General features: G+C 45.1%; 1 protein-coding gene across 4 annotated transcripts; it reads left to right on the forward strand.

The window, feature by feature from the left end:
• Nucleotides 1-1,232: 1,232 nt before the first annotated feature.
• On the forward strand, nt 1,233-115,195 carry ATP2B4 (ATPase plasma membrane Ca2+ transporting 4). 4 transcript variants are annotated; one of them, XM_036753427.1, is made up of 22 exons: nt 1,233-1,654; nt 60,991-61,510; nt 74,379-74,576; nt 75,218-75,478; nt 76,313-76,438; nt 77,316-77,441; nt 78,896-78,931; nt 80,588-80,740; nt 84,272-84,486; nt 84,870-85,112; nt 85,726-85,967; nt 88,767-88,995; nt 89,912-90,091; nt 90,608-90,695; nt 91,145-91,251; nt 94,604-94,795; nt 95,313-95,526; nt 95,677-95,888; nt 97,701-97,808; nt 101,921-102,103; nt 105,324-105,498; nt 110,285-115,195. In XM_036753427.1, the coding sequence occupies exons 2-22, from the start codon at nt 61,324-61,326 to the stop codon at nt 110,308-110,310; spliced, it is 3,501 nt and encodes a 1,166-aa protein (XP_036609322.1). In that variant the 5' UTR covers nt 1,233-1,654; nt 60,991-61,323; the 3' UTR covers nt 110,311-115,195. The 4 variants fall into 4 exon arrangements, with proteins under 4 accessions (XP_036609322.1, XP_036609323.1, XP_036609320.1 ...); XM_036753428.1 differs by having other exon boundaries at nt 1,248-1,654; nt 105,324-105,434; XM_036753425.1 differs by lacking the exon at nt 105,324-105,498 and having other exon boundaries at nt 1,248-1,654.
• Nucleotides 115,196-121,898: the final 6,703 nt, after the last annotated feature.

The following is a 121,898-nucleotide window of genomic DNA, read 5'->3' on the forward strand; positions in this document are numbered from 1 at the left end:
TAGGAAGGGAAAGTGATGGGTCATTGTTTCCATGCCATAAATAGCCTGTCTTCTGTCAGCATGTAAATATGTGTGTGAGATAATGGGGAGTGTGTATGGATGTGTCAGGGAGTGAATATGTGCAACTGTAAATAAATAGTGGGTGTCTCTGGGAAAGCATGTGGAGGAACCTAGGTAAAATGATAAGAGTAATTTATCTGTGCGTGCCAGTGTGTGTTATGACTAAGTGTGGGTGAATGTATCTGTATGTGTGTAGTCAAAGGTACTTTTGTGCAGTTGTGCATCTGTGTGTCGGTCGGTCCATATGTATGGATGTGTGCAGTACTGTACATAATGGTAGGGAGGAGGCTGTAGATGTGAATGCAATCTCACTGAGGATGAGTGTGGAGAGGAGAGGAGAGGAGAGGAGAGGAGAGGAGAGGAGAGGAGAGGAGAGGAGAGGAGAGGCTATTCACAGGTTGGGTTTGTCCTTCCTTCTGGAAGAGGACCATGACATCAGGGAAATGATGACATGAGTTGCAGTAGTCTTTGATTTGAGAGAGGGAGGGCTGTGAAAGGTCACCAGTCTCACTTTCTCCTCCAGAGCCATGTGGGTCCAATGGCCTGATAAAAGGGCCAGGGTCTCTCAATGCATCCTGAGCCATTTCCAGTCGTCCTGATGAATATCTGGCCACTGGACCCAGATGGCTCTGGAGGAGAAAGTGAGGCTGGTGACTTTGCACAGCCCTCGCTCACCCAAATCAAAATCACCCGCAAGTCATGTCATCATCTCTCTGATGTCACGGTCCTCTTCCAGAACGAAGAACAAACACGACAACAACAGGCTGTCAGCACCATCAGGGAGTTTTCGGAATCCACACTGAATGTTTCGAAGGCCAGAGGGTGAAAGACCTGGTAGGAAATGGACGGAAAGCTCACAACCTTTAGACAGCTCTCCTCACCCCTTTTTCTCCTTTCCAGAGCTCCCCCCGCCACCCTGCCATTTTTCTAGTTCTTACCGCTCTTCTCCCTCCCCCAAGCTTCTGCAGGCTGATCACGGTGAGGGCGGGGAGGACACCAGAAAGACCAGAAAGGATTCCTTCCTTTTCTTTCCCCTCATTCCCCCTTAAAAAGATGCCAGGAAGCAGCCAAGGAATCAGACCACCTTAATAGGAGAGTAATCGCTGGGCTGGCAGCCTAGTCCCACCTCTCCTTGTCCTGCTCCTCCTCTTCTCCCTGCGCTGGGAGACAGTGAGAAAGAGAGAGCCAGAGCGAGTCTGGCAGGGGTTGGCACTAGCTGTTGCCATGACAAGCATTTTCTGAAGAAAGATCTGCCGTTAAGACCGTCCAGAGCTGGGGCAGGGAGGGGGCCCACTAACTTCCCAGGACTAACCCTCTAGAAAGAGTAAGGGCCAACGAAACCCAGCTCAATCTCTCCTCCACCCGTTTTCTTCCAGGGCTCCCAAGAACCTTCTCCCTTGGAGGGTTAGAGTAGGAGACCCAGCCCACTCTCAGACCCAAACCGGGAAGGTGAGCAAGCAAACAGGCATCTTTAGCAATTATTACTATATTAGGAGGGCCGGTGGGTGGTCCTCCCCACCCCATCCCTCCACTCCATGGAAGCCTGCAAGGAGATTCCCGCTTGGAGAAGTCCGGATTATTGCTAGGAGGAGAGGTAGGCTTGTGGAGAATGAATTGACTTGGGCTTTTCAAACTTTGCTAGCTTCTTTCCTGTTCCCATCCCTCCTGACACTCCCCGGACTCTCCCTTCTTGTCCTGTTTTGGGTGGGTCTGGGTTTGTGCGATTGTTTTGTTTGGGGTTTGGTAGTGGGGGAGTGTAGCTGTTTGATTTGGGGTGCAAAGATTTCTCCAGGCTCCTTTTCCCAGGCTCAGTTCGGAGGCACCAAATGATTGGTTTGTTTTTCTTCTTTCAGTTTTGGTCAGGGTTGGGCTCCAGGGAGAGGAGGAGGATCGGGGTGAGGTTGAGGGGCTGGGGTAAATGTCTCTGTTCTTGCAGTCCCGAGCTGGTGGGGGCAAGGGGTGGGGGGAGTAAACCTCTTTGGAAAATGCATGTACCCCCCCCCCTTTGGCTCGGGAATGAGACGCAGAATGGAAAACTGTTGCAAAAATATTTTCCGCGTCTGTTCCTTTTCTTGAAAGCCCCAAAGAGAGAGATGGAAAAAAATAACCCGGTGAGAAATCTTCAGCAGAGAGGAGGAGCCGCAGTGGGGACTGGAGAGGGGGTGTGGAGGGGGGTGGAGGTGGGAAAGGCAGCTGGGGGAGTTAGGGGGTTGGAGGGGGTGGGGTGGGAAAGGCAGCTGGGGGGTTAGGGGGTCGGAGGGGGTGGGGGTGGGAAAGGCAGCTGGGGGGGTTAGAGGGTCGGAGGGGGTGGGGGTGGGAAAGGCATGGGGGGGGGTTAGGGGCTCAGAGGGGGGATTGCAAATTGAATTTCTTTGGCTTTGCCTAGAAACCTCAGCAGTTTTCTCTCTGCTTCTTGCAAAACAGTCTCAGAGCGCTTCAGACTTTCAAGTCTATAATTAGCTGTGGAAAAAGCAGGGAGTTCCCTTGTACCGTTGTGTGTGTGTGTGTGTGTGTGTGTCCGCGCGCGCGAGTGTGTGAGACTGTTGTTGAAAACCAACTGTAGGAGTGTATTCGAGGGGTGCAGCCCCACAGTTCTGCTCCCGAGTGGAATGTGGAATGTTATGTATATTCTGCTGAAGTTGGAAAGTTGGCGATTTTTCACGGATAGATAACAAGGTTGATGGGGAGTGAAGCTGGTGACTACTTGTCCATTCGGTTTTGGCTTCCAGGATCTTGGGGAAGGGCCCCTACAGGGAGAGGTACAGCCTCGGGGGCTGGGTATTTTCTAAGTCAGGCTTGCTCAGGAGCTCAAATTTTAGAGTTTTACACCTCCCCCCCACCTCCCTTCTCTCTCTGGAGAACGAATCCTTTTGGCAGCTTTCTAGTCCCTCTGTAGAATTCCCCCAGCTCTTCCAGAGGCTCTGATAGGAAGTGAATAGGGCGGACGATGATGTTGACCACTGCCAAGAGGAGTGAAATGTGTACTGGGCAAGGTTGAAGTGTCTCGCTCCGGCACATAAGGGCAGGACCTCCAGTAACTTGCAGGCATGATGCTGGCGGAGGAGGGGTGGGAGTGGGAGGGAGGGGAGAGGGGGCAGTTATCAGATGGTGGGATGGGCAGGCTTCCAGACAGACACAGGACAGAGTCCAAGGAGGGAATATAAAATCCCATTCAGTTACGCATCTCATGGTGGGTAGAAGAAAGAGTCTGCGAGAAACACTGATCCTCAACCCCTCCCCAACGTCCTTCTTTCTCCGCTTCTACACCAACCCGGGACCCCTCCCTCTCTCCCTCCCACCACACATACCAGATTATACCCTTTTTGTGTGGAAGGGGAGAAGCTAGTGGGTTGTCCAAACCGGGCTGAGGAGTCTGGTGTGGAGAGGGGCATTTGGACCTGGGATGTTGGTTAGGAAGGGCATTGAGCACTGGATGGTAGGAAGGAGTCTGTAGAGGGAATAGCGTAAGAGACCGTGCTGCCCGCCTTGCAGAGAAGAAATAATACGTTAGAGCTGATTGTGAGGTGTGGGATGCCACGGCTTTGGGAAAGCTGAACGAAGGGTGGGCATGAAGGTTTGGAGGGTGGGATTCAGCTCTGATTGATGAGGGGAGGGCACTTACTAGGCACGGACTGAATAAGGATGTCATAGCAGAAGAGTCAGAGTGGGTGCGTGTGTGTGTGTGTGTGTGTGTGTGTGTGTGTGTGTGTGTGTGTGTGTGTGTATGCATTCAAGAGAGATGAGCTACTGAATTAGGTGCAGGTGAGTATGGGCAGAGGCGATCAGGTGCCTCTGGCGATGAGGTTTTTCTGCCGCAAGCTTGGAGGAGGGAGACTGAAAAAGTTGCCCCTCCTCCTTCTGGTGAAGCTTGGTTTATGTGAGAAGCAGTCTGATCCTATCCGTGTGTGAGGTAGCTGAGGACATTGGGGGGTTTGGGGGGGGGGGAGGACACATTAAAATGCCATTGAGGAGAGTCCTTAGAAGGGATAAAAGGAGCTGGCATGTGTATGGGAAGGGACATGAGGATCTGATTCATGGAAGGGCAGAGGGTGGAAAAGAACCTTCATGTTGTGTTTTATATATAGCAAAAAGAGGGTACTGCATTGGGAGCTGGAAGTTCCGAGTTTGAATCCCACCTTTGCTACTCTGTGACCTTGGGCAAATGGATGATTCCTTTCTCTAGCCTCGATTTCCCATCTGTAAAATTAGGAGGTTGGGCTAGATGATTCAAAGGTTCCTTCTGCCTCAGTGACGCTTTATTTCGAGAAGGGGAGGGTAATTTGGTTATTAGATAACTCTCCTGAATTTGATCTCTGTAGGAAGGAGCAGAGGGGTTAAGGGAGCATGGGACAGTGCTCGGTACATTTTGTTGTTCAGTCTCTCAATCACGTCTGACTCTCCATGGCCCCATTCGGGGACTTCTTGGCAAACATACTGGAGTGGTTTGCTATTTCCTTCTCTAGCTCATTTTACAGATGAGGAAATTGAGGCCCTGGGTCCCACACAGCTACTCAGTGTTTGAGGCTGAATTTGAACTCGGGTCTTCCTGACTCCAGGCCTGGTGTTCTATCCATCATGCCACCGAGCTGCCCCTCTTTGGCACATAGTAAGTGTTTAATAAATGTTCTCTGTCTCTATCTGTCTCTGTCTCTCACTCTCTCTCCCTGTCTAGCTAAAGAAAAAAAAACATCTTCTTTCTGAAAGAAACTGGGGAAACACAGTGTTGTTGGGTTTTTTTGTGTGTTTTTTTCTCACCTGTATTGTCCAGTGGCCCCAGCTGAAACGTTAGGGCCAAACCTACCCCTTTATCCCTCAGGAGCTCTGTCATCAGCTGAAAGAACTGAAGGGCCATAGCTAATCCTGGGAGGAAGGCCAGCCTTTGCTATGGGTAATTTGAGAGGTACCTTGCAGGGCTTACCTTGAAAAAAAAACAAAAACACCTTTTCCTCCTCCCATCAGAGATGCCTGAAATTTCACCTTTAGAGACTTGGAGGAATTTCTGTCTTCATTACCTTAGAGGGAGTTGTGACATCTCACTGGGAGCAAGACCCTCCCAGAATAGGAAAAAGCATCTGAGGGAAGAGGCAGGGATGTAGGAGTCTCTGAGTTTGGATCCAGCAACTGGAATCCAATTCTTGTCCTTGGCTTCAAGAGAAGAGAAAAAAGAAAATCCCTCCTAAAGAAGCCTGAGAGGCAGGGGATAAATTCTTGGAGAAGAGGAATATCTTGAGGAATTTTTGAGTTCCCTAACAAGTGGCTGCCTGGTTAGAGCTGAGCCGGACTGAGCCAAACTGACGAAAGGGTAGAGGGAGGTCTAGGGATAGTTCAAGTAAGAGGGTTGGCAGTGGTACAGGCAGGGCCTTCATGATTAGAGTGTCAAGGAAGGGTCATAGACATATCCATCATGTCCTGTGAAATAGGTTTGGGGCAGGGGAAGGGTGACCAGGAATCTTCCTAATGCCCATTCACCTCAGCCCCCATTCCCCTCATTCTGGGTCCTAAATGGGGAAAGTTGACTGGCCAAGTGGTCTGACCTATCCAGTGTAGTAGCTTGCCCTTCCCCATTGTCTCTGCTCCTACTGTGCCTTTAATCTAAGTGCTGGCAGAGGAGGTGTAGAGGTTAGAAGATAGATGATGCTCTGGCTGCCTTCCCTTCCTCTATGCTATGAACCTAGCTGGTTTCCTAAGTTCTTGGCAATTTGGACTGGCTGAGCTTCATGTATTTCCTTTGCTCTTTCCCATCCCTAACCCTGGTCTCAAGGTTAAATTGCAGGGTACAAGGTTCTGAGCCCCTAATGAAATGTACAATGGTACAAGACAGAGTTGGAAAGTAGAGTTTAGTCTTTTTTCAGGCTTGTCCAACTCTTTGTGACTCCATTTGGGGTTTTCTTAGCAAGGATACTAGAGTGGTTTGCCATTCACTTCTCCAGATCACTTTACAGATGAGGAAACTGAGGCAAACAGGGTTAAGGGACTTGCCCAGGGTCACACAGCTAGTAATTGTCTGAGGCAGCATTTGAACTCAGAAAGGGGAGTCTTCCTAACTCCAGATCCAGAACTCTATCCACTTTGCCACCTAGTACTTGCGATCAAATCCCAATTTTGCTTTTTACTGTGTGACCTTAAGCAAGTGACTTAGATTTTCTGGGCCTCGATTTCCTCATCTGTAAAATGAGGGGGGTTGGATTGGATCATCTCTAAGCCCCATTCCAGTTAAACCATAGGATTGTATTACCCAGAGATAAATTTAGTGGGTAACACAAGAGGCTGTTTATCCCAGAGTAACACCTTACTTTCTGGAGGAAGACTTTAATTCTAGAATGCTTCTGGGCTTCATCTCCTGCTAAATGAGGAGAGCCAGTGCTGCCCTTCCTAGCAATAATGGGAAGGGCCGGCTGAGTCAGAGAGCAGTGGTCTTTGATCTTAGGAGAAAATCAGAATAAATTCTGATGGGGACAGGTATTAAAATAGCCAGATTTTGTTTGCCAGGGTAGAGGTTGAAAAAGTAAGACATGAGGCTAGACTCATACTAAATGTGGTGGGGAGTGAGGCAGTGAGTGACTAGAATGAGGATCTTCTAGCTAGAAAGGTTCTTAGAGATCATCTAACCTAATCCCTCCCCTAGCATCACCAGCCTCCACTTTCCAGATGAGGATACAAAAATCCAGAGAGGGGAATCCATAGGAAAAAGTCAAACATGGAGTTGATAGCAGAACTGATATTAGAATCCAGGTCTCTTAACCCTCAGTCCATTACTCTTTCCATTAAACCACATTATCTCTCTGAGATCCTGAGAAAAGGAGGTTGAATTTCCTCCCTTCCCCCTCTCTGCTGTCTAGGGATGGGAGGAAGGGGAGGATGTCTTTGTCCAGTTGCTCAACTTGGCTCAGCTCAGGTCAACTCAGTTCACTCCAGACAGCCACCTGACAGGGAACTTCAAGGATTCCACAGGACATGCCTCTTATCTCAGAATTTATATCCTGCCCCTATATCCCCCTGCTAGGCTCTTTACTTCTCTCCTGAGTCCCTAGCTTCCCCTCTAATTCCCAAGGGCAGGTCAGTCCAGTCCACCTAGCCCAGTGTTATTCAGATCCAAGCAAGCTTTTTAGAAGACAAAGGTACTCTAGTTACCCACTCCCCCCACCTGTGAGACTGGATCTATGGCCTGAATCTCCTGAGCAGAATCAACCAGGCAGCATGAACTACCCCACCCCCTTCCATGTTGCTCCTCTATTTCCCTTCATTCAAACCAGACCCTTCTCCCCTAGTCCTTTAAGGTCCAAGACTTTCAGCAGGGCTCTTCAAACCTTCAGGTGGTTTAATCTCTGACTTGGGCTAACAAAGTGGCAAACAAAGTAGAGAATATTAGAAAATATTCATAGATGGCTTTAATAGTTTACAAAGTGCTTTTATTTAGAGCATCATGTTTGACTGTCCTAACAATGACTCCCCCACTCCCACCCCCACCCCCAGGTGATAGATCAGATATTATTATTTCCGTTTTAGATCAGGTCCCTGAGATTCTGAGAGGCTGGAGGCCATGCAAGTAGAGAAATTAGGACCCCCCCCAAGTTTTTTACTTCAAGTCCAGTGCCCTTTCAGTAATACAATATTAGGACAGAAAGGACGTTAGACATTGTCTCTTCTGAATCTGTTATTTTCAAGTGAGGCACACATTGTCTCTTCTGAACCTGTCATTTTCAAGTGAGGCACAACCATAGAAAAGATAATGGCAGGTCTGTGGTCCAGTGGAAAGAACCCTGGTTCAAGGGTTGGAGGCGGTAGGTTCAAATCCTCACTCTCATGTTTGATAGAATGTATGCTCCTTGTGGGTGGGAACAGCTACCTTCACTTTTACCTTTATATATTCAGTGTACATAGTAGGCACTTAATAAATGCTTATTGACTGATTTGTGACCCCTAAAATAAGGAGGTGGAACTACCTGGCTCCTGAGATCCCTTCCAGCTCTATGACTTTAAAGAAGGCAGGATACCTGGCTTCTGTCATGAACCTGACCAAGCTGGAGTGAAGGCCTCCCACCCCAAAAATGGGATCACAGTGGCAGAATAGGGCCTTGGGGCTGATGGCCAAAAACACTTGGACGAGGAGACCTCTGTTGTCCCTTTCCAGCCCTGAGCCTTCGATAGTCTATGGATGTTTCCCATTCAGCTTCCTCTCCCCTTTGTCTCCTCTTTCCTTTTTCCTTCCTGTGAATGATTCTTGTTCCACTGACTTACTTCCTCTGCATGTGTTGAAGCAGAAATTGCAGGGACTTCCTCCCCATTTGCCTCGCCTCAGGCCAGCCTGTAGAGCCCAATAGCTTGTATAAAGGTCTAACAGAAAGAGGCCCAACAAGAAGGATCCAGTCAGAACAGGGGCTGAAAATGTAAGGGAACGGTTGCGGAACTGGCCTGTTTGAGCCAGCATTGAATTGGCCCTGGGAATCCTGAAGCTCCCTTTGTGTTCTACCATAGTTTGGGGTGTCCCCTACATCTCTTTTTCCTCTCTGGCCCCAGGTCCCCTCTATCTTATCACTTCTTTGCTCTAGTTTCCTGTGTTTGGAACCCATCCCTGGGAGTGTTTGGAGAAAGTTGACTGGGTTGGGCTCAAAAGGACCCCCAGCACCCTTTGCTTTCTCCTTGGTCACTGGGGGAACTCAGAGTAAGTGATAAAGAAAAAGGATTACAAATGGGAAGGTCAGGGACTCCAGAGGGTGAACCCCAAACATAAAGAAGGTGACTTTCAGCTCCAGGCTAAACTGAGACACAGTAAGATTTGCTTTATTTTAATATCATATTTGTAAAGTACTTAGCACGGTGCCTAGCACATAGTAAATGCTTAATGATGTTCCCTTCTTGTCCCTTTCCTCCTACTCTAGCCTGTGGAGGAATGACAAGTAGGGAATGTTTAGGCTTCTGGGTAGTGGTGGTATTGGAAGGACCCATTAAGATCAGTCCTCTAGCCCACTCCTCTGTCTGAGTGGTGGCCTTCCTAAGGCAGAACAAGCAGGTTCTGAAACCTTACTGGGAGAGGAGTCCTACCATTTCCTTTGGCCATTCTCCCATTCTCTCCAAAAGCCTTATAGCTTGACTCCTAAAAGCTTGATGGGGAAGGAGGAAAATAAACCTTCCTGTCCCAGTGACTTTCTTCTAGAGAGCTCTTCCTCCCCATCCCCATTGCCATTCATCCTTTGAGAGAGTCAGCAGCAGGAGCTGTTCACGGGCATCACACCATGCGGTGGAGGACAGCTGGTGAGATGGAGGCACTGGGGTGGGGAATAGGAAGAGACTGGCTCTGCCTAAGGGTTTTCAAAACCACTAAACCCTAGGATTCTTCTTAAGGTATAAATGCAGACTGTTGGGGAGAAGCCAGGCAGCCAGACAGATTCCTGGTCTCAGAGATGAGAATGAGTGCCCACAATGCTGTCTTGACCAACCCTGTGCTGGAAGCTAAAAATGGTATCCCAGATACTTTCTTGGCAGTGCCAGCATATGTATATTGCCTGCCAAATCAAATCACCAACTTGTTCTCCCTCCCTCCTGGGGAGTTTCCCTGGTTTGAGCCTTCCTCAGATTGTTCCCTTCAGATTAAGTTCCTAGGTCTCTTCCTTTATCTCTCTATTCTTTCTGTCTCAAAAAATACACTAGGCCCAACATGACTCAAGGCTCTTTTCATTATGGACATGGTTCTTGATCACTCAGTCAATACCCCAAGTGTCTTCCTGGGGATGCTCAACAGAGAGGGAGCCATGAGGGAAGGAACTGGGTCCCTCTCTCATTTGAGGAGGAGGTAGAGGGGATTTTAGAGGTGGGGGCCAAATGCAGTCTGGTCAGAGGAACATTGGAAATAGGAATGCTGGGAATGCACTCTTGACTTGCTACATGATCTTGGACAAGAGACAGCCTCCTTGGCCCTCCATCCTTCTATAAAACAGAAGATTAGGTAGGTAGATTTTTGATTCTATTCTCTGCCCCACTTCTCTTTCTCTCCTACCCCATGATACCTGCCACCCTCAACACAGAGAGTTTGTAATTTATACAAAGCTTCAAGTATCATAAAGCTAGCTCTTCACAGCAACGTTCTGAGATAGATTTTGATAGTAAGTTATGGCCGTTTTACTGATGAGGAAACTGAGGCTCAGAGAAATTACAGGACTCGAGGCAGAGTCTGATTTTGAATCCTGGTCTCCTACCTCCTGCCTCCTACCTCCAACCTCTTCTCTGCCTCTCAAAACTCAATTTCATCCTCAAGCCAAAACTATTTTCATCTCACAGGCAGCTAGGAGTACTCGTTGCAGAGACCCAACTGTCCAGACAGGGGTAGATTTGGGTGTGAGAGCTACGTTACCAAGCTGGCATAAGTCACTGCCCATCAGCTCTGCCACCCCTGCCAATGATACCAGTCAGGGGTGAGATTACAGCAGGTTGGCTTGACAGCTGGCCAGAAAGGAAGAGGTAGTTACTGACAAGTTGGTTTGGGCAGGGGGAGGTGGCCAGCAGTCACTGAGTGTCGGGAAGTCCCTGACTTGTCAGAGACAATTATTTAAAAATAGTAAGATCATCGAATTTGGAGCTAAAGGGACATTTGAGATCATTAGTCCATCCCCTTCGTTTTTCAGATGGAGAAGATGAGGCTCGAAGAGACTAAGACTTGTTCAAGATCACAGAGGCAATAAGTAACAGGTTTTAGAAGCCATCTCTTCTGACCCTCAAATCTTCAGTCTTTTTCCCACAAGACCATTTTGTACCTATTTCTGTAAGACCCTGTACTAGGCACAGTGTGGGGGTGGGAAGTGAGGGAGACCAAGAGATAAGATCCAATATTGAGTCACTAATCTTAGAGACCTTACAACTTAAGTTAGCAGAGGAGACAAGTCCATGTTTAGATAACAAACAACAAAAGGCAGGTATGATAAATGCCTAATGGATTGAACAGCCGGGATGGTAGAGGAGGGAGACCTTTGATTTCACATCCAGCTTGAAATGGCTCACTAGAAAACGTTGCTCACATTCAGAGCCAGGTCCCTCTCCTTCTCCCATGCGTTTGTCTCAGGCTGGATGGACTCCCTCCTCCTCAGGTTATTTTTGTTTATATTTGTATATGTTAATATACATGTTGTTTCTCCTGATAAAATGAATATTCCATTAAGGGAACCAGACTGCTCCATTTTTGTTTTCCTTGTTTTCCTAGCACCTAGCACAATTAATGAGTGGAACTGAGTCAATAAATGCTGGTTGATTGACTGGCCCATGTCATTGTCCTGGTTAGGGATTCCATCCCAAACCTCCTTAGGACTAGTCAAAATAACTCATTATTGGTTCTAATATTTTGTGGTCCTAACTCAGTAAGGGCTTTACTTTCTCCATGGGCATAATCCTTTCTTCTCTCAGGAGTGGAATAAAGTTCAAATGGGATATAGTTCCCAAGAGTAATACCACCTTGCTGTCCCTAAGTACTGACAGCATCCTGTGTATAGAGCCTCGTGGAAGCTGAGAGTGGGAGACATTGATGAAGAAATGGACATAGACCCTGCTCTCAAGGAGCTGCAAATCTATCGGCATGAAAAAGCATTCATGAAAACACACATGACAAGTGCCTATAGCAACATCAAGCAACACTGAGGAGCAAGAGGGGCCAGACAGGAGGTGGACCTGGATTGGTGTCCCAATCTGGCCATTCACTTTGGGCCAGTCTCTTAACCTCAGTGTCTTATCAGTGAAATGGGAGAGATCACTTTATTTGTGCCTTTCTGCCTCCACTGGGTGGGTCATGAGGACCAAATCACATCACAGAATGAGAGCTCCAAGAGATCAGTCCAATCTGTATATAAGCTGGAATTTCATCTACAGGAATCCCCTCTCTCGTTCCCCCCACCCCCACCCTGAATATGAGCTTCTTGGTGGGCAGGGACTGTTTTGTCTTTGCCTTCCCAATAAATCTTTGTTATACTCAATTGAATTGGTACCCCCACAGTGGTCAGCTTCTTCCTGAAGACTTTCAGTGACGAGAGGAAAGACAGTGGACAGCCCCCAACTGGTAGGGAATCTTCCCTTACATCCAGTGTCCCTCTTCAACACCTCTTGCTCCTGACTCTGCCCTCAAGAGGCAAGGAGGACAAACCTAATCTGTGACTCTCCTTCTTGATATTTCTTTAGGTAGCTGAAGATAGCCATCACAATCCCTCCAAGTATTCTCTTCTCCTAAAGAGACTAAACATTCCCAATTCCTTCAACCAGTCCTCAGCTACCACAATCTCCAGTCTTCGCATCATCTTGGCTGCCATTTTCTGGACCAATCTGCCAATATCCTTCCTATAAGGCCACACATAGATAATGGGTGTACCATGTATTATGACCATAAAGTTGTATTTATTAGGGAAACCTGAGTCAGGTGGAATTAGTCTGAGAAGGCTTCCTGGAGGGGATGAGTGTTGAGCAAGGAAGGAAGGGACAGGGCTCAGCTGGAAAGAATGTAGAGCCCTACCCAGATGAAGGGATTCAGAGCAGGTGGAGACAGCTCTGAATACTCACAGTCACTGGAAAGCCTCCAGCTTTTGCCTGAGTCGGTGTCTCGGGATTGAGCTCATGATGGCATCTCTTCCTGCTGTACCTCCCTTCCCCCTCTCCCCTGTGACCCACTCCTTGTCCATCAGCCTTGCCGACTGCCCTCCGTCTGCTCCCTGGCATTCACAGACCTTTTGGTGATCTTTTGGTGTTTCTTTCTTGTCGTCTGGGCTGTCAAGGCTGTCTGCTCTTTGAAGGTACTAACAGGGCACCCCTTAAGATGCCAGCCCAGGCCCAGCTGTCACCAAAGCATCAATAAATTTTCTGACCTTGGCACAGGGGAGACCACTTTAGTTTGGTGGAAGTAGGGAATGAGGGCAGCCCCAAACACACGTAAGATGACTTTGGACATTTTTGGAATCATAGTTTGTCCAAATGCAAAGACCCAGAAGGCATTCTCAGCATAGAGTTTATCAGATGCACTGGCAATTGGAAATGACCTAAGAGGTCATTTAGTTCAGTACCTCCATTTTACAGAAGAGGCAGCTTAGACCAGGGAGGACAAGTGATTGGCCCCAAATCACCAGCTAGATTGAGGAAGCCTCAGGACCATAAGCCTGGCGGTCCCAACTTCCCATCCTCCACTCTTTCTATCACGCCATGCTGCATCATGTCTGAGGCTGAGCCTGGCACCTGAAGGATGAAGTTAAATGACCTCCAAAGGGCCAGCTGAGTAATCCCCCCAGATGCTAAGTCATGGAACAGCACCTGTTTTCTCCTTCTGTGGTTGAATCCACTCTTTTGCTTTAAAAGAGCATGTTACTCTCACAGGTCACCAGGTTGGATAATTATAATCATAATCATTAACTACTTACCATACACCAATCTTTAAGGCTTCCAAAGTGCTCTCCCTACTACAAGAAAATGGGTGAAGGGCACATGATTTGGGGTCAGAGACCCAGGTTTGTATGCTAGCCTTGCTTTTTATACTCAACTTCTCTGAGGCTTAATTTTCCCACCTGTGAAATAGGATGAAAAAATTGCTTGCATTCCCCACTTCACAAGATGATTACGAGGAGAATGCTTCAGAAACCCTGCAGCCTTTGTAGGAGTCGGAACTAGTCAGTAAGGAAAGGCTTAAGGAAACCCAACTCAGAGGACCCTGAGCCTGGGAAGGCCATGTGGTGCTAGGCAAAGAACCTGGAGAGTCAGAACTTGTGGTAAAGTTCCAGGCCCAGCTCTGTTGTCTACTAGATGGGAAACAAAGTCAGCCAAGACCATGCCTCAGTTTCCTCAGCTGTAAAATGGGGGGAGTGATACTTTAAAAATCTTTATTGATACCTTTTAGTTTTACATCCTCTTCATTGCCAATATTTCCTTTCCTCCTCCCCAATCTAGGGAGCCATCCCCTATAACAGGCAGCTAAATGGTATGGTCCTTAAAGGGCACTGGAGTCAGGAAGAGCTGAGTTCAAATCCCATTTCGGACCCTTATTAACAGTGTGACCTTGGCCAAGTCAATTAATTCTCTGCCACAGTTTCCTCATCTAGAAAATAAGGATAATAACAGAACTGACCTCTCAGGAGTGTTGTAATGATAAAATAAGTAATATTTATGAAGTGCTTTGTTCTATATAAATACCAGTTATTATATTGTGTTATGTCATATTCTATATTATGTTATATTATATTTTATATATTACATCATATATTATTCCAAGAACATCCAACTCATATTACGTGTGGTTGAGGTTGCCCTCATCCCCTACATTCAAAAATTTTTTTTACCAATAATGGAAAAAAAAGAAAAACAGTTCATCAAAACTAACATATCAAGCATAACTCACAGTTTATGCAGGGGCCCACACATATAGTCCCCACCTCTGCCAAAAAGCAGGGAGGTTTAGTCTTTCTTTGAGGCCAAGCTGTGTCATTATAATTACATTGCATTTGATTCCATCATGTTGCTTTTCACTTATGATGTTGTAGTCATGTATATTGTTTTTCTGGTTCTGCTTACTTTACTTTGCATCAGTTCATCCAGGTCTTTGTGTGCTTCTCTGTATTCCTCATAACCATCATTTCTTATGGCACAGTCTCCTCAGGCTTGTTGCAAAGAGACACATTTTATAAAGTGCTCTATAACACTTAAAGAATTGTACAGGGAGTAGGTATCAGCTTATTAATCTCTTAACCACAACTGGCCAACCACAGCCTCAAGTCCCAGTTCCTGACTTTGGCTTGGTCCCATTTGCCATCCCAGACTTCTTGGTCAATGGTGCTGACTAATCTCAAGAGTCAGAGTTTGCCATCTGACATTCCAGTTCCTACACCACCAGCTTCCCATCTCCTGATTGCTACATGTTCCCAAAACCAAGTATATTTTTGTGTATAGGTTCATTTACAAGAAGGAAAAAAAAGATCTACATAATATAAATGGGTACAAGAAACCACAGTGCAGAAAAAACATCTGACCACTGCTCCAGCTCATGAAATGTACTCTGATTATATAATAGCTAACATTGATAAAGCCTTTTAAAGTTTGCAGAGCCCTTATATTATCTTATTTGGTCTTCACAATAATCTTGGGAAGTGGATACTTACAGGTATCATCCCCATTTTATAGCCCAGGAAACTGAGGCCAATGAATTAGAGTGGTCTAGTGATCTAATAAGCTCAATAACTCCAAAATCCTTCAGGGGCCTGCCAAGTATGACAGAAAGAGGACTTCCTTGGAGTCTGAGAACCTAGGTGCTGCTCTATTACTTACAACCTGTGTGACTGCAGGAAAGTCATTGCCTTCTCTGGGCCTTTCTTCCTTCATTTGTAAAATGAAAGTTAGACCAGTGAGTCAACCAGCATTTATTAAGCACCTACTGTGTACCAATTATTCTGCTAAGGATTGGGAATATAAAGACAAAAGTAAAACTGTTATGATTCTATGCATGAGCCCCAGTCTCTTGGCAATCAGAAATGTTCTAATCAAGCCCAGAGGTCTCTGGGATGAAGCTCCTGTCCTCATGGTCCCCCAATCCAGAAATCATTATGATTTAACCCCAGTCCAATTTCCTGATCCCTAAGTTTTGCCCATTGTTACCTTTTTAAATCCCTGCTCCAGTTAAATCCCCACCTTGGCTACCTTGGAACCTGTCCTTATTCATTTAACCTTATAGATTTTATCTCCTGGGGCAGCTAGGTGGCGTAGGGTATAGAACACCAGACCAAAAATCAGGAAGAGTCATCTTCCTGAGTTCAAATTTGGGCTCAGACACTAACTAGTTGTGTGACCCTGGGCAAGTCACTTAACCCTCTTTGCCTCAGTTCCATCATCTGTAAAATGAGTTGGAGGAGGAAATGGCAAACCACACCAGTATCTTTGCCAAGAAATCCCCAAATGGAGTGAAAGTTAGACACAACTGAACAACTCTGATACCCAGCTCTGATACCTAAAGGTAACAGCCCAGCTGGGGTCAGCATGATAGACCACAGGAAATGTTCTGTTCCTTCTTGATGAGCAGGAGGCAGGTGTGCAGCAAAGTGGATCTGTGCCAAGCTTAGAATTTGAATCTCAGGAAAGACTTCTTGTAGAAAATGGGATTTGAAGGAAGCCAGGAGGAGGCCAAGATGAGGGAGAGCTTTCCCTGCATAAGGGACAGTCAGTGAAAACATCTTCTCTACTCCCTAGTTAGTACTTCCTACACTGGTGCCCAGTGCCCATTTTAATCTCTCTACCACACTACCCGTTCCTTCTAATTGGTCTTTTTGCTTCCAGTGTCTCAGGTGTTTTCATGCATCTGAAACATCCACTGAAATCATCGTTCTAACAGATCTGACCACGTCACTCTTCTGCTTGAACGTGTTCATCGGCTCCTTCTTGCCTATAGTACAAAATACAAAGTCTGGCCCTCTACAGTCTGACTCCAACATGACTTTCCAGCTCTATTTCCCATTATTCCCCTTCACACACTCTTGTGTGCTATCCCAACTAGGCTATTCTGTTCTTCTCTCTCATTCTAGATCTTCTCAAAGGCACCAAATTTATATACTCTAGAATTTGTCCCTCTTTTCAAGCCCCACCCCACCCCCTTCATGTGCTACCTTCTCCATGAAGCCTTCCCTATTCCCTTGAAAATAAAATGGATTTTTCCCTCAAATCTTCCTAGACCTCTTTGTCTAAATCTCTCCTTTGTCCATACCATGTTCTACCTTCTATAATGCTAATTTCTCTGTGTATCTGTGCTCTATTAGATTTGTATTGGTTTTGATGATAAAGGCTTTGTCTTCTTTCCATCTAGTCTCCATCTCGTTTCCACTTGGACAAGTGTTTAGCCTTTCTCTGTGTGATTCCCCCTGAAGGTGGGGAATCAAGGGGGTGGGCAGTAGGGGAGAAAAAGGCTGGAAGAGGAGTAGCTCCAGTAGAACAATAGGCTCCTGGTCCATGCTCCCTTTTAAAGACAGCTTCTCTTTGGTGACCGTAGTGATAGATTCTTCACCAACCAGGGCAGGAGTTTTGGGGGAAGATGGTAAGGCAGACCCCTCCCCGGTCCTTGACTCAAAGCCCTCTCTGCTTAAGGGCTCTTATGTTATTAGTGGAGAAAGAAAGGAATTCAGTTCAAGTCCACAAACATTTATTAAGCGTGTGTGCTGAATGCTGGGGAGTTACAGAAGATTCAGGTAAAATTGGGTCTTGGCCTTCTTGAAGCTTACTTTTCTAATGGGGGGTGGTTAAAACAGACACATAATTAAAATATGTAATTATTTACTCAATAAGTGCATTTGAGAGGTGCAAAACAACGAATACATGATAACACACTATGAGTACTTTGGCTTCCTATCAGGAGAGACCCGGGGGTATCAGGTTGACTAAAAAGGAGGGAGCCTTTAGAATTGGGCCTACAGTCGGAGGGGTAGGCTTTCAGCAGAAGGCACAGGGGAAGGCCATTCCGGGTATGCAGAACTGGGTGGACATATTCAGTTCAATTCTACAAGCATTTATTTCACACCTACTCTGGGTCTGTTACTGTACCTTATACAGAGGATACAAAGTAAAGAAATGAAAGTGCCTGACCTCAAAGAGTTTCCATTCTCCTGAAAGGTGAGGCGTGTGAGAAACCACAGGGAGTTTTCCTGTCCCTGGGAATGAATGAGTGTTAGGAAGAGAAGGGAAATTTCTTCCTAATGAATAATATTCATTGAGCCTGGGAGGTAGTACTCCTGAGTGCTGTGCTGCAGAACAAATTGGGACAGAGCTCATTTGGGTTTGGATCCCAGAGGGCTGAGAGCCCGTCTCCTCAAGCTGAAGCTAGCCGGCGGTGACTGGCTTGCCTTTGGGGCACAGAGCCCTTCCTCATCTCATTCCTCAGCCACCTGAAAGACCGGAGGCCCAGCTGCCAGCCTCCTCCTCTTCCCCTCCCCCACCCTCATCTTCCTGTTGTTTTTCTCACCACATCAGCCGGCAAGGGCCCAACCGTCCAGGATCTATCTTTTCCTGAGGCCGAGTTACTCCCTCAGCGCCGCCTCCCAAGATCCTGTTGTTTGCTGATTTGCCACTGAAGGATCAGACTTAGCAACAAAGGGAGAGAGGTTCTGGGGAGGGGAGAGGAAGGGATAGCAATTGTGGGGAGGTGGGGAGGATGGGGAAAGGGAGGGAGGAGAGAAGCTTTCTCACCACCTTGTTGGCTTTTGCCCTGAGCTCCCTCCCTGGAGTCCTGATGCTGAGAACACTGCCGAGAAATCTCCTGTTGATGGGATGAGCCGGGCAGGGCGGTGATGCATCATTTCCTTGTAGATGTTGTTGCCCAAGGGTGCCATCCTGACATTGTGCCCCTAGACCTAGCTGCTAGCTGCCATTGGAATAAGTCAGGCTGACTGCTATTGAGTTGGAGACCAATAGCCCTAGGGCGGCACCCTACCATAGATATTAGGAAGTGGCACGCTGGCTGGTGTGTGTGTGTGTGTGTGTGTACACATGTATATATACATACATAATATATATTTGTATTTACTTATATACACATTCCCCTCCCTGCATAGAATTTAAGCTCCTTCATAATAAGAACTGATTTTTTTAAATGGTTTTGTTTTTGCCTTTTGTTCTTATCACAGTCATCGTCCCTAAAACCCCTCCCTCACTGAACTCTTCTTTGTAATACCAATAACGAAAATGATGTTTAAGCAAAGTCATCCAACATAGCAACTGACAACGCGTGCCTTAGTCCACATCCACAATGCCTAGCTCTCTCCTGAGAGGAAAAAGGGATTTTTCTTTATTAATTCTCCCAGACCAAGGTTCCGTATTACATCTTATAGTGTTTAGCTACATGAACACAATATTTTGTAGTTCACACTAATACACAATAACACTAAATGTAACTGATAACTAACACTCTACATACTACTCTCTTGGTTCTAGTTCTTTGCTCTGTGTTGCTTTGTACAAGTCCTACATTTCTCTGAATTTTCCACAGTCATCATTTCTTTTTTTTAATTATTATTTATTTAATAGTTTTCGTTTTCAGCAATGATTTCTACATGAGTTTGAATTACAAATTTTCTCCCCATTTCTACCCTCCCCCCCACTCCAAGATGGCATATATTCTGGTTGCCCCATTCCCCAGTCAGCCCTCCCTTCTGTCACCTCACTCCCCCCCCCATCCCCTTTTCCCTTACTTTCTTGTAGGGCAAGATAGATTTTTATGCCCCATTGCCTGTATATCTTATTTCCCAGTTGCATGCAAACACTTTTTTTTGAACATCTGCTTTTAAAACTTTGAGTTCCAAATTCTCTCCCCTCTTCCCTCCCCACCCACCTTCTCTAAGAAGACAGGCAATTCAACATAGGCCACATGGGTATCATTATGCAAAACCCTTCCACAGTACTCATGTTGTAAAAGATTAACTATATTTTGCTTCTTCCTATCCTAACCCCCTTTATTCAATTTTCTCCCTTGACCCTGTCCCTTTTCAAAAGTGTTTGCTTTTGATTACCTCCTCCCCTTATCTGCCCTCCCTTCTATTGTCCCCCATTTTTATCTCCTTCCTCCTTCTTTCCTGTGGGGTAAGATACCCAATTGAGTGTGTATGGTATTACCTCCTCAGGTCAAATCCCATGAGAGCAAGATTCACTCATTCCCGCTCACCTGCCCCCTCTTCCCTTCCTACAGAACTGCTTTTTCTTGCCACTTTTATGTGAGATAATGTACCCCATTCTATCTCTCCCTTTCTCCCTCTCTCAATATATTCTTCTCTCACTCTTTAATTTGATTTTATTTTTTTAGATATCATCCCTTCATATTCAACTCACCCTGTGCCCTCTATCTATCTATCTATCTATCTATCTATCTATCTATCTATATACATATATATATATATATATACACATATGTATGTATATTTATTCCCTTCAGCTACCCTAATGCTGATGTCTCATGAATTATACACATCATCTTTCCATGTAGGAATGTAAACAAGAGTTCAACTTTAGTAAGTCCCTTATGATTTCTCTTTCTTGTTTACCTTTTCATGCTTCTCTTCATTCTTATGTTTGAAAGTCAAATTTTCTATTCAGCTCTGGTCTTTTCACTGAGAAAGCTTGAAAGTCCTCTATTTTATTGAAAATCCATATTTTGCCTTGGAGCATGATACTCAGTTTTGCTGGGTAGGTGATTCTTGGTCTTAATCCTAGCTCCATTGACCTCCAGAATATCATATTCCAAGTCCTTCGATCCCTTAATGTAGAAGCTGCTAGATCTTGTGTTATCCTGATTGTGTTTTCACAATACTCAAATTGTTTCTTTCTGGCTGCTTGCAGTATTTTCTCCTTGATCTGGGAATTCTGGAATTTGGCCACAATATTCCTAGGAATTTTCTTTTTGGGTTCTTTTTCAGGAGGCGATCAGTGGATTCTTTCAATTTCTATTTTACCCTCTGGCTCTAGAATATCAGGGCAGTTCTCCTTGATAATTTCTTGAAAGATGATATCTAGGCTCTTTGTTTGATCATGGCTTTTAGGTAGTCCAATAATTTTTAAATTATCTCTCTTGGATCTATTTTCCAGGTCAGTGGTTTTTCCAATGAGATATTTCACATTGTCTTCCATTTTTTCATTCCTTTGTTCTGTTTTCTAATATCTTGATTTCTCATAAAGTCACTAGCTTCCACTTGCTCCAATCTAATTTTTAAGGTAGTATTTTCTTCAGTGGTCTTTTGGACCTCCTTTTCCATTTGGCCAATTATGCCTTTCAAGGCATTCTTCTCCTCATTGGCTTTTTGGAGCTCTTTTGCCATTTGAGTTAGTCTATTTTTTAAGGTGTTATTTTCTTCATTATTTTTTGGGTGTCCTTTGGCAAGTCATTGACTTGTTTTTCATGATTTTCTTGCATCACTCTCATTTCTCTTTCCAATTTTTCCTCTACTTCTCTTACTTGCCTTTCCAAATCCTTTTTGAGCTCTTCCATGGCCTGAGACCAGTTCATGTTTTTCTTGGAGGCTTTTGATGTAGGTTCTTTGACTTTGTTGACTTCTTCTGGCTGAATGTTTTGGTCTTCTTTGTAACCAAAGAAAGATTCTGAAGTCTGAGTCTGAATCTGAGTGCGTTTTCGCTGCCTGGCCATGTTCCCAGTCCACTGCTTGACCCTTGAGCTTTTTGTTGGGGTGTGACTGCTTATAGAGAGTACTTTGTCCCAAGCTTGAGGGCCTGCACTGTTCTTTTCAGAGCTATTTCTACACAGCAAACTCTGCCACACCAGCGCTCCTCCTCCCCCAAGAAACACGACTCAGATCTAAGCAGGCTCTGCACTCCTGCTCTGATCTGCCACTTAATTCCTCCCACAGGGTGGGCCTGGGGCCAGAAGCAACTGCAGCTGTAGCTCTGTAAGCAGCCTCAGAACTGCACCAACTCTGCTGCCCCCCCGGGGTGGTGGCTGACCACGAACTCCTTTCACTCTGTCCCTGCAGTTTTTTCCCACAAACCTTCTCTGTTGTCTTTGGTGTTTGTGGGTTGAGATGTCTGGTAACTGCCACAGCTCACTGATTCAGGGCGCTAAGGCCTGTTCCACCTGGCTCCCGGGTCTGGTTGGTCCAGGAGCGGCCTATGCTGGGCTCTTCTCTGCTCCACTCCCAGCTCCGTGCAATAGACCTTACCCAGCGACCATCCAGGCTGTCCTGGGCTGGAGCCCTGCTTCCCTCTGCTATTTTGTGGGTTCTGCAGTTCTAGAATTTGTTCAGAGCCATTTTTATAGGTGTTTGGAGGGTCCTGGGGGAGAGCTTTAGGCAAGTCCCTGCTTTCCAGCTCCCGTCTTGGTTCCGCCCCACCAAGAGTTGATTTCTTGAATATTAGGAAGCTAGATGGTACAGTGAATAGAGTGTTTCACCAGGAAGACCTGAGTTCAATCAAATGTGACACCTAGTAACTACATGACCTGGGCAAGCCATTTTTGTCTGTCATGTCTGTAAAACGGGGATAATAATGGCACCTCCATCCTAGGGTTGTTGTGAGGATAAACTAACATAATATATGAGAAGCTCTGTGCTAACCTTAAGGTGCTATAGAAATACTAGTTATTATCAATATGATTATTTGTGGTCATTTTACAGTTGGGTTGAGGCCCACAGGACACAGGTGAATAGTATGAGATAAGACTATAACATTAGGTGGTGCCAGATTGTAAAGGGATTTGAAATGATGGAGGGAGGGGAGTTTCCTGTACATTCCTAGATCATTCGTTTATTCATTCAAAACATGATTGAGGACCACTAGGCACAGGCAAGATTCATGGCCAAGCATGAAATAGAGAGAGGACAGAAACACAAAGGTTTTTATGATCTAGTTTTGATAACAGAATAGGATAGGAAGTGGATCTGTGATTTCACTGGTATTAGGGAACTCTCAGGCAGCTAGTTGGTAAAGTGGATGAAGTAATGACCCTCGAGTCAGGAAGACCTGAGTTCAAATCCACCTTCAGACATTTACTAGCTGTGTGACCCTGGGCAAGTCACTTCACCCGCTTGCCTTAGTTTCCTCATCTGTGTAACGAGCTGGAGAAGGAAATGGCAAACTAGTCCAGGGTCTCTGCCAAGAAAACCCACATTGGTGGGGGCAGGGAGGTTTCACATATGACTGAAACAACCTTAACAGAGCGACTATACAACAATGACAACAACAAATACATGATAGACGGAGAGGGATCACCCCCAAAAGCAGAGGTCTGTGGGAGGATATTCCCTGCCGGTCTCCAGGTGAAGGGAAGGGAACTACAGCAGCCTGGAGTCCTTGCATACTCTCCAGCGGCCTGGTTTCCAGGAATTGGTGGGGATATGTGATAAAATGGGACCCAGGGCAGACTCCAAGTAGAAGGTCCTACGTCCGCTTTTACAATCTCCTACTGCCTTTATCCAGTAGGGCAAAAAGGAGGGGTTTTTGTTTTGGGTTTTTTTGCAAGGTCGATGTCCTACACAGTGGCCTTTTCCCCCTTTTGCTTTTTTCTGGGACTTACTCTTCCTTGATAATGCCTCTTCAGCACAGTACATAGTCAGTCCCATGACCATAGATTTAGGTTAGACCCGAGAGGTCATCTAGTCCAATCCCCTCATTTTATAGATGGGGAAACTGAGGCCTATAAGTGACTCGTCCAAGGTCCTGCAGGCAGTAAAGAGTGCAGTCATGGACTCCAGATCCAGTGTGCTTTTTTTTTTTTTTGTTACATCCTCCTGCCCCTCAAGAAAGAAGGAATTTTCAACAAGTGTAGACTGATGTGTGACTAATATACGATGGGTAATTAATGAGCATGAATCCTGAGGTTAGCCTGGTTTGACTTAACGTATTCATTAAGTTCTTTATCTTTCCAACCTGGATGTCCCATAGGATTGAGAGTTCCCTCAATCTTTCATGCCTGGTAAGGCCCTCATTGCCACCTGTCAGGGCCCCTTCATGGGTCTTTCCTTTTCCATTCTCTTCCCCCTCCAATGTGCCCTTCATGCCTCCCCCACCATGGAGTGATGAGGAGAACTTTGGACTTGGAGTCAGGAGTCCCAGCTCTGCCTGAGACTGTCTGGGTACCAAGTACCCTGGGCAAGTCACTTCACAGATCTGGGCCTCAGTCTTAATGACAGAAAATCTCTACTCCACAACATGGAGCTGCTTATTTTGGGGTAAGTCAAGTGGACTGTCCTCCAAAGCCTTGGTTCGAAAGTAATACACTGCCTAAAGGGCACCATTGCTTCATGCCAAGTCTGCCTTAAGCCCCCAGTGCTTCTCTGAGCTAACCTCATTCTCAATCTTCCCAGATCCTGGTAATCAATCGACAAAAGCTTTTTCAGATCCTTGCTCCCTCTACTGCTTACACACTACCCCTCCCCCCTTCTCCTGGAAGATTTGATGATGATGATGATGATGGCTGACATTTGAATTGTGCTTCAAAGTCTTAAAATCAATTTAGATTTATCTTATTGGAGCTTCCCAATAATTCTTTTGAGAGTAGGGACTAGAAATGTTATTATCCCCATTTTACAGATGAGAAAACTGAGGTGGAGGCATTAGATGACTTGCCCTATTTGTCTGATAGCTAGTATATATATATATCGAGGTAGGATCTGGTGGCAGGTTTCTCTGGCTCCATGCTGTTCATCAAATAATTCTACCTTGGTAAAAGCGTTTGTTGTTTTTCAGTCGCGTCTGATTCTCCGTGACCCCATTTGGGGTTTTCTTGGCATAAACACTGGACTTGGTTGCCATTTCATTCTCCAGTTCATTTGACAGATGAGGAAACTGAGGCAAACAGGGTGAAATGACTCACCCGGGGTCACACAGCTAGGAAGTGACTGAGGCTGGATTTGAACTCTGGAAGACGAGTCTTCCCAACTCCAGGCCCAGCACTCTATCCACTTTGCCACCTGGCTGCCCTTTCCCAAATGCAGTGTCTTCATCCAGGTTTGCCACATTGGCATGGAGTGGTAGTGAGACTTGGTCCGGGCACCCCATTTCCCCATTTCAATCCCATCAGTCTGTGTCAGGCAAGGATGAGCCAGTGGAGAAGGTGGGAGTGGAGGCAAGGGAAGTGGGTATGATTCTACCAGAGAAATGGAGACACCATGGGTTTTCAGCTGGTAGTCTGGAGGCAGTATGTAAGAAGGGCATTTAAAGGGTCTTGCCCAAAGATAAATGGAAACTGATGGAAACCAATCAATCCAGCTTAAAAGGCTGCCAGTTGTGATCTAAATACCAAATCCAATGACTTTTTTTTCCAGTGCCCATCCTCAAACTCTTTGCAGTCTTTGACCCTGCTGACCACACTCTCCTTCCTTGGATTCGGAGGCACACCGTGTTCTCCTGTAACAGAGAGAGCCCCAGGCTTTAAATCATGAGGCATATTACCTTGAATATGCTACATGATGATAGGGAAGTCACTCACTGAGCCTCAGTCTCCACATCTATAGAATGGGGATAAACAGGCTGCTTCAGAGTTTTTAGGTAACAAAACATAATTCACAGAAACAAAGTTGAGGTAAAACATGGTTCTTGTCTTCATACAGTACCTCACGAGGTTACTGCCAGAGAAGCATTCCATTTAGCCTGGCACACTGGTCCTCTTTGAAAATGAAGGACAGACCACAGCATTCCATTTAGCTTAAAGCACTGTGTGCTATGGTAGCAAGACTGGATTTTGGAGTCAGGAGTCGTGCCTGGAATCCTAGCTCTGTACTATTGCCCAAGGTCACATAGGTAGTAACCAATGCACCTTGGGCAAGTCACTTATATCTGGGCTTTATGTTATGCCTCTTGCAAAATAAGCAGGCTGGACCTGGTGACCCCTAGCGATCGGTGAGCTTTTGTGACCTTCTATTACCATGACTCATCTTTTCCCTACTTCTTCCTCTTCTCAGATCATCAATTCCTCCCATGTTCTGTCTCGCTTTAGTCCTCTGTACTGTCCGCAGTCTCATCCACTTCCCCAGCTTCAACCACATGACTACCAAATCTCCATTCCCAAGACTGACCTTCTTTGTGGTCTACATACACTGCATCGCCAATGCATAGACCTGCCTACCGGACACCTCCTCCAGGTGCTGGAGCTCAACCACATCCTTGTAACTTTAAACATGATCTTTCTCCCAAATACCCTTCCTCCTTCTGACTCTTCTGTTTTAGGGGAACCACCATTCACATAGTCTCCCATGTTCAAAGCTTTGGTGGCACCTGGAGTCTTTCTTCTTCCTCCCTCCTTGTATTCAGTCAGTTACCAAGTCCAGCACAGTATTTCCCCCATTCTTCTCCCAATTCTCATGATCACCACTCTAATGCAAAGCCTCATTGAAGTTCCTTGAATATTAACTATTCTTCCCCCCTCCAAGTCTCCTCCTCCAATCCTCTTTTTGCATCACTGATAGGAATCTTCCTCGTGAAAAGATCTGGTCACTTATGCCTCCACTTAATTCCCATGATGGCTCCCATGACGTCTGTCTGTTGCATAAATTTCAAACTAGCACTCAAGACTCTCCATGATATGACACAATTTTACATTTTTTTACAGTACTCTTCATGTAATCTGTGCTCCAATCAAACAACTGTGTGCACTGGCCTCCTACACATCCCTGACTATTCCTTCCTCCATGCCTTTGTCCATGCTGTTTCCTCTGCCTAGGCTGCCTGTCTCCCTTCACCTACTGAATTCTTAGCCATTCTTTAAAACCCAAATCAAACGCTTCTTCCTCACCATCCCCACAGTCAGTAATGATTTTTCCCCTCACGTTCCACATACATCTTTGCACCCCCTTGGGCACATATATTATTCAGTGTGAATTATGGTTGTCCATGCCAGAAAACAACGATGAGAACTGGAACCATGTCTTACCGACCTATCACATTGTTCTGAACTCAGTAGATGCTGTGGAACAAATGGTGAATTGAACTGAAAATCTTTGGACAAATCCCTTCCCTTCCCTGTGCCTCAGTGTTTCTTTCTGAACGTGGAAACGTGGAATTAATTCGTACTGGGAAAGGAAGATGTTAAGCAGGTTAACTTTTGTTTGAAGAAGACTTAAAAAATATAAAGTGCCTTTCTTTTGAAGGCTCCATTGACTGACATAGAGCCTTTCTTCAGGGCTCTGGAAGCGAGAAACAATCCATGTAAAACTCTCTATATAAATATGTGAGTGGGATTATTCATTGATGTCTAGAGAGACTCATCATTGTTTTACTCTCTAGAACTTCTCTTTGGTTGCAGAGATCTTTGTGAAGTTCTCATGCCTTTGTTCTCCTGAGTTTGTGTCTATGTCAGAAAGAGTGTTTTATATGTGTGCAATTAAAAAAAAATTCTTTTCAAAAAGCATCTAGGAATTGGGCAGAGTGGGGGGTTGGGGCGCCAGGAGCAGAGAGAAAGATAAGAGTTGGGAAGGCCAAATAACTGCCATCGACCATTTGGTAATGAGCAAGGTTAGGGTTAGAGATGAGAAAAAAATTCCTAGGACCATGGAAGGCTATGCTGTCTCTGGAATGTATAGCCCCAGCTCAAGGTATTCTGTGTGTTTCAGAGTGGTAGCACACCTTGGGCTAGGATACCCAGGAATGTCAGCTAAGTCTGTCAGAGGCAAGAAAAGGTCATCATTTGGAGAGGGCAAACAGTATGCCAGTGGACCCTGTGACAGATACAGACTTGTCTTAGGGATGTTAATGGACACTCTGTTACAGTATGAAGGACTAGGGCATTTGTCCTCAACTTTATCCTTTTACTGACATAATCAGGCTGTGCAACCCTAGGGAGGTCCCTTGGCTACTCGGTGGTCACACTTTCCCTACTGTCACATGGGAATAATAACAATTCAAAAAATAGTGAAGGTTTGTGTATTATTTATGCAAAGCTCCTGTTTTACTATGTGATCTTGCTAATGGGGATACTCTTTTCATGACAGCCCATACAAGTCATCTCTCATCATGTACTGCTTTTGCCTCCATAAAGCCTTCACAAAGATTTCACTCAATTTGCTAGAGAGCTTCCCCTAGGTCTTTTCACATTACCTGGGTATCAGTGTGACACTCAGTCTGTCCACCTGTTATCTTTTGCTTTCACTACATGGCTGATAACATCACCTGGGTACCAGTGTAGCCCTCAGTCTGTCCATCTGTTGTCTTTTGCTTTCACTACATGGCTGATAATATTACATGCATACCCATGAGACCCAGTCTGTCCCTCTCTTTTCTTCTGCTTTCACTACATGACCGATCTGCCTCCTTTTTTGGGCACAATGTTTCTTGTTCGGTGTCTTCTATGCTACCTGTCACACAGAAGTCATCTCTGGCAATAAACTGTAGTCAGTTTCCATCTTCTCTCTGTCTCCCCACTGCCCTTTGTACCATGCACAACTGCGATTCTCCTGAGATTGTAGAGTTTATGATTCACAGCCATATAGCATCCCACCTCCATCTCAACATGGTTATTTTTAAGCCCTCTTTGTGGAAGAAAGAGAGTTGGGAGGATAGTAATGTGGTATTGTTTTTTTAATGAGTTTTCACATAAGGATGGAATTTGGGTTCGTCAAAATCTTGAACAGCTTCCCAATGCCGTTCTGGCTTTTTCCCTCCTACCTGTTCGATTTGGGGCCTGGCTCATTGTCCACTTGCAGAACCTGTCCAGAATATGTGAAGTGATAGGCTAGCTCAGTGAGCTTCCCACTAACATGTCATAATCAGGACAACTTCCTTACTGTTCCTCTCACAAGACACTATCTCTCAGGCCTGGGCATTTTCACCGGTTGTGTGCCATACACACAGTGCTCTCTCTTGTCATCTCTGTCTCCTGGCTTCCCTGGCTTCCTTCAAGTCCCAGCAAAAATCCCACCACCTATAGGAAGGCTTTCCTGATCTGCCTTAATGTTAGGGCCTTCCTTCTGAGAGTATCTCTAATTTATCCTGTAGATAGATAGATAGATAGATAGATAGATAGATAGATAGATAGATAGATAGATATAGATTTCTATGTTTGTGTATATATCTGTATGTATAGATATAGATAGCTAGATATTTCATATCTATAAGGATAAATTGGAGATAATCTTAAAGGGAAGACATATATATATATATCAAGATATAGGCATATGGATATCTATATCTATATAGACATATTTATATCTTATTTGAACATAGCTCTTCCGTATGTTGTCTCCTTCATTAAGACTGTGAACTCCTTGAGGGCAGCGATCATTTTTTTGGTCTTTCTTTGTATCTCCGGTGCTTAACACTGTGTCTGGCATCCAGTAGGTGCTCAATAAGTGCTTGCTGACTTGATAATAGGCACTCTTCATCTACATGGTTTTTCCTTATAGATTATTAGGCTTGTCTCTCTTTAGTGGTAATGAATCTCATGGAGGAAGCCTGGAAGAACTCTCCATCTTTCTCGTTGTTGTCTGGTCATTCAGTTGTGTCTAACTCTTCCGTCACCCCATGGACCACAGCATGCCAGGCTTCTCTCCTCCACTATCTCTTGAGGTCTGTCCAAGTTCATGTTTGTTGTTTCCACGACACTATCCATCCACCTCATCCTCTGCTGTCCCCTTTTCCTTTTGTCTTCATTCTTTCCCAACACCAGAGTCTTTTCCGGTGAGTCCCATCTTAATGTGGCCAAACTTACCATCTTTAGAGAATCCTTTTTTCATCTGGATTCTTCCCAGGATCTCCCGGTCCTTGTCCTCCATGAAAGTGGCAAATACCTCAGTGAGCAACCACCTTCCTGTTGTGTCCCTTGCTCCCTATGGATACTCAGATATCTATTGAAAAGAATACCTCTGTGGTTACATCTATCAAGGAGTCTCATATGATCTTAACATAAAGATGGGAGACCCTTTTTGAAGGTGGGCCTTTTTAAGGTGACATTTTGTTCTACCAAATCACTTTTTCTAAATAATGAATACTAAAAAAAACCTTGGGGGCCTGTATTATCTACATTCCTCAATAATTGTGTTTATGATCTCATTTTACAGATGATAATTTATAGTTCATGTTATTTGTTTTTTTTTTTTTTTACAAAATGATTTCCTGTCAACAGCTTTGTAAGGAGATTGCAGGGCAGGAAACATAATTCCCATTCTCCAGTTAGGAAAGGCCTAGAAAACTAAAGTTATTTGCCCAAGAGCATACTTAGAAAGTGACAGTATTAGTACTAAAATCAAGACCTTCTGGTTTCAAGCTCAATGTTCTTTCCACATCCTCCACTGCCCTTGAGAGGACAAATGTGGTCACTTGAGGCAAATACTTCAAAAATTTCCTTTTTAGAGTAAAATGTTCATTATTCATAATGAACCCAAGCATTTTCAGCTATGGTATCCATTCCCTGACACTCATCCTCACTTCCACCTCTTTAGAATCTCTTGCATCTTCCAAGACTTAGCTCCAAGACAATCTTCTGCAGGAGGTCTTATCCACTCCCCCAGCTTCCAGCGCCTTCCCCTTTGAGATGAACTGCCACCAGCTCTGTATATATCTTGTATGTGCTGAATTATTTACATATCCTCTCTCCCATTAGATGGTAAGCTCTATCTGGGCAGGGACTGTTTTTGCTTCTCTTTGGGTCCCCCAGGGCTTGGGATTGACTGGCACATAGTAAGCGCTTAATAAATGCTTTGGTGATTGGTTTGCTGATTGATGGAAACAGAAGAAGCCCTAGACTAAGGGTCAAAAGACCTGGCTGGGTTCTAGTCCATGCTTAATCCTTACTATATAGCAAACCCTGAGTGAATCATTTAAAATGGGGATAATGAGACTTGTCCCACCTCCCTCCAAAGGTTGTGTTGAGGATCACGAAATGATGGCTGTGAAAAGGCTTTGTAGATGGTAACGAGCTCAATGGAGGTAAAAAAAACATGCCAGTTAAATAGACTCTTTACCCCTGCAAACCTTGACTCATTGTCTAGAGTGAAAGTGTCTATCAGCTCAGCTGGAATTTACATAACATTTCCCATCTCCATTTTATTTACCTTCAGGTAGATTGAAATGGTTAAAGTGTAGGACTTTTATTGAGGAAGGCCTGAGTTCAAAGCTTACCTCTTACACTTCCTAGTGTAAGTGGGTGGTGAATGTGGGTATGTCTTTTAACCTGGTTGTGTCTCTGTTTCCTCATCTACAAAGGGAAAATACTACTAGTACCTACCTCCCAGGAAAAAATGAGTTAGCATATGCAAAGTGCTTTGTCAATCTGAAAGCACTACTAAATAGTTTGAACTATTAGGGGATAGAGCAGTGGGCCTGGAGTCAGGAAGACTCATCTTCTTGAGTTCAAATCCAGCCTCAGACAGTTACTAGCTGTATGACCCAGGGCAAGTCACTTAACTCTGCCTCAGTTTCCTCCTCTGTCAAATGAGCTGGAGAAGGAAATGGCAAACCACTCCAGTGTCTCCTCCATGAAAACTCCCAAATGGGGTCAGGAAGAGTTGGACATGACTGAAACAACTGTACAACAATAGCAAAACAAAAAAATTGTTATTAATACATCCTTGCGGAGGAAAGAAGAATGATTATGATCAAAAAGTTAGAGCTGGAAGTAACTTTAGAGATCACCTGGTGCTTGTCCAGCCCCCTGGTTTTTACAAAGGAGAAAACCAAGGCCCAGAGAAATGGGCAGATAATAAGTAGTAGAAGGTCTGAGTTTAAATCCTACCGAATAGTGGCTGAGCCAGGGATTCCAACCACGGTCCTTCACTCTAAATTCAGCACGCTAAGCTGGGCCGTCTCCAGTCATCCTGGTGAATATCAGGCCACCGGACCCAGAGGGCTCTGGAGGAGAAAGTGAGGCTGGTGACCTTACATAGCCCTCCCTCACTCAAATCAAAGTCAACTGTGAGTCATGTCATCATCTTCCTGATGTCATGGTCCTCCAGACAACAAAGGACAAACCACACCAGCACGCTATGAAAGGTTCTCCCCCGTATCGTAGCTAGAAAAACTGATGCCCACAAATACAGGACAGTTTTCCCATGGCTAACGAAAGATCTTAGATAAAAGGACTGGAGTGAACCAGTGGATAGGCCAGGTCACTCAGTCCAACTCCTGCCTTTCACAGGTGAAGAATCTGAGGCCCAGACAGTTGTCATGAAGGAAGAATTCGCATTCAGATCCTCCAATTCCAAACCTAGTGTTTTTTTCCATTCTGCCCTTTCTGGAAGTCAGGATGCCCTGGAAAAAAAAAGCCAGAGGACTTCAGCTGTTTTTGCTCATTCTGCTTTGTGACCTTGGGCAAGTCACTTCATTTCCAAACCTCAGTTTCCTAATTTGTCAAATAAGGAGAATATCTGCTGAGCCTACCTCCCAATCTCATTGTGAGGCTCAAATCAGATCATCTGTAAGAAAGTGTCTTGAAAATGATAAAACTACCATAAGTACGTAAGGGATTATTATTATTTTTTATCATACCTTCAATTCAAAGCTGTTGAAATGTCTTAAGCAGGAGAGGATGCAGTTGAGGAGTTGGGGCAGGGAGGGGAGGGGTCCCTTAGATTGACCCTGGGCATCTGGAAACCTCAGCCATCATCCCCACTGGTGAGCCGTGACTCTGGGCTTCAGTATCTCCATTGGTTTAGCTCTTGGTCATAGGAGGTAGCGCTGGAAGTCACTTACTCCAATCCCTTCCTTTCCCAAATGAGGAAACTGACCTTGACAGGGGAAGGGACAACGCTTTGTTATTAAACATGTTTCATCACAGTTCAGATAAGACTCTCTCCCTACCCCAAAGTCGTATATTTTTATTGTGCCTCTTTGTGACCCCATCTGGGGTTTTCTTGGCAAAGATACAGGAGTGGTTCCCCATTTCCCTCTCCAGCTCATTTTGTAGATGAGAAAACTCGAGGAAACGCAAGCAAACAGGGTCAAGTGACTTGCCTGGGGTCACACAGCTAATAAGTGTTTGAGGCCAAATTTTAACTGAGGTCACTCTGACTCAATGCCCAGCACAAACACACACACACACACACACACACACACACACACATTGTCTTAATCTATAGTGATACATATATATATATATATATATATATATATATATATATATATATATACATACGTGTGTGTGTATGTGTGTGTGTATACACTGCACAGTAATGTCTGTTCCAGGACAGTTCACATTTTGAGAAAATAAAGTATGTAATAAATAGCATTCATATAGTGCTTTGCAAATATGATCTGACTTTTTTTCCTCATAACAACCCTGGCAGGTTGGTGCTGAGGAAACTGAGACAGTCAGAGGTTAAATGACTTACCCAGGGTCACACAGCTGGCTAGTAAGCGTCTGAGGCTGGATTTGAATTCAGGTCTTCCTGACTCCAGGCCCAGCACTCTGTGCACTATGACAGCACCTAGCTATCTCTAGGTATGTAATGAAGAGCTGTGCACAGAACAGGGCTGGGAGACCTGGCTCGGAGCAATAATTCCCTGCCACTTGTTAGGTGTGAGAGTTTGGGTAATAGGACCTAAGAATCTCTGAACCTCCCTATGAGATGGCTTTTGGGAGGGAAAATGCTTGGTAAACCTTAGTGGGTTATATAGAATTTTGAGTCATTACTATTTATGAAGCTTTGTAAAAGGATGGAGCCTTAGTCTGAGTCCTGATTTGCCGTTCAGAAAATCATGGTCATTTCGTGTGTGTGTGTGTGTGTGTGTGTGTGTGTGTGTGTGTGTGTGTGTGTGTGTGTGTGATAGCAGAATATCCATCACCATAATGCCCTGAAATAACCAGACTGCCCTGCCTTCTGACATCAGCAGTAGATCTAATAAGTGACTGAGGCTGGATTCAAGTGCTAGAGCTGGGATCTGAATCCACATGTGGCTCCGGAGCCAGAAAGGCTGGGAGAATAGTGGAAAGCAGTGTAAAACTTAGGTGTGAGGAATCTTGCCTCTCAGAATGGCAGGCTCAGAGAGGATCGCATATGGTTAGCAAGCTCTCCTCCTGGGGCAGAGGTTAAGAGTCCTCCTCCAGGTGTGAAGCTATGAGGTTCAGGGTCCTGGGGAAGGGAGAAAGAGTGGTTGGTTGGATGTCAGTGTGAGTCATTGGCCTCAGCTGAGCCAGGAACCAGCAGTCTCCTATTCCTTTGGGGAAGCCAGGGTGTGGCCGGGTCAAGCCTATTTGGGTTTTCTGTGCTGTGGCAGCCTCTGTGGGACTGAGTCCTTTCCCTCGCTCTGGCTCCTCCTTGGGCTGGCGGGCTGGAGGCTGTGGGTGGGGATCTGCAGGTCAGAACTTAGCTCTCCCTGGGGGCTTAGGGTGTGGTTAGAGGAGTGGAGGAGGGGATTGAGCTGGTGGAGGGAGTAGACCGTAGAGGAGGGGCCTAGCCTGGGCTGGCAACCAGCTGAGTCCCTCCTGGAGTGGCTGGGATCCCTGCTTGTGCAAGGGTTGACCTATCTGGCCCACTGAGGCAAAGGCATTGGGTGTGGCTGGGATGACTGGAGAGCGAAGCCAAGTTAAGTGATAGCATGTGAGAACGCAGCTGCAAGAACAGGCTATCACCCAGCCACATGGCCCGGATCTCTCCAGGGGCAGCCAACTTCCCTGTCGGCAAAATAGTGATGGAGGAGATGCGGCATTGGGTTGGGGACTGGAGGCTGGGGGGCACAAGAGGGGTTTTCCTAGGCCATTCTCCAGGCTAGAACATTATATACATATAATATATAACTTTTCCCACTCATGACCCCTTCAGTGCTTCTTAAACCCACTTGGGGTCTTTAGTGTCTGCCACAGATCTCTGTACACTAAGCCAGGTCTGAAACCTGGATCCACCCTCTTCTTGGGCCCAAAGAGCTGAGCTCACTTTCCTCATCCCTATAAAGTGAGGTGTCGGCCTGGATAATCCCTAAGGCTCCAAGCTTTTGCAGATGAGGGAACTGAGGGGAAGGAAATAAAGTGGCTTGACCACCCTCTCAGGAAGCCTTTGCTGGTTCCTTCCCAAAGAAAATTCTCCCTCCATCCTAGACCATACTAATAGGGCTTCAAGCATCTCGTTATGTACTTAGCACACACCACATCCCTTATAATGATACATCCATGTACTTTGCTTGCTAATTTTTGTGGACTCTTAGTACTCCATCTTAAATTATGCCAGCTAGAAAGATGCCAGAGAAGGGAATAATGGAGATCCGGGGTTTTCATTGAAAATACATTCATTTAGGGCCTCCTGTGTATAGGTTCTATATTCTTGTTTCCGTCTCTTGAGCTCATGCCCCAGACCATTTCCCTTCTTGCCCTTCATTCTAAGATTCTAAGGAAGGGAAAGATGATGTTTGATTGGAGACTTCATTTATTCAAGAAATACCCACTAGACAACTTATTTGTCCAAGGCTTATGCTGGTGCTGTTTTAGTCATTTTCAAGACCATTAGAAAGGACTTCCCCAGGACCCTCTGCATCACACCTGGAGGAGGACTCTCAGACCTCTGCCTTATCACCCCTGCCCCACTGTGAATATGTATGTGTGTGTGTGTGTACACACAGAACTGTGATGCTGCTGAGAATAATATGAAAGGTGTCTAAGAAGAGGCACCTTCCAAATGCTCTGGGTGCTCTGAGGAGGGAGAGATGCTTTGGGGGGGAGAGAGAGGTAGGAACTGCTTCATATGAGCTGAGCCCTGAAGGATTTCTAAGGGCAGAAATGGTTAGGAGATGAGGGAAAAGTCAAGCAGGCCATCTGAAGATCAATGCCTTTTGAGGCGATAGACACTGGAGAATAGACATTCCTTGAGGAGATGGTTCCTAAGCATTCAAGAAAAGAGTAAGTAATCACCTGTTGCCTGTGAAGTTTTACCTCCCCAGATGAGGCTAACCAAACTAATCTCTATTTGTTTTTGGAATAAAGTTACTAATACGGCTGAGACAAGTGTACTTTGATTTTAAGCCAACAGACTCTTAGACTTTTGTGGATTGGTAGTGAGAAGGGACTTGAATGATAATGGGTCAATGGAACTCATACAATATGATTAGCAAGCATCTATTTCATCTGCCGCCTCAGTTTCCTTGTCCGCAAAATGGGAATTATAGCAGCTACCTTCCAGGGATGTTGTAGGGATCTAGTGAGTTAATATTTGACCAGTGCTTTTGAAACCTTAAAACACTAAGAATGAGAATTTGGAATTCAAAGTTTTAAAAGAAGATATTTAAAAAAAAAGTTTTTGCATGCAACTAGGAAATAAGATATACAGGCAATGAGGCATAAACATCTATCTTGCCCTACAACAAAGTAAGGGAAAAGGGGATGGTGGGGGGGAGTGGGGTGACAGAAGGGAGGGCTGACTGGGGAACGGGGCAATCAGAATATATGCTATCTTGGAGTGGGGGGAGGGTAGAAATGGGGAGAAAAACTGTAATTCAAACTCTTGTGAAAATTAATGTTGAAAACTAAAAATATTAAATAAATAATGATTTAAACTCAAAAAAAAACCACTAAGGATGGGGATGCAGAGAACTGTGCTAGAATTCTAATGCTTAAAGAATGCTTCAGCCTAGAGACAAATACTCCTATTTTATCTTACTTCATTTCCTCTAGCTACTATTCCAATCAAATGAACCCCTTCTTTGATACCTGGCCTTTTACTTAGCTCCCTGATCCAGCAGTCATCCCCCTTCTCAGAAGTAGTACTTTCTTTCCATTTTTTTTACTTACTCCTTCTGGTCTTCCTACAAATGAGTTCCACTTGGAAGCTCCACTTTGGCTTCTTTATAGTCCCTCCATTCACATCATCCTTCATCCTTAACTCTTCAGGGATAACTTCTATGCAGGGGACTCTTACCCATCCATATCTCTGGCCCTGACATTTCTCCTGACCTCTGGACCCTCCACTACTCTGCCTACAGAACATAACCCTCTCACAATCCTATTAGAGAATTCCTGGGGGTCCCTGCTGGCCTCTGGCATATTGACTTAGAAAACCACAAATCGACATTATCTGTGCTTTGTTGTATTTTTGTTTTGTTAAGTATTTTCCAGTTTCATTTTAATCTGCTTTGGGCTTCATTTGAGAGTGTTGCTGCCATGTCTGACACTTCTGAGGTCAGTGTTTTACTTTGACTCAAGAAGATCCAAGTTCAGATCCTACCTCAGACGTTTGCTAAAGGTGGGCCTTAGTTTCCTAAAAATAAGGAGTGGTAGGATTGTAGATTAGAGCTGGAGAGGAGACTTTAAAGGTGATGGACTTGACCTCTAAGGTCCTGTGTGCAAACAAAACTTAGCTTTTCTTCCTTAGTATGTTCCTCCTATATTTTAAAAATATCTTCCAATTGTGTCATTCATCCAGTCTCCCCACCACTTCCAGGAAGTCTTAATATCTATCCTCGGTAATGAAACTTCTCCCCCACCTCAGGTTTACATAGGGTGTTTTGGTGTAGTTTTAAGGCACACTAAGACTTTGGGGACACTTCTGTACTTTGTACCTCTCATATAAAATATTACCAAAATATATGATAAATACGTTAGTATTTGCTTCCTATTAAAATAAAAGTCCCATGAGATTAGAAACTATGCCTTATTTAAACTGTATCTTGCTAAGCACTTAGTTATTGTTTGAATTTTAACCTAAATTTAAGGTTAACAAATACTTGTTGGTTGATGGTTTGAATCTGGGAGGTGGTCTCTAGTGCCAAGCCACAGGGCTATGCCTCAGACATGGAAATCATTCTTATCAAATCTGCAGCTGAAACAAAAGTGGGAGGGACAGCAAATATGATTAGCAAGAAGACTCAAAGCTGTCTGGACTGGCTAGAACTCTGGGCTAAAATCCAGATGATATTTACCCCCAATTAAATTTTAAACCCTGAATTTAGATTGGAAAAAATCAATTGTACAGGGCTACCGTGGAAAGTACCTGCCTTGGCAGCATCTCATGCGGGAAAAGAATCTGGGGGTTTTGGCTGACCAAAAATTCAACGTGAGCCAACAGTGTATATAATGTGGTGGCTAAGAAGCTCATGTAATCTTAGCCTGCATTAATAGAAGTCTTGTCTAGTGTCCAAATCAAGGCAGATAATAGAACCACTGTCCTCTGCAGGAAGGGATTTATTCAGTAGAAGAGCACTTTTTAATGGCTTAGAGTTGACCCTTAATAGAGTTGTTGGTTGCCTCCCCAAAGGGTGAACTACCACTGGAGGATGGTGAAGGGTGCTGGAGAAGGGATTGCTACATTTGATTATAGGTTGCATTAGAAAACTGTCAGTATCTATTCCAATATTAAGACTTATTTTAATTCTTTCCTTATGTAGGTCTCAAAGGAAATGGTTGAAATACCCCTTCCTTCTGTGTCCCCCACTATCCCACTGGTGAGCAAATCCTTGGGGAGTCTGAGCCATCAGAGGAGGTTGGGTGGATGTGATATTAGCTCTGCCCCTCCCCATCTGAGTTGTCCCGGTCTGTTTACAGAAAAATAGCACTGTCCCATCCATCCCTCTGAGCTATCACAGGCTAGGCAACGAGCCTAGAAAAAAACTGTCTCTTCTTTCTCTTTCTTCTCCCTTTGTGCTTGGTTTCCATGGGATTCTGGGATAAGCAGGTGTTTGTGCACTCTGGGCCGTCTTCGGGGGTGGGACAGGATCAGGGGAAGCTAACTTCTTAAATTATTTCCCGGCTAACCTTATCAAAGCTCTAGGCTGACCCGGATCCAGAGAGGTAATCTGCTCCTATCATCTTGTCCTTTGCCACCCAGCTTTCTTTGGTTGCCGAGTCAGCCATTAGATGCTCTGCTATACTTTGTCCTGGTTCTGTTCTTTCCCGACCCCGGGTGTGCTGGGGGCTACTTGCTGAGATGACTGACTGACTCTGTGAAGCTGGGCTGTGACGCCCCCACTCTCTGTGAGCTGCCATCCTTGCTGGGCCGAGGCTCTTAGTGACATCACCGAGCCGGGTCCACAAGGGTCTAATTTGGACTGTAGCGAGCCAAGTTCCTCTCTCCTCTCCACCCCGCCCCCTTAAATAATGCTTCTTCCCTGTACTCCCCTCCCTTTAATTAAACTCCTCATGCCATGGAGCAGTTTGTGGTTATAAATGGAAAAGCCTTGCAGGAGACAGGACTAGCTGAGGAGGGGACAACTGACCCATACAGAGCGGGGCTCAGCCTCTGGAAAGTCCTCTGGGTGCTGCCTTCTTTGGCACTGACTGCCCAGTCAGTCAGCGGGCATTCGTTAAACACCTACTATGTGCTGGGCACTTTTCTAAGCACTGGAGATACAAAGAAAAGCAAAAGACAGTCCTTGTTCTCAGAATCTAAAGGAGGAGATAACATGATAACAAGTATTTACAAATAAGAAATACAAACAAGGTAAATTGGAATAATCAATGGAGGGAAGGCGCTAGAATTAAGGGACATTAGAAAAACTTATTGTAGAAGGTGGGATTTTTAGCTGGAACTTGAAGAAAGTCAGGAGACAGAGGATGGCAATGAGGAGGAGAAAAAGTTAGGCGTGGGACACGGCCAGTGAAATGCCCAGAGTCAGGATGTCTTATTCTGCTTCCTACCCCATACCTACAAAGCACTGTCCCAGGCCTAAAGAGAAAAAGTATTTGGGTGACATCTTTGGCTTTTGCTAGCCTTCTCCAAGGAAAGAGATTTATATTGCCTGGGTCCAGGACAAGTGGACAAGAAGACCAAAGAAGCTTGAAGGGAGCTTGGACTATCTAGCCCAGTTCTTTCATTCTATAAAAACAACAGTGGCGAATATTTTATAAAAACACCAATGCATAGTGCTCTCTATACATTAACTCATTTGATCTCATAACACGGAATTCAAATACAGCCTTGGACACTTACTTGCTTGGTATGGCCCTGGGAAAAAAATCACTTAACCCTGCCTGCCTCAGTTTCCTCAGCTGTAAAATGGGGATGATAGTAGCACCTGCCTCCCGGGGGTTGTGAGGTTTAAATGGGATAATATTTGTAGTGTCCAGTCCCCTTCTCTTCCCCTGTAAAAGTAGCTAAATATTAATGTTTCCCTTTTACAGATGCTGAAGATGTCAAGGACCTCTTGTCCAAGGTCCCAATAGTTAAGAACGGAGCCCAAATTCACACCTGGCTCTTCTGCCTCCAAATTTCTGTACTTCAGTGATGATTTTTAAGATTTTTATTTTGGGGGTGTTGATAATTTCTCTCCCTCGCCCAGCCCCTCTCTTAGGGCTCTCCCTTGGGCTGTAGCTCCCTAGTCCTATCCTCTCTCTTTCCGAGTCTTGTTTACATGGGTGTGCCCTGTGTCTTTTACTTTTTAGAGTGGGAGCTCCCCCAGGGCAGGGACCTCCTTTTCCAGCTCCTCCAGCTTCTCCTCCCCGCCCCACCCCACCCTTGCCTCTGGCTTCCCTGGGTCGGAGCTTCCATCCAGAGTGAAGAGAGCATGAGACGCTCACATTACACAAACAGAGCGAGCTTTGAAAGCAAGGGAGAGGACTCTACTAATCTCCCATTGGATGAGTCAAAGTTAGGAATCCCCCAGCTCTGGGGCCTGGGGCCTAAAACTGGCTGCTTGATGACCTCATCCTAAAGGAGTCCTCCCCTTTGTTTGCTCCTCTGTCCTGCCCAGGTTATCCCTACCCCGGCCCCCACCTTTTCTCCATTGTGCTGATTCCCCTTCCTCTTCTTAACTACTTCCTCCAGTGACTCCCTCTACTTCTCTCCCTCTGTCTCTCTTCCTCTCACTCTCTCCACCCCCCTCCATCTCCCCCCCCACCTCTTCTCTTCCTCTACTTTCTCTCTCTGTCTCTTTCTCTCTCTGTATCTCTATCTCTCTCTATGTCTCTATCTCTCTCTGTCTCTCTTCCTCTCCCTCTCTTCCTCTCATTCTCTACCCCTCTCCAGCTCCCCCTCTCAGTCTTAGTCTCTTCCTCTCCCTCTCCTTTCTCTCTCTATCTCCGTGTATCTATCTCTGTCTCTTTCTGTCTCTGTCTCTCCTCTCCCTCTCCTTTCTCTTTGTCTCTGCCTGGCTGCCCAGTCAGACCCCTAGAGAGGGAAGGGGGCAGACTGGCATCTTTTTTTTCTTTCTGGCTCTGGGTCCAGGGCCCATGGGGTCCTGAACAGTAGTAGGGTTTTAACGAGCCAGCACCAAGGGGCCCCAGAAACATGGAGAATATGGATAAAGGGGGCAGAAGTCTCTGGTGTCTGTGGCCCACTGACCTGCCTTCGTAAATGAGCATTACATGAAGCTGACAGGCCTTTTTCTAAAACTGTATGAGGGAAATTTTGGGAAGAGGAGAACGATGAGCGAGACAGCGCCAAGAAAAAGCAGGTTGGGTGCCATTCAGAATAAATCTCAGTGACTGTCTAAAGATAGGGAGGCAGTGGGAAGTAGGAGGCCAGATTTGGAGACAGAGGATCTGGGTTCAAATTCTGCTTCTGCAACCTTACTACCTGTGTTATTTTGGGCAACATCTTCAGCTTTCCTCAGTTTCCTTATCTGTAAAATGAGGGAGTTGACCTATTTCTTCTAAGGGCCCTTCATTTTAGGCCTCTGACATTGTGACCTTTCTAATATATCACGATATGGCCGTATCATGTTCTTAGCGCCCTGAGAACCCAGAGCAGGATAGTTCTGAAGAGTTATTTCCTCTCTCATCTCTTAAGTCCTAGAAAAACTCACTCATCTGGTCCTCAGGGCTGTTTCAGCATCTTCAGCTTTGTTTCTGGGTGTGTCCTTTCTGGTCCCACTAGCTCAGGTCTGGATTTTCTTCCCCTGGATACTCTCCAGGCCCTCTGTACCGAAGGTGGCAAGGTCCTAGAAGGCTCTGCGGACAACTAGGAAGTCTGGTGGCTGCAGAAGGCCCTACAGCTATTTCCCTTTCTCCTCCCCTGGTGAGGTGTGCTGAGCTAGGAGAAAAGTTATAGACTTGGTGGTAGAAGAGACAGCAGAGGTCTTGTGGTAGAAGTGAAGAAACTGAAGCCCAGAGAAAAGTGACTTGCCCAAGGTCACACAGGTAGCTGCGGTACTGACTTCATCCCAGTCCTTTTCTACTGCACCCACTGCCTGGAATGAGAAGGAAAATCCAGGGGTTTAGAGCTGGAAATGACCCTTGGGAGATGTAGCTTGGATTCCCAACTCTCTCTTGGGTGAGAACCCCATTCCAATATTAATTTTTCACCTTCTCTCCAAATTAGATTTCTGGTCAGAGAGTTCCCAGAAGCACTGAGAGGTGACATGGTTTGCCTTTGGGTCGCCGAAGCAGGATTGAACCCAGGCCTTCCCCACGCTAACTTGGATGCTTCTCATTCATCCAGAGTCAACAGATTAGTAGCCATTGGTTAAGAAAATAACCTTTTGTCTAGACTGGATACCTGCATGCGGATCCTTGGGTCCCTTCCCACCTTCATGGAAGGGGTGGCCCACCAGGTAGAAATTGCTGCTCTGGTCCAATCTCTACCCCTTACATTTTACAAATAAAGAACATGAGGACAGCAGAAGGGAAGTAACTATACAGAAGGAAATAAACATTAAGTGCCTACTATGTGCCACATGGGCAGCTAGGTGGCACAGTGGATAGAGTGCCAGGCATGGAGTCAGGAAAACTCATCTTCGTGAGCTCAAATGGACCTCAGACGTTTACTAGCTAGGTGACCCTGGGTAAGTCACTTAACCCTTTTTGCTTCAGCTTCCTCACCTGTAAAATGAGCTGGAGAAGAAAACGGCAAACCACTCCAGTGTCTTTGCCAAGAAAACCCCAGACTGGATAACAAAGAGCCAGGCACTGTGCTAAGCACTTTACAAGGACAGGTGCTATTATTATCCTTATTTGACAGTTGAGGAAACTGAGGCAGGTTAAGTGACCTGCCCAGGGTCACATAGCCAATAAGCATCTGAGGCTGGATTTGAACTCAGGTTTTCCTGACTCCAAGTCTGGTATCATATCCTCTGCACCACATAGCAGCCCCTCTACACAAGTAGAAATGGCAAACCTGGGGTTCGAACTTGTCTTCCGACTACAAATTCACTGTTCTTTTCTATTTAGAGCAGAGCAGAACGCCCCAAAGGAAAGCCGCATCTGTCTTTGGTGGAGGCGCCAGAGAGATTTAGGTCAGAGAAGGAAGCATAAGAGTCTCCCAGGTCTGATTGGCTAGAAGTCACATACCAGTCTCTGATTGGCTACAACTCAGTACCCATGTCTGATTGGCTAGAACTGACATACCAGTCTCTGATTGGCTAAAACTCAGATACCAGTTTCTGATTGGCTAAAATTCAATCCCACAAAAAAAAAATCCTACTTTGCTTACCATTACAGGGTGACGGGACTGGGGGAGGAGTAGGGGGTACTGCAGTGAGAGGTGTCCAGAAGTGGAGCAGGCTGCCTAGAGTTGGGTTGATCTCCCCTCGAGCAGAAGCTGGACGACCACTCGTTGTGTTTGTGGGTATGTGGGGATTCCTGTCATATATGAGTAGGACAAGATGGCTGCCGAGGTCCTTCACCGCCGTCAAATTCCCCAGGGAGTTAGTTGCCCTCACGTGTAAGGCGGAGGGAACTGCCGTGGCCCTGCGGCGATGGCTTCCTCGACCAAGGGCTGTTTGGGGGCAGAGACCTCTCTGCTGCCTCGCAGTGGCCACTGATGTCGAGATCACGTGATTCTCGTGAGGCTCCCCCACTCCCACCCTTACCCGCCATCTTGCTTCCTCTGAGGCCGCCTTTTCCTTCCGCCATGGAGGTCGCTGGTTGTGCACCGCCCTGGGGGCGGACGTTCCGAGGCCTCGTGGGGAACGTTAGCCGCTCGGGAGCCTGGGAAGGGGAGAGGGGGGGAGTTGTTTTTGGTTTTGTTTCCTTCTCCCCGTTGGTTAGTCCTGAAGCTCTTTGGGTATTCCCAGAGGAAAACAGCCCCAACCCCCTTTCAGCCCTGTCCCTTTCTCCTCTGTCCCTACCCCTCCTTCCTAGCATGTATTTGGGAGCCATTTCACCTTTCTGGGCCTCAGTTTCCTCATCTGTAAAATGAGGAGGCCGGATTCAGTCAAGTATTCAAAACAGGGCTCCAATTCCAGTTTTAGGGGTGAGAGCAAAACAATATTTTTTAAAGATAATGTATTTAAAGGCTCGGTGGCCAAAGGTTGGGGGTGGGTTCAGCAGCTTTTATTCCTTGGTTAGTCTTTCTTTCTTTCCCTCCCTCCTTTCTTTCCTTCCTCCCTCCCCCCTCTCTCTTTCTTTCCCTCCTCTCTCTGCCTCTCTCTCTGTCTCTCTGGCTCTCTCTCTGTCTCTCTCTGTCTCTCTGGCTCTCTCTCTGTCTCTCTCTCTCTCTGTCTCTCTCTCTCTGTCTCTCTCTGTCTCTCTCTCTCTGTCTCTCTCTCTCTGTCTCTCTCTCTCTCTCTCTCTCTCTCTGTCTCTCTCTGTCTCTCTCTCTCTCTGTCTCTCTCTCTCTCTCTCTGTCTCTCTCTCTCTTTCTCTCTCCCTCTCTCTCTCTCCTTCTTTCCCTCCTCTCTCTCTCTCTCTCTCTCTCTCTCTCTCTCTCTCTCTGTCTCTGTCTGTCTCTCTCTCCCTCTCTCCCTCTCCCTCCCTCTCCCTCTCCCTCTCCCTCCTTTTCATGCTTTGCCAGACTGAACTTGGAGGTGGTAGGTTTCAGCTGTTCTTCTCTGCCTTTGTCCCCAACCACCCCCGTTCTTCTCTGACATGTCCGTCCTTCCTGTTCCAGGCTACCTTTTAAAGGCCCAAGCTGGAAATGCAGGGAGCTGGGATGATTAACTGACTTTGAGAGGAGGGAGAATTCCACAGCCTTAGACGGCAAAGTTTCCATGGCCTCACTGCCCTGGGACGTCCCCCTGCTAGAGGAGACTCCTTTCTTCTCGGGCTTCTTCTCATGCTTAGCTGGAAGGAGGGAAGAGGAAGAGAAGGAGGAGGCACTTGTTGGGATTGTGGTGAGGGCAGGCTGAGCTTCCTCAGTGCCCAAGGGCAGTCTACAGGGCTGAGACACTGGAGGGACAGGGACAGGGACCGGGGCACGTGGGCTTTCCCTTGGACCCACGGCAGTGGAGCTGGGCGAGGCAGGGAGCAGCGGGTTAATCACACAAACTGATGAAGTTTACACTGATAGGGAAATCCTTTAAAGTTCGTCTGTCCAAGCGGTTTTGTCCCCATTCCAAAACAAAAAAAAAGTCTTCCAGCTGTGTTGGGGACACCCTTCTCTAGTTCATTACTCAGCTCTGTTGAGAATCGCTGTCCTCCCCACCCCTCCTCAACACTCTCATGACAACGTTGGGGTGCTAATGCTCCCTCTTCCATACATACATAATGATGCTGGGGGTGCTAATGCCCCCCTCCTCCAAGTAGACATAGGGCAGCTATGGATAGTGGCAGTGGATAGAGCACCAGGCCTGGGGTCAGGAAGACCTGGGTTCAAAGCAGGCCTCAGATGTTTCCTCAATTGGTGACCATGGGCAAGCCACTTAACCCTGTTTGCCTCAGTTTCCTCATCTGTAAAATAAGCTAGAGAAGGCGATGGCAAACCACTCCAGTATCTCTGCCAAGAAAACCCCAAATGGGGTCATGAAGAGTGGGAAATGGCTGGAAATGACTGAATACTAACAATCGCGCAGAATAATACTGGGGTGCTATGAGATCAGGAAATACGTACTAGGTCTCTATAATCTACAAGTTCTCCATCCTGTCATCCTCATCGGCTCATCTCTTCAGGGACCACAAATTGACTTGAGCTGGGACATTGGAGCCTGGGCCAGTGTAAGTAGTTTCTCAACATAGTTTCTTCATCTTATCAAATGATCTGGAGAAGGCAATGGCAAACCACTCCAGTATCTTTGGCAAAAAAAAAAAAAAAAAAAAAAAGGAAGAAGCCCCAAATGGGTTTCAGCATTAAGTATAAGTAGTTTGTTGGGGTTTTCCTCTGTCTTCAGAGCCTTAGTGAGCACCGTCTGCTAGCATTCCATGTTCACAATTGTGCTAGCCTGAGAATGACAAACTCCTTCCACTTCTGACATAAAAGTCGTCGGGCTTGGGCTTTTGTTTGTTTTTGATCCTTTGAACCAGAATAACAATATTCCATTGACTCAAGAAGATACAGCTGGATTGCAGGCAGTTATAGACTGACTAGCCTAGAGCCTCTGATACATTCTTGGCACATCCTGGGTAACAGTGGAATGGGGTCCACACACTGTGGATTCCCTCCCATAGGCCCAGGGTGACTCATGGCTGGTGCTACCTGGCCTGGGGCCATTTCCAGTCTCAACATATATCCTACCACACCTTTTGGCCATGGGAGCTCCCCCTGAGACTCGTGGATGGATGACACACGGGCAGGAGGAACTTGTGGAACTATGCCTGGAGTTCGGAGGGATTAGAAGGAAAACAGATTTTAGAGCTGGAAGGAATCTTAAAGGTCATCTCATCCAACTTCCTCATTTTATGGATGACACTGAAACCTAGAGAAATTGAGTGACTCCCCCAAGGTCACAGAAGTAACAAGTAGATGAGGCAGCATCTGAATCCAGGCCCCTGGACTCAGTATCTTTGTACTTCTCCATGTTGTTCCTCCTAGTTATGCTACCTACCCCTTCACTAATACATTTTAATAAATGTTTATTAATCGCCTCTTGTATGCAGAGCATCATGACATGACTAGAGGGCTCTTGCCTTCATGATTTCAATCCAGTAAACTTTCATTAAGTGCCTACTATGTGCCAGGCACTGTGCTAAGTGCTGGGAATATAAAAAGAGGCAAATGACAGTCCCTGCCTCAGGGAGCTTACAATCTAATGGGGGAGACCACATGCAAACAAATACAAGCTTACTCTTGTTTACCTGTGTCCAACTCTTCACAAACCTGTTTGGAGCTTTTTTTTTTTTGGCGAAAGATACTGGAGTGGTTTGCCATTTCCTTCTCCAGCTCACTTGATAGATGAAGAAACAGACAAATAGGGCCGAGTCACACATCTAAGTGTCTCAGGCTGCATTTGAACTCAGGAAGAGTCTTCCTTACCAGGCCCCGTGCTCTATCCACTGTGCTGCCTAGCTACAAGCTTCATTTAGCAGGGAGTAAAATACAAAGAGAAATATAATACAAAATATTTCATACCTAAGCCCTTCAGAGGTTTAGAACAAAGTGTCGTGTGAGGGCAGCATTCAAAGATGATTATTGGTGGATCAGAGAAGTCTTCATATAAGTAGCCTTTGAAGTGGGCTTTAAAGAGTGGCTCAGATTTACCCTGGCCTGGAAGGGCAGGGCTAGAAGGCTTAGGCATGAAGTCCAGTCTGAAGATGCTAGGAATTATTCATAAGACTTGTGATACTCATCATTTGCCTTTCTCTTTCTAAATGAAACAAAACACTTTTTGTCGCTCTCCTCCCTTTGTCTTCTCACTTCTTTCCCCCCAAATTTCCTTCCCCCTTGGAGGTGCTATAGTAACTGATCATTGTGTGGGAGTCTGGAGCCTCATGGGTGATAGAATTTCATTTCCTTGTGAGTCACTTCATCTTCCCTGAGAGTAGGCGGGCTCTAGCAATAATTGGTTGTTCCTCTGACCATCAATCTGAGGTCGTTTCCTTCTGCCTTAACCAGAAAAACCCTAACTGTCCTGCTGACTTTAGGGCATGGGGCCTAAAAAATGGGGTAGAATGCTTGGGGAGAAAGATCTTTGGGAATTGACAAATAGGAGCAAATTCTGAAGACTAGGTACTCTCCAAGGAGATAGGGAGTGCCTGCCTCTGGAGGGATTCAGGCACAGAATGGATCATTTGTCAAGGATTCATGTATCCTGCAGAAGGGTGAGCTAGATTATCTCTTGGGTCCTTTTTTTTCCTCTGGAAATTTCAGTATTTTTTCCCCTTTGGCATTTTATTGATATCCCTTGTTTTTACAGTACCTTTATTTCCAAATATATTCTTCCCCTTCACTTATCCCAAGAGCCATCCTTTTTTGAAGAATATAAAAGAAAATTCAGCAGAACCAAACATACATGATTTGCTCTTGTCTTCTACTTCTTTTTTTCTCTTATTTTTTTATAATCGACTTCTCTGTTTTATACCACAGCCAGATACTACCACTTTTTCTTGCCACAAAGAAAACCTGTTAAGCAAAACTATACAGGGACAGCATTTGGCATCATATGCAACTTTCTGCACCCAGAGGCCCTCACCACCACCGCACCCCCCCCCCCAAGAGAAGGGAATTGTTTCACTGATTCTTGTATTGGCTTTTAGGTCTGACAGCCCTTGTTTTTCCACTGGCAGTGGAAGCAGGCCAGAATATAGCAGTGGGGTTGTCATTTAAGTAGGGAAAGGATGTGTACATCTTCATGCATACTATTAAGAGATGCCATGATGTAACTCCACAGCTCTGCTAGCTCCAAGATAATACATTAATAAGGGACTCTCAACCCAGCCAAGGCTAGCCCAAGTCTGAGTCACCTCCGAGCTTTCCCATTGTCTGCCTCAACAATGAGTACTGTGTCAGATACCAGGCCACAGAGCTCTTATGAATAGATGTTCCTTTTGGCAGTGGTTTTAGGGTGGGGGTGCATAGAGACGCTTAGCCATAGAGTAGGGGTAGGGTGAAGGGAGGGGTGAATAAATGTGCCCTATGATTTGGAAATATAAATGAGTTCTTATTCTGCTTTTTTGAATCCATTCTGAAGTCCAGACTATTCTGCCTTGGTTTGCTACCCCTAGACCCTGGAGACGTAAACCACGGATAGCTGGTACCTAGTATCACAATACTCTCAATGCCTTTGGACCTACTATCATCTTGCCAGGGATATACGTGACTGTCCCTACCCTAAGAAGCCATGTAATGCTGGTGATGGTCAGTTGCAAGGACTTGGAGGCTTGGATTTCCCTGTTCTTTTGAGCCTTAAAGTCCTGCCAAGATTGATTGCTTTCCAAAGATCTGATCTCTTCCACCAATCCTTCATCAAGTTACTTGGACTGTTGATTAAGGCTCTGTTGACTTCTTCCCCAGGCATTGTGGAATCTGAAGTCAGAGGACCTGGGTTTGAATCCTGATTCTGCCATCCTGGCAACCACTTAGATCAGCTATTTTATCTGCAAAAAACAACTGATAGAGCATTTTCAGGTTTGCAAAGCACTTTATGTTGTTGTTGCTCAGTTATTTCAGTCGCGTCTGACTCTTCACAACCCCATTTTGGTGCAGGCCTAGAATAAGGCAGACTCATCTTGAGTTCAAAAGTGCCCTTAGACATTCACTAGCTATGTGACCCTGGGCAAGTCACTTAACTTCATTTGCCTCAGCCTCCTCATCTGTAAAATGAGCTGGAGAAGGAAGTGGCAAACCGCTCTAGTATCTCTGCCAAGAAAATTCCAGATGGACTCACAACGTCAGACACAACTGAAACAACCGAATACCAACAATGGCAGAGACACTGGGGCACCTTTACCCACCCCACTGACTGGTAGAAGTGTCTGGGGGAATAGTTAGTGGTAAGATGAGAAAGGAGCCGGATCCTCTTTGTGTGCCATTCTCCATCCAGCACTGTCCAGTTTTCTTCTCAGTTTGGGTCGGGGGAGGCGTATTTTATTCTGTTAAGGAGAATGTGGGTAGAGTAAAGGAAGTCGAGTTGGTAATGTTCCTGATACCTGTATTAAGCTCTTCAGTATTCTAGCTGACTGGTTTCACAACTTTGGAGAAAAGGGATTATTTTGCCTCACCTGGGTACAGTGCAAGGTTTGGCAACCAATGGCTTTATGTGCCAAGGATGGCACGCTATCTTTCTTTAAATTGGCATTTGGACCAATGACTACTCACTTGCTTATAAGTGGTGACAGAAGGCTACTTCCCCTATTTCCTTGAGTCATGGACTGGCAATAGTAATCCCTTATTTGGTTAAGATTGGTCACTATTAAGATGAACATCAGGGGAGGTTATCTCTTTAGCCCACTAGAGCTTCTAAAAAGTTTCTGACTTTATGACCTACTCAGGGTTTGACCTTTCCAGTGTGGCTCAAAGCTCATATTTTGAGATAGGACCATCTCCCACCTCTAGAGTTCCCTAAGCAGTGAGACTTGGATGACAGGACAGATGCTTCACTGGCATGAAAAAGGGAGGCATTTAATAAATGTTTGAACATGCCACTTCTGGCATTCCCACAGGCTGGTGCCCATAATCCTGCCAGCAAAAGAGGAGCTAGTCTCTGTGTTTGGATGGAAAGTGTTGGATAGGTTGGCATGTCTTTGGGCAACCTCTGGGATCTTTACCTTCTCTATGGCAGGAGAGAAGAAGGCATGGGGAATGGGGCTGCCTGCTGCCTGCTCTGGAAGGATACTTTTGGCCTAAGGAGACAAAGCCACTTGAATTGGGGCAGAGGTGATTTCCAACCATTTGGCTCCCTCCTTAATGTACAAAGGATGAGGCATGCGGATGATTGTCCATTAAGCTGTTTGAGTTTGATGAATGGCTGAAGGGAGAGAGACCTCTGAGTTAATGGGACTCATCTGTATAACGGACTCTCTTTTCTTTCTCCAGTTTAAATTATGATTCTTGATCACTGGTTTATTCTCTTGGTTCCTGAGAACATTGCATTTAACCGTTAGGGGATGGGGGTGGGTAAGGGAAAACTTTGAAAATAAAATAATATAAACAGGCCACTTTGCTGTTACAAGCACATAAATAGCATCACTGTAGCCAGGCTGTACACTCTCTTTGCCATAGCAACCTAAAGAGAGTGTTTATAACAGCCTGTCACCCATACTGGAAAAACAGCAGCTGCTTCTCCTGCCATAGCACACTGATGCTGGCTGTCAAGGCCCTTCCAGAGCCCCCGGGATTGCTCCCAGGGAGGTGTTGCAGTCACAGCAGGCCCAGCCCTTTTGCTGGGACCGCTAGTTAGCAAGGGTGGGGTTTTTGGCAGGCAGGGGAAGGAAAAAGGAGGCTGGGCCCCAGATGTGAACAGGAATTGTGGCATCTCAGAAGCCAGATGTGATCAGAAAAGTATTCTTTATTTGTTTTGTTTCTGGTCTATGTCTCTCGTCTCTCTCTTCTGGAATCTCCTGAGGAGAAAGGGAACAGGGATGGGGGAAATAGTTTCTGCTTACTCCGGACCCTAGGGCCCTGGCATCTTAACCTGATGAAGTAGCTTTTGTTTACTTTCTGGGACTCCACTTTGGCCTCTGTGGTAGGCTGTTATGTTTTAAGTCCTTCCAGGTCTGTTTACTTAAGGCCTGGATAGAAGGGTTTCAGTTGAGGGAAAAGGTAATTCAATCCAGAAAGTTGACCTCCACCTCCTTTTATAATGAGATTGAAGGTAGTAGAAGGGAATTCCACCCTTTCCCAGAGGTAGAGCTGAAGCTGCTGATCTGGAGGATCTCAAAGAACTGTTACAGAATAGAGAACTGTGGAGAACATTGGAAAAAACTGTTATACAAAAAGATTCAGGGTGATGTTACGTGGGGAGCAGATGTTCTTACTCAGCCTGCTTAGCACATGACTAGGAGGCCCCTCCTGCCATTCTCCCATTTGCCTCGGATGTCCAAGAACTAGGTCTGAGAATAGGAAAAATCTGGAGAGAGTCATAAGATCATAGATGTAGAGCCATAAGGACCCTCAAAAACTATCTGTCCCAACCCACTCATCTGACATTTTCCAGGAAGCTGAGGCACCCCCAGAAAGGTTGTGGGACTTGCCCAAAGTCTCATACAAGTAATAATGCAGACCTTTTTAACTCCAAATCCAACCTTTTTTTCATTATACTATGATGCATCTTTAGGAAAGACAGTCTGGGGCTGGGGAAAGCTAGAGATTTATTTAGCAAAATGGCTCTCCTTTGCTCGAGATGCCCAACTAGCTTTTTTGCCTATGGGTGCCATTTTGTTTCCTTTACCATGGAGAATCCTATAGATCAAGTCACTGCCCATTTCTTTAAACAAGGGAGAGGTATACACCATGGTGGTAGGGGTAAACTAACTCAGTTAAATCAACCAATCAACAAACTTTTATTACAGGCCTACTATGCACCCAGTACCCAGCTAGGTACTGGGGATAAAAAGACAATAGATAGATGTTGCCTTCTTGAAGAGTAGATCCTACTGGATCCTTCACTGTGACCAGGAACTAGTTGTAGCAATTGTGACTCCAAGTAGTCTGAGGAGATTCAGACTCCAATAGCGAACCCCAATCTCTCTCTTTCTTCCCTAGCATGGCATGCCTCAACTGAAGTTTGTTTCAAAAAATAATACTGGAATCAATCTGGCTGCTAAAAAGCTCTTTTGTTCCCCTGTAGCCAAAATGTGGAAGAACCACAGTGCCCCAAGTATGGCAGTTTCTATGTGAACATAAAAATGTAGAGACTGAGTACTTAATATTTTTTGTTTGCGGTCTATGCCCTGTCTGTTTTCTGTACTAGGTCTGGAAAGATGGGTTGTTATTGGTGGAAACACAGGGCTTCATGTAAGGTGGGAGTAGGGGGTGGGATGCCAATACCGCTCTGACCTTGCAACTTACCCAGGGGACTAGAAGGGTTTCCCCCACCCCTCTGATCCCTACACCTAGAATGTTAGAGGGAATGAAGATTGGGTAGGCTCGGGGTAGTCTAGAAGAAGAGAAAAGATGAAGAGAAGCATATTCAGTACCGCTGGGGTAGGGATATTCTATCATGTTCTTAGTATTAATAGGAAGACTGGGATGATGGGTTCTAGAGATGTGACAAGAGAAAAATGGATTGCATCAGAGGACCTGGGTTGAAATCCTGTACCTGTTGCTTACTTCCATGTGGTCTTTGGAAAATCACTTTTTTGGAGCCTTGAGTCTCAGTTTCCCCCTTCTATAGTAGGATAGCATTGGACTGGCGCATGTGATTGTTAGCCTATCATCAGTTATAGTTGAAAGATCATGACAAATAGGAGAAGAACCACAAGACTAGAGAATAGGTGTTTCAGAAAAGGGAAGAATACACAATTGGAAAACTGTAGGCTAGTAAGCTTAACTTAGATTTCTGAAACAAATTCAGTGGATTATCAAAGAGATGGTTGGCGAGCATTTAGGAGGGAAGCAATGAAGACAGAAAGCCAGCATGTCTCCATTAGTAATAGGTCATGCCATACTAATTTTCTTTACTCCTAAATGTCTTTCCCTCTCCTCTCCACATCCCTCCAAAACTCAGAAAGAAATATTTGTAATAGAAACTGTCTAACTAGCCTCTGAGACAAAGGAGCAACAACATGGACTCTGGAGATCAGACTTATAAGGGGAGTGGGCTACTTCCAGTTCATGCCTTTTCTTTTCCTAAATTCCTTTGGTAACAGGGGCTGGGACAAGTGTAAAGATCTGGGGAATGGGGGTGAGGGGCCAGCACACACATTCAGGGATTGTGTCAAGATCAGTCAGTCAATAGACGTTTATTGAGTACCTACTGTATTCTAATTACTGTGCTACATGCTGATGATACAAAGAAAAATGGTCCCTACTCTCAAGAAGCTCACAGTCTACCAGGGAGACAACATGCAGATGACTAGGAACAAACTCTCTAGAGGATAATTGGAAAAAATCAACAGAGGCAAGGCCCCAGAATTAAGGGGGATTAGGAAAGCCTTCCTATAGAAAATGGAGTTTTAGCTGACACTTGAAGAAAACTATAGAATCCAAGGAGAAGAAATGAAACAAGAGAGCATCCCAGGCATTGGGGTGAAAATGCACAGTATCAGAAGATGGAGTGCCTTGTTTGAGGAACAGCAAGGAGGCCTTGCTGTTCACAGGATTGCAAAGTACATGGAGGGGGTGGTGGGAGAGGCTCTGTAAGATGTAAAAAGACTGGAAAGGTTGGTGGTTGGTGGGGCAGAGGGAGAGGGGGGATGTTATGAATGATTTGAATGCCAAATAGAGGATTTTATGTTTGGTTCTGGAGGTGAAAGGGAACCACTGGGGTTTATTGAGAGAGGGGAAGTGGGTAACATGGTCAGATTTGTACTTTAAGATCTCTGTTCTATGAGCAAAGCAGAATTGAAGTAGCCCAAAAGAAACATGAGATGTGCAAATGTAGAGAACCCACTCCAAATGTCCACACAGACTATTTGTGCCTGACCTGTGATGGAACATTCCAAGCTTATGTCGGTCAGTCAGCCACAGTCAGGCCCATTGTAACTTGGCTCTAACATAGTGATGTCACTTTGGTGCTCTGCGAGAATGAAGGACAACCACCACCAACTTTAAGATCACTTTGACAGCTGAGTGGAGAATGGACTGGAATGGGAAAGAGATTTGAGGCAGGGAGACCAGCCATGAGGTGATTAGGACTTACACCAGAGAGGTGGCAGTGTCAGAGGAAAAGAGCTAGAGATGCTATAAAGGTAAAATCAACAGTCCTTGTCAATAGTTTGGATGGGGGGGGTCAAAGAGAGTGAGGAGTTGATGATGATACCCAGGTTTCAAGCCAATAATAATAGGGAAGTTAGGAACACTGGAGGGTTGGGGGCAGGGGAAAGCTTTTGAGTTCAATTTTGGGCATAGTTTAAGATGTCTATGGACATCCACTCTGAGATGTCCAATAGGTAAATGGAAACGTAAGACTGAAGGTCAGGAGAACATCATTGGATCCATTAGTTAGGGAACATCTAGGACTTGGCATTTATTCTCCTGAAATAAGGAAAAAAAACTATCACTACTGGGGCTGGGAAGAATAAGCTCTCCACCATTGTAGTCAATTTTAATAATCCCTTCACTTTTAAGTGGTACTCCCTGACCACAAAATGATCCCATGACCTTCCCATGTACCTCCATGGCTTCAAAGTAGCCTATAAAGGGCATGGGCTGCTTTGTACAAGCAGTCATAGGATTTTGGATTAGGGAAAACCTACCCCTACCTTCCTCCCTTCTCTTCCCCCATCCTACCCTTCAAGGGAAATTTTACAAATTATGGAAAAATAAACCCAAAACACGAAGTGACAGAAATTATCTCCCCAATGTCACAAACAGGTAGAAAGTAGCAGAACCAGGATTTGAACCCTAGTTTTCTAATACCAAAGCAGAGCAGGCATAGAGACAGAAGTAGTCTTTTTAGAGCTAAGATGACAATTTAGGTTGGAGTAATGAGAAAAGACCAGGATGCTCTGAGACAAGTATACCTACCTCTAGGTTATAAGCTTCCCGTCCTCAGGAAAGTCTTCTTTTTAGAAGTGTAAGAATGTCCAGAAGAATGAACCTCTGGGACCTCCAAGTAACAGCTTAGGAAATACCACTAGTAATGCAACGTGGTGGAGATGATCTAGGTTGTGATTTCCTAAGCTACATTGTTGAATGTCAAGGGAAAGAGACCTTCTTCTCCATGTTCATGGGGTCTTCTAAGCTCAGATTAGTGATGGATGGTTCATTTGAGAATGAGTAAAATTAAAACATCCAAGCCAATCACTCCTAGCCCTCCTGCATAGGTTGTGGAGGGAGGGTCAGGTGCCTTCTTGATGTAGTAAGAAGCTACATTTTCTGAAATTGTAGAAAGAGCAAGGAGAGGCTTGGCTGTGACCACCCCCTTTAGAATAATCTGGGGAACTATGTATGTCCCCTAAGATCTCCACAAGACAGTTTTTCTTTGGGCCTTCCTTCCCAACAAGTTATAGGAAGTCAATCCCTGGGGGCCTCCTCTTTTCTCCCCTTCCTTCTCCCTGCCCAAACCAGTTGGTAAAAGTGTCTAGGGATAAGCATGAGTGGTCACACCTGACAAAGGGCAGGGCTGCATTATAGGCACAAATGAGAAAAAGGAAAGGCGATAAGGGCAGTCCTGAAGCATACAGATGTCAGGTTTCATCTCTCTGGCTTGGGCTTGTTGTCCTTCCTGCCTTTTCTTCCTTCCTTCTTAGTGTTCAACATGGCAGAGATGCTGATATCCAGACAGATACTTGACGACATGGAGCTTTTCAGGGATGCGCCCAACTTGCCCCTAAATAGGTTCCAGGCTGCATGAAGGGGGCAATGAGTAGGGAAGCCTGTCGTTGCTATTGCCTCTCCTCTACCAAACCCCCCAGTGCCTGCTGCTGGGAGACCAGAGGTGGAATATAGCTGTTTATTATTCCAGGCAGGTTTGTCTGCAGCACTGCATCAGCCTGGAGCCCTAGCTCCGTGGGCCCTGCTGCTCCCTCTCCCCACATCCATTCACATTCCCACCTCTAATCTTAACCAGATTCAGTAACCTTCTGGTACGAAAAGTGGGGTATGTGCATGGGGTAGGGAGAAGGGAGGGGGGAAAGGGGATACCATCAAGAGATGATTAGGGAACTAGGACTAGGGAAGGGACCCGGGGAAGGAAAACAAGCCCATGCACCAAACTGAGAGATTATCTTTGTCCTAGCCTGGGAGAATCCTTTCGATGAGGAAAAAGGTGATAGCCCCTAAAATAATGAAGGAACTCAGCTGGTCCAGGCCAGGATTCTGAGCTAATGTTTTGATTGCTTCAGATAGCAGTGGGGTCTAGTAGTAAAAACATTGGAGTTGGACTGCTAAGAGCAGAGTTCAAATCCTAAATTTTTTACTTATAGCTGTGTGGCCTTGGACAACTCACTCCCTACTCTGGATTCCAGTTTCCTCATTTGTAAATTCAGAGGGTTGGACTAGATGATTTCTAAGGTCCTGGCTAGCTCCAAGCCCTAAAAAACACAGTGGTCTCTGGTTGCCCCTTATTTCTGGCATGTGGTAATAGGCCTAACATTGGAAATTTGAGGAAGCACAGTGTTATCCCAGAGAGAACTGCATTCTGATCTTCCTTCTGACTCTTACTAACCCAAATGACCTTGGGCATATGGCTTAACCTGGGGAAGACCTACTTTGCCATGTAAAAGGAAGAGTTTTCACTAAATAGCCTCTGAAGATCCTTCTAATTTTAGATGATCCTAGACTGTGTCATGGTGTGTGTGTGTGTGTGTGTGTGTGTGTGTGTGTGTGTGACTGTGTCATCAGGTGTGTGTGTGTGTGTGTGTGTATGTGTAAGGGTAGATATTGCCCTTAAAAGCTTTACTGTCTTAAGGGAGGCTGTAAGATCCTTGAGGGCAGGTACTGTTCCATATTTTGTCTCTGTATCTATGCACCTAGCTCACTATCTTGTTTTAAAATTTCATTTGCTCAGAATCTATTGAATTGAACCTCTTTCCTAAAAGGGAGATGATTGTCCCTATTCCTGGGAAGTGTCTGCGCTTTTTTTTAGGAGATTCCTAGATGTTTTGTCAGACTGAGGGAGAAAACCAGCAGAGTAGGAGGAGCATTAGACTGGGGAGGGGGGAGTCAAGAGACCTGAATTCTTAGGCCAGCTTTGCCGCTGATGCAGACAACTTGGTCAAAGTCTCTTAGCCTCTCAAGTCTTTAATATCTTCTCTGTAGAGATCGTTGTATCTCACCTCCTTCATGGTAATGTTGTATGTGAGCAGAGATGTGAAAAATGCTTTGCATTTGTAGAAATACAAATGTTTAATGTTTTTCGCCTTGTTGTTAAAGGAAAGAGATGAAGTATTTTCCAAACTGGGGGGAGCGGTGGCAGAAATGGAGGTAGAGAGTATACTTCTCCCAGAATGCCGTAGTTGTAGATGATTAACAGCAGCCTTGCCTGGTGAGAGATGGTATCCTCCTTCCCTGCTCCCCAGGGGCCAGCAGATAATAATGCTTGTTTGGGACTTCCTTTGAGGTAGGGCAGTGTACATTTGAAAATGACTGCTCTGTTAGCAGTTGCCTAATTAGGTTAGAGGCCATGCCAGCTAGCTAGCTAGCTGTATGGAACTCTGAGACCATCATTCACTGGGTGAGTTGAGACAGTGGTGGCACCCTGTTGCCCTGTCTGGCTACAAAGAAGCTTCTACAGCTGCATAATTGGTCTGCAAGTCCTTCTGAGCCTGGGGTTCCATTAGGTACCCAAATATCAGGGGACAAGTCCACTGTGGTCTCTTGGTTCAGGCTGGGACACAACTTTGTTATCCTTTTTTCCTTCCCTATTCCACTCTCCTCTTCCCTCTGCCCCAATCCTTCTGTGGTGCCCCAGAAAGTATTAGAACTTGGGGGATGGCATCCTCCTGGAAGTATGGAAGGAGCTGTTTTCTAGAATTTCCAAGGTAGATGCAATAAAGAAAAAATTCAGGTGCAGACTGAAGCTTTCATGTTTGAGTGTTTGTATGTTTGTTTTAGTTTTGGAGAAAAGGAGGAATATAACCCCTGCTCTTACCTCATGAAAAGATAGGAGGTAGAGTAAGAATTGGTGCTGGTGGAACTAAACCCCACTGGGGAGGGAAAAATCTCAAGCAATACAATCTGGAATTTACACTGATTTTTCTTTACTGACTCAGTTTCTTTTTTATGGGCCACATATGGGCCTTGTGATTGATTATCAATTATAAGGGAGAGTGTCTGGGAATCTCTCCTGCCTTTAGCTTTGGGTGAGGGTGGGTGCATGGGTGGCTGGCAGGGGTGGAGCTGGAAGACAGGGAATCCTTCTGGCAGAGAAAGATGGAAGGTCACAGGAATGTGTCTGATGATGGCCAGATAACAGATGTGAACAGCTCTAAGTACAAAGTGAACTTTTTTCTCCCTTTATCACCCTATTAGATAAGTTGGTTTAATTTAGCACCTTCTGAGTTTTCTCCCGAGGGATCAAAGCTTTTTGCCCATCTGAAGATCTCATCCATCTCTATCCTCCTCCTTCCCCAGAGGTTGGGAGAAGGCAAGGCTGGCTCTTTCCTATTTGATGGATGGGGAAATGTGATCCAAAGAACGAACTTTGCTAAAATGTAACCTGGGGACCAAAGATAACATAGATATGGTTATCCCCAGAGCCGGGGCTGGAATCACTGTGTATTCTAAATCCAGAGTCCAGTCCTCTGTCCATTAGAGTAAGCACAGATATTAATACCCCCTCTGAAAGGCTCAAGAGCTCCATATGAGTACTAGCATGATGGTCTGCTTACTTCTGCTCCAACCCCATGCCACCAGCCTTGGAAAAGAAGCTGAATTGAACCTGATTCCACAGCACAGCCTATCTTACAATAGTCTGTGTGAAGGATGTGTGCTGCATAGGCTCAGTCTCTGTTCAGGCATTCCAATCCCCCAAGCATTTATTAAGCACCAAGATCCCCTGAAGACTCCTTCAAAATCCAAGATCTGAAGCTAGCATAATCCTAGCACCTTGGTAGGTTCAAAGGCCCTTAGTAGGAGAGGCAGCACAGAGTAGCCATCTGAGTGGCTCCAGTCCTAGATTAGATACTTACCTTTGTAAGCATGGGTCATCCCTCAGAGCCTCAGTTTCCATAACTGTAGAATGGGGATAATATTTACACAACTTACATCCATAGGATTGTGCTAAAGAAAGCTTAAAGTTATCCTATAAAATGTGACTTTGTTATCTGTGCTGAAGGAAATGATCTGGACTCCATTCTTACTTATACCTCATTTGTACAGACATGGAGGATCCCAGAAAAGAAACAACTTGACTAGGAAGAGAGAGGAAAAAAAAAACCCTCTGCAACCCCAGGACCCTTGTGTGGGTAGAGTTCCCACAAGAGGCTTACTATTTGGAGACAGAAGAAGGCAAAGTGTGTCTGTTATTGAGAGGTGAGGTTACGTGCCTGCTCCTAGGGACCCGACCAAGAACTGGACTGACAGAAAAGTAGTGAGGGTGAATATTCTTTGTCCCCAAGGATTCTTGGAAGGCTAATTAAGGACTCTGACATCTTGATCTCAATTAGCTGCCAATTCCTATGGCTCTTTGTTCTTCTTCTAAAGGTGTAATTTCTTTGTTAGAGAAAGGAGTAAGCAAGGCTTCCTTCCCCAGTATCTGAACTCTAATCAGCAGGCATCACTTAATTGGGGCAGGGCTCCCCTTCTGCCAGGCAGAAGCAGCTTCACCTTTAAATGACGGATGTATGGCAACATCTCCAGCAGAAAAATACAGCTGCCTGCCTTCAAGGATGAGGCTGAGGAGATCTGTCTTCTACCCACAGCCAACTTTTAACTTACATGTTTTGGGAAGTCTGCTACTCTGCCTCTCTCTGAGAAGAAAAATATTACCTGTTAATATAATATAATATAATATAATATAATATAATATAATATAATATAATATAATATTTACATAGGCCTCTCTGAATTGCAAAGTACTTTCTTCACAACAACCTTAAAAGGTAGGAAAGAGATATATTAATCTTTTTTGCAGAGCAATAAACTGTGGCTCAGAGGTGAAATGCTTTACCTTGGAGGGACATGAGGTTAGCAGGTGACAGAGCTGGAGCTCCTGGCCTAGGTCTCCTGACTTCCAATGCCCTCTTTCTCTACACATACCACGATGTTTCCTATGGTTGAATTACTGAGCTAACTTCTTGAGAATTCCGGGGTGTGCTCTTTCTGAAGCCGTTAAGATTAACCCATACCCACCCCCTGCTGATGTTAGCTTGGCCCTTTGCATGTGCATATCGAAATTGATAAACATCTTAGCCATACTGCCCCAGAGTACCTCTCTCTGACTCATGAGGCTCTAAATTCACTATCTCTGTTTCTCAGCGATTCTTCTATCACCTCTCAAGAAAGACCCGCCCAGTATCTTTAACTGCCAAAACCTCCAACCCACCAACCAAATGGGGAGAGCTGTGACTAGGCCCCAGAGTCCTGTGCTTAGCTCCTAACAAGTCAATAACTGTGGAGGGCTGAAAACCCATCACATAGCTGGGGGCCCAGGTATGCCAGTGCCCCCTGAGGATTTGGGCATCATCTGTTGACTCTCTCATCTCTGTTGTGGGGGATAAAGGGAAATCGAGGCATATAGCTGAGATCCATATTCAAGGACTGATATGAACCTGGATATCTTTACCAAGCCCCTCCAACAGAGGCAGACCCTCAATAGGGTCCTATTTGTCACATGTAAAACTACACAGGCCACCCCAACAGGCAGGGAGAGCAACAGAGCCTGAACATTCTGAGTCTTTGAAAAAGGGCTGTGGTGTTCTAGGGGAGGTAACTTGGTGGTAGTGGCAGTTTTTCATTTTCAAGATGTTTAAAGCCATAAAAGTTACTTTTTTTCCTTTTTTTCTTTTTTTTCTTTTGCTTTCAGGGAGGGGTAGGAGCAAGCTGGATTGTCTGTGTCTACCTCTCTGAGCCCTTCCATGCCTATATGTTGAGTGCCATAGAGGAAGCTTCCTACCATGTTATGCCCCTACTCACCTCTTAGAAATCAGAGGAAGGGCCTTTTGGAATGTCCAGGGAATATTAGTGATGGCGGAGAGTGGGAAAGAGAAGAAGGGCTGGATCACTACCTTTCTTTTCCCCAAGTGCCTAAGAGCCATCAGGGCCTGGAGTCAGGAAGACCTGAGTGAAATCTGGCCTTGAACCTTGGGCAAGTGCCTTATTTTCCTCAACTGTAAAACTGAGGAAATCTACCTCCCCAGTTTGTTGTGAGGCCCAGATGAGATAATATTCATAAGGTGGCTGGCATGTAGAAAGTAGGGGCTTAATGGGTGCTTTCCCCCCCAGGACACAAGGTAGCAAGAGGGAATTGAGGCCCCATGTGGGGCCTGGCTTTGCCCAGAACCCATGCACTGATTGTTGTGTCTCTCTCCAGGTACCTCCGGTCTCCAGAAAGCCTTCCTCCTCGCCTTCATCTTGACCTGCGCCACTACTTGCACCCCTTATCCTCCTACCCCAGACAGGGTTCCAACGTTGTCAAGGATGCCTCCACGGTGAAATATATACCCTATTTGCACCTGGCTCCCAGGAAGTTGAGTCTGCTGGGCCCTGGGCCTAGGGAGGACAATCCGCATCTGACACCGGCTCCCTTCCCCGCTCCCTGCAGGGCAGCCCCTGAAGCCAGGAAGGGGCCCAGGGCCTCCCGGGCCTGAGTCCTGCCCCTGCCACCTCCGCTGCTCCCCCAGCTGAGGCTGTGTTCTCCAGAAACATGAGGAAGAGCACACAGACGCACCTCGCCAACTCGGTGGGCACCATGGCCAACAACTTTGGCTGCACCGTGATGGAGCTGCGGCACCTCATGGAGCTGCGCACCAGCGAGGCTGTGGCCGAGATCAACCAGCGCTTCGGGGGTGTGCAGGGCCTCTGTGAGAAGCTGAAGACCTCGAACACCGAAGGTGAGGCGCTACCCCCTGCCTCAGTCTCCCCAGCTGCCTCCTGGGCTTGTGGCAAGGGTCAGATGTAACGATGCACACGGTGCCTGGCACAGGGTAAAGGTTAGCAAGCGCTGTTACTGTTGTTATTAAGCACATAGCACAGTGCCTAGCGCATAGGACACGCTATCTAAATGTTAGCTATTCTAGCTATTATCTCACAGGGTTGTTGTGAGGATTGAACAAGATAATTGTTGTAAAGCACTTACTTAGCACAGTGCCTGACCCATAGTAGGAGCTTCATAAATGCTCATTCCTTTCCTTCCTCCTAGTTCTGTTCCCCTCCCCAAATCAATTCACAGGTGGTGTGCTTGGCTTGGCCACAAGCCACAAAAGAACATTACCCCATGACAAACAACTTAGAGCCCTGGTTGGGGCCGGGGGGGAGGGGGGTGGAAATTGAGGAGAGCCGCAGAACAGTTAACAAGTAAGGAGCTCTAGGTAAATTATTGGATAAAGACAATTGGAGAATTGTTATTGTTTGGTTATTTCATTGGTGTCCAACTCTTGATGAACCCATTTGGGTCTTTCTTGGCAAAGATTCTGTAGTGGTTTGCCATTTCCTTCTCCAGCTCATTTTACAGATGAAGAAACTGAGGCAAGCAGGCTTAAGTGATGTAATAGCAAGCAAAGTGGAACTTTTTGTTGTTTTTTCTTTTGGAGTGCTTCTCAGTATTAAGACAATCAAGTGCCTTTGGTTGAGCCTTGCCTTTGATTGAATCAAGAGTTTTTGATGATCTGCTTAAGTCATAAGAAAGCCTAAGTCACATGAGTTTGAGTCACATGGTTGTGATGCCCTCTGATCCTGAAGAAGCGTGTGTGCGCGCGCGCGCGCGCGTGCTCGCGTGTATGTGTACATATTTGTCTATATATATATATATATATATATATATATATATATAGACATATATATACACACACACACATACATGCATACATACGTGTATATACTCAGAGGTTAGCATTTTGCTTTGGGGCTCACTCATTGGAAGAATGTTCATGTGATTTGGCCAGACAAGACTCTGAGTAGCCGTTAAGGAGCCCCACCCTGGCTTTGAAAACCCAGAGGTTGGTGCTTCTCTCTGTGGTAACTATGTATGTATTGCTATGGACAGACAGTTAGAAACCCTGTCTCCTGATTTGTGTTATTTGCTCTGTTTATTTCTGCTGGTAAATTTTTATGTTTTCTCTGAAGTTCAGGGTACTGACTTTTTCCCCTGAACTAAGTGAATGATATAGGTATGTTTAATTAAAGTGAGATTGTTAATCCCTTAAAGTTGCTTTCCTTAGAATAGTAGATCAAAGAATCTGTAATAGCAGCCCTCCTGTGTGCTGGTGTTATTGGCCTTATACCTCCACAGCAGCTGCTAGTAACACTGTTGTTACAAGTGACTGGCTGAGGATCGAACAGCTAGTAAGTGTCTATGTCCAGATTTTAACTCAGGTCTTCCTGACTCCAGGCCCACTGCTCCATCAACTGTACCTCCTCACTGCCCCTAAGTTGAAGAATAGCCTACCATATAATGTGTATTGGGACCATTCTCTCCCACCTCTGATCATTGGGAAGTTTTTTCTCAAGGCCAGTGTCTTGTGTTTCATTGTCAGCATTTTTCTTCTCAAACTCCTCTGAGGATAGACTTGAGCCCATTCCTGTGTAAGTCATCCTAATGCCCAATTAAACTTGAGAATAGGAAACATTTGCCTTACAAGAGGTCTTGTGGGATTGAGACAGCATTAGGCTTCTTCTAGAGCATAGCTCTCCCATTGGATGTCCTCTGATGAAGCTTAAGTAATCTGGGCCTGGATATCCAGGGAAAAGTAGAGTTGGATGAGTAGGGGGGAAGGAGCCAATATCTTCACTCTCTTCTCCAGGGGTCTTAAGTCTCCGAAGCTTTCTCATTTTTGAGCTTTCCTGAGAGGCCACAAATCCCATAAGAAGAATTTTGGATCCCAGGCCATTGTTAGTAACTTCAGAGTTAGACCTCCTTGGAGGGGCAGAAATCAAAGCTAAAATACTCTTTGTTATCTTTAGATCTTATTTTTATATATAGATCTTATTATATATTTAGATATATTATATTAAATATAATTTTATATTATATTTAATTTTAAATTTTAATTTAATATATTAATATAATATTATATTAAATATATATTATATATATTTAGATCTTATTTTATATATATATATATATGCCTTTTATATCCTGCCTTGGAGAGGGCGAGCTGAGTTACCCAACTGGCTGGGTCCCCATTCAGGTATCTCTCCCTCTCTTTCTCCTCTCCAAAAGAAGGTAAATTTTGATGACTGGAAGCTGCTCAGTTAACTTGTGGTTTACTAGCCAGATCCCTTCCTGTCTTCCCTCCCTTTCTCCTTCCTTCCTTCCTTCTTTCCTTCTTTTCCTCCTTCCTTCCTTCTTTCCTTCTTTCCTTCCTCCCTCCCTCTCTCTCTCTCTCTCTCTCTCTCTCTCTCTCTCTCTCTCTCTCTCTCTCTCTCTCTCTCTGTCTCTCTCTCTGTGTTTCTTTTCTTCTCAAAGACCAAACCTTAAACCCATTTCACTCTGGAGCTCAGAGATTGGACCACAATAAGTCCCTACCCAAACTTCACTTGATGGTTCTCCTGAGCTCCCAGTAGCATCAAGGTGCCACATCTCCAACTTTCTACAGAGCCTTGCTCACTGCTAGTACTGTCTGTTATCTGATTCCCAAAGAGCTCCTGTTCCAAAAGCCAGAAGACATTGGATGTTAAAAAGTTATAACTGGTGGGTGATGTTCCTTCACTTTGGCTTTACCCTCCTTGTTGAAAGTTACCATTTCCCTCAGTACCCTCAGTGCAACAGAACATTGTTGTATAGGTCTTCCACCTAAAAAGAGCTAACTCTGGCATGTGTTACTACCAGCCTTCAGCCTGCCTAGGTTCAGAAGAGTTCACTTTACTTTGCTTTAATGTAAAGCCTACAGTGAAAAGCTGATGCCTGAATTAGAAAGATACCTTTACCTGACCATGTCTTTAGAAGATCCGTAAGCCCTCTCATTAATAAGGGTGGGAGTAGGAATAGAAAACAAAGAGAAGCCAAGCAGCAGGGACCTCTTCTCACTAGAAAAAAAAAAGCAATGTTGTGCTGGGTTTCTTGGGCTGACAGAGTTGAGAACATCAGTATCCATGAGCCAATGAGGCTCAAAGATGAGGCTATAAAAAGCCTGTATCATTCACAGAAGATGGAGCTGAGGTGTCTGATGGTTTAGCACAGCTCTTTGTCACCTCTGAGAGGCCATTGCAGACTAATAATAACAATAGAGAAACCTACCTGATGTTTGAAGTCTGCTTTTTGGGAGTTAGGATATGACAAGGTAGAAGAGGTTAATCTTGGGGAGTCTTGAAAAATCTGAAATTTCCCCCCCATCCCCACACCTTTCCCTCTTATCTCTACTCTCACCAAACTTATCATGGATTGATGAGAATTATTGTTCAGATCCCTCTAGGGTGTAACACAACAGATACGTGACCGTTGTAGAAGAGTCCTGATAGGCGATCTTGCAGATCACCAAGTTCAGTCCCTTTGTTTTACAGTGAAAGAAGCCCCAAGAGAGAAGGGGACTTGTTCAAGATAACATAAGAGTACTGACTCTCAGATACACCCAAGAGCCTTAAGTTTCTAGCTGCCAAAGTTCCATACCACAACCCTATGTCATGTTCGGTGACACAAATAATCCCCATTATTTTTTATCAGTCAATAAATATTAAGCTCCTACTGTGTGCCAGGCATTGGGCTAAGCACTCGGTATACAAAAAGAGGCAAGATAGAGTCCCTGCCCTCAAGGAGCTCCCAATCTAATGGGGGAGATAGCAAGCAAACAAAGATATACAAGGCAAGATTTATACAGGATGAAAAGGAAGTAATTCACAGAGGGAAGGCACTGGAATTAAGGGAGGTTAGGGAAACCTTCCTGCAAAAGATGGAATTTTGGAATGGAAAGCATAGCCTTACCTTCTGACTGCCCTTCCCTTTTCCATACCCACTTTAACCAAAAGTAAAGTAGGGGGCTAGATGGATGAAAAGGTGTATCTTTTCCTTATTTGTCCAAGTGCAAAAGCTTTCCAGAGCATCCCAGGGCTTCAGTTCAATCCTCCTTTTTGAATTTTGACCCTGCTTTGAGTAGAAATAGTGGCCAAATCTAGGATGCCTGGAGTAGGAAGTTGTTTGCCTACATCGGGCCTGTTGTTCCCTCTCTCTTTCTCTTCTCTTCTGCCCTCCCTCTTTTCTTCTCTCTCCCTCACCCCCCCCCCCAATTTCCTGCATCTCTTATGAGCCATCTCTGTACTGCCTATGGCCTCTTCAGGAGTTAAGGATGGTGTTTTCAGAGTGGGAGCTGGGCCAGGTCCTCAGGGTAAACCTTGGACCAGAAAGGGTGGAGAGGGGGCACCTTTAATAAACAAAGTAATCCAGTAGCACTGGGGCTTCTCTCCGAAGAATGTTTCCATTTTATTTGGAGTTGACTGTGGGATGAACTTCCTCTTTGTGTTCCCCAGCACCCCCTCCCCACTTTATTGCTTTCCTCCAGCAACCCTGAGGGAATGAAATTGTAGTAGAGAAAATACTGGACTCAGAGTCAGAAGACCTAGGTTTGAGACCTGGCTCTGATGCTTACTAACTACGTAACACTAGGCAAGCCACCTAGCAACTGAGTCTCTGCTTCTCCCTCCGTTAACTGGGGATGTTTCTATTTCTATCCCTTACTCTAATACAGTTGTCGGGAAAACACTTTGTAAAGCTATGGCTTGTTACATCATTGTGCAAGTTATCATCCAGTGAGGCAGAGATGCAGAGGGATCAGGAGTGAGTCTGGTACCCAGCCTCCTGAGGGCATCTGACATTTCTGGGCATCAACCTTAGACGAATCTCTGAAGGTTTAGGGACTTTGTCTTTGGAAGTAGAACACAGGAGGTAAGAAAGCTTACTCAAGCCCCTATCTTGAGAACTGGGCATTCTTTTCTTATTTGGGTGTTCTTATCTATGTCCTTGGTGCTAAATCTGTCAGTCTGCTCTCTAGCCTTATCTCCCTTCGCAGCCCCTTGCTCTTGGTTCCACAGTGAGAGTGAATGCCGACCTGGTCACCCATCATGGTTCTGATCATTACACGCATTTGGAGTTTCTGCTCCAGCTAGTCCCTGGGGAATGAATATTTAGTGGAGACCACACTAGATGAGAAATATCTAATGTTCTGGGCTAGTGAAGATAGACTGGAAATGTACTCTGCACTATGGGCTGGGAGACATATTTGTTATCTTTGGGGATTACTCATTATCTATGAAAGCGTTGAGTTCTTGAGAACCCTACCCATTTTTAGATTTACCAGACGTTGAGCTTTGCTGGCCGCTCCTTCCTCATCATGCCCTCTACCATCATGCACTTCTCTCTTCAGGTTATTTTAAGGACCTCAGTTGAGACTTTGCTAAAGAAGAGTGTCCTGCCTCTATCATCCTCCACCCAGTACTCCAGGAGAAAAAAAGAGAACTCATGGCAGGAGAAAAGAGAATGGAACTCTGGGGTCTTAGGCAATTGGGCCAACAAGGCATTATTAGACATAGTGGAAGTTGTAAAGGAGACTTGGGCCAAAAGAATGGCTTAGGGGAGGTGGGGGATGGCGGGTATGGAAGAGACAGATCCGTTCCAACAGTGTGAGGAGCTAGATTGTTGCAGGGATAACTTGAACAGGCTTAGAGTTGGCAAGGGAAACATCGGGGGAAGTTGGCATGGACAGTGCAGTGGTGATTGGAGAAGACATGGAGGGGAAGAGTAGGAAAGGCCAGTTAAGTCCTAAATGAAAGCCAAAAGGCCCTTTCCTTTCCTTCCTTCTTCTTTACCTCAAACCTCCCTTTCTTTTGAAAGAGACTCCACACCATACCTTGGAAACTCCCAAGATCTTACGTGATTAACTTTGGAGCTAAAGTATCTGATTTTGAGCAGTTTCTCCCTCCTTGGCCTGGGGTGCTAAGTGATCTATTCCTATGTTCTCCTTCCTATTCCTTCCTTTCTGCCTTCACTTCTCCTGGCCTGCCCTAAGCTTGAGGAACAGGGCTGTGCCTAGGCCTTCTCGAGCCCACTGTGAATTTCTACCTATCTACCTGAATTACTACCACAATTCCCACAGTCTAGCCCCAGAGTTAGACATGTTTTAAAATATATTCCTTTGAGGCCCAGTAGAAATCTCTGCAGATTTTTTAAACCCTCTTGCTACTTCATGACATTTGGATTATGGCCAAGGGCCACATCTCTAGACTAATAAATCTTCTTACATCGTGACTAAGGTAACACTTCCTTTTTGCTTCTCTTGGAAATGGACTTTTTTTTTAAAACAAAGCCATTGACCCAAGCACTAGGGGACGTTATAATAAAATAAGTCTGTGGATCCATGCGCATAAGAGAGAGCATGCATGTATACACACATATACACGTACAGCACAAAACATGGTGGTGTCAGTGCCCATGAACATGAAGAAACTTCCCCACACATTTCCAGAATGTCAGATCTGGAAGGGACTCCAGAGGTCCTCCAATTAGTCCCACCCTCCTACCCACTGCCTGACCGAGAATCTCTGCACAGCTTCCCCCAACAATTGCTCTATCCATCTGGCTTCTACGTGAAGACCTCCAGTGAGAGGAAACCCTTTCCTTTTTTAAAAAAAAATTTAATTTATTTTCAGTTTTCAACATTCATTTCCATAAGTTTTAAATTTTCTCCTTCTCCCTCCATCCTCCCTCCGCAAGACAGCATGAAATCCAATATATACTCTACACATACATTCCTATTAAACACATTTTCACATTGGTCATGTTGCATAGAAAAATTATAACAAATGGGAGAAACCATGAGAAAGAAAACAAAACAAAACAAAAGAGAAAGAAGTCTGCTTCACTCTGCATTCTGACTCCATAGTTCTTTCTCTGGATGTGGATGGCATTTTCCATCATGAGTCCTTTGGAAAAGTTTTAGGTCCTTGCATTGCTGAGAAGGGCTAAGTCTACCAAACTCAGTCCTCGCACACTGTGGCTGTTATTGTATACAGTGTTCTCCTGGTTCTGCTCACTTTACTCAGCATCGGTTCATATGAGTCTTTCCAGGTTTTACCAAAGTCTGCCTGCTCATCATTTCTTATACCACAATAGTATTCCATTACATTCATATGCCACAACTTGTTCAGCCATTCCCCAATTGATGGGTATCCCCTCAATTTCCAGTTCTTGGCCACCACAGAAAGAGCTGCTATAAGTATTTTTGTACATGTGGAACCTTTTCCCATTTTTAGGATCTCTTTGGGATACAGCCCTAGAAGTGGTATTGCTGGGTCAGAGGATATGCACATTTTTATAGCCTTTTTGGCATAGTTCCAAATTGCTCTCCAGAATGGTTGGATCAGCTCACAGCTCCACCAGTAATGAATTAGCATTTCAACTTTCCCACATCTTCTCCAGCATTTATTGCTTTCCTGTTTTGTCATGTTAGTCAATCTGGTAGGTGTGATGTGGTACCTCAGGGTTGTTTTGATTTGCATCTCTCTAATCAATAGTGATTTAGAGCATTTTTTTCATGTGACTGTAGATAGCTTTAGTTTCTTCCTCTGAAAACTGCCTCTTCATATCCTTTGACCATTTATCAATTGGGGAATGACTTGTATTCTTATAAATTTGACTCACTTTTCTATATATTTTAGAAATGAAGCCTTTATCAGAGACACTAGTTGTAAAAATTCTTTCCCAATTATCTGCTTCCCTCCTAATCTTGGTTGCATTGGCTTTGTTTGTGCGAAAACTTTTCAATTCAATGTAATCAAAATTATCCATTTTGCATTTCATAATGTTCTTTATCTCTTGTTTGGTCATAAATTTCTCCATTCTCCATAAATCTGACAGATAAACTATTCTTTGCTCCCCCAATTTGTTGATAGTATCAGCCTTTATAACTAGATCATATACCCATTTGGACTTTATTCTAGTATATGGTATCAGACTGGGCTTTGCCCAGTTTCTGCCATACTATTTTCTAGTTTTCTCAGCAATTTTTGTCAAACAATGAGTTCTTATCCCAGAAGCTGGGGTCTTTGAGTGTATCAAACAGTAGATTGCTATAATCATTGACTACTGTGTCGTGTGTACCTAACCTATTCCACTGATCTGAAACCCTTTCCTTCTTGAGGCACTGTTTGGGGTTTTAGGAAATAGTGGTAGAAAAAAGTAAAGGGAGGTTCACCACTTCACATTCAGGGTAAGCTGCCCTGTATAACTCCCAGGGCTTGGTTTGTGGGCACTGTGAAAAGAAAGATTGCTAAACCATGTCATCCTCTCACGCTGGGCCCCAGTCATTTTTTTGCTAAGTGACCTTGAACAGATCATCTCCTTTCTGCATCTTAACTGACAAAGGCAGATGTTGAGCCCAAAACTGCTTATCATTAGTATTAAAATGGAGGTGCCAGCATGTGAAAGGTCCTGTGAACCTTTCAAGTGAAGCACTAGGACAACATCTGGCTATTAAATAGTTACGGGTTTGGAATATACTTTGCCAAGGGGCAGCTAGGTGGTGAAGTGCATAGAGCTCTGGCACTGGATTCAGGAGAAGCTGAGCTCAAATCTGGCCTCAGACACTAGCTGTGTGACCCTGGGCAAGTCACTTAACCCTGATTGCTTCCTAAAAAAACAAAAAGCAGAATATATTTCACTCAGTGATAGATCTTGGGATTTGGCCTTCCCTACCTTCCCAAATAAGACTAAACTGAAATCATCTCAGGGACCTTTCTTTAATCCCCAGGGGAAAAGATGCCATTGCCTCCCTTGCTAAGGCCATGTAAAATGCCCTAACATAGACAGCTGAAAGTGCCTCATGATATCTGTGCTAACACCACCTCTGCTGGGTGCCTAGCCATGAGTGGTTTATCTGTGCAGCTTGATCTTGGGAGGTATAAAGACAGGGGAAGAATAGCCTTTCCCTGATGGAGATGGGTTGCTTGGGGCTGGGCTCCAGCTTTTCCTTCCAGTCTTTGGGTCCCAACCAGGCAGACACAGATTTTCCACTGATGCTTTAGTCTTCTCCCAGTTCATCAGGAACCTGGGCAAGGGCTGTGGACTCCCCAGCATGAGGTGGGAGAGATGACTTCACAGCTGACACATTCTTTTTGTCTCTCCCAGCCCATGTGCTCAGTCTGACTCTCAGAGCCAGTGGCATTTCCGATCCAGACCTAAGGCTCTTTCTCCAAAGGTTCTTGGGAGTGAGATTTTCCTTCTCTCTTTCCTTCGGAGTTTCTCCGGGGGAAACCCTTTCACTGTGGAAAAAGACCCTGGAAAACTCCCTTCCTTTACTCTCTAGGAGCACACGCTCATGTGTGTGTGTGTGTCTGTGTCTGTGTGTGTCTGTGTCTGTGTGTGTGTATGTGTCTGTGTGTCTGTGTATATGTGTGTGTCTGTGTATGTGTGTATATGTGTGTGTCTGTGTATGTGTGCACATATGCACACATTTATTTTGCAGCTGCTAAGATCAGAAGCTAAAACCTGTTCCTGGTTACATTGTGTGTGAAATTACAGCTGTTGAGATCAGGGACTGAAAACCTTCTCTGGGGCAGGAAGAACTAAAATGGAAAGTCCAAAGTCAGAGACTAGCCAAGCTCCCAGTCCCACATGGCTCCTGTTTCATAAGTCAGAGAGACAGGACTCCCAGGTTAAAAATGGGCTTCAGCTTTCTCCTCCCTGCTACTGGGCATGCTGGGAACTGGAAAATCCACTTAGGCTTTTTTTTTTTTTTGGAGGAGGCAAGTGAGGCAATTGGGGTTAAGTGAGTTGCCCAAGGTCTCACAGGGTCACGTGTCTGAGGCCGGATTTGAACTCAGGTCCTCCTGACTCCAGGGCTGGCGTTCTATTCACTGTGCCACCTAGATGCCCCTAGATGACTTAGGATGGAGATGATAGAGCGAAAGTTAGAGATGGAGTTGGGTGGTGTACATCAAGGGGTAACACCAGCAAGATCTGGTCTTAGGCTTTTCATGGAGATTTTTGTCCTATTGGTCCTCCTAAAATACCCAGCAGGAATGTTTGGGGGGCTTAGTTTTTTCCATTTTTACAATGAAGGAATTGGATCGGATGACCTCTTACGTCTCTTATAAAACTGTGTTCTAGAGTTCTACTTTTTTTCCCTCATCCCTCCCCCTATGGTCTGCTAGAGAAACAGTAGGGTTGATGTACTTTTGTTTTAAAGTGAGGGAGTCCCAAAGGTGGGTAATGATGTGCTTAGAAGAAAATTCAGGACGTGAGTGTGTTGTTCTGTTCTCCTATGAGAGGAATTCATGATGGGATCAATTTCCCTTAAGTTTCTTCTGGGGCCACTCTGCGGGTATCTGGTTTCTCTTTGCTGTCTTATGGCTTCACATTCACAACCAAGACCAGCTCAGGTGGCCTTAGGACAGTAGATGACCCTGGACTTCCTCCCTCTGGGGCAATGGGGATGTCCCTAGAGTACCTCCCAGTGCCTGACATTCTGGTTATCCTTGGTGGTCTGTTCAAACTTATCTGTGAGTGTCACTCACTTCCCTTTATCCTGTGAGGCCTACATGTCTAGGAGCATCTCAGCTTATCAGAAGGGCTCCAAATCCCTGAATCCACTTGGCTGGGTCCTACCATCCATCTCAGGGCCCCCGGGGAAAGACTCAGCTAGGCTCTGCCCCCTGGCAATACCGTCCCTGCCTTGAGCATTATTTTCCCAGGCTCTTGTCCTCTTTTCCTACTGGGAAATGGACCCCCTTGGGCTGAGGGAGACCAGGAGCCTTCTGGGAAACACCCAAGTTCTCCTTTTATCCTGTGAGTCAAACCCCACTCCGCCCATGCTTTTTGATCTGAGGCAATAAAGAACTTATAATAATAACTAGCATTTCTATTGAGTTGTTGTGGGGATAAAATGGGATTATGTCTGCAAACCTTAAAGATATAGAAATGCCAGCTACTGTTATTATTATCAATTATTATTATTAATAACTTTTCTCACTATTCCTTGGCACTAACTTCTTGATGTCATAGAACCAAATTGGATTTAATCTAGTTTATGATAAGTAATGATAGTAATAGTAATGATAGCCAGTATTTATATAGTATTTCATCTATATTATTTCATTTGACCCTCACAACTTTGTTAGTTAAGTTCTATTGTCATCCCCGTTGTACAGATGAAGAAACTGAGACAGAGTTAAATGACTTGCCCAGGGTCACACAGCTGGAAGTAGCCTCCCTTTATGGAGAGGTTTGGGGTTTTTCTTCCCTAATTTATGCATTGTTTATCTGTTCTATGCCCTGAAGACTAAGCATGGCCTATTAAAAAATACTCTCAAATCCTAAATTTCTCATATTTGCTATCACAGCCTTGCCTCCAGCCAGAGTCCCATCTCTAGTCTGATTGTATATCTGTCCTAGTTTCGTTGGGGGATTTTTTGTTTGTTTTTTGGGTTTTCGTGGGGTTTTTTGGTCAGTTGACATTTTTGCAAAGCTCCATCTCAAAGTTCTTCCTCAAGCCGTAGCAGGATGTATTTAGGTCAAATTTATGATCATTCCCTTTGATTCTCCTCTCAGTAGAAATTTTCAGCTACTCTTCCACCTCCACCTTTGTAGAACATCCCTTAGTAGAGCTAGTCAAGTATAGACTGTCATCATTGTCCCCTACCTCCCTCCAGAGGCCTTTATCAATGGCTCCTGACTGGCCACTATTACTTGGACTTCATCCCACACTGGTGTTTTCTCCAGTGTGCCCCACTTGGAGACCTGTGTTGCCCCCACCCTCAGCTTCAGAGAAACTATAAAGGACTGTATCTAGCAGTCTTAAGTGCCAATTTTTTTACAAATTTGCTGTGGCATATAAACAAACTGATGGACACCAACTGGCATTAATTGCCATGTTAAATCCTAACATCTCCTTCCCCCTTTATCTTGGCATGGGAGCTATCAGTGTTGGGAAGAGTGACTGCGAATTTCTGTCTTGGGCTACCTGGCCTCAGGAAATTGCTTGGATGCTTCCAACCTTAAACTGCCCCTTCTTCCTTCCTTTGCTCCTTTTTTTCCCTTCTAAGTAATCCCAGTGACCTTCCCTTCTTCAAAGAAGGGAGGGAGGCCACTGTGAGGAGAGAAAAGACCAGAATTAGAACCTGAGATGCCAGAACATCTAATATCCTCCTGTACCTTGGACAAGAAGTCTAGTGGCAGGAACCCTAGGCTGAGAATCAGGACATAACCCCCCTGCTTCTTGTGACTTTTGGGTGTCCACTAAGAGTTGTCAGGGGGGACATGTGAGAAGATGTAGCCAAAGGATAATTTGGAGTTTTTCAACTGTGACTTCATTGATAAAGTAAGCACCTTCTACCAATACAGATCACCACTTGCTCAGCAACTTGGTCCGAAAGAGTTGCTTGGGAGCACTGAAGGTAAATATTTTGTTTAGGGGTCACATGGCCAGAATGGGATAGATGACTGAGGCCAGTTTCCCATGATGCAGCAGTACCTCTCAGTTTGAATATATACCTTTGGAAAGTGCTAATGAAACCCCTAAGACATTATTAGTTTTAGGTTGACTCTATCCAAGCCAAGAAGAGTAGGCCTTGCCTATTCTTACCACCTTTGTCTAGGTGGAAATAGGCTATAAATGAGCTGACTTCTTGAAGGATCTTTCTACCCAGAGGATTTGTAACTTGTATAGGTCAAAAAGAGAGATAATAGGGGGTATTTGGGGAAAGTAAAGCCGTTTGTTTTCTTAAAGTTCCTTCTAACATCTTTATTTCTTCCTTTACTACCCTCTTTCCTCTCTTCAGGACTGTCTGGGAACCCTGCAGATCTGGAGAGACGGAAGCAGGTATTTGGAGAAAACTTAATCCCCCCTAAAAAAGCCAAGACCTTTTTGGAGTTAGTGTGGGAGGCTCTACAAGACGTCACACTCATCATCCTTGAAGTGGCAGCAATCATCTCCCTGGGCCTGTCCTTCTACCGACCTCCTGGTGACGAAAATAATTGTGAGTGTCTTAGAGCAGGGCAAGATTCTAGTTCAGTCCTAGCAGTAGGCATTGGTTATTGGTTATTGCTAAACTATCTCCACTTAGTATTTTTTCCCCATCTACCCAGAATGATTAGTTGAGTAACAGAGCTAATTAATTCAGACTGCATTTGGACATTTAGTCCAGTACCCAGTGAGGTCCATTTCTACCATAGCATTCTTCTCTAGGTCTCATCCTTCATGTCTAGTGACAAACAGAATATTGCCAATCCCCCAAAACCCTGCTCCTCAAAGTGCAAGCCCAAGTGCTTGGCATCATGGGAAGTTGCTCAGCCTGTTGGGCAGAAGTAGTCTGACCCCTTTGGACTCAGGTGGTGATTTACATGTGACTTGCCTGTCATTTTCATAGGCACACAGTCTGAACTATTGAGTCTCTGGCTCCCTTCAGGCTAATACTGTGGTGGTGCAGGTGATGAGTGGATACCTAAGGCTGGTTTCCTCAGCAGTGGTGGTTCTGCTTCCTGGGAGTCTGTCTACCTTCTTCTACCCTGCCCTATCCCACCTTTTCCAGAGAGGGTTATTGAAAGCATTAACTCCACTTACTGTGCCAGCAAGGACCTTTTAAATGACACCACCTCCTTTCTCTCTCTCCTTATGAAGTGGAGTGTGGGCAATCCAAAGTTGGTGCGACAGAGGAAGGGGAGGCAGAGACTGGCTGGATCGAAGGGGCAGCTATCCTATTTTCAGTCATCATTGTGGTATTGGTGACGGCCTTCAATGACTGGAGCAAGGAGAAGCAGTTCCGGGGACTACAGAGCCGTATTGAGCAGGAACAGAAGTTCAGTATTATTCGCAATGGCCAGATCATCCAATTGCCTGTGTTTGAGATTGTGGTGGGAGACATCGCCCAGGTCAAATATGGTGAGGATCCCATGCTGTAGGTGCCCCTCCCAGACTACCTACTTTGTGGACAGGTTTCTAGTCTCTGTAGCCAACACTAGTAATTTCTGCACCCCATTTCAGTTGAGGAAGCAGTTGGAGATCCTGCGATACCTTACTTGGGGTGAAGCACCAAGGATGATGAAGCCAGCATGTGGCAGCTTTATATTTTAATTATTAAAATTATCTTAATAATCAAAATTTCCTTCTTGTAATCTAGGTCCTAGGTTCAGTTGTTTCAGTGAGACAGTATTGTCAGTACCATTTTAATGCCCTCGCCCTAGGTCCCACCCTGGTTATAGTTGTGCTATTCTCCATTCCCCATTCCTGTTATGCCTTTTCTGTTTCACTGCTTGGTGGGTAAGATAGTTCTCTACTTGGTCTCCTAGTATGAGGAGAGTTCTGAGAACTATTTAAGGCAGCTGGTAAATTATATTCTTCATTATCAGCTTCTGGGTTCAAGTTTAGGTAAGTTGTAAATCCTTTAGGAAAGGAATAGTCTGAGACTCTCCTTTGGTTATCTCCTATGGTGCAATGTAATACAACCTTTCTGCTCTGTGGAAAAACCAGCATGTTTTTCTGGGTCCTGGGCGGAGTCATCAGAAATAGTAATACCCAGACCTTTTGGAGGCTGTCCCACATTTTGCAGGGACTTTATCAATCCACATGGTACATGCTTGTCTAATGCCCTTCAGGGAACCTCCATGGGAGGAGCACTAGAGTAGACCAGGATCATGGTGTCCCACATTCTCTTTTTGTCTCTTACTACCATCCTCCTTTTTCTCTTCCTCCTCCCTCTTCCCTCGTTTCCTCCAGGTGACCTGTTGCCTGCAGACGGGGTCCTGATCCAAGGGAATGATCTGAAAACTGATGAAAGTGCCCTAACTGGAGAGTCTGACCATGTCAAGAAGACTGTAGAGAAAGACCCCATGCTACTTTCAGGTGAAGCTTTGGCTTTTCCACCTGTTCTCCTGTGGTCCCCTCATTCTTCCTCATCACAGAAGATGTCCCCCCTGGCTTGACCCTACCTCTTCTTTGGACTGCTATAATAGTGCCACACAGATGGCTTTGTAATAACAGCCAATAGCACTGACTGTGTGCCAGGCACTGTGCTAAGCTCTTTACAATTATCTCATTTTATCCTAACAACAGCTACTGTGGGAGGGATGTGCTATTATTATCCCCATTTTACAGATGAGGAAACCGAGGCAGACGGGGCTAAGGGACTTGCCCAGGGTCACACAGCTAATATATGTCTGAGGCTGGATTTGAACTTAGGTCTTCCTGACCTCAGGCTCATGCTCTATCCACTGCTCCCCTGAGCTGCCTCAGGTCTCAGTAAATCCAGCAGCTTAGATGGGGTTTCTTTGATTCAGTTTTCAAAGGGTGTGCAGAGGTTATCTAGTCATGTCTCATACCTGCTGCCCTGTGGTCTACTCCCTTCTGCAATATCCCTACCAAGCAGTCTCCTAAAGAATAATGGAAAATCATTGCCTCTGAAGGCAAAGTGCTTGGGTTACTGCCCATGTGAACGCTGGCAAGTCACCTAACTTCCCTGCATTCCAGATCCCTCCTTCCTAAGATGAAGGGACTGGGCTGGCTCTTCTCTGAGAGCCCTTTAGTTCTAGTCCTAAGATGGACTTGAGCACTTTCTGAAAAGAATCCTGTGGAGTCCAAAGATGGACCCTGGGACTAGCTCATTTTTGCCCTCTCAGATCAAGAATATTGAAGAGAGCTGTGTCCTGTGGAGTCCCTGTTAGATTGCTACATTGAGCAAGGCTGGGGGTACAGAAGTATCACCTTTCCTCACTCTTTCCAGGAACCCATGTGATGGAAGGGTCTGGCCGGATAGTAGTGACTGCGGTGGGTGTGCATTCACAAACTGGAATCATTTTCACCCTTTTGGGGGCATCAGAGAGTAATGAGGGGAAGAAGGAAAAAACTGGTAAGTCTCACCCAGGTCCCCCATTCCCCTTGTTGCCTCTTCCCTAGATGGACTAGGGATCTCTGGTGAGATAGTGAAGTGACTTGAAGATTCTCCCGCTGGTAGAGAGCTGGAGTCCAAAGGGCATCCCCTGGACAAGGGACCTGTTGAAATAAGGTTGACAGATCATCCAAACCCTTTGGAAAAGCAGAAGTAACCATTTTGGTACAGCTATTTCTGACTCCCTAGGGAACATTCATGAAAACTGGATCATGCCTACAGGTTTCCTTCCAAACGGGTTGCTCTGTGGTCTTGATTTCTCATGCAGGTAGGTGGAGATGACAGGTTCTTAAAGTTAACAGGCCCGAAATTGGCTGGGGGCTCTGGCCTCTGCTGCCTGCCTTCTTTTCCCCGTTCCCTTTGTCCTTCTTCCCTACCCAGGCCTCAGCATAAAATGTCCAGGCCTAGGGAAAGCTCAGGGGGGAAAGGAACTGCCTGCACTCAGGCACTCTAGGCTCTCGGGACAGATCAGAAGCAGGGGACCAAGGCAAGGTGGTCCTAGAGCAAGAGCCACTTCTCTTTCTGGAGTTCACTTAACTCCAAAGGGGAAAAAGTCAGGGAGGGGGAGGGGATTTCAAAATTCACTGAAACCAAATCTCAAGTGCCTCTTTTAGAAACCCCATTCACACTCAACATACTGGAAAGGGCTCTGCCTGGAGATGTTTAAGACCATGGAGAGAGGGGGGTGGGGTGTTTCGAGGTTGGTATGGTATTAGAGGGGCCTGAGTTTCGGGGCCATTTCTGGTTGGTTTTGGACAGGAACCTTTAGAGTTTGGATGTGAAGGGGAAACAACCTAACATCCTGGGAGCCATTTTCACTCTGAAATGTGTCTCAAAACCCAATGTGCTTTCTTCTGATGGCACCTACAATTGAGCAGGAATTCATGGGCCTGGACTCTGTGGACCTAAGCAAAGATTCCTGTAATAACCATCAAGCCAAATCACAGAATAGAACCTGAGTTAGAAAGACCTCCAAGGTCATTTGGTCTAACTCAGAAATATTTTATCCCTTTGGGGGGTGGGGAGGGGAGCCGCCCTGCCAGTTCTACCCTTCTCCTTGAATGCCAGGAATCCCTTATTACCAATAGCCTTATTGATGAAGAGGGACTGGCTGAGGATGTGTATGTATGCATGTGCATGTGTGTGCATGTGTGCATGCATGTTTGGATGCACACATGCCTGCTCAGTATCCCAGGGATCCTACCAAACATAGGTGTATATAGTATGTTTCCTTTCCTGTGGTCTCCCTGCCCCCTTCCCCAACACTGATAATCTGGAGAAGGATGTTCTGCCCAACCCCTTGCTGTGCTCCTGGGCCCAGGCAGAGCCTTCACCTATTAAGGACATTTTTGGTCCCTCAATGACACAACTGGAGGGTCTCCACCCACCCGTTTTTTTCTTTCTCTTTCAAACAGGTAAAAAACAAGGAGCTCCTGAAAATCGCAACAAAGGTAACCTGCTCCCCCCACCATTCACCCACCTTCTCCCCAAACCAGACCTCCCAGGCTGTCCACCATTCCTCTTTCTTTTTCTTTCCTGTGAGTCTGTTCTTTGCTGAGCTGGTGGAAGCATCCGGAGGGTGCATCCACTAAGACCTTTTGGTCCACTTTCCCTTTCCCAAACTGAGCTGAGTCCATAGCACCCTCTGCTGTCAATTTAAGGAGGCCAAGACCTTGCTTTTGGAGTACTGTGGGAGGACCTATCTGTTCTATCCCAAGAAATTGATCTCTTTGCCTACCCTGGCAGAAATGGCCTTTTCCAGAGCTTGCTATTGGGCATTCTGTGCTCCACAGCCTGATGTGTTCCATTCCCAGGAGAGGATGGTCCCCTTATCCCTGCAGGGATCATGTATTCACTGCACCCTTCTCCTCTTCTCCTGGCCTGGCTCCGTTCATATGTTCTCCTGAAGTGGGCTGCCCTCTCCACTGTTCTTCCCCAGGTGGTACATGGAGAAGCCCATCTTTGCACTTCTCTCCCCATATCTCTTGCTCTCTCCTTCTTTCCACAGTTCGTTTTTCTCCTCTTTATCAGAAGTGTGTTTTCTTTCTGGTGGCTGTGTTTTTGTTCTTTCTCTGTCCTATCTATGTCTAATGGCAGAAGCAGCCTCTCCCAAGCCTCTCCCACATGATGTGCGTGGGCATGGGGGTAGAGCCTTCAGAAAGGGAGGGACACGGGGATGGTTCTACTGGATGACCAGACAGTTCACAGAGATCCCTTCCTTTCCAGCCCAGATGGCGTTGATATCTAAAAGTAAAGCTGTCATTTTGTTAGAGAACCAGGGCTGCTCAAAGGAAGTGATTATCTTTATTTTTAGGCTTATTATAAACCTGTTTTTAAAAATGAATAAAACAAACTGTATGAATTTTTTTCTCCCTCTTTATCTCCCTTATGCTTTTCTAGTGGAACCCTCATACCGACTGCCTTGTAAGGGACTTGGCTGCAGGGTTCCTTCTATATTTCCCTTCCCTCATGGGGTGCTAAACAAGCATTCCCAGCCCCAACTTATATTGGAGGGGGATAGAGATGCCCAGCTTTATGATCCTTCTTGGTTTTTTTAGTGATATAATGCGTGTGGGGAAGGAGGGAGGCATTTCAAAACAGAATCTAAATTCCAATGTCCCTGGCATGTTTGCCTACTGCCTACTATCTCAGCCATATTTTGTATTTCCAGAGTTCATCCATCCTAAACCCTGGCTTCTTGGAAGGATGGTTTGAAATTTTACATTGCATTAATGTGTAAACATAAATTTAAAAAAAATAATAGAATAAGTTTAAAATTAATAATTAAAATTAATAATGCTACAATAAATCCAATTCTGTATGCTGAGCTAGTGATGGGAGGCTGACAGTAGGAAAAAGTTATACTCTGCGCTGTGTCTTGCTCCAGAGGATCTGATCAAACACCCAGCCCTCAGATGGGATGAGATGGGATGGGACAGGCTGGGTTCAGAGTATTGCTGAAGGTCCCAGAGCTGGTGCTGGCTGTCCAACACCAACTTGTGCTTCAAGGAAATAGGCAGAAGGGCACCTTGCTTTCTTGGCCCTAGCCTACCTAGTCATCTGTGCTCCTGAGCTTCTGGCTCACCTGCTGTTTATGTGTGCTCCAGCTAAGACCGAAGATGGTGTGCCTCTAGAGATCCAGCCCCTGAAGAGCCAAGAAGGGATAGAGGAAGAAGAGAAGAAGAAGAAGAAGGGGCCCAAGGAAAAGTCCGTGCTACAGGGCAAGCTGACACGCTTGGCTGTTCAGATTGGGAAAGCCGGTGAGTAGTTTGAGCTGGCTGGGGGCCAGCTGGGGCAGAAGGGCAAGAAAAGGAAAACAGTAGGGAATCCCATGAGTCTCCCTTCTGCTACTCTCCCCACCCACATACCACAGACAGGCCAATTCAGACCAGAAACCTGAATGTCCAGTGTGAACAAGGCAGTGAGATCCCGGCTTTACGGCCAATTCCCTTTTGAAGCGACATCACTTCCCCTGAGGTGGAATCGTCACCAATAAGGAAGGCTCTGGAGTACATCTGCATCCTCAGAGCCAAACCTGAGAGTTAAAGAATGTGACCTCTGAAGAAAAATTAAAGTTCACAGTTCACAGAACTTCAGCCCAAAGAAGGCTGATGGAACCCCCAGTAATTTTCCAGCCTTGACTTCACATTCTCATTCTCATTCTCTATCCCTGGATAGAGAAGTCTCTATGTCCCAAAGCGGCCCATTCTGCATTGGTAGAGTTCTGTGTGTTAGGAAATATCTCCCCTGTTGTGAGCTAAAGTCAGAGGGATTTAGGTGAACATGAAGTTTTTAAAATGTTACTTCTGTCTAGTCAGTACCATTGGATATAGCTTGTAAAATCTTTGAAGATAAGGTTCAGTTTTCAGTTAGCAAATTCTAATCACATAGAATGAAGAATGAGTAGATCTGACCCTTTAGGTTTGATCATGAATAGAGGGAGATAACAGAGTACATAGACATTTCTAAAGGATATTTTTGCCAAATAAATTGTCTGCAATAGAATTTGGGATAGTACCCAAGCAGAAGGTTTCTCCAGCCGGCTTTCCATTACCATGGTTGACTTTCTGCTGTAGCCTCCCTATATATCAAAAGGAAGGACATTTCTCCTTCAAAGTCCTGACCCTAGATTTGTGACTTTTCCTCCCACTTCTCTCTCTGCCTGAAGGGAGCTTAGGTAGTGCAGCAGGTGGAGCACTGGACTAGGAGTTAGGAACACTGGAGTTCAAATCCAGCCTTAGACACTTACTAGCTGAGTGACCCTAGGCAAATCACTCAACCTATGTTACCTTCGGTTTCCTCACCTGTCAAATGTGGATAATAATAGCACCTACCTCCCAGGGTTGTTGTAAGGAGCAAATGAGATAATATTTGTAAAGTACTTAGCATAGTGCCTGGCACATAGTAGGCATTTAATAAATACTTCCTTCTCTCCTCTTCTTCCTTCTCTGACCATACTCCTTCCTTGGGGAGGTGGGGGGTGCAGAGGCCAAGGTAGTCAGGGTTAAGTGACTTGCCTAGGGTCTCACAGCTAGTAAGTGTTATGTCTGAGGCCAAATTCAAACTCAGGTCCTCCTGACTCCAGGGTTGGTGTTCTATCCACTGTGCCACCCAGCTGCCCCCATATTCCTTTCTCTGCCTCATCCAGTCCAGTCAAAGAGTCAACAAAACTGAAGAAATAGAAGGAATCTATGTCTATGCCATGGAATTGGCTTGGAAAGCACTCCCTCCTCACCCCCGCCTCTTAGAATCCCTACTGAGCCTTAGTTCAGGGACCCCCTTCCACATGACATCTTTCCTCCATCTGAAAATTACCTTGTTTTTATTATTATTGTTTTTGATAGTAATAATAGCTGGCCTTTGCATAACATTGTAAGGCTTACAAAGTGCTTTTCAAATACCTCATTTGATTCTCACGACTGTGAGAGGTAGGTGCTATTATTATCCCCATTTTTACAGATGAGGAAACAGGAACTGAGAGGTGTAGTGACTTGCCCAGGGTCACACAGGTAGGTTGGACTTGAACTCAGGTCTTCCTGACTCCAATTTGTTGATTGATCGATCTTAAATGTCTAGTCCAGCCTGTACTTCAACAGAATCCCATCTATGACATTCTCCATAAGTGATCATACAGCTGCCAACTGAGGATCCCATTGTAATGGGGAACTCACCACCTCTCAAAGTGTCCCATTCCACTTTTACACAACTCTAGTTAAAAGTTAAGTTGTCTAATTAAAAGCTCTAGTTAAAAAGTTGTTCCTTTCTATTGAGCCAAAATCTGCTCACCCTTAGCTTCTACCCATGGCTACTAGTTCCACCTTCTAGGGCCAGATAGAACAAATTTAACCTGTTCAAATATCTTCGGGCAACTGATACATGCTTCTCCCTGCCAGCCTTTTTTTCTGTATGTTAGACAGCCTTATTCCTGCAGCTGATCATTATATGGCATGGTTTTAAATAACCTCACCAAGATGGATTTGTTTTTCTTAAACGCAGATGTAAGACTTTTTTATGTTTATTCTGACTACATTTGAACTTCTTAAATCCGCACTATTGTCACTCTTAACCTTTATACTCTTTGGGGTCTTGATCATAACTATGTCATCAACATAGTAGCTATCTGTCCTTCACTGTTAAAATATTTTTGTCGGGGGAAACAACTAGGTGATGCAGTGGATAGAATGGTGGGCCTGAAGTCAGGAAGACATCATCCTAAGTTCAAATCCAGCCTCAGACACTTACCAGCTGTGTGACCCTGGTCAAGTCATTTACTCCTGTTTGCCTCAGTTTCCTCATCTGTAAAATGAGCTGGAGAAGGAAATGGCAAAACACTCCAGTATCTCTGCCAAGAAAACCCCAAATGGGGTCAAGAAGAGTTGGCTACGACTGAATAACAACAACAACGCCCCTCATCTTTACAACAGAATGAGGGAATCTGTATCTCACTTTTATTTTTGTATCCTCAGTACCTAGTAGTGCAGAGTAGGCATCTATTTAATAAATGCTTATTGAACAAAAATTGTTGGTTTGAATTTAATGTATCTATATATAGTTTATTGTCAGTTTCCTATCTCAGCTTTTATCAAAGGTCTTCTCTATGCAGGGCACTATACTAGGTGCTGGGGATACAGATTTCATTGTTCTTTATGACTCAGCATAGGTATAATACTGTATGCCCTTGCCAGGGAATCACGTAGTTAAAGGACAAATTAGCATGTAAAAAACAGCTACCACCTTTTTCTAAGAAAGTTCCTCCTGGCCTACTTAAGACCCCTACTTAAAATTTCTTCTCCCACTAATTCTGTCTTAGATTTTACTCTTCAATCCATAATCCCTATTGGGGGAGAGCTAGGGCTATGGAAGCAGTAGTTAGTTATTGTCCTGTCTGGAGGCAGAGAGTTAGATTAGCTCTATCTAGGCAAGTTAGGTTTATGATGAGTACCCATGAACTAAGGGCCGTAGCTATGGGTGAGGAATTGGGCTCTTCTCCCTATCCAGCAATCATTAATAGAACGCCTGCAGCATTCAGAGCACTGTACTAGCTACTAGTCTTTGCATTCTAGGAACTTATCCTAATGGATGAGCCGCCTGTAATGAACAGAAATAGGGAGAACAGCCACCATAGAGCAGTATGTCCAAGGGAAGAGCTAGGAAGAGATTGCTGTATTACAAAGGGAATGCAATGAGTTTCAGGTGGTTTTCTAAAGAAGGAAGTTTTGAACCTCCCAGTCCCTCATTTCCCAGTAGGCTTCTCGGAGTCTAGTCTAATGTTGCTTGTATTTCCTGGACAGGTCTTTTCATGTCTGCTCTCACAGTTCTCATCTTGATATTGTCCTTTGTGATCAACACATTTGCGGTGCAAGGTCAGAGTTGGAACGTGGACTGCATCCCCATCTACATCCAGTACTTTGTCAAGTTCTTCATCATTGGGATCACAGTGCTTGTAGTGGCTGTACCAGAAGGGTTGCCTTTGGCTGTCACCATCTCACTGGCCTATTCTGTCAAGGTGAAATAGGGTCTTCATACTTCCTTCCTGTAGAACACTGAGGGAAAGGGAAGGTTCTAACAGTACAGATCAGCTCAGGGGATGGGTCCTGTTCCCTCAGGACAGAGAACATGCCTACCTCACTTTCCCTCAGAGCCTTAGATGAAATACAGCATCTATGATAGGGAGGGACCTTTACCCTATTTTGGGCATCATTTCAATGTCCCCAAAAGACTTTTGTTTTTAATAGAACCTACAAAATTCATCTTGAATTTTTTTTATTCAGAGGAAAAGGTTAGTGAATAGGAGAGGAGGGGATAGGGTTTGAACTGGAAGTTATCTGCCTCCCAATTTCTCTACTTAGAGAAGTTCTGCCAGTTCTCACAATTCTCTTCTTCTGGCAGAAAATGATGAAGGATAATAACCTCGTGCGTCACCTGGATGCCTGTGAGACTATGGGGAATGCAACGGCCATCTGCTCAGACAAGACAGGCACGCTGACTTTGAACCGCATGACAGTGGTGCAGGCCTTCATAGGGGACACTCACTTCAAGGAGGTCCCCAGCCCAGATGTCATTGCACCCAATACCCTGGACCTCATTGTCAATGGCATCTCCATCAACAGTGCCTACACATCCAAGATCTTGGTATGCTCTCCTGGACTCTAAGTCTTGAGTGTATTAGAGGAGGGACTCTAAATCTCTGAGCAAACCAGGAAAAGGTTAAATGACTTGCCTGAGGTCACAATTCTAATAAGTAGCAGAATCAGGATTCAAACACAGGTCTTCTGATTCCAAATCCCGCATTCTTTCCCCTGAATTACGATATATCAACCCTGAGCATAGCGTGTGGAGACTTATGGGGTGAGATTAGGAAATATGGATGTGTGAGGGGAGTCATGGGCCCTTTAGGTACCTATCAGTTCCCAAGCAGAAGCAACCTTTTGAGGAAGAGATCCTTGCACTCATAGCAGAGATAAGTCCCACTAGCAGACAATATATACTCCCCTTTACCCAAAGAATAAGGGAGGGTATGGTATCACCCTTTCCAGAGCAGGATAGGCAATCTGTCTGGGGACTCAGGCCATTTGTCTTCTTGCTCCCCATCAAAACAGGCAAAATGTTCCATAGTTGGGAAGTGACCAGCCAGCTGGTCTGCTAGGAAAGTCATTCTAGGTACCTTTGGCTGCCTTTTTCCCCCTCCCTCCTTGGTCCCCTTGGTTTGGGGCTTCTCATTTAGCCTCCATATTATTTTTTTTAGCCTCCAGAGAAGGAAGGAGGGCTTCCTCGGCAGGTGGGCAACAAGACGGAATGTGGCTTACTAGGCTTTGTCAAAGACCTGAAACACGACTACCAGGCAATAAGGAATGAGGTGCCAGAGGAGAAATTCTACAAAGTCTACACCTTCAATTCATCACGCAAATCAATGAGCACAGTTATCCAGAACCCAGATGGGACTTTTCGAATGTACAGCAAGGGGGCCTCAGAGATGCTCCTGAAAAAGTGAGCCATCCCATAATCCACTTGACAAGGCCCTCCCTCCAGCAAACTTTTCATAGAGCTTTATCCTAGCCTTTGGGCAGCTGGAGTCTCTACCCTGACTCTCTCCGTGCCAAAGTGGTATATGGCCACATTCAAGGCGCTGTACCTCTCTAGGTTCACCTGTTCAATGGAGAGAGTTTTCTCTACTGTTCCCTGCTCCTCTCACAACTCGACCCTCCACTCCCATCAGGACCCAGAAAAAGAAAGTAAGATAAGACGTAAGAGTTTAAAAGCTAGGAACTAAACCAGGGGTTCTTGACCCTTCTTGGTGGCACAGACCCCTTTGGCAGTCTGATGAAGCCTGTGAACCTCTTGTTATAATTATGTTCTTAAATCATAAAATACAGAGAACTCCAAAGGATATCAATTACACTGAAATAAAGATGTCATTTTTCCCCATCCAAGTTCACGGACCACCTGAATTCTCTCTATAGATCCTACCTAGGTTAACAAGCCCTAAGGTAGAGGGAAGCCAAGGTTTTTGGCACTGTTATCCTAAACTCTCCCACACTGGGTACAGTCCCTTTATGAGAGGACACCTAAGCTGAACCCTGGCTAAGAGTGCAATGGGTTGAGGGGAGAGATGGGGAGAAAAGTTGGAACTCAAAATCTTGTGAAAGTGAATGTTGAAAACTAAAAATAATTTTTTTAAAAAATAAGAGAGTACAGTGGGTTGAAGGTAGGGGTGTCTCTGATGGTGGGGTCATGAGCAGCAGTCCTTCCCTCTCCCCTTCTTTCCACCCATATATAGTTCACTCCCTCCACTTAGATTTCCAGAACCCCTCTATAAGGAGTAGCACAACACCTCTTCTGGAAGTCCTTTACATTACCCTCTGGTAAGGAGGAATTCTCTTTCCTTTCTTTGATAAGAAAAGCTTAATCATAGAGGGAAATTCTCCTTGGCCTCATTCTCTCTTCTATATGAAGCAGAGAATCTACCCTAATGAGCATTATTATTGATAATACCACCTACTTGGGGGAATATCAGGAATGTTCTTTTCTGTCCTAGCCTCTCTCGATTCTCCTGCCCCAGGTCAGAACATGGACTAGAGAAGGATAGCAAAGATGACCACAAGACAGCACCCCATAATAATGACTCTTTAAAACTGAGTAGAAAACAGGTTGCCAGTTTGCACTGGAGAGAGAATATCTAGATCAGAAGTGTCCGATGACAACGAAATCACAAGTCTGGATCCTCTTCATATCTCCCCCTTCCCCCCCCAAAAAAAGATCTCCCTCACATTTATATATTGCTTGAAGACTCACAAAGGAGTTTCCATACAATAGCCTTGTTAGGTAAGTAGATAACATATTATTCTATTTTACACAGTCAGAAACTAAGGCTCAGAAGTTGTGGCTTGCCCAGGGTCATGAGTTTATCGATGTCAAAGCCTGGCCTCTAATTTAGATCTGAGTTCAAGACCAATGTTCTTTCCAGCACACCAATATAGCTCTCTTCTTTGATAAAAGAGAAGAAAAAGAGTACAGATCAGCCCAAACCTCCATGGATCATTTTCTGGAACTCATTGTAACTTCTTTTTTCTCTTTGCTAACTATCTGGCTCAGGCTATAAAAATCACTTTGAGCCACTCCAGTTAACACATTGGGGATGGGGGAAGAGGAGGAGGGAGCCTAGAAGCTTTCAAAATATTGAGGAAAGCCATCTTAGAAGGCTTTAAGAACCCAGGATTGGGGGTCTGAAGACTAGAGTTTAGCTCCTAGGTGTTCAGAGCCAAGTTTTGCAACCTACCACCTGTGGAACATTGGCCAAGTCACTTGTCTTTCTGGGCCTCAGTCCCCTCATCTGTACTCAGTGGTCCCTTCCTGCCCTGATACTTCATGATTCCATGGACATTTGTTGCACACGCTTCAGAAAGCAGCTAGCCCAAAAAGAAATCCTTAAAGATTGATTGTGTAACTGCAGCACCAGCAGCAAATTAGTTTATATAGCCAACTCCCTGGGGATTTATTTAGTCAGAAATGGAACTGAGGCTTCAAAACAACAAATGAATCCAAAGAAACTGTCTTTGATAGACAAGAGACAGACACAGAAGAACACACACATAGAGAAGATATTCACCTCTGTGACTATCACAACCATAGGTCTGTGGTTTACTACCCAGACAGGTTCTATCAAGTTAGAAGCTGTAGAGTAGGGGGGGTCTTGACCAGGGGTCTACACAGTCCCCAAGGGGACCCACAGATAAATTTCAGGGGACCCATGAAATCCATGAACTTGGATGAGAAAACAATTCCATCTTTATTTTCATGATACTCTATTTAAAATTGATCATTTCTTCAATAATTTAGAAATTTGATTCTGAGAAAGGGTCCATGAACTTCCCCACACTGCCAGAGGTGTCCAGGTGAGGAACTGACACAGAGAGTGACACTTATTGATACAGATGGCCATACTTGGATAGAGGTGATCTCAGCTGCTCCCTCCTCCAGTGCAGATTGTGAACTGGCCACTGTGAGTCACCTCATAGCCAAACCGCTGATGATAAGTAGCTCTAGGTTTTACTAACCTGGCCGGCAGACAACGGTCACAGTCTCTTGTGGGGACTCTTCTCCTACTATACCTGTTGTCTGCTGGCCAGCTTAGTAAAACTTAGAGCTCTCATCCTGGCAATGGCTTTGAGAACCTAGGATTGCTTCCATGTCCCAATGAGGAAACTGGAATAAGACTTTTGTAGAGGATAGATAGCCGTAGAGCCAGACTTTGTGGGATGCTACCACCGGACTCCACCTTTTTGCCAGGTGCCTCTGGATCCTTGACAGGAATGGGAACCCACAGACGTTCAAGCCTAAAGAACGTGATAGTATGGCATGCACAGTGATTGAGAAGATGGCCTGTGAGGGGCTTCGGACCATCTGTCTCGCTTACCGGGACTTTGAAGAGGAGCCTGCCTGGGATAACGAGCTTGAGGTCCTCTCTAAGCTGACCTGCATCGCTGTAGTTGGCATTGAAGACCCTGTGCGCCCAGAGGTAAGACCTGTGCCCTCGCTGAGAGAGAGGGAGTCTTGTAAATCACTATTGACCTTTTATTTAGCATGACCTAGTGACAAAGGTCCCAGGGTGCCATAGTGACCTTGACTCTAGCTCTCTTTTTCACCATGTGACCTTATGCAAATTAACCATCTCATCTACCTCTTTCTTGGCCTCTTTTTCCCCATTCTTTAAGAAGAGGTAATCTTACATCCACTCTCATCACAGAAGGTACTAATGAATATTGAAGATGTCATAGTTTGTGTTGGTGAATAGTAAATAAGGCTAGGTTTTATTGGTTTTGCTATCTGAGTAATGGAGAATAGAGAAGCTAAGCTGAATCCTGCTAGTGGGACTGGTAAGCTTCACTCCTGCCTTGTCCACCTTAATTCATCAGTCTCCCACTTAGCAGCTAAGTAGAAGAGTCAGAAAGATCTGAGTTCAAATTTGGCCTCTGACACCTTCTAGCTATGTGACCCTTGGCAAGTCACTTGACCATTGTCAACCTCAGTTTCCTTATCTGTAAAACGGGGATGATAATACTACTCAGTGTCCCAGGGTGCAAACTTTAAAGCACTATATAAAGGCTAGCCATTGTTTCTGTTGTTGCTATTACTTATCACAAGCAAGATTAAATACAGGTCTGTTCTATGACATTGGGTGTGCAGAGGAGTAGTGAGAAGAATTAAGCTTGTGCTGAATGTGCTGGTGCTGCTAGAGGGGGCGGTAAAGAAATAACTTCCAGGCAAGAAAGGGGACAGCGGGTTAGGTCCAGGGCATAGTCTTTCTTCTTATAGTCATCTGTGCAGGGGCGTCTTCTCCCCATGATGCGCCTGAACAGAAGTGACTTACTTCACTGGGTGTAACTACTACCTTCTCTTCATCTCCTCTCCCTCTCCCCCATATGTTTCCATAGGTGCCTGCAGCCATCCACAAGTGCAAAGTGGCTGGCATCACTGTCCGAATGGTGACAGGAGACAACATCAACACAGCCCGAGCTATTGCCACCAAGTGTGGCATCCTGACTCCTGATGAAGACTTCCTGTGCTTAGAAGGCAAAGAGTTCAACCGACGTATCCGAAATGAGAAGGGCGAGGTGGGTGCTGGGACCCCAGAGCATCTGGGACTTGAGGCCAGCATAAAGATGAAAATGGATGAGCATCTACGGGGTATCCCTAAAGTCTGGACACATAAGCAAAAATGCATATTTTCAAGAAATGAATGAAATTTTCAACATCTTATTTAATTGGAATATTAACAAATAACGTCTTCAATATGATTTCCATCATTTGTGATGCAAAGGTTGCAAGATTCACCTGAACTTGATGCAATAACTCCACATTGCCATCAATTGCCTATGTGTCTGGACTTTAGGAACACCCTGTATATAACTGATCCCCAGATTGGAGAGGACTATCAGGTTGACTCTGCTATTGCTTTTGAAAGCCAGAGTACCCTGGATCAAAGAACTGTAGGTTCCCAGGGTATATTAGAAGACTTGGGTTCTAGCCCAGGGTAGACTGAGTGCTCTGCAGTTAAGGGATTTGGGGAGGGGGGTGTCTTCTTCATCCGTGGCTGACCCACGGCGGTTGGGGTTGCTCATTGTGGACAGGTGCAGCAGGATGAGCTGGACAAGATATGGCCCAAGCTTCGAGTGCTGGCCCGATCGTCCCCTACTGACAAGCACACACTCGTGAAAGGTGAGACCTGCTGATACAGGCTTGTGTAAATCCAAGAGTAAGGCAGGTATGAACTGCAGCAGGAAGCCAGACCACTGCACCCAGGCACCATTTGGTGGCAGATTCCTGTGCTAAGGGGAGAATCAGCAAGAAAAAGACATACTCTCTGCCTTTGGGAAGCTCTTAGTCTATTGGGAAATATATGGTAAATACATAGGCTTCGAACAAGGGAAGATTAACACAGAATGTCATGCTCCAGGGCCCTATCGGTTTTTCAGGCTTGAAGGCTACCGTAGCAATGCTGCTCAAGGTATAGCCACAGAAATGCCCAAGGCACATAGGGAAGAGAAGGGAAAGAAAGGGACGAGAAGACTAAAAAGGAGGGCTGGAATGAGACACCAAAAAAGACTTGGTGAACGGGGATAGGCAGATTACTTATGACTCTTGCACTTAGGACATGTGTGTTACAGGCATCATTGACAGCACTGTGGGGGAACATCGGCAGGTGGTGGCTGTTACTGGGGATGGTACCAATGATGGACCAGCCTTGAAGAAAGCAGACGTCGGCTTTGCCATGGTAACCTCTTCTCTCTCTAACTCAAACTGCATTCTCCAAACTAGAAGCCAGCATAAATTTCTGGTGTCCTTGCCACTTCATGGCTTCTCACTGCCCCCGCCCTTTCTGACTCTTCCCTGGCTCTCTCTCTCTACTATATGATGTGGAGTGGAGGAAACTGGAGAGCAGTTCAGAAAGGTCAGCTCCCAAAGAAGCAAAAACAATCATTTCAACTTGTAATTCACCTAGAAGCAAGCCCTGCTGCACATGCATGATGACACTGTATGTGAGTTCATTCACCCCACAAGCATTTACGAAACATTGAAGGCCCAGCTTTTGCTAGCCATTATGGTAAATACCAAGTATAAGAGAGTCTCTGTTCTTAGGACCTTACATTCTAGTTGGGAAAATAAAGGCACATTGGTAAGGAGAATGCTAATGGTACAAGGGATGACTAGAGGCAAGAACTGGGTTCTACTGTGGGTCAAGTAAGTGAAAAAGTGACTCACTGGATCAGGGCCTTCAGAATTAGTGGAGATGTAGTGGGAGGGCAGAGAAATAAATGGTGACATCAAAAGTGTGGACAGGCAAGCGTATTTGGGAGACCAGTCTGCTTGAGTGGGAAGCGCAACAAGAGTAATGAGAGGTTAGGTTACCAACTGGGGTCAAGGTACAGAGAATCTTGAATGTTTGGCTTAGGTTTTGGGCTTCAGGTTTCATGAGACATTTACTTTGCACGTATCACTCCCCTGTTCATAACGCCCCACTGGCTCTTTCTTGCTCGTGGAATAATCTGGAGGTGATGTCAATCTCAAATAGAAGTGGGTGGGGCTGGGAGAGACCATATGTAAGGATCTCACTGGGCCATTTATTGACTTAGAAAACCAAATATGAACATTACCTGTATCCTATTGTATTTTTATTTCTTTTGTTACATTTTCCCCAGTTATATTTTGATAGTTCATGTGGGCTATGTGCTTGACACCTCTGGTGTTCAGGATGGATTGGAGAGAAAAGACTATAAGCAGTCTTGTGATGGGTTAAGTGATGAGAGTCTGGACTAGAGTGGCGCTGGTGGGGAAGGGAAATAAAGGGTAAGTGGCCATGCATGACACATAAAACCAGGGACTTCCTTAACTCTTCCACACTCCTGAATGTAGCCCTGTATTAGCAAGCATCCTAGCACACCCGGGATGGCCTGCTAGCACAGCTTTTTTGATCTGCTTTTATAAAGGAAAGACAGCTTCAAAGAGGTTAACAATTAAACAGTGCAGACTTTATTCCATCTAACCTTCTCACAAGGGTTGCTGAGCACCAACTTCTATAGCATTCCCTAATCACCATTCTCTCAGGGGCCTGCAAGAAGGGAGGAGCAACTCCCCCTGTCTCCATAGGGCCAATTGAGACAGGCACAACTTGTGCATTCCCCTAAATCTCCTTAAGCCTCAATGGGAGCCAGTTGAGGCAAACACAGATTCCCCCCCAAGCCTTGATGGGGGCTAATCAAGGCACACACAGCATCCTAGCTTGTGCATTTCAACCCTAAGGGTTCCCCATTCGCTGACCAGTGCCCCCCTGCTTTATTCTTACACTCCATCCCTCCAGGGTCCTGACCTTTTCAATCTAAACAAGTGACACCTGACCCTCACAATCTACACAGTTGCAGCGGAGATGTTTTAAACCGTTGTTGTGGCCATGGATCCTGGAAAACCAAACTCTAAAAAAAAAAAAACACACACAAAAATCTACTTTGCTTATGCTCACAAGCCCTCAAGCAGAAAGCACTGGGGAGACCAATGAACTGAAGATCCAGTCTGATTAGCAAGCAAAAAAGGCTGGGGGTGGGGAATGGGGGGTGGAGCTAAGTTTATTCCTGAATTGATTAAGAGCTTTCTCCTTTGACTGTCCCCTCTGTTCTGCTCATTTCGAGTCACTGCCCAAATGGAATCAGTTGCCAAGGCCTACCGGGTCTAACTCCACACCATCTGGCCACACTCTTAGCATCCCTAGTCCAGGCTGTCATTACTTCTACCTGGATTACTGATTGCCATCTGCCTGGTATCCCTGGCTTTCCCCTCTCTGATCTACCTTCACATAACTACTAAAACATCCCTCTAGAGGCATGAGTCTGAGAGGCCTGACACTCCTCTGCTCAAAAATGTTCAATGGCTCCCAGTTGCCTAGAGAATAAAACACAAATTCCTTGTTTTAGGATTGTGCATTTAAGGGTCTACATATTCTTAACTCCAACCTGCCTTCCATGCTTACTTCCCGTTACTTTATGTTGTGGCCAAACTGACCTCCTGTCTCCTGACTGCATGTACACAGGCTGGAATACACTCCCTTTCCGAATCTTGCTAGTCCTTCTAAGGCTCAGCCAAAGGTTCCATTTGCCCTGATTCTCCCCTCCTCCATCTCCCGCTGAGTGTTCTCTCCCTCTTCCTAAGGCATTCGGAATCTCCCTTCTGTCCCTATTGCTCCTTACCCTCCGTAGAATGTGAATTTGAGGGAAAGAGCTTCCATTTCGGTTTTGTGTCAGACACTTACCACACGTCTGTATTGGGTAAAATTCACTACTGATTTTATCTGGTCTTCAGGCCTTGATCTTCCCCTTTGGGGAATGGACAACATTTCTTTCCCTTTTTCCTTTATAATGGAAGCTCATTTTCAGTAGGAATCATTTCATTCTTTGCATTTGTATCTCCCGGTACCTGGGGAGTAACACATGCTGACTAATCTATCGGTGATGAAATAACTCGCCAGCTTTTTGGAGAGACTGAGTCCTCCTCGTCCTGGCTCAGGTATTAGTATGTGTGTGCCCGGCGCGCCCTCTGGTGTCAGTGCCTGGTTCTGTAGCCTCTTAAAGGTCAGGTTTCATGGGATCATAGATTTAAGGTGGAAAAGGAGCTTAGAGGTCATATAGTCCAACCCCCTCATTTTACAGACGAGGAAACTGAGCCCAGAGAAATGAAGTGACAAAGTCACACAGCTAGTAAGTATCTGTCGGGATTTGAACCCCTAGGACCTTTAAATCTAGTGTTCTTTGTACTGTCACGTTGCCTCAGATCCACCGGACTATGAGTCTATAGATTCACAAAATTATAGAATGTTAGAGCTTGGAAGGAAATTAAGGACTATATAGCCCAACACCAACATTTTACATAGGAGGAAAGTAGGACCAAGAACTAAGACAACTTGCCTGAAGTGACACAGTTGACTAGTAGCCAAAGCCTGGACTAAAAGCCAGATCTCCTGACTTCTAGTCTGGTGTATCTTCTATTCCAACTCAAGGGTCCTGACTGCCCTGTGGTAGGTTGTTCTGTTCCAGTCCCTCACTGTCCCTTTTTTCTTCTGTCTCTCTTCTCCTCCACAGGGCATTGCAGGTACAGATGTGGCAAAGGAGGCATCAGACATCATTCTAACAGATGACAACTTTACCAGCATCGTTAAGGCAGTGATGTGGGGTCGAAACGTCTATGATAGCATTTCCAAGTTTCTGCAGTTCCAGCTCACTGTCAATGTGGTGGCTGTGATTGTGGCCTTCTCTGGGGCCTGTTTCATCCAGGTGCAGTGAGGGAGCTCACTCTGGGGAATGGGTCAAAAGGTGGCTGGGAAATGGGAAGTATGGCAGCTGAGAAGGCTAAAGGAGAGCACCATGCTCTTGGGGCAGATGAGAAGCCCAGGCCACGTCTGTGACATCTGCTATCCTTCAGGTGCCTTGGTGAAGAGCTCCAGTAATTATAAACAGAATTGAATTATAAACTAGGATTGAACATGTTATTCCTTACAAAGCACTTTGCTCATAGCAATGTAGTGAAAGCAGGTAATGAAGGCAGTCAGAAGAATATCAACCCCATCTTATGCGTAGTAGGCAAATGGAGATTCAGCAAAGTTACAAAATGCCTTGTCTATGCTCACTGGTTGGGAAGTGTGGGGACTAGAACTTGGTTCCAGTCTCCAGCCACCAAAGTCCAGTGCTGCTTCTGTTTTGGGGAGTAGGGATAGAAGGAAGAATGGGGCTGAAGAAGGGGAAGGGTTTATGGAAAAAAATTGAAAAGAGAAAATCCTCTTCTTCCTGCTAGGATTCCCCACTGAAAGCTGTGCAAATGTTGTGGGTAAACCTGATCATGGATACTTTTGCCTCCCTTGCTCTGGCTACCGAGCCACCCACAGAGTCTTTGCTGTTGAGACAACCCTATGGCCGTGATAAGCCACTGGTCTCCAGGACTATGATGAAAAATATCCTGGGACACGCGATCTTCCAGCTTTGTGTCATCTTTACCCTCCTCTTCGTTGGTGAGCCAGGGCAGGGGTGAGGAAAGGAGGCCCCAGAGAGTGAGACTTTTGGGGAGCGGGCACGGCATTTGTTTCTTGACAACTGGGGTCCTACGATCTTGTGGTTCCCTCTAACCCCCCTCCCAACCTTGTCCTGTTTCCCCTACCTAGGTGAAAAGTTCTTTGACATCGACAGCGGGAGGAAAGCCCCTTTAAATGCCCCACCCTCCCAACATTATACCATTGTATTCAATACCTTCGTGCTAATGCAGCTCTTCAATGAAATCAATGCCCGAAAAATCCATGGTGAGAGGAATGTCTTTGAAGGCATATACCGTAACCCTATCTTCTGTGCCGTGCTAATAGGCACATTTGTTCTCCAGGTAAGACAAAGTTTGGACAGTCAGAGTCCCAGGGAGAGAACAGGAAGGGCAAGAGGCCACCCAGAGTGTTGTGGGGCTGAAGCTGGGAGTTTAGATATCCTTCATGTGGGACTCCATATTCTCTCCAAACCTAATATAGGATGTGATCAGCGAATGGGGCTTGAGCTGGGGCTTAAAAACCTTGTAGATTTCCTTGATATTGCTGTTGGTCCATCGTTGTGGAAATGGACAATTATCTTGCAAGTAAGTACGGAATGCAAAAATGTAATGAGATTTAATGGTAACATGAAGCTCCTGCCATTGTCGTCATGCTAATTTAGGGAAGGAACATGAGTCCCTAAGGAAATAGAGTTAGTATCATAGGTAAGAGGCTGTGTTTGACTCGGATAACACCCATGCCATACCTAGCTCTGAGATCCCACCTTTAACCGTCTTTACTCTGGGAATAAAAAGGCAGGCTTCTTCCCTCTCCATTTTGCCTGTGTGAGTGACCTGGAGTTCTAGGGTCCTGATTCTTATAATGTCCATGGAGTTAAACTGGTTGGGGAGAGCCAGGGGTAGGCAGGGTTTGGTAAGTATGATTTCCCAGGAAATCTTTGCAGAGTACTCAAAGCCAGATGAAATTATCCTATTGACTCTGGCATCTCCATAGTAACTGTGTTGAGAACTCTCTCTGGCCGCTGCTAGAACTGTCCTCATTCCTCAGTATCATATATGTGTGTGTGCATGCACATGCTTGCATATGTGTGCCGGGTGTCTGTATCCTGCCTTCCCCCCATTAAATCTGAAATTCCCCAAAGGCAAAGCTCTCCTTTTTCTGGATCTCCACTTGTCCCACTGCTTTCCTCTTTCCCCTCTGGTGACTTGAAACAGATCTTTCTGTATTAGCTATAGGGTGTCTGGCTGATGTGTTTGTGGTAGACAGTGTTGACTGTAACAACTGGGGCTTAGAGGATCTTAGTTAAAGGAACCTTAAAGGTCACCTGGTCCAACCCCAGATGGACAAACTGAAGTAAAGAGAGGATGGTATAGTAGGTAGAATGGGCTGAAACCTTTGCCCACCTACTATGTGACCCCGTGCTTCACTTCCCTTATTTGTAAGGATTCAGTGGCCTTCTCTGCTCCTTCCCAGTGGTAAAGCTATGATCCTGTTAATCCTATGAAACCCAGAATGGCAAGTGACTTGCCTAAGGTCACACAGACAGTGACCAGCAGAGCTGGGGTTTGAAGCCAGGTCTTCTAACCCTAAGCCCGTACACTTTTTTTCCAGTGACAGGACTCACTTTAGTTCAGAAGAACTATGCTCAGACTCTGCCTGCATGACCTTAGTTAGGAAAGTCACTCTCTGAGCCTCGGTTTACTCATCTGTAAAATGAAGGCATTGGACTAGTTGATTTCTTTTAGAGTCCTGGCTCTGTCACTCATTCACTAGGTGATCATAAGCAGATCACTTGTGGCAGCTAGGTGGCGCAGTGAGTAGAGTCAGGAAGACCTGAGTTCAAATCCAGCTTCAGCCACTTTGCACACTAGCTGTGTGACCTTGGGCAAGTCACTTAACCCCAATTGTCCTGTCTTCCCCCCCCTCCAAAAAATAAATAAGTAAAATTTTAAAAAATAAGCAAACCACTTCACCTCTCTTAAGGCTCAGCTTGCTCATCTCTAAAATGATGAGAATGCTTCCATGACCTACCTTCCAACCTTACAAGGTTGTCATAAGGAAAGCGCTTTGTAAACTGAAGGTCCTATATAAGCAAGAGCCACCGTTATTCATTCACTTATCTCCGCTCTGGCCATGTCTCTTTTTTCTCACAGGTCCTGATAGTGGAAATTGGGGGCAAACCCTTTAGCTGCACAAACCTTTCCTTGAGCCAGTGGCTTTGGTGCCTTTTCATTGGGATTGGAGAGCTGGTCTGGGGCCAGGTGAGTCACTTCTTCCCACACACTTATCCTAGCTATCTGCTCATCTTGTTTGAGGGCACTGACCTGCACTGGAAGGGGTCAGCCCCTCAGATGCAATCACCAGGTGTTAAGTGGTTTACTAAGCACTTGCTGTGTGTCAGGGACATTGACAAGTGCTAAGAAACATGGCTGCTGTCCTCAAGGAGATCACATTTGGATGACCCCCATCATCTCTCTCTGGTTCCATTAGTTTTGCCTGGGATTCTAAGTTTGCCACTGCCATGCCTTGGCCTCCCCTAGAACCTTTGAAGGAAAGAGTAATTTTATTATATTCTCATAATGCAACTGTTTTTGAACAGTGTGTATGTAGGGAGGGGAGGAAGAAGAGAGAAGAGAGAGGAGAGAGAAGAGAAAATAAGAGAGAAATTACCCAACCTCATCTATACTCTTTTTTGTATTTATTTAAAATGAAGCCTGGTGGTTCAGTGTAAAGAACACTGAATCTGGAGTCAGAAGACCTGCTTTCACATCTTACCTCTGACACTACCTGTGTAACCTTGGGCGAGTCACTTGCCCAGATCCAGTTTCCCCATGTGTAAAATGAGGGAGTTGGACTAGGTGGCCTCTGGGCTATGATCCTGTAAGTACATATATTACAAGGGAAAGACTAAATAATTTTGTGTCCAGAAGGTCCTTCATTAGATTGCACATATATGAACAAGGAAATGGAGACTGGGCCCTGTTAAAACCTCCTCCTACTTAACATCTTAGTTCAGTGCATTCACTTTGTTAGCTACCTTATTGTTCTGTTGGAAGAGCCAGGCCAGAGAAGGAGCAAGGCACATGGGGTTGAAGGCAAGAAATTTAGGAGTGAGGTATGGAAACAGAAAGCCCTTTTGGATGGAGATACTAAAAAGTAATAAGAGAGGGAGAGCACCTCCATGTTTTGAAGAGTATCAAGAGCGTGAAACCTTGAGGCCCCCAAGGCTAGCAATATATTCTTCTCAACACCATTTCTTCTGTAGAGACTCTTGGAATATCAAGTCATACTTTCATTTTTTACACACTCATATGTGTGGGAGCCAGTGCTGCCCCATTCTGGTAGCACTCCAAACTTCTGCTTGTTCCTGCCCTCTCGCCATTACTAGAATTTGACCCTAGATCACGTAGTCCAGCCTTCCATTCTTCAGATGAGAAAACAGAGTCTCAGAGTACTTGGCGATTTGCCCAAGGTTACATAGTTAATATGTAACAGAGCCAAGATTTAAATTCAGTTCCTCTGACTCCAAAGCTCATGTTGGGTACATTATCCCGTACTATCTAGGAATAAATGAATTCTTTTTCCTACAATTTGGAGGGAAGATTGAACTTCTTCAAAAGGAACTTTTTCTGAAACTCTTAAGAAATAAAACTATACAAAAAGCATGGAAACTGATAACTGTATGGAGCCACAGAGATCCTATGCTAGCTTTACTAAAAATTGGGGTGTGGATTGTCTTTAGCTGATGAATCTAGTTTATTTTTATGTCCTTTTCTGTAATTTGGATTTGGAGTAAAAAAAATTAAATAGTTAATATGGGTTAGGTACTATGATAAGTGCCAGGGTTACAAAGAAAAAACAAAAACAGGCCCTGTCTTCAAGCAGCTTATATCCTAATAGAAGGGAAAAAATGTGCCATGCAAGATTAATAACACTTATAGTACATTTAAGGTTGATCCTCACAACAAGCCTAGGAAGTAGGTACTGTTATTATCCCCATTTTACAGATGAAGAAATTGAGGTAGACAGAAGTTAAATGACTTGACCAGAGTCACACAGCTAGTAAGCATCTGAGTCTGGATTTGAACTCGGGTCTTCCTGACTCCAGGTCTAGTGCTGTATGCATTATGGTGCCATCTTGCTACTCCTTGAGTGTATGGAAGGTAGCCTTAGAGGTAGAAGGCACTCACAGCTGCAGGACATGGCACTTCAGCTGGTTAGAAGGGAGAACATACCAGTCATGGAGGACAGCCACTGCAGAGGCCTGACCAAGATGGCACATGGGAGTGTTGTGGAAGGAGACAGCCAGCAGTTTGGGCTGGCACAGCTGGAGAGCACATGGAAGAGAGGAGATGTGTGAAGACTGGAAACATGGGCAGAGGGCAGGTTGTGAAGAGCTTTAAATGCCAAACCAGGGGGCTTAGAGTTGATCCTAGAGGTCTGGGGGGCCACTGGGGCTGATGGAGTAAGTGCCGTGACATGGTCAGACCTGAGCTCTAGGAGGATCCCTTTGGTAGCTGAGAGTGGAAGATGCCTTGCAAAGAGGAATGGCCTGATGCAGAGAGAATGGTGAGAAGGTTGTTAGAACCTCTGTCCAGGTGAGGGAAGAGGGACTGAGCTAGGGTCATGGCTGTGTGGGTGTAGAGAAGGTGCCGCATGTGGAGGAGAACAATAGCACTGTAGAAGGTCCTGATTGGAGTGGTGGAGGGAGGACAAGAGACATCCTTGCTCTTCTGCTTAGGTCCAACATGACCTTAGGTGACCTCATTTCTCTCCTCAGTTTCCTCATGTGCAAAATGAAGGGATTGAGCTAGATGATCTCTATGGTTTCTTTCCACTCTAGATCCTGTGACCAAACCCATCATACTTGAGCCCAAGATATAGTCAGGTTGGCCCTGCCACTAAGTATGATAAGATTCTTAGTCCCTTCCCTATGTCTCAGTCTTCTTTACAGTCATGGTCCCTTGGGTCATGACCTCTGGTTTGAGCCAAACTACACTTCCCCCTTTGTCCTTAAGGTCCTTGCTAGTCCCTAGCTGAGGGAGGTGTTTCTCTACTTGGTACCAAAGATTCTTCCGCTGGACTGTTGCCTTTTTTGCACTGACTTAGCAGTTGCCTCCTTCCTCGCTCTCCTGGAGGTCCCTTGTTCTAGACCATGGAAGTCATGCCCTCACCCCTGAACCCCTGACCCATTTCTCTGTTCAGTTTGCCTGAAGGACATTCACTAGCCAGTCACTAAACTCAGGTCTGTATTTTGAGACTGGCACTATCTGCGACTGTCATCTCTTGGCAGCTGAGTCTCAGCTCAGTATAGCAGCACGTATGGGCTATCCCAAAGGCTTCTCAAAATTCAGCATGTCCAAAACAGGAAACTCTTTCATTTGCCTCTCCCTTCTTCCTCACTTCCCTGTTTTCAGTCACCCAGATGCACAACCTCGAAGTCAGCCTTGACCTTCACTCTCCCTCACTTTTCATCCAATTAGTTGCCAAGTATTGTCATTTCTGTCTTCACAACATCTCTTGTATTCATCCCCCTCTCTCTCCATTCATCACTTCTTGCCTGAATTATTATCATGGCCTCCTAATTGGTCTCCTTACCTCCATATAGCTGTCGGAGTGATTTTCCTAAATTTTAGGCTTGAATCCAAGATTGATACTGTCATTAGAAAGGGGTTTGGAGTGGGGTCTTGGAAAGTACCTGCAGCAAGTAGCAGAAAGGGAAAGGTTAAGCTTGAGGTAGGCAGAGAACCGGTAAGCACACTCACTAGAGCAAGCTATCAGAAAGACAGAAGAGGCACCCCAGGAATCATTGGTGCCATAGGTGGTCCCAGAAAAGGAGTTCAGAGGGACTTTAGAGAGAAGCAATTAATAAATTTTGTAGCCAGATCCATACAAAGCTTAAGTTTAGAATGAAGTCAATTAGAAATTAGATAAATACAGGTTTATATCTTTGTACCAACCTCTATTTTAAATGTTAGTATAGATTAGATGGCTTTATAAGCTCAAAAAACCAAATGGAGGAAGAAGAACACTTATTTGTCTTTCCACAGGAAGCTAATGAGTAATGAATTGTAGCAATAAATATATCTTTTTCTATGAGGTACCTTATTCCAGGACCATCTCTGTGCAGCACCAGCCTCAGGAACTACATAAAGGAGGGAATTTTGATCTGTCATCATGGCAATGGAAAGTCTCCTTTCCTGGCGATGGAACTCCAGGAACATATCTGAACCTACTTACACAAAATGATAGACAGTTAAACCTCATGCGTTATTTCCCTGCCTGCCCATGTCCAGTTCTCAGATTTATCTGTAACCTGAGTTTTTGCCTAACTTAAGAGAGTTCACCTCTCTCATTGTCCCCATCCCTACAGGTAATCAACACAGTGCCTACTTCAAGACTGACTTTCTTGAAGGAAGCTGGGCATGCCACCACCAAAGAAGAAATCTCCAAGAGAAACCTGGCTGAGGGACTGGAAGAAATTGACCATGGAGAAATGGAGCTGCGCCGTGGCCAGATTCTCTGGTTCCGGGGCTTGAATCGCATCCAGACTCAGGTACAATATGAGAGGCCTACCCTTCATCACTGACTTGGATGGAATTCTTTCCAGACCAAGAATGGTAGTGAAGGAAGGTAGCATTTAAGCTGAAACTTCTACATTCCCTGTCCACACCCACCCCTATCCACACACCTAATGAGAAGGCTCACGGATAATAGCACGCAAGCCCTCTATCCCTGCGCTCAGGACTGAGTACCTAGGATATAAGTTCACTTTCTGCTAAGCAGGTAAGGTGGCCCAGGGTTGGAACGTTTAAGCATTGCTAGATTTTTTTTGTTAGCATGGTAGCCCGAGGATGGGCAGTGTTCATCCCCCTCCAGAAAAGAACTTTCAAATAGTGTCTCCATGATGGAAGGATTCCTATCAGACCCTTGCTGAGTCTCCTTTTCTAAGCCCCTGCTGCTCTTTTCCCTGCCATGATAGTATGGTGAGGAAAAGGACAGGCAGGGGAAAGTTTGGCCAGAGCCCAGTCCTATCCCCTGTCATTCTCTACTAGCTTTAATGCTACAGTGAGGAATGTGCTGCGTGCAGGTGAGTAAAGAGAGCTGCCTCTTCATGACTTAAGTTTCTTTTGCAGGATCCAAACTTGCTACCAGGAAGAGGAGAAGCCAGCTTCCTTGGCCTTTTGTCCATCTCCCTGCCCTCATTAGAACCTAGCTCCTTCCCTTAGCCAAACAGGGACATCATTTAGTAGTTCCCTAGTGGTTTCCCTATCCTTATTCAGCCAGTTTTACGAGTTGGCAGTGCCCACCAAAGGCACTGAGGTGGCCTTTCTAGAGGGACCCTATTTATACCATTTTTCAAATCATCTCGTGAGACCTAAGCAGTTAAACCTTTCAATTAGTCATATAGTTTAGATATGCCCCAGTCTGCCTTACCCACAGAACACGAAATTGGTAATATTAGCATTTTTAACTATGCCTGGTAAAAGGCCACTTTCCCCATGGGCAAAGACCTGCTCTCCAGGCTATTGACATAGCTGGCTTTTACGAAACCCAGAGATGCTTTCCCTTCCTTGAGTCTTCAGAGTCTCCAGAGCCAAAACACTGGTGTCTTTTGGGTGCCCCTCCCCCTGAGGCATTCATTACTTTCCTTTGGGTCTGCTCTTTTCAAAATAACCTATGTTTTTGCTTTTCCTCCCTTCAGGGTCTCCTGCCTCCTCTTCTAAACAGATTCCCTTGTTGCAGTGTCTCTTGGTTCCTATCAACCCTTCTCTTGGGGGATAGGGTTTCCAGGTTTTCCTTTCTACCCTTATTCTTACTTCCCTCCAAGCCACAATATATACATGTTTATATTTGGTGTGACCTACCCGCCTGACTGTGGTTATCCTGCCATCTTTTGAGGAGTAAGGGTAACAAGGGAGTATAAATCTATATAAATATAGATACACCTTACTTGAGCATACACTTGAGCACTGAGGGACAGAGCGTCAGAGGAGAGTGTTTAAGAGTAGAGGAGGCAGCTGGGCTCCAGGTACATTGGGAGACTTTGAGCTTCTACCCCACATGTGCAATAGTGAGTAATTCCTTATAATCATCCTAGTCTGGACATACTATCACTGAAGGGAAATGGTTTTAGCTATGGGAGCCATCCCGGGACACCCTACTCCCATGTGATAGGGAAGGACCATCTGTGCTTGCCCTAACCCATTCAGAGCCAATGAGCAATCAGGTCCCTGATGTGATACAAAAGAAGATGTGTAAGCTAGGTAGGGTAGTGGAAGGGATGATGTGTCAGCCCATGCCATGTTCTGAATTCAGAAACCTATTTATAGCACTCTTAAATCTTCTCAAACAACCTCCTGCATGAGAATGACTAATTGACCAAAAGCAGCCAGCCTCTTTGCTTTCCCAACTTCCCCTTCCCCTGGGGAAGTGTCATAAGGAGTAAAATGAATGAAACCGGACCCTCTTCTAGTCCTTTGGTAGATGACGTGAGTGCTTTCAAGGCTGTTCTACAGAGTATAAACCTTGTGTGGTGTATACGCTTATGTACACATTTTGGGGGTTGGAGGGTGGTGCTTTCCCACAATTCTGGTTTTTGGTCTATACTTGTACCCAACAGTAAGATGGTTTGAGGGGGTTGATGGGACCAAATAGGAGGGGAATGAGCCCTGCCTGTCATTCGCTGACAATGTGTGTTGCCAGAAGGGCAGAAGAACTGATGGTGTTAATGCCCTCTGCCTCTAAGGGGCAAAGCAATTTGGAAACCAAATAATCTCCTTCCATAGGGCCGGAGTAGCAGCTGTTCACCATCACCACCTTCACCACCTCCTCTCCTTCCCCTTTTTCAGTCTAACCCCCAAGTTATTCCCAGCACCTACCAGCCATGAGGATCCTTGGAGCACTAGCCTGGCTGTGGCCACCTCTGTAGAATGGTCTGGCTCTTGTTTCTTGTGCCTCCCTTCAAGTTCAGTCCCAAAAAAGGCTGATTGAGAGAAGAAAGCATCTTTCCAGGAGATGGGCCCAATAATTGAAAGGCAGCATAATATTATATTCTACGCTGGTTTTGAATCCTAGCCCTCTGTACTTTTGTGGCCCCTCAGTTTACTCATCTGTAAAACTGGAGGATGAGATGACTCCCTAGTCAGCATTCCTGTGATCCACCTGTTGATGAGGGGTCTTTCCACCAGGGCTATCTGTATGCCTATTGGCAACAAAATTCCTTTTCGTTTCTCCCCAGTTTCATGTATCTCTCACTGGCAAATCTATGAAAATAAGCATTGTTTTTTTTTGTTTGGGCAAGCATCAGAACTCAGCTGAACCCATCCCTGTCTCTGAAGTTGTGCCTTAATTTTGAGCATCTGGATCACTGAGATCTGTATCACCATTCTGTACAGGCTTTCCCTGCACCACTCCCACTTCTTGCCAGGCTAACTCTTTGTGCCCAGGGTCTCTTTCAACTAAAGAGAAAAGTAAACAAAGGAAACCTGCAGTGTCCTTACCTCAGCCTAAAGAGAGGGGAAGATGAAACTTTAGTTTGGTTTTTGGACATCATGGCAAACCAGATTTTAAATGCAGTATAATAATGCCCAATGAGTTTTCCCCTCTCTTCCTTGTAACAATTCTGTGTTGTGGGGGACCTCATTTTCTGTCTCCTGCTTCCCTTTCTTTTTGCCCCTTGTTCCCTTCCTGACCCCTCCAACTCCCCGGACCCTCCTTCTCCTCCTCCCCAGTCTGACTGGAGCAAAGCTATCTCACTCTCTGATTCTTTGCAGATCGAGGTAGTTAACAAATTCCAGATGGCAGTCGGCTCTTATCACGGGGCCCTGAGGAGACAGAACACCACGAGTCTGCAAGATATAAAACCTGTTTCTACCCCAACTCTTGTAAATCTTTCTCCAGACAATTCTGCTCCCAACACTTCTGTTCCTGAATCTTCTTCTATGGGCAGTGAGTTATAGTCTATTATAATGCATGATTTGCTAAAATGACCACAAGAGAGCGGGTAGCATCCACTTTAACCATCTTCAGTTTTCTCTTCCTTTTGGTTTTTCCCTTGATCTTTTGACTTGAGAGACGGAAGGAAAAAAATCCCACCCACCTCCAAACCAAACAGACTGTTTAAATTTATTTTTTACTTTTAAAAAGCCATTGTTTCTTAACAATTTACAAAATAATAACCATAATAATAATAATAATAATCCTGTTTTCTGGTTGTTCTCCTGCATTGCTTATTCCTTCCTTTTCTTGGGTTTTTCTTCCTTTTCCCTTCCCACATCCCTCCACCCCACCCCACTCCTCTGACAGGAATGGTATGATTCTCACTCTTAAGAAATAGGCCCAAGATTAAGACAGTTGGGGACCTTACTTTATTGTGTCCACTGGGAACAGTGTTTTGAGAAGGTTGGTGGGGGGGCAGGGTAGAGAGAGAGCTACTGTGGTTCTTATATTTGTTACTGAGCTTTGGTGATGGAATTGAGTTTAGCCATCAGTAAGAAATGAGTCTTCTCCCCACCACTGTCTCCTGAGGCTGAAATATCAGTTTAAAAGGTACAGCTGATGTGGGAAAACAGTGAGTGATGCCAGACCGTATTGTGGACCCACCCTGACATTTCTAATTTACTTTTCTGAAGCCTAGTTAGGCTGAATCCTGGTGGAAATATCAAGCAACTTATATTCTGCCAGATAGAGTGGGGTAGGGCCCTCTACGTTATTGGCAGATTTCCTCTGTGAGTCATCCGTTCTTTTTTCCTGTTTTGTCCATCACTACCATTCTCAGCACAGGTAACTGGGTTGGTCTGGAGTTCTTTTGGGGGAGCCAGTAGGAGCCATTCCTGTGTGTTCTTCATTTCTTTGTGGCCCACTAAGATGGGCCAGCAGAACCAAACAGAACACTCAGGTCAAAAAACAAGGCAGACTCTTAATATCCAAAGGATGCCGATCTTCCCTCCCTCCCATACTCTCCTCCACTATTTCCCTCCCCAGGTCTGACTCCTAAGTCTCTATCCTTCCTCTCCGCCTCTTGGTGGGGAGGTCTGCAGTTAACCTCTAGCTGACCATTGTGTGGGCAGAACCTTATAGGATCTAATGGGAAGGGTGCACCTGGGGATCTAAGAATCAATTGAGGGAAATAGGAGAGATGGGTTGGGAGTAGCTAAGTTTGTCCAACAGTTTGCACTTCAGGTTCTGATGACCTGGATTTTAGTTACCTTTCTCTTTTTATAAAGTAGTACTACCCTTCATGGGAGCCTCAATATTTTCCCCCAGCCCCATTTAGGAAGACTTCCAAGATCTGGGAAAGATGAGGGAGGCTTTAATCTTCTCTCTTCCCCATCACTCTTTGACATCCCATTTCAATTTCTGGAAGGAAATAAAGCAACGGAACAGCAGCAACTGAGGAAATAGTAATGGTCATGTATTCCCTAAGCCTCTGGAAGACTAGGCCATCAGATTTGGGGAATGACATGCTTGCTTCCTTCCACAGTGGTCTATAACTAGGCCTTGCTTACTTGCTAGTCAGCAGAGGCCTACCTTGTTGCAATTCATGGAAAAAGACTTTTCCCACAATCAGCCTGTTTGCCCTCCTCCTCCCCAAGGGATAGTCTAAAGAAGATGGGATTGAGGCAAGAGAAGCAAATCCTATTTCTCTTTAACTCCTATGGGTATGGGCTATGAAGGGGAAGGGAGGGAAGACTGGCTAGGTGGAAAGTACCTACAGCTGCCACAGCTTCTGCTTCACTTGCTATGTCTTGCATCCTACACACACACACACACACACACACACACACACACACACACACACACACACACACGGGCACCATGTATCAGGTGGTGGGAATTGGGAGGCTGGCAATGCTTGGGGATGTTTTGGGTTGTGATTGGCAGTCCTTGATTGTGTGGTTGTTGTAAGGTATGGTTGTTGTAAAGTGTGTTGTGGCTAGGATGTAGGATAAGTTCTGGGAATGGGCCTCCCCCACCAAGTACTCACTAACTTTAACTTTCTTCATGGGTCTGCTCTTTCCCTAAGCTTCCCTCGCAGGTGGTTGGTATCCTCCTGGATTTCAGGAGAACTGCAGTCTTCTTATTCCCCCAAAGAAATTCCTATTTTAAACATTCTATTCCTCTCACTCTCCATTTCTTTTCATCCATCGTATAGAGGCTGCCAGACTTGTGGCACATAAGTAAATGCATCCTACACTACTCCTGACTCCTTTGGGAGTGTGGAGCTCTCTGGAGCACAAAGTGGGTTGCATCTACATCTCCTACAGGGTGCTGAGGCTTGCACTTGACCCATGTATGTCAGCAGCAGAGAAGGAAGCCTTTGGGTTGGGTCCTATCTAACCCATCAGGCCTTACTCTATAAGCTTTGGTACAAGTAATCCACCCCCAGGAACCTCTCAAGGACCAGGAAGTGCCAGGGTCATGAAGGTAGGAAGAGAGGGCACTTATAACCTGCCTTAAACTCTCAGGTCCGAGGCAAGAGGTTCAATGGGTGGGATTGGGGAGGTTAAGATGTCAGGGGCCTCCCCTTTAGCCTTCCACACTGTGTGTTCCTTTGACTCTCCTGGGCCAAGGTGTTAAGTTGGTTTTATTATATGGCAAGGAGCCCCTTAGACTTCAGAGCTATGGAAATCCTATTCCCTGGCCGACCTACAAGGTTGTTTGAGGAAGGGGAAGGGAAAGCTTGATCAATAGCCTTCTGTCCTGTCTGCTGAGGCCAGGTAGAACAGGTGATGTCACCTCTTGCCAATTTCTATTTGAGGGCAGATGTATACATGTAGAGAAGAGCAAAGAGATAGGTAATCCACTAACAAATTAATTTACTCAATTGAGTGTCATCTAGTCTCCCAAATCATTTTCTACTGCCTTCTCTTGAGGACCTTAGCTTTGCCTAGGGTGGCAGAAGAGAATAAAGTTTCCTCCACATCTGTGCTTCTCTGTCCCCCACCCCCTGCCCAGTCACCATTTGTCTGGCCTTTATAAGGAGAAAAGAGTCACAGATATCCAGAACAGACTCAATAGGACCCCAACATCTGGAATTACCTGCCCCTTGGGGTAAGACTAGTAAAAGCTTTAGCTCACATTCTTCTTCAGTATCCACCGAGCAGGCCTGACAGTAGAGATGGCTTCAGCCATGCCAGGTGGCAACTCATGCGATGAAGAACAGGAAGGCAGCCCCAAGCAGCCTGTGTAGCTGGCCAAGAGAGCAGTGCCTCAGTTCCAGGCCAGACCCAGCCCCTGTGGCAGGTTTTGGAGATTCTCCAGCCCTGCTCCACCTTCCTCCCAGATGGCCATGAAGTCAGGGATAGAGGGGTGGGGGTGGGAGAGGGCTGGCAGCCAAGCAGGGCCAGGGCTCCCCACATGACACTCATGAAGGAAAGGGGGGAGGACTTGCTCCCCCTTCTCCTTGATCTCTGCTCCTGGGCCTGCTATCTCAAAAGGAGGTCCAAGAGCTGGCTCTAGATGGGGGAGGTCACTCCAGGGTCCTCTGCTGGTGAGCAAGGCTGTTCACATCAGCTCTTTTCTTCCCATCCCTTCCTCCTTCCCTGTCTCCCTCAGGCCAGGGCTGGACCTAGCTAGGAGCTCACATCCACTCCAAGAGTCTTCTTACTCCTCCTCTTACTCTTACTCCTCCTCCTTCTCCTCTCTCCTTTCTCTGCCCCCTCTTCTTCCTCCTCTTACTTCTTCCTCCTCCTTTGCCTCCCCCTCCTTTTCCTCCTACTTCCTTCTCCTCTTCCTCTGCCTCCCCCTCTTTTTCTTCCTCCTCTCCTCCTCTTCTTTCTCCTCTTCCTCTTTTCTCTCCTTCTTTCTCCTCTTCCTATCTTCTTCCTCTTCCTCTTCCTCCTTTCTTCTCCTCCTCTACCTCCTTCTCCAGTCTCCCCCCCCCACCCCGCCCATAGTGTCACTTTCTTTTCCCTCCCTTTTTCCTACAGGCAGTAACTCTTCCTATGGACTGGTTTCCCAGTTGCTCATGTCCCCACATCTTAGTGCCCCTCTTCCCTGGGCTGGGCTGGGTCCTCTCTTGGACAGTAAAGTCCCACTTCTTCTTGGGCAGGGGTTGGGGGCAGGGGGCAGGGCCAGACTGGCGTGTGGGTATGTGTGGATGCGTGTGCACAATGTGCCCAAACCCTGAGCTGCCAGAGTTCTCATTGCCTGCATGCCACTGAGAGTCACAGTTTGTCTAGCTTTGTCCTTGCTACACAGCATGTGGAGTTCACTGTTGTCACCCAAAAATGTATGTACATGGTTCTAAATAGAGATGCGTCTTATTTAAACCACAGCGGGACATTTCCTATTCTCCCTCCACCAGAAGTTTGCCCGTAGCACCAATCCACATATCAAAATCGTTTCTCAAGTATTTGGTTTCTACTTCCTTCCCATGTACATTAAAAAATTAATGCTTTTTTTTTAAACTTTTGTTTCGATATGAGTGGTTTGTTTGGGAATGTCACGTTTGTGTTGGGTTTCTGCTTTTTTATGAAGCTTTTGAAATGTCATAGTTGCCATCACTTTTCCCCCACTCCACCCCCATGCTTGAATTTTGAACCATGTGATATTTATTTCTAGTGTTCCATGATGTCCTTATTGTATATTTATTTTTAGTTTTTGCTCAGTGGTGTTTTATGGTTTTCATTTTGTTTCTCCCTTCAAGCATCCAATTCCTCTACAGGTTTTATCTCACTTCCCTGTTTTCTCCTTCTTCCTTCCTTCCTTCCTTCCTTCCTTCCTGGTATAGATCAAAGTCGTGAAAGCATTCCGTAGCTCCCTCTTTGAAGGCCTTGAGAAACCCGAAACCCGAAGCTCTATCCACAACTTCATGACTCATCCTGAGTTCACCCTGGAAGAAGATGAGCCAAGAACACCACTCCTGGATGGCAGCGAGGAGGATGAAGATAGCAGAGAGCCTGGGACAGACAGATTCCCCAAGGCCACTGGGAGCAAAGAACCCCCATCCTTTCTATCCAACAATGAAAACTACAATGCTTTGGACTCTAGCCCAGTGCATATAACAATATCCAACTCCGATAGCACCTTACACAGCCTGGAGACATCAGTTTGACCCTTAGAACTCCGGCTTCCATCCCTGATTTCTCCCATTTCCTCCCTTCTCTGCCCCTTTCATGTGATATCCATGTAGTAATGGAACTTCTTATTGTCATGTCACCTGCTCCTGTGTGTGCACCATGTGTGGATTCCCACTCGCCCATTAGAGACAAGAGCAGACACATTCAGGCGCCCCCAATTTGCCTTTAAATTGGTGTTTGGGGTCAGAGGCTTCACAGCTGATGCAAGTAGTGCTGGGGTCTCCTCATGTTGGGCTCTATAAATCAAGTGGGTTTTTTTTGTTTGTTTTTAAAGAAAGGCATCAGCTCCCAAAATGATTTCCTGTATTTGTGGGCATAGAACACAGGAAAACCTCTCGACTCCTATGAGCCACTGTGAGCTGTTAGCTAAACAAGGATGCAGAGAGAGAAAAATATCTCCAAAAGGGAGATATAGGATTGGGGTAGGAAGGGAGGGGGAATGGGAGTTGCAGAATCAACGTACAGACAATTATTGCTTTTAAACAAGTCTTCCATTTTGAAAATTTCTACTTAAGCTCCTTAGCTCTTTCAGGCTTCCTTACCTATCTCTCCTGAGTTCTTTTTATCCCTTTCCTCCCCTTTTCCCTGCCTCTTTTTTCAGTGGTAATAATTAAGAGAGTAGAGAAAACACTGAGCGAGTTGAGTGACCAAGTATTAGCTTGGTTTGCCAAGCCTCAGTTGGACTGAACTGCTTCTGCCTCTGGAGCCAAGGGAGGCTTCAGTTATGGTTTTTGGAACCAGTTTTGGTCCTGAAAGGATTTCATTTGAACAGTAAAGTAAACCAAGTAATTTGAGTGTGTTGTGTGTATGTGTTTGCCCTGTTGGTGCAATGTGCCTTCTCCTCCATACTGCCATGTGGTCAGAAAGGGGAGAGGCCAGCTTTTAAATGTCATGAAGAAAAAGCCTTGACTTTGGAGGGGATCATGCATTGAGCTATAGGTAGTATTTCCTGGGGTCTGAGCAGAAGGGGTGAGTTGGATCTGACTTTTCCTCCTGCTGAACACATATTAGGGACCAGAAACTGGCAGATCTTGGGCAAGACAAGCCATTAGAGTAGAGAGTTTTCTACCTAACATAACCCGTGGTACTTTCAAAGCAGTCTGCCAAGGCTCTGCCAACTCAGGGTGTCAAGATAGGTAAGGAAGTCAGTGTTTATGGAGCTCTCAGGAGAGGCTGAGGAAGGTTGTTCAAGTCAGAGCCGGGGCAGACCTTTCTTCACGGGGTTTATAAGATCAGGGCCTAACTGCCTAATTACCAGCTTTGAATCTCCTGTGATTTACTAAGTCTGTTTCCTTGCAGTCCTGTGTCCTCTGAGGGAGCTCCAGCACACCCCAAAATTTAGCTTTAAAACTACCTATTATCAACTAGGTGCTCCAGTAGTATTTGGCTAATTAAGGCAGCAAAAGGAGCTCACACTCTGACCCTTGGTTCTCCACCCTACCCTCGCCCCATGACCTTTTCCAGTAATGAGCTCTCACTGCTGCCCAGTAAAGCCCTGTGCCTTTCCCCACCACCACCACCACCACCCAACACTGCCCAAAGCCTCCCCTTCCAGCCTGGCACTTGGGAGTTGGGGTCTTTGCTGAGATTCTTTTTTAAGTGTTCTTAACAAGGATGAGATAGAGCTGTACTTTCTGGGGGCTCCATTTTTGTCCCTGCTGACGTTGACTGATGCTTTTCTGTGTGTGGGGTCTGGCCTATCACTCCTGTTTGCCACTTTCCATCACCAGTGGATGATGGAAGCCCCACCAAGAAAGGGATGGAAAAGGGGGGACCTCAGAGCTCTAATGAACTGCCAAATTGCCAAAAATCCAAATCTCCAAATGCTTTTCTAATTGTGAGGAGGATCTTCCTGCTCCAGCCCTTCCTCCAGAGCACGTCTCTGTCAGCATCCACCTGAGCTGTCTAACTTGGGAGAAATAAGAAAATAAAACACTGCTTACTCATGGCCACATCCCCCAACACTATGTAATCCATCAACCTAGGAAATAAAAGGAATTTTGGTTTGGTTTTCAAAGGTTATGTGCTTCACAAATTATTATTAAATACTTGTCGGGGTGGGGTAGAGATGGAAAAAAGCTCAGCTCACCTGAGGTGATGTTGGGAGTTCGAATATATGTGTGTGTGTATGTGTGTATATATTTACATATACATATATACATGTATATACATGTATATGTATGTATATACATATGGATTAAAAATACATTGGGAGATCCTGAGTTAGTTCTGTCAAATCTTTATTACCTCAGATGTTTAAAAACAACAACTTTGGAGGCTATTTTACCATGTTCACTCCCTAAAGACTCTCTAGGTACCTGATAGGGTTACCCTTGAGGGCCTTGTCTACTTTTTAAAGTCAAAGGTTTTTTGTGTTCTAGTTTCCATAGTAGGAGAGAGAGGATATATAAATATGCAAATATATATATAGTTTTCCTTAGATCAGAAACTGATATTTTTGAGTCAGCCATATGTATTTTGTTTAAAAGGATTAAAAATAAAGAGCTATCATGTGGCCCAGCTGAAGGGCTCATGAAAACCAGCTGTTTGATGTGACAGTTGACTTAGTATATCTTTGATGGGTTCTAAAGGCCAACAAACTACTTCCTTTCTCCAAACAGCCATCTTTGTACTTTAAAAAAAAGAAAAAAAAGAGTTGGGTTCTAGAAATGTTTTTTATATAAATTATATCAATATGGCTGGTTGAGTAAGTTTAAGCATTTATGTGCATACTTTTTTATGTAAAATTGTTTTCTATTTTGGCAACAGGTAAATGTGGCTTAAGTTATTCAAGAAAACCCCCTCCCTCCATTCCCCCCCCAAAAAATGGTGCTTTAGATTTGAAATGGGTAGTGTAGGGTGGAAGGAGGTGGGGGAGAGTGAGGTTTCAATTTTAGATTTCCTCTCTAGATGGATCATGAAGGATAAGGAGCGGGGCAGGTGTTAGTCTGCTAATGGAAAGGGAAAACATTCAGCAAGAATAACTGTGCCAGGCAAGAGATGAACTTCTACCCCCATGTAGTCAATTGATTGCCAGCTCCTCTCACATCAGGGTTTTCAGAAGTTAGGGGCCTCTCATTGGCTTTTGTTTTCTTCGAAGCAACTGGCAGATTGGTACCAAAGACATTCACAAGGGTGATCTCTTTTAGAGTTTACAATTTCTCTAGTCACTTCTTGTATACCTGGGTGTTTAACATTAGTATGTAGCCCATAGAGAGGGTTTTTAACATGAGGATCTGAATGTTTTCCCCCAGAAAGGTTTTGTGCTCAATGAGGAAGGCAATGTCTACTCCAGATGGGAAAAACAAAAGCTGGTTCTAGTCATAGCAGTTTTGGGGAACTGTCTGGATAGGACTCTTCCCTGTCCTCTATGCCCCACTTCCTCACCTAAGAATGAGAAACTCACCTCAGAACTCCTTGGGGGAGCCTGGTGGTCTCCTTTTAACTGCAAACTTTTTCAGTTTCCTTCCCTGTACTCCCCCCACCCCCGCCATCCCCAAGCCTTAGAAGGTAAAGTTTGTACAGTAGAATTTCAAACCACTAAAACCTAGAAAAGGCCTTGGGGAGTGGAACTCACATGTACCATGAGACCTTCTAGATGAGTCTCATTTCCTCTTCTTCCACCTTATAGTTGACCCAGTAAGTGGCACCATTCCCGAATATCCTTGGTCCAGGTCCCACCTCCTACTTCTTATTATAGGCCATCCCACTGTAGCAAGAGAGGTTACCCATAAACCTTATCCTTCAATCATTCCAAGCTTCTTTCCCTTTCAACAGACCAAATCCCTTTACTTTTTGCTCACTACTATCCCTGTCTTAATTTTGCCCTTTGTCAGCCCTACCACACCATTTCCCTTTCCTAGGCCAAGTTTCCTAAAAGGAAGATGTATGAAGATGAGCTCAGGTCACCCTCCCATGACTAAATTGGCCTTGTTAAACATTTTCCATATCTATACATATATATGCATATACATGTATGTATATATATGTATATATGCTGTGTGTACGTGTGTGCACACGCACACGCGCACGCCAATGAATCTCTTAGGTCTTTCTTTTGCAAGCAGCACACAAACAGGAGTTCTGAGTTTCTTTTTTCCTTCCCAGTAACTCAAAGCACTGGTATTTTTGTATAAAAAGCAAAAAAACAAAACAAAAGAAACTAAGTATTTGTGGTATGCATGCCATAAAAAGTAAATGGTGGTTTCAAAGCAATATGTACCCTGATGTGTGTGGCCATATACTGCAGTTCTGCTTAACAGTACACCCAGTCTGTACCTGCATTCTGATATTATTTAAGCTCTATGTACAATGTTTTGCATGTATTTATATGGTTCTGGGGGGGAGGGGTGGAATGAAAGTCAACACTTCTGGAAACATTGAAACTTGTCAGTTCACTGAGATGAGAAGATCAAAAGAGAGGAGAAATTTGAAAAAAAAGAAAAAATAAAGGGACAATTTTATTTTATTTTATTTTGGGGGGAATCAATAATGCTTTTTGCTGTTGAGCAGAAACCAATGCCGCTGTACACTGAGAATAAAAACCCCATGCCCACTTGTAACTGTTATTTTCTCAATGTGTCTCTACTAACATGTAGTTGTGCCTGGTTGTCCCTGAAGCTGAGCTAGGCCCACTGCAAATGGGTAGCCCCAAATCTGCATGTCCCCAACCCAGACAAACTTTCCTCTCTTGGTTTTCACTACTGATTGCTCAAATAACTTAATTTTCCTACATTGCTACCAAAGCTCAGCAGCTTCTGCTGTGTGGCTCTCCCTTGATTAGGCTTGGAGGAAGGGTGTGGGGGGAGGGACTGGGGACTGTCCCTGGGGTTGCTTAAAGTGAATGGATTTGGAGGGAGTAGGGAAAAACCAAGCTTACCAAACACAAGCATTTTCCTATATCCTTTTTAATGGAGAGTAATGTCCCCTCCAAGGACACTTGGCTGCTGCGGGCTTTGAGGATTTCCACATCTGCTTTTCCCTTCCCTCCTGCTATGGAGCCAGCTGGCCTGAAGCTTTTCAAACCATAGCCCAATATTGTTCAGGTTTTGTTCATTGCTCCATTTACTGGGATTTTATTTCTGTTTTCTGAACTTTCTTAGACAACCCATCTTCACAGGGCAGCTCCCCAGCTTTCCCCTTCTCTTCTGTTCATGTGTATCTCCCTCTCTCACTGCCTTAATTTGTTTTTTCACTATAACTTGGAGAGAAGTTTATATCTCCCCGCAGGCCCTCTAGGCAAGGGGGTGATTTTGAAGAGCTACTTGAGTTTTGGTACTGACCCAGGTAACACATCTAGAAATCCTAAACCTAGATCCTGCCTGTTAAGAAGGAACCAGTTTTAGAAGAAGCAAACTTTTCCAGGCTTCCCATCCCAGCTTCTCTCCAGAGGGTGCTCAGTTTGCAACAACTCAATTTTATAGGCCATCAGCCCTGCCTACGATGGTGGTAATGCCTTTAGCTGCTCCAGAGCACCTTAGAGGAAGCAGGTAAAAACTTTGGTTGCTCTGGCCACTCCTCTACCCAAATCTCACCTCTAAATCCAAAGGGGCTTCACTGGGACTTGGAAACTTGCTCCTTAAGTGGGCCATAAGTAATGAGGATTCTCCAAACTCCACTTCTCCTTATGAAGAAAGTGGGCCACTGGGGCAGCTAGGTGGTGCAGTGAGTAGAGCACTGGCCCTGGAGTCAGGAGGACCCGAGTTCAAATCTGGTCTCAGACACTTGATACATGTACTAGCTGTGTGACCTTGGGCAAGTCACTTAACCCTAATTTCCCTGCCAAAAAAGAATGTGGGCCACAGCTCAAGACAACAGGCAGACTCTGAACCACTGCTCTTTCTCCCTATTAAATCTCATCCCTTTCTCTTGAGGTTCTTTGAAATTGTTAGGAGTTCTCTCATGACCTGGGGCTAATGTGTTCTCCGTGTATACACCCTTCTCTTTCATCTGCCCTCTTTTCGTAAGCCTGCTACAGGGACAGCGACTCCACCCAGTATATATCTATTTCTAAGATATCAAAGTGCAAAGCTAAACCAGGATCTTTGGATCATTTCTTCGGCCAGTATGGTAAAAGGTCTCCAGAAAGCAAAGAGCTTTCAACCTTCAGTCCTGCAGGAACAAGTTTGTTCTTTGGGAGTTAAGTAGGAAAGGTAAGGACTGTGGCCAGGAATTAAAGTTTCCCTCTCTCTGGTCTTCCCCTCCCATCCCAGAAGCAACTACATTTAGCAGATATTTATGGACCTGGCTGAAATCTAGCTCTTGGCAGACAAACTCCATGTGATTTCCTCACCTGTGTTCTGCTGCCTTCTCTGTATCCTCACACCCAGCTATCACTGCTCAAGGCTTTTAGATAGGCCTTGCTTTACCCCCTCTCAAGCAATCCACTGCCTTACTCAGTGGCAAAGCCAGAGAACGCTCCCTAGATATCACTGCTGAATATATACCTACCTTTGTCCTTGTATGTATGGGTCTATGGTTCCACCCCCTATTTCACTGCAAGAGGGAAGGCCATTATATCCTTTTTGTGCAAAACATTTTTTTAATTAAGTTATGAATAAAAATGTCACCATCTCTTTCTGTGGTGTCTTTGGTGTCTAGTTGCATCAGGCATGAGCCTGTTTGTCTTCTGAGCCATGCTTGAGATGGCAGTTAGGTCATGTGCCAAGTTTGTAGAAGGGAAAGGCTTTGAACTGACCAATGAGAGTCTTCTGGGTCTTGCTCTTGGCTTGATCCAATGTTCTGGTTCCTCTCTGAGATTGTTCCCATTCCTCATTTCTTAAGCTGAGAGGGCAGAATTAATGTGGGGGTCCTATATATCTGGAGAGGGGTGGGGACCTCTCCATCTTTCTTCTCTGAGAAGTCAGAAGGTCTGAGCCAAGGATGGGCAACTTTGGCCTTGAGGCTGTGGCCCTCTAGGTTCTCAAGTACAGCCCTTTGGATTTAGTTAAAGGGCCAAACTTGAGGACCTAGAAGACCACGTGTGGCCTCGAGGCCACAGGTTCTTTACCCCTGGGAGCTATGGCTGTGAGCCCCTGATCTCTGGGTATTTCTAAAATCTGTATCCCTTCTTTCTTTGGGAATTTTCCTTGTCACTCTCTCTTTTTTCCCCTAATGCCCTTTCTCTCCTCTGTGGTGTATTCTCCATATGTTCCCCATCCTATATCTTCTCAAAACATTGCCCGGGGGTGGGGTGGGGGACATATCTGACTTCTACTGACTTCTGACTTCTACTTCAAGATACTCAGCTTGGGTTATGCCCGTTGGAACTCTGGTGGAGGGTGTTTGGCTCAAGGCTGTTTTTTTTGTTTGTTTTCCAACTTGAAGTAATATTAAAGAAGGTGGTAATTAAGTACCCTCTTAGTCCTCTGAGCTCCTCTTAGGGACTGGCTAGGCCAGATAAAGAGGAGAGAAGTGAGCTGAATCACAGACCACATTAAGTCCCTATCCTCTCAAAATGCGAATGAGGGCTACAGGTTTAAACATCATCCTGCTCCAAAGTTCTTGCTTCTTAAAATCAGCCCAGCTGGTAAGGAATGAATTTCTAGATCAGATCTGCAGACAGGGTCCAACAGCCAAGTTGTGTTTAATTCAGACATTTATTAAATGTCTACCATGTACTAGATATTACGTATGGGGATACAAATATCACTCAGTGAGCATTTGTTCAGTGCTTACTGTGTATCAGGTACTGTGCTAGGCACTGGAGATTCAAATACAAGGAATGAAATAAATCTGAAAACTTACACATCTCCAGCCTCAAGGAACTCAATTCCAATGAAAAGGAGGGACAGGAAATGTTTGTAAGTATGACATGAAGTAAGTAGACTGTGTAGCAAAGTGCTACAAGAAATTTGAGGGGTGAGAAAACATTCTCACTAGGTTGGCTCAGAATGGACTTTGTAAAGGAGCTGCCATCTGAGCTGAGTCTTGAAGGAAATGAAAGACTTCCATGATGGCCCAGTCATGCCTGGTGCAATGAATCACCCAGAGCCTGATGGGTCAAGTCAACAACTCAATTTAATGAAAACATATCCTACAACCCCCAGGTTAAAACACTCTTTGTTGTTCAGTCATGTCCAACTCTTTGCGACCCCATGGATCATACTGTCCATGAGGTTTTCTCCACAAAGGTACTGGAGTGGTTTGCAACTTCCTTCTCCAATGAATTAAGGCTGGCAACTATCTGAGGCTGGATTTGAGCTCAGGTCTTCCTAACTCCAGGCCCAGCACTCTATCACTGAGTCACCTAGCTGCCTCCCAAAAGCAAACTAGCAAAGTAAAAAGCCACCAGCAAGGAGTGGGCAAGGAAGTTCCCTGAGGGTTAGGCACTCACACCCCAAATCTTTAAACCTTTATATATCTTCCTTGCCCAAAGGGCCCCTGGCAGTATCACACAGAGATATGCCTGGATGCAAAATTAACTCAAATGGCCCCCATACTGCTTCACAGAATCCTAGCTTATAGCATAGATGGGTGGTGGTGTGGGAGTATGGTGTTAACCCAAGGCCCTCCAGCTCCACTAGTGTCCTGGCCCATGACAGGTGAAGATTGGGGTGAAAGAGACTCTCTTCCAAACATGAAGGACAGCATGAGAAAAGACTCAGAGAGAGGCTAGGAGAAGATGAGAATAAAAGACAGAATCACGCCATTTGGCAGTAATATAGGAGTTGTTTGTACTAAGTTGGAAGTGTGTTATAGAGGACCTTGAATGCCAAAGTGAGGAGTTTAAATTTTATTCAATAGGCAGGCAATGGGGAACCAATTAAGGTCGGGTGTCTAAGTGCCTCTGAAAAGAAAACCGAATGAATAAATCGACTTCCTCAGCCCCTGCGGGGGTGGGGGTGGGGGAAATCCAGTTAAGTCTCCATGAGTGAGTTTGAGAACCCAGAAACTCCAGTCTTTGGCTTCTAGGTTCAGCTCTTCCATCAGCTTGCCGAAATTGGAGAGTTGTCAAAAACATTTAAAATGCTGCTACAATTTCCCCTACGCAAAAATGGGTGGTTATCTCAACCTTTCTAGAGCAGGGATAAAGAAGAATTTTATACTATTAAGTGGGGGGAAATATATATATATATATACACATATATATGTATATATACAAATATATATAAAATAAAGTTTAAAATCCATTTCTTTTTTAAATATTATTCTGAATTTAAGAAATAAATAAGGGGCAGCTAGGTGGCACAGTGAATAAAGCACCTGCACTGGAGTCAGGAGAACCTGGGTTCAAATTTGGCCTCAGACACTTGACACTAGCTATGTGACCTTGGGCAAGTCACTTAACCCCGATTGCCTTGCCTCCCTCCTCAAAAAAAAAGAAAGAAAGAAAGAAGCATTTCGATAGCACAGTAAAATAGAAAAATAGATGATTGCACATGAAACTGCAAATCTATTATGTACAGCTTGCTATTCTTTTTAAATATATAATAAAGTTATAATATAACTTTCTTTTTTTCCCTTTTTCTTTCTTCCCTCCCTCCACCCTGCCCTAGAGATGGCTACCGTTAGACACAAATATATATACATATATACACATATATATAATGTAAAGTCATCCTATACATACTGCTATTTATCAGTTCTTTCACTATATGCAGATAGCATCTTACTTCACAGGTCCTTTGTAATTAATTTGGATATTTATAAATGACTTGGTCGCTCAAAGTTGTTCTTATAACAGTAATACTATATACAACTTTCTCTTGGTTCTCCTCATTTCATTCTTCATTATTTTGTGCAAGTCTATCCTTTTTTTTCTAAAATGATTTCATTGCTTATACCACATTAGAATTCCATCACAATCATATACAACTTGTTCAGTCATTCCCCAATTGAGGGCCATCCCCACGATTTCCAGTTCTTTGCCACCACAGAGAGAGCTATTATGAATATTTTAGAACACATAGGTTCTTTAACTTTTTCCCTAGTCATCTTTGGAAACAGACCTAGTAGTGGTATTACTGGGTCAAAAGGTATAGGCAGTTTAATAACTCTTTGGGCATAATTCCAGACTGTTTTCCAAAATGGTTGAATTAATTCACAGTTCCATGAACAATGAATTAGTGTCCCAATTTTTCCACATCCCCTCCAACATTTGTTGCTTTCCAATTCAATCGTTTTAGCCAAACCAATAGGTATAAAAGGATGTCTCAAGGTTATTTAATTTGCATTTCTCTAATCAGTAATGATTTAGAGCATTTTTTCGTATGACCATAAATTATTTTTGTTTGCTCATTGGAAAACTGTCTGTTCATATCCTTTGACTATTTATCAATTGGAGAATGACTCATTCTTATAGATTTGACAAAGTTCTTTATATATTTGAGAAACTTTCTGTCAAAAATTTCCCCCAATTTTCTATCTTCCTTCTGATCTTTGCTACCTTTTTTTTATTTGTAAACAACAACAAAAAAACTTCTTCATTTAATGTAATCAAAATTGTCCATTTCACACCTCACATTGCTCTCTATCTCTTGTTTATTCATAAACTATTTGTCTATCCAGAAGTCTAATAGGTAATATATTCCATGTTCTCCAGATTTTCTTGTAACATCTCTTTTTGTATCAAGGTCATGTATCCATTTTGACCTTATCTTGGTAAATGTCATAAGAAGTTTTCATTTCTACAGGAAGGATTCAGTGTGGGAGCACAGGGGTGAGAGTGGGCTATTAGGAAGTAGTTTTAGCATTTAAAAAAAAAAGGCAAAGATTATTTACCAGAAAAGACGAGAGGGTTGGGCTAGATGATCTCCAGGGCTCTCCCACTCCATAGACCAGAAGCAGAGAAGAGGATCAGCTCTTTTTCAAAGAGGCCTCTTTATTGGGATATAGCCAGTGTTGGCTCTCCCTCTGACCACTAGTGATATAGAGGGAGCTATCTCTTCTCATTCTTTATGGCCAATAGAATGGGAGAATCTTCCTGACTGTGTCACCAGTCCTGTTTGGCATGGCTGAATCTTGGCATGTCCCCTTCCCCCCACTCCACCATACACGGACACACAGAGACACAAACACAGACATACAAACACAGGCACAGACACAGACACAGACACAGACAGACAGACAGACAGACAGACAGAAACACACACACACACACACACACACACACACACACACACACACACACACAGAGTCAGGTACCAAGAAACCAACCCAAGATCCTCTGCTCTGGTACACACCATTAACAATGGGCCAGAGCACAAGTGACCCATTAGAAAGAGCCAGGCCCATCTCTACATACGCTCTTTAGGGACATCCTTT

The sequence above is a fragment of the Trichosurus vulpecula genome, chromosome 4 (assembly GCF_011100635.1).
Source record: "Trichosurus vulpecula isolate mTriVul1 chromosome 4, mTriVul1.pri, whole genome shotgun sequence".
NCBI classification, from domain to species: domain Eukaryota; kingdom Metazoa; phylum Chordata; class Mammalia; order Diprotodontia; family Phalangeridae; genus Trichosurus; species Trichosurus vulpecula.

What these genes read in the sequence shown, in the direction of transcription:
- ATP2B4 (XM_036753428.1), top strand. Translation starts at nt 61,324, where the DNA reads ATGAGGAAGAGCACACAGACGCACCTCGCCAACTCGGTGGGCACCATG. An exon ending in CACTGGCCTATTCTGTCAAG is followed by an intron (nt 84,487 to 84,869) that starts GTGAAATAGGGT and finishes TTCTTCTGGCAG; the next exon opens with AAAATGATGAAGGATAATAA. An exon ending in TCAGAGATGCTCCTGAAAAA is followed by an intron (nt 85,968 to 88,766) that starts GTGAGCCATCCC and finishes CCTTTTTGCCAG; the next exon opens with GTGCCTCTGGATCCTTGACA.